The sequence below is a fragment of the Triticum urartu genome, chromosome 4A (assembly GCF_056163025.1).
Source record: "Triticum urartu cultivar PI428250 chromosome 4A, HENAU_Tu73, whole genome shotgun sequence".
NCBI classification, from domain to species: domain Eukaryota; kingdom Viridiplantae; phylum Streptophyta; class Magnoliopsida; order Poales; family Poaceae; genus Triticum; species Triticum urartu.
Genome location: NC_141876.1, coordinates 545,139,786 through 545,283,964, shown reverse-complemented (window position 1 = coordinate 545,283,964; position 144,179 = coordinate 545,139,786).

The following is a 144,179-nucleotide window of genomic DNA, read 5'->3' as shown; positions in this document are numbered from 1 at the left end:
ATCATACTTCTCTTGTTGAGGAACAAACTTTGTCTTGGGGTATTGATCTTCTTCCCACTCAACTCCATTGGCATTGAACTTTCATTCAAAACCATCACCTTGATTCTTCCGGTGCATTCCTTGCTTGCGCACAATTTCCTCGAATTGCTTACTCCCGGCAAGGCTTTTGTACACTCCTTTCTCTATAATTCCCTTCAATAAGCTATTTTCTTGCTCAAGTGTAACTTGGCTAAGAGAATCATTAGTGGAATCAAGAGAACTACTAGAAGCAACAATATTGGATTTAGCATGATCATTGTTACTGCTAGAGGAAGAATCTTTCTTGTTCTTGTTACTAGACTTGACTTGAGGCATGTAAGTGGATAAGAGTAAACGCTTGGCAATGTAAGAAGAACTTTTCTTGCGGAGATCATCATTGATTGCTTTTAAGAACTCATGCTCTTGCTCAAGATTGAGCTTTTCAAAGCGTAATTTCTCATGAGCTCTTAAAAGTTCTCGATGATCTTCGAAGATAGTTTCATGAGCTAACTTAAGAGTGTTTAGTTCTTTAGTTAGAGCCTCAATCTTCTCCTTATCATTGTCATTCGTTTTATCTTGATTAGCATGATTAATTGACGTTTCATCATAGTATTCATCACTAGAGTTGTCAACAAGCAAATCATCACCTAACAAGTCATCTTCATCACTATTGAAATCAACATACTCGGGGTGTGTTACCTTAGGACCTTTGGCCATGAAGCATCTTCCAATTCCTTCATTTGGTGAGTCAAATATGTCGTAGGAGTTGGTTGACACAAGTGCTAGACCGGCAACACCTTCATCTTGAGTATCTTCGGAGTCGGAGTGATAACTTCTCTTGGAGTGGCTGTCGGAGTCGGAGCCGGATACCCATTCACCAACATGAGCTTGATGTCTTTGTTTTGTGTAGCTCCTTGAAGATTTTTCCTTCCTTTCCGAATCCTTGCTTCTCCGTGAGTATCTTCGTTCATAATGATCATCTCTACTCCTTCTCTCTCTTGGTGGTGATTCTTTGCTTCTTCTTTTTGGAGCTATACACTCATTGGAATAGTGTCCGGGTCTTCCACAACTGTAGCAGTTTCGCTCTCGACTAGAAGATCTTTTGTCATTGTAGGACCTTGACTTGAAGCTTCTATCTTTGCTTCTACTCTTGTAGAACTTATTGAAGTTCTTCACCATTAAGCTCAATTCTTCATTGAAGTTTTGTTTCTCACTTGATGATGTAGGGGCTTCACATGAGGCTTTGTAGGCACCACTTGATTTGTTGTGAAGTTCCTCTTTATCCTTAAGTGACATCTCATGAGCAACAATTCTTCCAATCACCTCCGTTGGCTTGAGATCTTTGTAATTGGGCATCATTTGGATCAATGTGCACACGGTATCATATTTTCCATCCAAGGCTCTTAGAATCTTCTTGATGATGAATCTATCGGTCATCTCTTCACTTCCTAAGCCGGCAATCTCGTTTGTGATGAGAGCAAGCCTAGAGTACATTTCAGCGACACCTTCACCATCCTTCATCTTGAACTTGTCAAGTTGACTTTGAAGCACATCCAACTTGGATTCCTTGAAGGAGTCGGTACCTTCGTGAATATTAATCAAAGTGTCCCAAATTTCCTTTGCATTCTGAAGACGGCTGATTTTGTTGAATTCTTCGGGGCACAATCCGTTGAAGAGAATATCACAAGCTTGAGCATTGTATTGCAACATCTTCAACTCATCCGCGGTAGCTTCACGGTTTGGTTCTTTCCCATCAAAGAAGTCACCTTGCAAACCAACACACACAATAGCCCAAACGGCGGGGTTATGTCCAAGAATATGCATTTTCATTTTATGCTTCCAACTAGCAAAATTAGTACCATCAAATTAAGGACCTCTACGGTGATAAGTTCCCTCGCTAGACGCCATACTCTCCTAGGTTGTGAAACCAAGGCTATGACCACCAAAAGCTATGGAGATCAAAGCAAATGGAGACCAAAGCTCTGATACCACTTGTAGGATCGAAAGTATGTCTAGAGGGGGGTGATTAGACTACTTGACCAAATAAAAACTTAAACTTTTCCCAATTTTAGTTCTTGGCAGATTTTAGCTATTGTAGGACAAGTCAAGCAATCTTCACACAATTCAAGCAAGCATGCAAAGAGTATATTGGAAGCGGAAAGTAAAGCATGCAACTTGCAAGAATGTAAAGGGAAGTGTTTGAAGAAATCAAACGCAATTGGAGACACAGATGTTTTTCCCGTGGTTCGGATAGGTGGTGCTATCCTACATCCACGTTGATGGAGACTTCAACCCACAAAGGGTAACGGTTGCGCGAGTCCACGGAGGGCTCCACCCATAAAGGGTAACGGTTGCGCGAGTCCACGAAGGGCTCCACCCACGAGGGGTCCACGAAGAAGCAACCACCCACAAAGGGTCCACAAAGAAGCAACCTTGTCTATCCCACCATGGCCATCGCCCACGAAGGACATGCCTCACTAGCGGTAGATCTTCACAGAGTAGGCGATCTCCTTGCCCTTACAAACTCCTTGGTTCAACTCCACAATCTTATCGGAGGCTCCCAAGTGACACCTAGCCAATCTAGGAGACACCACTCTCCAAGAAGTAACAAATGGTGTGTAGGTAATGAACTCCTTGCTCTTGTGCTTCAAATGATAGTCTCCCCAACACTCAACTCTCTCTCAGAGGATTTTGATTTTGTGGAAAGAAGATTTGAGTGGAAAGCAACTTGGGGAAGGCTAGAGATCAAGATTCATATGGTAGGAATGGAATATCTTGGTCTCAACACATGAGTAGGTGGTTCTCTCTCAGAACATATGAGTTGGAATTGTGTATGTGTTCTGATGGCTCTCTCCACGAATGAAGAGGAGGTGGAGGGGTATATATAGCCTCCACACAAAATCCAACCGTTACACACAGTTTTCCAATCTTGGTGGGACCGAATCAACAAACTCGGTCGGACCGAAAAGGTAAACCTAGTGACTGTTAGAGATTTTTGGTGGGACTGACATGCAACTCGGTAGGACCGATATGGTTAGGGTTTGGGCATAACGTAATCTCGGTGAGACCGATTACACAAACTCGGTGAGACCGAATTTGGTAATTAGCTAACCAGAGAGTTGGTCAGGCAAACTCGGTGGGACCGATTTGCTCTTTCGGTTAGACCGAAAAGTTACAAAAAGGAAACACTGAATTTACATTGCAATCTCGGTGGGACCGATTCGCTCTTTCGGTGAGACCGAAAAGTTACGAAAGGGAAACAGAGAGTTTGCAATCCCATCTCGGTGAGACCGAGATCCCTATCGGTAGAACCGAATTGCTAGGGTTTGGCAGTGGCTTATGACAAGTGAAACTCGGTGGCGCCGGACAGAAAGAATCGGTAGGACCGAGTTTGGCTTAGGGTTTAGGTCATATGTGGATACGGGAAAGTAGTTGAGGGTTTTGGAGCATATCACTAAGCACATGAAGCAAGAGGCTCATTAAGCAACACCTCATCCCTCCTTGATAGTATTGGCTTTTCCTAAAGACTCAATGTGATCTTGGATCACTAAAATATAAAATGAAGAGTCTTGAGCTTTTGAGCTTGAGCCAATCCTTTGTCCTTAGCATTTTGAGGGTTCCACTTTCACATCCATGCCATGCCAATCATTGAGCTTTCCTGAAATAATCATCTTGGAATAGCATTAGCTCAATGAGCTATATGTTGTTATGAATTACCAAAACCACCTAGGGATAGTTGCACTTTCAAGACTGCTTTTGTCAGGATAGTTGATGCTTGTTGTCCCCCTTCAAATTAGCCCGCCATTGTTGGCTCCCTTCCCGCTCGATATTTGGGAAGAGGGCCAGAGCCTCTATAAATAGGACCAGCCACCCGCATGGAAAAGGGGGAGGTTCTTTTAGGTCGGGTTCAGCTCAGTTCGGTTCGGCGAGGTTCGTTCGAACGGTCGACAAGTGAAAGCAAACCAGAGAGAGTGAGAGAGAGAGAAGGGTGGCTGAACTCCTCCTAGCAGTTCATCACCCGGCCAAGAACAGACCCTCGTGAGGCTGTTCTTCCTTGTATTGTTCCTTATCATCAGCCCCAGGAGGCAATCCACCGACCACACACTGGAGTAGGGTATTACACCACATCGGTGGCCCAAACCAGTATAAATCTTGCGTCCCTTGTGCAGTTCTTTTAGTAGTTCAGATCTTTGCAAAACAGGGAGGTAGAAGGCGTAATCTCCACGTGCACCCCAGTGGTCGAACCTTAAGGGTCTGAAGGAACCCGAAATCCGACATTTGGCGCACCAGGTAGGGGTGCGCCGGAATTCGTCTTCCACCACTCCGCGCCCCGTCGCGTCGTCATCACCATGCCCGGCGACCAGGAGGGCAACCCCGACCCATGGGCTGCGTGGCCCGACCGCGTGGAACCGCTCGACTCGGGCGACCCCGTGCCCCAGGCAGCTCGCGGTCCGCAGGGCGCTGCATGCCGCGGGCGACGCGAACAGACTTCGGCAACTCTTACGCTGCGGCAGGCACGATCGGCAGCAAGGGCCTCCAATCACGCCGCGACCACGACGCCCTACACCCGCCAGGAGCAGGCGAACTCGAGGACCGCGCTCACGGTGGCCCGAGAGCTGCTGCGGTGCAGGCTGCTGGAGGGGGGCCACGACGTGCTGCTAGAGCGAGTGGCGGAGCTCCTGGGCTTCACCGCCTCGGGGGCTCACCCCTTCTCCACCCAGCTCCCATCTCAAGCCCAGGGCGACCCGCGCGGGGGCTCCGCACGCGCCCGCGGACTCCAAGGCTACTCCGACGCCAGCGAAGCTGTCAGCACCGGACCGGCGGCGGTGCTGCCCCCGCCCCCGGCCCGCGAAGAAGAAGGACTCAACGCGACCCGCGGCCCCGGTGGGCGGCCGCGTTGCCACCCCGCAGTAGGCATAACAGGTGGGACCGCATGGCATGCGGGGCATCACGGCGTGGCACTCGGGATGACGGCGACGGAGGAATACGTGCCCCTCATGATGGACCAAGGACACCCTCACGAGAACGGACAAGGCTCGCTCCTCGGCCCAAGATGGGGGGACGAGGCAATGGAAGCTGAGCCCTACCAGGAGCCCCGGGACGGACCCGCTGGCCACGCTGGAGGCAACGATTATCGGGCACCGCTAACTCTTCAGGAGCAGGTATACGCTTACCATGGATCGCAGGAGGTGCAGGTCGCCGCGGCAAGCAGCTGCCCCGCTCCCACAGTCCCCTACCCCTCGGGAGGAGGGCGCAGGGGGCTGCAGGAGAGGGGCCGAGATCCGACATCACCACCGCGGCGTTCGGAGCAAGGCATTCTCAGGAGGTAGGCCCTCTGCTGGGGAGGTGCCTCAGGGCCTGCCCCTGGCAGAGGACTCGTGGTCGTCGGGGGAACCGCTGGCGAGCGCTCTACCCCATCGGGCGGCGTCCTGGGTTCCGGTCGTTGCTGATGGCACTAGTGTGGCGCAAGGTGGGCCCCTCGTCTGGCGATATAAAGCAAGGCCAGTACCTGTGAAGAAGGCCCAGTGCCTGTGAAGCTCGCCGCCCCGTGACACTCTCACGTAATAATGAGTGGGGCCGTACACGCCCCGGAGTCTCAGGGGTGCCGGCCTCAGGCCCTAGGGCTCCCTCCCACGCCCAGTGGACAGCACTTAGCTCCGCGCTGGTGAGAAGACGTCCAAGACTAGATTAGGTGCCGGACGCGGCCTTTTGTCTGCTTTTCATTTGCCTTTCCCTTTGGTTGTAGCTTTTCCCCCGCTGGATTTAAGTTGGATTCGAATTTGAGATTTGCGTGTGTTCGGGGAAAGGGGTGCTTATTCTCGCTCGAGCCTTTTCTCGCGTTCTGGTTACCGCTTCGCCACAGCTGCCTCCCCTCGCGAGCCCCTCGCGAGTCCGGTCAGGCCTGGCTCGTGCGCGACCCAAATTGCTGTTGTTGCTCCCTCTCGGGAGGATCTTCGGGAGCCTGCGGAGGTTGCCCTGTTCGGAAAAGGCCCAGAGCCTATGAAGCAAGGCGAGTGCCTGTGAAGCTCTCGCGCTCAGGAAAAGGCCTAGATCCTGTGAAGCAAGGTGAGTGCCTCTGAAGCTCTCGCGCTCAGGAAAAGGCCCAGAGCCTGTGAAGCAAGGCGAGTGCCTGCGAAGCTCTCGTGCTGAGGAAAGGCCTAGAGCCTGTGAAGCAAGGTGAGTGCCTGTGAAGCTCTCGCGTTCAGGAAAAGGCCCAGAGCCTATGAAGAAGGCCAACGCTTGTGAAGCTCCCCGCCAGCGACACTCTCGTATCCAACAGATTCAACTAAAGAACACCGAGGGCGTCACGTCCTCCCACGGGCTGCTTCGGGGCTTGCGCAAAACAAAGGTAAACCTACCAACCGCCCGGCGCGGGCGCTCGTGCTATATGGCAACTACTGATACGATGAACACAGGTTCTACATGAGGGGCTTCCCCTCCCAAAATGCTCTCACAGCCATCAGGTCAAAAACCTGAGTTCTATTCATGCAGGGTAAAAAAAGACAGGAGCGATACACACTCAGTCGGACCAATCCCCCAATGCGTCCCCGGAAGCACCTCCCGAGCCTTCGCTGGGGTCGCCGAATTCGCCATCGTCGTCTGCGTCGCCGCCAGCAGCGTCAGGGCCGCTCGCCGCGCCGCCCTCGTCAGCACCCACGATCACGTCGTCCTCGTCCGAAGCGAAGGCCCTGACAAGGGCATCCACATTGTCTTCCACCCAGTGCGCCAGGTCACCTCGGATGGCCTAGGGAACTGGGGCGATGACAACGTCAAAATCGAAGCGGGAATCCATGTTCAGGAGATGGCTGAAGACGCGGGAGAAGGCGCGCCCGAGCAGCGCGCGGCTCCTCTCTTCCACCAACCTATCGGCCCTTGCCGAACGCGCCTCCAGCTGCGTCACCACGGCAGTGAAGAACTGAAGGTTGCCAGCATAGTTGGCTGTGTGCGGCTCGCCAACAGCCGCCTCACAGATGTTGCCCAAGGCCGCGCTAGCTCTCTCCCGGAGCATGGCGAGCATGGGACTGTGCACGTGCTCCAGGACCTGCCGCTGACATATCTCGTCCGTGTTCCGGCATGCGACGCCCTCAGCCTCTTCCACCCGCTGACGAAGACGGAGCATCTCGGCCTGGGAGGTGGCTAACTCCCCTTGCGCTACCTCAAGGGCGGCCCGGGAGGCATCGGCCAGCTGCGTCGCCTCCTCCCTCCTGACCCTCAAGGCTGCGGTCCTCCCTTCATCTTCGACCCGGATCAACTCCAGTCTCTTCTCGAACTCGCGCTCGAGGTCTTGGCGCGCCATCGCCACCCGACGACCGACCTCCTCTAGGACACAAGCCTCCCGTGCGGCGACATCGTCCTCCGCCTGCGTCACCAAGCGCTCCCTCGTCTCCAGCCGCTCGTACTCGCGAGTGCGTTCCGCGGCTTCCAGCGTCAACGCTTCTTCGCGCCTCTGGAGCTCGGCTGGGTCGCCGGAGGCCACCCGCATCGACGCAAGGGCCAGCTCGCGCAGCTCCACTTGCTCCTCCAGTGAGTGGCACCGGGCCAGGAGCTCGTGAGCCCGCTCCTCCGCCGCCTCTCGCCATCGGTCAGCTCTCCGGGCCTCCTCGGTGGCCTGGGACCGGGCCACTCGGGAGGCCTCCAGCGATGCCTTCGCCTCTTCATCGTCAAGATCACGCTGACGACGCGCGAGGGCGATGGCAGCCTCCAGCTCGCGCCTCCCTGCAGCCAGGCGCAGGCCCTCGGCCTCCAGGCGCACGTCTTCGTCAGCAAGCTCCTCCCCAAGCAAGTTCACCGCGTCGGTCGCTCTTCGAAGGAACCCTTGGCGGTGAGTGCGGCGCTCCCGGGTGCGCTCAAGCACGTCTTCCACACCATCATCCGCCCCAAGCAAGCACCGGGGGCCGCGAATCATCGTTCCTCCTCCGGGCAGGGGGCTGGGGGCTGGCGCCCTCGCGACGGCCGGGCGTGCCGCACCAGAAGCCTGGCCTAGGGCCAGCCCGTCTCCAGATGAAGGGCACAGGAGGCGCCTCAACCAGTCGCAGTCCCCGACTAGACGAGAAGCCCATGGCAGACTGGCTATTCCCCGAGAAGGCCCACGAAGGAAAATCGCGGGGAATGAAGGGCCGTGGTGCACCTCGGAATGGTCCACCCCTTCAGACGCCCTCACCACAAGGGTAGAGCTGCTCGGAGCATTTGAGGACGGTAGAGGGGGCGAAGCCAAAGGGGGCAGCACCTCTGCTACTTCCGCGAGCTCGGCCGGGAGGGGCCTACGGAGCAAGGATCAGTGAAAGCAACAAGAGGGTCAGGGACCAGAGAGGAAGAAGACTTACTCGTCAGTGGCGAAGTACTTCCTGCGCTTCAGCACGCGACAAGGGAAGTCGTCACCCAGGGCCTCCCTTTTCCTCCGGAGGGCCTCGAAGTCCACGCAGAAGCGGCCCAAGAGAAGGGCACAAGGATCAACCTGCGGCGAGGGCAGAGCATCAGAGCAATCCGCGTCAGGGACGCCTTCCTGGCGCGCGTCGTCCATCACCTCGCCAGAAGACGTGGCTAGGGCCTCCGCGGCCTCAGCCCTGGGTGCTGGGAGCGGCTGCTTGCCACCTTCAGCCGCAACGGCATGGGTCCCAGGAGTTGTCCCCTCGCGAGCATCACCCGGCACTGCCACCTCATCAGGAGCCCCCTCGGCCTCCGGCGCCACCAGCCTCCCTGCTCCGCCACTTGAGGAGGAGTCGCCTTGGCCGATTGTAAGGGCAGTCACCACCATTGGGTTCTCGCGAGGTCCCTGGAGGCCGGCAGGGCGCAGCCCCCACTCATCAAAGACGGGCATCTGCTTCACGAAGTCAGCCCTGCTCTGGCAGAGATACAGCAAGGCCCCTCCCTGCCAGACATTGCCGGGATTGGGGTCCCCGGCCAAGGTCAAGAGTGTCGACTTCAGCACCGTGGGAGCCAGGTCCTCTTCCTGGAGCCTCATGCTATCCTCGCGCCCATAGAAGGCCCACATCCGGCGAGAGTGGCGTTGAAGGGGAGCAACACGGCATAACAGAAACTCCTTCACCACCTTGGGCGTTGTCATGCCGAGCTTCCTCAGGAGCGCGAAGCGGCTCCAGACAAAGATGAGCCGGGGGCTCTTGAGCGTCTCCTGGCCCCAACCCGAATTGGGGACAACAGGCGAGGTCGGCTCCGACAGCAGGGGGCTGGGCACCCCTGCGTCCACGTACAACCACCGCTCGCAGAACCCAACCGCGGGCAGGGGGAGTTTGAAGTCAATCCCAGAGGCCTCGGTCTCAGGCTCGGCAGCAAAGCTCGCGCACGCCCAGCATTGGGAGGGGTCGACAAGGTGCAGCGAGAAGAAGTGGCGTAGCAAGGCAACCGAAGGAGGGATGCCCACCATGGCTTCGCAAACGAAGGCGAAGACCGAAAGGAGGGTGATGGACTCAGGACTTAGATGCATCATGTGGATCTGATAATGGGAGAGCACGGCATTGAAGAAATCAGAGAAGGGGGGAACCAGACCCGCCCACAAGGCGTCGGTAAAACATGGGACCTCGGTTGCTATCCTGTCGATGGAGAAGTGGGACGCGGGCCAGGCCGTCGTCCTCCCGCACTCATTGAAGACGGTGGCCAGAGCCAAGCTGTCCCTGCCCAGGCACTCTTGATTGAGTACGGTCGACTGGCCGACGGCGGGGGCCACCGATGGCGGCACACAAGATGGAGGCATGGGTTTCTTCCCTCTCTCCTTCCTCGTCGGAGTCATGGCGATGGGAAGGAGGGGGAAGATTCGAGATTGGATTGGAGGCGGGAGCAGGCGTTCGAAGGAAGGAAGAACAGGGGACGCTCGAGCAACAGGAAGGGGAGTGGCTGTGTGCAACTACAAGTCCGCCTAGCAGGGTGCAGAATAAGGGGGCGTGGGGGGAACAGTGCCGCCCACGTCCCATCAACCGCCACACGGCGCCCAAGGCCGCAGGCTGTTAGGGCCCGCGGCGCTTCGCCCTTGCCCTTTCGCCTCTCGGCACGGCCAAGTCCGGGCACGCCTTAGGCCCGGGGGCTACTGTCGGCATTCTGGGAACGGGGGTCCCCAGACTTGCCTGCCTACGGCCTGCGGCATGGCTCAAAGAAGGCCCAGCATGGCCCATCTTCATCAACGCAAGACTCAAGACCCTCGCGAGGGGCCAAGCCTCGCGAGGCGGACGACACGGAGCTTCCTCAAGCACGGCCTCGTTAGGCTGGCTCGCGAGGAGGCGGAGAGATCAAGGCGGGGTACCTCGCGAGGTGCCCGTGACGCAAGCCATGACGACTCAGGGCGCCAGGCGAGCGCCAACGCGCGCAGCGTCCTTCTTTCCTCTTTGGTGCAAAGGGGGCAAGCGCAGCCGCGGAGTACCGAGGCATCAGGCAAAGGTTGTCGTTTCGGTGCAACGAGACCAAGACCAGGAGGACTACGAGATAGAGGTCACCGTGGAGCCCAGGACGGCGTCATCACCAGAGCTTTGCGCAGGCGAAGACTGCTTTTGTCAGGATAGTTGATGCTTGCTGTCCCCCTTCAAATTAGCCCGCCATTGTTGGCTCCCTTCCCGCTCGATATTTGGGAAGAGGACCAGGGCCTCTATAAATAGGACCAGCCACCCGCATGGCAAAGGGGGAGGATTGGTTAGGTCGGGTTCAGCTCAGTTCGGTTCGGCGAGGTACGTTCGAACGGTCGACAAGTGAAAGCAAACCAGAGAGAGTGAGAGAGAGAAGGGTGGCTGAACTCCTCCTAGCAGTTCATCACCCGGCCAAGAACAGACCCTCGCGAGGATGTTCTTCCTTGTATTGTTCCTCATCATCAGCCCCAGGAGGCAATCCACCGACCACACACTGGAGTAGGGTATTACACCACATCGGTGGCCCGAACCAGTATAAATCTTGCGTCCCTTGTGCAGTTCTTTTAGTAGTTCAGATCTTTGTGAAACAGGGAAGTAGAAGGCGTAATCTCCGCGCGCACCCCAGTGTTCGAACCTTAAGGGTCTGCCGGAACCCGAAATCCGACAGCGAGGTACCTCGCGAGGTGCCCGTGACGCAAGCCGTGACGACTCGGGGCGCCAGGCGGGTGCCAGCGCGCGCAACGTCCTTCTTTCTTCTTTGGTGTAAAGGGGGAAAGCGCAGCCGCGGAGTACCGAGGCATCAGGCAAAGGTTGCCATTTCGGTGCAACGAGACCAAGACTAGGAGGACTACGAGACGGAGGTCACCGTGGAGCCCAAGACGGCGTCATCACCAGAGCTTTGCGCAGGCGAAGACTGCTTTTGTCAAGATAGTTGATACTTGCTGTCCCGCTCGATATTTGGGAAGAGGACCAGGGCCTCTATAAATAGGACCAGCCACCCGCATAGCAAGGGGACGGACGGTCGACAAGTGAGAGTAAGGCAGTGAGTGAGAGAGAGAGAAAAGGGTGACTAAACTCCTCCTAGCAGTTCATCGCCCCAGCCAAGAACAGACCCTCGCAAGGCTGTTCTTCCTTGTATTGTACATTATCATCAGCCCCAGGAGGCAATCCACCAACCACACACTGGAGTAGGGTATTACACCACAACGGTGGCCCGAACCAGTATAAATCTTGTGTCCCTTGTGCAGTTCTTTTAGTAGTTTAGATCTTTGCGAGGCGGGGAGGTAGAAGGCGTAATCTCCGTGCGCACCCCTGTGTTCCAACCTTAAGGGTCTGCCGGAACCCGAAATCTGACAGACGCGGAGGCAGGGAAGATCCGGCAGTGGATGCTCACACGGAGAGGAGTACGAGGGTTCACTGGTTCAGCTACCGTCGCCGCAGGGCCTGGCCATCGGTGGGAGTAGTAGGGGCGGTGAGGCCTCCGCCGCAGCACAGTCGGCCATAGGAGGCAGGAGTAGGCGGCACGACCAGCGCAGCTTTGGGCGGCTGGAGGAAGAAGGCCAGAGGTTGAAGAAGCACTAAGGCCGTTGGATGGACATCGTATGGTCATTGGAGCTAGAATCGTTCATATTGACTAAGTTGAAAAAGCCTTCCATCCCCGTCAACTTAGTAGGCCCACATGTCAGCCTCCCACTATGCTAGGTCCCAGCTAGCAGGGGGAGTGTTCATTTTTTGTGCGTAATAAGGAGGCACTTCCTTGCGTCCGAAGATATAGCTGGTGGGTCCGACCTGTCAGCGGGGGGTACATTTTTTCGCAAAATACGGAGGCCCTTCCGGTGGATCCCAGCTGTCAGGTGGAGTGATAATGCACAAGTATAGGGGATTGCAACAGTTTTCGAAGGTAGATTATTCATCCCAAATTTATTGATTCGACACAAGGGGAGCCAAAGAATATTATCAAGTATTAGCAGCTGAGTTGTCAATTCAACAATACCTGGATAAGTTAATATCTGTAGCAAAGTATTTAGTACCAAAGTAATATGATAGTAATGGTAACAGTGGTAAAAGTAACAGTAGTAGTTTTGTAGCAAGCGTAATAGAGGCAACGGAAAAGTAACCAAGCGAAGAACAATATGTGAAAAGCTCGTAAGCGTTGGATCGGTGATGGAGAATTATGTCGGATGCAATTCCTCATGTAAAAGTTATAACCAAGGGTGACACAGAACTAGCTCCAGTTCATCAATGTAATGTAGGCATGTATTCCGAATATAGTCATATGTGCTTATGGAAAAGAACTTGCATGACATCATTTGTCCTACCCTCCCGTGGCTGTGGGGTTCGATTGGAAACTAAGGGATATTAAGGCCTCCTTTTAATAGAGTACCGGAACAAAGCATTAGCACTTAGTGAATACATGAACTCCTCAAACTACGGTCATCACCGGTAAGTATCCCGATTATTGTCACTTCGGGGTTAACGGATCATAACACATAATAGGTGACTATAGACTAGCAAGATAGGATCAAGAACTCACATATATTCATGAAAACATAATAGGTTCAGATCTGAAATCATGGCACTCGGGCCCTAGTGATAACATTAAGCATAGCAAAGTCATAGCAACATCAATCTCAGAACATAATGGATACTAGGGATCAAACCCTAACAAAACTAACTTGATTACATGATAAATATCATCCAACCCATCACCGTCTAGCAAGCCTACGATGGAATTACTCACGCACGGCAGTGAGCATCATGAAATTAGTGATGGAGGAAGGTTGATGATGACGACGACAACGGATTCCCCTCTCCGGAGCCCCGAACGGACTCCAGATCAGCCCTCCCGAGAGAGTTTAGGGCTTGGCGGCGGCTCCGTATCATAAAACGCAATGAATCCTTCTCTCTGGTTGTTTTCTCCCCGAACACGAATATATGGAGTTAGAGCTGAGGTCGGTGGAGCACCAGGGGGCCCACGAGGCAGGGGCGCGCCCCCACCCTCGTGGACAGGGTGTGGGCCCCCTGGCTTTGATTCTTTCGCCAGTATTTTTTATTAATTCCAAAATTAATCTCTGTTGATTTTCAGGTCATTCCGAGAACTTTTATTTCTCCACAAAAATAATACCATGGCAATTCTGCTGAAAACAGCATCAGTCCGGGTTAGTTCCATTCAAATCATGCAAGTTAGAGTCCAAAACAAGGGCAAAAGTGTTTGGAAAAGTAGATACATCAGAGACGTATCTATTCCCCCAAGCTTAAACCTTTGCTTGTCCTCAAGCAATTCAGTTGACAAACTGGAAGTGATAAAGAAATATTTTTTACAAACTCTGTTTGCTCTTGTTGTTGTAAATATGTAAAGCCAACATTCAAATTTTCAGCAAAGATTATGAACTAACCATATTCACAATAACATTTAGGTCTCACTTTACTCATATCAATGGCATAATCAACTAGCGAGTAATAATAATAAATCTCGGATGACAACACTTTCTCAAAACAAGCATAATATGATAGAACAAGATGGTATCTCACTAGCCCTTTCTGAGACCGTAAAACATAAATGCAGAGCACCTCTGAAGATCAAGGACAGACTGGAGATTGTAATTCATGGTAAAAGAGATCCAGTCATAGTCATACTCAATATAAATTAATAGTAATGGATGCAAATGACAACGGTGCTCTCCAACTGGTGCTTTTTAATAAGAGGATGATGACTCAGCATAAAAGTAAATAGATAGGCCCTTCGCAGAGGGAAGTAATGATTTGTAGAGGTGCTAGAGCTCGATTTTGAAATAGAGATGAATAATATTTTGAGCAGTATACTTTCATTGTCAACATAACAGCCGAGAGATTTCGATATCTTCCATGCTACACATATTATAGGCGATTCCCAAGCAGAATGGTAAAGTTTATACTCCCCCACCACCAACAAGCATCAATCCTTGGCTTGCCTGAAACAACTGGTGCCTCCAACTAACAACAATCTTGGGGGAGTTTTGTTTGCAATTATTTTGATTTGATTTTCTTAGAGTGTGGGATTGGGCATCCCGGTGACCAGCCATTTTCTCGTGAGTGAGGAGCGGAGTCCACTCCTCTTGAGAATAACCCACCTAGCATGGGAGATACAGATAGTCCTAGTTGATACATGAGCTATTCGAGCATACAAAATAGAATTTCATTTGAAGGTTTAGAGGTTGGCACATACAGATTTACTTGGAACGGCAGGTAGATACCGTATATAGGTAGGTATGGTGGACTCATATGGAATAACTTTGGGGTTTATGGAAGTGGATGCACAAGAAGTATTCCCGCTTAGTACAAGTGAAGGCTAGAAAGAGACTAGAAAGCGACCAGCTAGAGAGTGACAACAGTCATGAACATGCATTAAAATTAATCAACATCGAGTGCAAGGATGAGTAGGATATAATTCACCATGAACATAAATATCATGGAGGCTATGTTGATTTTGTTTCAACTACATGCCTGAACATGTGCCAAGTCAAGCCACTTAAATCATTCAAAGGAGGATACCACCCTATCATACCACATCACAACCATTTTAATAGCATGTTGGCACGCAAGGTAAACCATTATAAACTCCTAGCTAATTAAGCATGGCATAAGGAACTATAATCTCTAATTGTCATTGCAAACATGTTTCATTCATAATAGGCTGAATCAGGAACGATGAACTAATCATATTTACAAAAACAAGAGAGGTCGAGTTCATACCAGCTTCTCTCATCTCAATCAGTCCATCGTATATCGTCATTATTACCTTTCACTTGCATGACCGAACTGTGTGGATAATAATAATAGTGCACGTGCATTGGACTAAGCTGGAATCTGCAAGCATTCAATACATGGGAGAAGACAAGGTAATATGGCTCTTGGTTAAATCAAAAATAACGCATATAAGAGCCATTTAACATTTTCATCATGGTCTTCTCTTCTCGACCCCCAAAGAACAAGAAAAGAAAAAAAAACTATTTACACAGGAAAGCTCCCAACAAGCAAAAGAAGAACGAGAAATATTTTTGGGTTTTCTTTTAATTAATACTACTACAGGCATGGAAAGTAAACTAGCTAAAAGCTACAACTAATATTTTTTCAGTTTTTCTTAAGGTTATCCAAACACACAAGAAGAAAGCGAGAAAAAGGTAAATAAACTAGCATGGATAATACAATGAAAAAGTATGAGTACCGACAACTAGAATGAGTGTGTGAACATGAATGTAATGTCGGCGAGGAATATGTACTCCCCCAAGCTTAGGCTTTTGGCCTAAGTTGGTCTATGCCCATGGATCAAAGCTACTCTCTCTGGTGTACTGAGGAGGATCCTCAGGGTGCCACTGGTTAGCGATCTCCTCCAGATCCCACTGATAAACAGACTGACGGTGAGGATCAAGTGGTGGTTCCGGCTCTAGAGCTGATGTCTGCCTCCGGGGCTTCGGTATGCATGGATGGCCTCCGGCAAAATGAGACACTTGCCTGAAAATATGTTAAACAAAGAGGGAGCATGCAAGGTAATAAATTCACAATAACTTTTATCAAATATCAACTTATACTAGCAGCCTATTCTTATCTTTACCCAAAAACTCATGTGCTAACATGCTCTTATAATTTAGAAAAATAGGGGGCAGCAACTTTTCCTCTTTCTCATAATGCCTAATAGGTATGTTAAAGTGTGCAGCAAGGCGCAAGGCGAAGATGCCTCCTAGGACAGGACCCTTTGTACGGTTCAGATTTAACCATTTAGCAACGATAGCACCTAAACTGAAAGTGGTATCACGAAACAAAGCATGCCGCAAAATAACAATATCAGGGGCACTAAGATTTTCACAATTCCCGTGACCAATTAAGCATCTACTAGCAAATATTGCGAAGTAGCGTAGAACAATAAAATGTATGCTAGTAATTCTTGCATCGGAAACCTTTCTCGTTTCCCCTACAACAATCATGTCGATAAATCCCTCCACAGCATTACGATGTGGTTCCTCTATGCTGCCCTCAAAGGGTATCATACAGACCCGGCAGAAAACAAAAGTGACATCTCCTTATGCTCATCATATAAATAAAATTCCACTGAAGGTGCTGATCTCCTAGCATGGAAATGAAAATTTTGCACAAAAATATTGGTGAGGAGAAGATACTTTTCGCGTTGGTCGCGGAGGAAGTCGAGTAGGCCTGCATTCTCAGCCAAATGATAAAAGTCTTCATAAATCCCGACTTCTCTTAAGAACTCATCACAAGGCCATTCACACGGCCGAACCTCCAGTACGAGGGAGATTATACTTGGGCTTCTTATTCTCTTCACTTTGCTTATCCTTCGAGCTTTGGCTCGAAGAGCAGCTCAATAATCTCTTCATCATTTTCTGAAATTTTCTGAATTTTTTAGTAACTTAAAATAAAAGTGAACCAAACTCAACAAGATTGATAGCAACTACTCCTACAAGTGTCTAGAGGCAATATCATGCATTAAAACTACTTTTGACCACATAAATTTGACATGCAAGCTCAAGAACAGGGTCACTTAAGCAGCAAAAATTTGCAATAAATAAAGCACTAGAACAAAAACTAATTGGACCATTGGAGCAGTCACATATCGAAGAACAATCCCCCAAAGCAGTTTCGCGAATGGAGCTTTGAGCAAGGAGATCGAAAATGGCAGCAAGATGAGCTAGAACTCGGGTTTGAGCTGGCTAGTGATTTTTTTCTGGAGGAAGGAGTGTGTGGGTGATGGAATAAGTGGAGGGGACCCATGTGGGGTCCACGAGGCAGGGGGCGCACCCAGGGGGTAGGCATGCCCTCCACCCTCGTGGGCACATGGTGAGTCCCTCTGGTGTGTTCTTAGTGCCAAATATTCTCAAATATTCTAGAAAGAATCATATTTCATTTACGGGGTATTTGGAGAACTTTTATTTTTGGGATATTTTTTATTGCATGGATAATTCAGAAAACAGACAGAAAATACTATTATTGCTTGATTTAATCAAAATAACAGAAAGTAAAAGGAGGGTATAGAGAGTTGTGTTTTCTAAATTCATCCATCTCATGCTCATCAAAAGGAATCCATTAACAAGGTTGATCAAGTCTTGTTAACAAACTCATTTCGAATTGCATGAAACTGGAGAAATTTTGAATTACACTATGTTACCTCAACGGGGATATGCATGTCCCCAACAATAAGAATATCACATTTCTTCTTGACAGTAGGAAGAGGAAATTCAAAACCTCCACTAGTAATTGTTGAAAAATTTCCAATAGAATTGATACTGTGAACTTGAGGTTGTTTCCTCGAAAAGTGTACCATATGCTCATTACCATTAACATGAAAAGTGACATTGACTTTGTTGCAATCAATAACAGCCCCTCCAGTATTCAAAAAGGGTCTTCCAAGAATAATAGACATACTATCGTCCTCGGGAATATCAAGAATAACAAGGTTCGTTAAAATAGTAACGTTTGCAACCACAATAGGCACATCCTCACAAATACCGACAGGTATAGCAGTCGATTTATCAGCCATTTGCAAAGATATTTCAGTAGGTGTCAACTTATTCAAGTCTACGATATAAAGAGAGAGGCATAACACTAACACCGGCTCCAAGATCACATAAAGCAGTTTTAACATAGTTTCTTTCAATGGAGCATGGAATAGTTGGTACTGTTGGATCTCCTAGTTTCTTAGCTATTCCACCTTTAAAAGTATAATTAGCAAGCCTGGTGGAAATTTCAGCTTCCGGTATCTTTCTCTTATTTGTAAAAATATCTTTCATGTACTTAGCATAAGGATTCATTTTAAGCATATCAGTCAAACGCATACGCAAAAAGATAGGTCTAATCATTTCAGCAAAGCGCTCAAAATCCTCATCATCCTTTTTCTTGGATGGTTTAGGAGGAAAGGGCATGGGTTTCTGAACCCATGGTTCTCTTTCTTTACCGTGCATCCTAGCAATGAAGTCTCTTTTATCATAATGTTGATTCTTTGATTGTGGGTTATCAAGATCAACATCAGGTTCAATTTCTACACCATTATTATTGCTAGGTTGAGCATTAACATGAACATCATCTTTAACATTATCACTAGGTTCATGTTCATTACCAGATTGTGTCTCAGCATCAAAAATAGAAATATCATTGGGATTCTCAAGTGTGTCAATAACAGGTTCACTAGAAGCATGCAAAGTCCTATCATTTCTCTTTTTCTTCATCTTAGAAGGACTAGGTGCATCTACATTAGTTCTTTGAGAATCTTGCTCAACTCTCTTAGGGTGACCCTCAGGATACAAAGGTTCCTGAGTCATTTTACCTCCTCTAGTCATAACTCTAACAGCATTATCATTCTTCTTATTGTTTAATTCATTGAGCAAATCATTCTGAGCTTTAAGCACTTGTTCTAGTTGAGTGGTAACCATAGAAGCATGTCTACTAATGAGTTTAAGTTCACCTTTAACTCTAGACATATAATCACTCGAGTGTTCAAGCATATCAGCATTGTGTTTCAATTGTCTACCAACATAAGCATTGAAGTTTTCTTGTTTTACAATAAAATTAGCAAACTCATCTAAGCACTGGCTAGCAGACTTATAACGAGGAATATCACCTTCATCAAATCTATAGAGAGAATTTACCTTTACTACCTGTGTCGGGTTATCAAGACCATGTATATCTTCAATAGGTGGTAAATTCTTAACATCTTCAGCTTTAATACCCTTTTTCTTTCATAGATTTCTTTGCCTCTTGCATATCTTCTGGACTGAGAAATAGATACCCCTTTTCTTCATAGTTGGCTTAGGAGTTGGTTCACGAGGTGTCAAATTATTTTCATTAGTCAACATAATACTCAATAGCAATTCAGCTTGATCAACTGTTCTTTCCCTGAAAACACAACCAACACAACTATCCTGGTGGTCTCTGGAAGCATCGGTTAGTCCATTATAAAAGATATCAAGTATTTCATTTTTCTTAAGAGGATGATCAGGCAAAGCATTAAGTAATTGGAGAAGACTTCCCCAAGATTATGGGAGACTCTCTTCTTCAATTTGCACAAAATTATATATTTCCCTCAGCGCGGCTTGTTTCTTATGAGCAGGGAAATATTTAGCAAAGAAGTAGTAAATCATATCCTGGGGACTACGCACACAACCATGATCAAGAGAATTAAACCATGTTTTAGCATCATCCTTTAATGAGAACGGAAATAACATAAGGATATAATAATAGCGACTCTTCTCATCATTAGTGAATAGGGTGGCTATATGATTTAATTTAGTAAGATGTGCCACAACAGTTTCAGATTCATAGCCATAAAAACGATCAGATTCAACCGAAGTAATTAACTTAGGATCAACAGAGAAATCATAATCCTTATCAGTAATAAAGATAGGTGAAGTAGAAAAAGCAGGGTCATATTTCATTCTAGCATTCAAAGATTTTTCTTTCAGCTTAGCTAATAATTTCTTAAGATCATATCTATCGTTGCAAGCAAGAAAGTCTCTAGCAGTTTCTTCATCCATAACATAACCCTCAGGCACAATAGGCAATTCATATCTAGGGGGAGAATCTTCATCATCACTTTCATCAATATTATCAGTTTCAATAATTTCATTCTCTCTATCCCTACCAAGTTGTTCATCCAGAAATTCACCTAGTGGCATAGTGGTATCAAGCACAGAAGTAGTTTCATCATAAATATCACACATAGCAGAAGTGGCATCATCAATAACATGCGACCTATCGGAATCAATAGAACCACTAGGTGTCGCAAGTTTACTCAAAACAGAAGGTGGATCAAGTGCAGAGCTAGATGGAAGTTCCTTACCTCCCCTCGTAGTTGAGGGAAAAATCTTGGTTCTTTGATCTTTCAAGTTCTTCATAGTGATCAGCAGATATAAATCCCAAGTGACTCAAATAATAGAGCTATGCTCCCCGCCAATGGCGCGAGAAAATATTCTTGATAACCCACAACTATAGGGGATCGCAACAGTTTTCGAGGGTAGAGTATTCAACCCAAATTTATTGATTCGACACAAGGGGAGCCAAAGAATATTCTCAAGTATTAGCAGCTGAGTTGTCAATTCAACCACACCTGGATAACTTAGTATCTATAGCAAAGTATTTAGTAGCAAAGTAATATGATAGTAATGGTAACAGTAGTAGTTTTGTAGCAAGCGTAACAGTGGCAACGTAAAAGTAACCAAGCGAAGAACAATATGTGAAAAGCTCGTAGGCATTGGATCGGTGATGGAGAATTATGTCGGATGCAATTCCTCATGTAAAAGTTATAACCTAGGGTGACACAGAACTAGCTCCAGTTCATCAATGTAATGTAGGCATGTATTCCGAATATAGTCATACGTGGTTATGGAAAAGAACTTGCATGCCATCTTTTGTCCTACCCTCCCGTGGCTGCGGGGTCCTATTGGAAACTAAGGGATATTAAGGCCTCCTTTGAATAGAGTACCGGAACAAAGCATTAGCACTTAGTGAATACATGAACTCCTCAGACTACGGTCATCATCGGTAAGTATCCCGGTTATTGTCACTTCGGGGTTAACGGATCATAACACATAATAGGTGACTATAGACTTGCAAGATAGGATCAAGAACTCACATATATTCATGAAAACATAATAGGTTCAGATCTGAAATCATGGCACTCGGGCCCTAGTGACAAGCATTAAGCATAGCAAAGCCATAGCAACATCAATCTAAGAACATAATGGATACTAGGGATCAAACCCTAACAAAACTAACTCGATTACATGATAAATATCATCCAACCCATCACCGTCTAACAAGCCTACGATGGAATTACTCACGCATGGCGGTGAGCATCATGAAATTGGTGATGGAGGAAGGTTGATGATGACAACGATGACGGATTCCCCTCTCCGGAGCCCCGAACGGACTCCAGATCAGCCCTCCCAAGAGAGTTTAGGGCTTGGCGGCGGCCCCATATCGTAAAACGTGATGAATTCTTCTCTATGGTTTTTTTCTCCCCGAACATGAATATATGGAGTTGGAGTTGAAGTCGGTGGAGCACCAGGGGGCCACGAGGCAGGGCGCGCGCCCAGGGGGGTAGGCGCGTCCCCACCCTCGTGGACAGGGTGTGGGCCCCCTGGCCTTGATTCTTTCGCCAGTATTTTTTATTAATTCCAAAAATAATCTCCATTGATTTTCAGGTCATTCCGAGAACTTTTATTTCTGCACAAAAATAACACCATGGCAGTTCTGCTGAAAATAGCGTCAGTCCGGGTTAGTTCCATTCAAATCATGCAACTTAGAGTCCAAAACAAGGGCAAAAGTGTTTGGAAAAGTAGATACGTTGGAGACGTATCATGGAGAAATCATTATTTTGCGTGTAATAAGGAGGCACTTCCTTGCGTGTGGGCATGGACCCAGCTGTCAGCCTCTCCACGTGCAGTCCACTCCCGATGGATGTCATTCGTTGACCATGTTGACCACTCCGCGCCGAGCGCATCCATGGTGTTGGACGACAGCGAGGCCCCGACAGCAACGAGCCAGAGATGGGAAGACGCGGGAGTGGAGACGCAGACGGAGATGTGTACGAGGGTTAACTGGTTCTAGTGCGGTGTGGTTCGGCAGTCGGTGGAGAAGAACAGGAGGTGTGGAGGGTCGGAGGGATGGCCTGGCTGGCGGTGGGGTAGCGCTTCACAATGAAGCGTGCTAAGGAGAGCTGCTAGCAGTAGGAGGCGGGAGCAGGTGGTCCCGGCGGCGCTAGAGGAAGAAGACGAGAGGTTGAAGATGCATGCCGGTCGTTGGATGTAAATCCAATGGCTAATGATGTCACAATCATTTGTTGACTAAGTTGACAATGACTTGCGTTGGCTTCGACCTATTGGCCCACATTTCAGCCTCCAAAAATGTGGCACATATTCAACCCATTTTTTCAGAATTTACAGTCAATTTGATCTCTTTTTTTAGAATTACAGTCCATTTGCTAGGCTGGGTGAACAAATAATGTAGCATCCATGCGGCCCATTTATTTTTTTCCAAAAAAATTACAGGCCATTTGCACATTCTCGAAACACACAATTTTGTTGGGCTGATTCTAATTATAATGTTGGGTTGGGCGCAGCAATGTTATCAAAAAATAAACAGCGGATGAGCATTTTGTTATAAATATATTTAAATAATAAGTGATTTATTATTACATCGGTCCTTAAATCTTACCAAGCTTTTGTACACAATCACCAGGATTTTCATTGCCAATAAAATCCAGGATTTTATTGTTAAGAAATTATTTTTATAACTTAATAAGATGTGGGATATTCTTTTCTTACATATGTAAGTATCTATTAAATATATGATGACAATAACAATAATATATAATAACATATAAAATAATTTAAATATATATAATATAGTTAGAAGGGAAAGATAAGTTGGACCAGACGTTCCTGTTCTTATATAGCAAAATAGAACAGACCTCTACGTTTTCTTCAAAAAATACATAAATTGGGCTGTCGATGTTTCAGGAAAAATAAAACCTCGGATGGGAGGTCCATAGGACGGTCGATACATGACGGCCCTCAAGAAAATACAAACCGGCATGTTGTGGGCTGTGCATGTTAAAAAAGAAAGCCTAGACGGGGCAGCCCACAACCCAGCTGATACTTGCTGCCCCAGTGATAATAGATGATACCTGCCAGCTCCCCGGCTTTGTTGTGAATTTATCTCTTTTAGTAACTATGTTGAAGCACCTAAAAAATGTAACTATGTTGACAAACCCATGGGCCCCAACGTCAATATAGCATTAGGAGGAAGTATCTTTTTTCAATGAGGCACTTGCTTGCGTACGACCATAGACCTGGTGGGTCCCGACTGTCCGCCTCTCCACATACAGTCCTCTCCAGATTCCTCTCATTTGTCCAGCATGTTCACAACGACAGAAAGCGGCGCTACGGCGAGCGCACAAAGGCAGAGGAGGAGATCGGACCACCTGAGGCAGTGCCTTATTTGTAACGAAAGTACTGAACTAGCCCAGTGGCCAAGTGACACTACCCGGCAGCTGTTCCACCCGGGTTTGATTCCACCTGATTCAGGGAAAATATCTCCAAATTTTTTGCCTCTGCCATTATTGACATGTAGGTCCCCATTTTCATCTACGCACACCGCGTCCAACACTTGCCAAAACTTCATCCCTCATTTTCTCTGTTTTTCGCACACTCGACATTGTGTGGGCATTTTGAAAATAGCATATATTTTTGACTGTGCATCATATGAAGATGCGCTATGCATGAATGTTGATCAGCATGATGTTAACTGGCTGGTAGTTCCATTTTCGACCATGAATAAAACTTCCAACATGATGTTATCCCTGTTTGAAAAGGTCGTGTTAATATAAATGCCCTGCCTCTGAAAGTTGCAGTTTCTTATCTGAAACTGAAACTTGCAGTTTCTGCTCTGAGAATCACATTGTTTGCACTTTTATACTCCTACGAAACTACATTTTTTAAGTGCTAAAAATAGATCTCTAGAATTCATAAAAATACTTCATATGCTCAATACTGCAAAGCTAAAATTCAAAAGACATTCATATCTGAAAGTACTCTCAAAATACACAACACAAAACACAATTCACAACCTGCAAATATTGACAACCCTAAGCTCCTTCTAACAATTCACAACTTGCCCGACTATTCGGCTGGGGGGGCAGTCCCCTCCTATTCCTCGGCGGCAGACAGCCGCCCCGTGAGACGATGTGAATGGCAAGGGAGAGGATGGCGGGGAAGCATCGTCGGGCCAACTGCTTTTCTCCTCTTGCAGTTGGGTTCGGTCGACGAAGACTCCACCGGCTCGCTCTGGCACGACACTCTCACAAACGGCACCCTATAGATGCTCGATCCTTCAATCTCTGGTGGGTGCTCCATCTGGGATCGATACTCCCACCACCGCTCTCTCACGATCGGATTTGGTGAATCTGTTTGCTCCATGGCCCAGAGGAGCAGCTCTATGTACTCCCGCGCGACTTCCTTCGGGAGTATCGCCACCTTTTCGCTCTATTGTAGATATCTGTCCATGGATGTCGCCGCTAGTTGGTCCTTGTTGTCAAACCAAGACAGTATCTCCAACATCCTAGCTAGCTTCACAGGGTCGCCGTCTGCGATCCTCACGTATCGGTTCTACTCCTCCATTGATCTACTTCTCCACAGCACCTTCACTCACCGGCGGTGGTTTTTGAATGGAAGAGGAGAGGAGCAGCGCTAGTTTTGGATTAGAACAGGTGAGGAGCGATGCTGGTTTTCGATTGGAACAGGGTAGGAGGGGCGGTGGTTTTGAAATGGAAGAGGAGAGGAGCGGTGTTGGATTTAGATTGGAACAAGAGAGGAGCGGCGGTGGAGAGGAGAGGAGCGGCGCTGGTCTTGGAAGTATTTTTTTTGTTTTGCGTATTTTTGGTCAAAGTTTGACCACATACTGTATTTGACAATCAAAACGTGAATGCATGTCACCAAAAATTGTATCGTTTGGTTCGTATATGAATGTACTTTCAAATTATATTATTTTTGCAACATATAACATATATTTTATTTGTGGAAATCATGGTCAATTATGACCCAGAATAAAAGGAAGACTAGTTAATGTAGGTTCGCTTTCTTAATTGAAGGGTAAATTGATGTTGATTTTGATCCAGTCATAGTGCGCCGGCCCTCTCGTCCAATCCTAAATCCCTGCCGCACGCTCCTCTCGCTCTTCTCCATTGCAAAACCACCTCCTCTCCCTTATTTCCATTCCAAAACCACCATCTCGCCTCTCCCTCTTCTCCATTGGAAAACCACCTCCTCTCCTCTCCATCATCTCCATTCCAAAACCGCCGTCTCGCCTCTCCCTCTTATCCATTGCAAAACCACCCCCTCTCATCTCCGTCATCTCCATTCCAAAACCACCATCTCCCTCTCCCTCTTCTCTATTGCAAGACCACCCTATCTCCTCCCATCTTCCAAAGATAGCACCGGACCACTCAGAAGGACATCTATGGAGAGGATGTAGCAGCGAATCAGGCAGATCGCCAGCGGCGACCAGGCAAAGTTAGCCAGGTTAAAGGAGATCATTACTTGGTTTGACAATGAGTGGGAGATTCTAACATCCCAAATTTTCAATTTGGAATGTTATACATTAGGTCATCATTGCATATCATATTTTATTGCATTTTGGCTTGATCCTCAAAATCCTAAGCAACTCAAGGACCCTCGGAGAGAGAGTTGGGGATTTCACTGTTTTCATATTTGGATTTTATCAAATATTGAAACGAGGATTTTTGGTTTTAATTATTTTTCTCTCCGAAAATATTTCATGTTAAAATATATGAGAGGAGATAATATGGCTTCTCCAAAATAAATGAAATATTGGGGGGAAAATATTAAAATCAAATATTTGATTTTATTCGGATTTTATTGCAGTTTTATTTGCATTAGAAAAATTGCAGGTTTTCAAAATTACATTTTAGGGCCAGGAAAATGTTCATCCTGTTCTAAATATTTTATTTAGCCGGTGAAAATTTGTTATTGCATTTTTAAATTTTTATTTATTTTTCTAAGATTTATTTTCGGTGGAATCTATTTAAAAAAGTTAGCGCCTGACCGGGCCGAAACCCAGCCCAGCCGGCCGGCCCAACCCTGCGCCGCCACCGACATCGCCGGGCGAGTCCGAGCCGGACAAGCCTCGCCGCCGCCGTGCCCCCTCGCCCAACCCGCCTCCGCCCCCCCTTATAAGCCGAGCTCGGGGCCCCTCGGGACCCCAAGTCGCCGCAGCCGCCGCCCTCCGCCGCCGCCTGCCGGAGCCCCGCCTCCCGCAAACCGCCGCAGTGCCTCGCCGCCTCGCCGTCGCCCCACCGCCGCCTCGCCGCCGCCCTAGAGCCCCGCCGACGCAGCCGAACCCCACCGGAGCCACCCCGCCTCACCGGAGCCTCGCCGGAGGTTTACGCCGCCGTCGTTGTCATTCGGTTTTTCAGAAAAACCCTAGGTTTCGTTTTTTTAGAATATATCGGTTTTAGTTTTTTTTTTGGTTTATTTGTTTAGCGGACGTTCGTCTGTATGTTCATTTTAACGAACGGTGTTCACTCGTTAGCGACAGACAGCGAACGTTCGTTCGTTAGCCTGTTCGTCCGTTTTTCTTTTTCTCGGATTTTTCGCGATTATTTTCGATCGTGATTTCTGATCCGATTTTCGTTTTAGTTTATATTTTCGCTCGTTTATCGGAATCAGGCGATTCAAGCGCCTAGATCTTCGTCTCGAAGCCTTCTTTCCATTTAACCAACTTGTTGGGGGATATTACTACCAGTATGACCCACCCTGGAGGGGCCGGGTCAGCCCAATGGCGGGTTACAGAAGAAGCCCGATAAACATTCAAGATGATAGTTTACTAAATGTATAGAAGGCCTAAAGGCCTGGGGCCGGCTTAAGGCCCGGTATTGTAAAGCACCGTATGTAAGGAAAGACTTGTAAAGAAAGGCATGTAAAGGGAGTCACCGAGCCGGACACGATTATGAGCCGACCGGGACTCTGTAGGCCACCAGGCGTCAACCCATGTAAATAAGGGGATGGCCCGGTGGCGGCTGAGGGCAAGAAACAATCAAGTCGATAACCAAGCCAGCGAGTTGAGCCTCTTGGAGATCGAAACCTCAGCAATACCAATCCCAACTAGACGTAGGCTTTTACCTTCATCATAAGGGGCTGAACTAGTATAAAAACTCTCTCGTGTCCTTTGTCCCGATTAACCCCTTTAAGCTTCCTAGTGTGATGGCCCTACGACTAAGTCCTTGCTCTAGGACATCTGCCGTGACAATTCCATGACAGTTGGCGCCCACCGTGGGGCCAGCGCAGGGTGGATTTGAGTTCTTGAAGGGCAACTTCGAAGGGCTCAAGGGATACGCTGTGGGCCGGATGACCAAGAGTTGTCGCGGCAAACTCTACATCAACGACGAAGGCTGGGGCCCCGAGGCCGGCTCGATCGAGTACGGGTACCGGGTCCCCTTCGGCGGAATTCACGTCTTCACCGGCCGGATCGGCGAGACAGGTCCTGAGTCGGACGTCCACACCAACCTCATCGAAACGGCTCACCGCGCCGGGTCCGCCCGTGTTCAATCTGTTGTGAAGCATGCTTTCGTAGGCTGCATCCATGGCGGTGAATACTCCAAAGGATCGATGAAAGATAGGGAGACGGCAATCTGGTCCGATACTGCATCATCAACAGGTGAGATAGACTCATTGTACCAACTGCAAGACGACATGCTCGGGGGCTGTTTCGATGGCAACAGTATTCCGGACCCCCTTGAGCCGCCGAATTTGGCCGGAGTCTTCATGGCAGGGACGCAGCCCGGGCAGAACTCCACCGCAGCGACAGCAGCAGCCACTGGGTCGGCAGCTGCCGGGTCAGGAGACCCCGCGCGCCCCCTGGCTCAGGTTCTAATGGACCTCATGGATAAACTGGCGGCTCTGTTAATCGTTGTGGTAGAACCGATGGATAAAGCCCAACATGATGCAGAAGTGGCACGCGTGTGGGAGGATATGGTGCAAGCAAAGGAAAATCTAGCCGCGGAGGAAACCCGAATGGCAGCAGAACGAGCAGCTCTGGATGCTCATGCCCAGCAGCTTCAAGTAGAAACTTTCCGTCTCTTGGTGGATCTTAATGCATCGAACGAGGTCATGAGGCGGAGGCATCAGAAAACTCAGTCGCGTCTGCCTCTAACGCTGGATCCAAGGAACCTGTTCCATACACCCGAAGCTGGGGGGAGCAACCCGCCGGAAGCAAACCGGGTCGCGACACCCGGTGCACCAGTTCAACCGCGGACCATGGAGCCGCCTCATATAAATACAGCTCCTCCTCGTTATGTAGCAACACCTCCGGGTCACTTCTCCAACCCCATGGAAAGCCTCATCGCAGTGTCGGCTTGTTTGGCAGCTCTCCCAATGGAAGGCAACTCGCCAGCAGCCATTGAATCCAGAGGGTAAGAGAACTACTTCAGACAGCTTTGGCCCAACAGGATGCATACTCCTACAGTCGAGATAGGATTCATTCAACTCCTCGCCCAAGTCGGAGCCTGAGTTACAGTAGGCACATGGAGTCCGCAGAGATGTCAAGTAATGCTCAACGCCACCACTGGCCATATCGGCATGAGCCGGTGCGGGCTAGAGCCCTTAACATGGCGGATCAGGAGAGGATTCGTCAAGAGGCAGAACAGGCGGCTCAGATAGCAGGAGAGCAGGCGGCTCACCAAACCTTTCCGGCTTATCCAACAACCTCAGTTGAGGCAGGAGTGTCCACAAGAACCGGGGGCGTGCCTTGCCTGGTCCCAGCCATACGCAATGAACGGTTGCCCAAGGATTTCAAGGGGGCTCGTAAAGTGCCTAACTACACGGCTGACCTACAGGGCTTGGATTGAGAGTTATGAGATGGCCATGGAGCTGTTGGAGGTTAGCGATGCTGCAATGGCCAAGTATTTTACCATGATATTGGATGGAATGGCTCGGACATGGTTGAAGGGATTGTCACCCAATTCTATCGGCTCATAGGCAGAGTTGAAAGCACGGTTCATCCAGAATTTTAAGGACACGTGTAAGCAGCCAATGTCGATTGTGGACCTGACCAATTGCAAGCAAGAGGATGGAGAATCTACAACCCATTGGGTGCGCCGGGTCAAGGAGATAATACATTCATCTGATAAGATGGATGCCGGCTCAGCAGTTTCTATGTTGGAGAAAAATTGCCGTTTTGAACCTCTGAAGCAGAAGTTGGGACGGCTTAAACGTGACTATAATGACATGGGGACGTTAATGGCAGCTCTTGTCAAGTATGCCGATTCTGATACCACCAAGGACCCGGTGTCTGATGAAGAAAAGGCAACAAAGGGAAAGAAGAACGGCAATGGCAAGAGTCACCAGCATAACCCGACGAATCAAGGAGGTAATAAACGTAAGGCTGATGAGTTTGTTGCTAATACTAATGCGCAGGGTGGTAATTAGCGGCGCAAGGGCAGGCAACCCCCTCGATCGGGCGGGCCAGGCCCCACCCTTGAGAAGTTGTAGAACGAACCTTGTCCAAAACACGGCAGCCGGGAGAAACCAGCCACCCACTTGTGGAAGGATTGCACGATCATGAAGGCATTTAAAAATTCAAATGCATTTGATGGGGGTCACGGACCAGGTGGCGGCTCAGGTGGAGGCGGCTTTCAGGGCCCGGGCGCCGGATCAAGCGGAGGAGGTTTTCACGGTCAGGGTTATCCTGGTCACCAAGGAAGGTATAACCAGCAACACGGCCAAGGGAATCAGCAGAACAGCAATCCGGCTATCAGAGCAACCCGAAGCAGTTGAGTAGCAGATAGTATCATGTCTTCACTACCAGTTTATGTAAAAGGGACCAGAAGCTCCACAAGAGGGCCGTCAATGCCCTTGAGCCGGCAATTCCACATTATTTACGTTGGTCGAAGCAGCCTATTGTATGGAGCAGAGAGGATCACCCACCCCGGGTTGATAATCCGGTTCACTTGGCTTTGGTAGTGGCACCTCAAGTTGGTGGGTACAAGTTTACTAAGGTACTCATGGATGGAGGCAGCAGCATCAACATCCTTTACTATGAGACGTTCCGCCGGATGGGATTGACGGATAAAAATCTTAAACAATCCAACATTGTTTTTCATGGTGTGGTACCTGGTAAGTCGGCGTACCCAGTTGGTAAGGTCGAACTGGAAGTAGCCTTTGGGGATGAGTATGACTCCAGAGCAGAAAAATTAACCTTTGAAGTGGTTAAAATCAAAAGCCCTTATCATGCTCTGTTTGGGCGGCCGGCTTATGCCAAGTTCATGGATCGGCCGTGTTATGTATATTTGCAGCTCAAGATGCCGGGTCACAAGGGCACCATTACAGTCCATGGGAGCCGGAAGATAGCCATGGAATGTGAAGAGGGGGATGCTGCCTATGCTGAATCTGTTTGTGCAACAGAGGAGTTGAAATTCTACAAGGATCATGTTGACCCGGCGGACATGATGTCATTAAAGAAACTGTTGGGTTTCGTAGTAATTTCAAAAAATTTCCTACGCACACGCAAGATCATGTGATGCATAGCAACGAGAGGGGAGAGTGTTGTCTACGTACCCAACGCAGACCGACTGCGGAAGCGCTGACACGACGTAGAGGAAGTAGTCGTACGTCTTCATGATCCAACTGATCAAGAACCGAAACTACGGAACCTCCGAGTTCGAGCACACGTTCAGCTCGATGACGATCCCCGGACTCCGATCCAGCAAAGTGTCGGGGAATAGTTCCATCAGCACGACGGCATGGTGACGATCTTGATGTATTACAGCAGCAGGGCTTCGCCTAAACTCCGCTACAGTATTATCGAGGACTATGGTGGCTGAGGGCGCCGCACACGGCTAAGGAATAGATCACGTGGATCAACTTGTGTGTTTCTGTGGTGCCTCTGCCTCAGTATATAAAGGAGCCAAGGGGGAAGGGGGGCGTCGGCCAGGAGGAGGGCGCAGGAGGAGTCCTACTCCTTCCGGGAGTAGGACTCCCCCCCAATCCTAGTTGGACTAGGATTCCCCGAGGGGGAAAGAGGGAGAGGGGGGCCGGCCACCTCTCCTAGTCCTAATAGGACTAGGGGAGGGGGGAGCCACGCATCCACCTTGAGCTGCCCCTTTCTCCTTTCCACTAAAGCCCATTAAGGCCCATATGGCTCCCGGGGGGTTCTGGTAACCTTCCCGGTATTGCGGTAAAATCCCGATTTCACCCGGAACACTTCTGATATCCAAACATAGGCTTCCAATATATCAATCTTTACGTCTCGGCCATTTCGAGACTCCTCGTCATGTCCGTGATCACATCCGAGACTCCGAACAACCTTCGGTACATCAAAATGCATAAACTCATAATATAACTGTCATCGTAACCTTAAGCGTGCGGACCCTACGGGTTCGAGAACAATGTAGACATGACCGAGACACGTCTCTGGTCAATAACCAATAGCGGGACCTGGATGCCCATATTGGCTCCTACATATTCTACGAAGATCTTTATCGGTCAGACCACACAACAACATACGTTGTTCCCTTTGTCATCGGTATGTTACTTGCCCGAGATTCGATCGTCGGTATCCAATACCTAGTTCAATCTCGTTACCGGCAAGTCTCTTTACTCGTTCCGTAATACATCATCTCACAACTAACATATTATTTGTAATGCTTGCAAGGCTTATGTGATGTGCATTACCGAGAGGGCCCAGAGATACCTCTCCGACAATTGGAGTGACAAATCCTAATCTCGAAATACGCCAACCCAACATGTACCTTTGGAGACACCTGTAATGCTCCTTTATAATCACCCAGTTACGTTGTGACGTTTGGTAGCACCCAAAGTGTTCCTCCGGCAAACGGGAGTTGCATAATCTCATAGTCATAGGAACATGTATAAGTGATGAAGAAAGCAATGGCAACATACTAAACGATCGGGTTCTAAGCTAATGGAATGGGTCATGTCAATCAGATCATTCAACTAATGATGTGATCCCGTTAATCAAATAACAACTCCTTTGTCTGTGGTTAGGAAACATAACCATCTTTGATTAACGAGCTAGTCAAGTAGAGGCATACTAGTGACACTCTGTTTGTCTATGTATTCACACATGTATTATGTTTCCGGTTAATACAATTCTAGCATGAATAATAAACATTTATCATGAAATAAGGAAATAAATAATAACTTTATTATTGCCTCTAGGGCATATTTCCTTCAGAAACTAACAACAGAGCATGAGCCGGAGTTAAAATTCAAATCAGCTGATGACACTAAGATGATTGTCTTTGTGCCCGGCGATTCATCCAAACAGTTCATCATTAGTGCAAACTTGGATCCGAAATAGGAAAGCGCACTCATCGAGTTCATCCGTGAGAACCGGGACATCTTCGCATGGAAACCTTCAGACATGCCTGGTGTCCCGAGAGAACTCTCTGAGCACACTCTTAATATCGATCCAAAGTTTAAACCCGTTAGACAGTTTCTCCGGCGGTTCAATGAAGAAAGGCGCAAGGCCATCGAAGAAGAGGTGGCCCAGCTCTTGGCAGCCGGATTCATCATGGAGGTCTTTCACCCAGAATGGTTAGCTAACCCGGTGCTTGTACTAAAAAATAATGGCACCTGGCGTATGTGTGTGGATTACACAGACTTGAACAAAGCTTGTCCGGCTGATCCTTTTGCTCTTCCCCGTATTGATCAGATCATTGATGCTACGGCGGGTTGCGCACGGTTGAGTTTCTTAGATGCTTACTCCGGTTATCATCAGATTAAGATGGTAGTCAAGGATCAAGAGAAGACAACATTCATAACCCCCTTTGGGGCTTTCTGCTATGTGTCTATGCCTTTTGGGCTTAAGAGTGCCCAGGCGACTTACCAGCGGTGTGTGCAGAATTGTCTTCACAATCAAATTGGGCGCAATGTTCATGCCTTTGTGGATGACATAGTGGTGAAATCCAGGGAAGAGGAAACCTTGGTTAAAGACCTGAAAGAGACTTTTGATAATCTTCGGGTTTACAAGATGATGCTTAACTCGGCCAAGTGTGTTTTTGGACTGCCAGCTGGCATGCTCTTAGGTTTTTTGGTGTCTAACCGAGGTATTGAAGCTAACCCAGAGAAAATCAAGGCAATTACATCTCTAGACAAACCAACCTGCGTCAATGATGTTCAACGACTGGCGGGTCGTGTGGCCGCTTTGAGCCGGTTCATAAGCCGGTTAGGGGAAAAGGCTATGCCTTTGTATCAGTTGATGAAGAAAACAGATGTTTTTGTTTGGAGTGATGCTGCGAACGCCGCTTTCGAGGATCTTAAGGCACAACTGGCTGAGCCGCTGGTCCTAGCTGCTCCAGTTGAGAAAGAGCCGCTATTGTTATACGTGGCTGCCAACTCATGGGATGTTTGTGTGGCTATGGTGGTAGAGCGCAAGGATCCTGGCAAAGAGCATCCGGTTCAGCGGCCGATTTATTATGTCAGTGAAGTGCTAATTGAATCTAAGCAACGATATCCACATTGGCAGAAGCTTGTTTATGGGGTGTTCATGGCAAGCCGGAAGCTTAAGCATTACTTTGAGGGACATCCAATCACTGTGGTTAGCTCTGCTCCTTTGGGGGACATTATTCAAAACAGAGAGGCCATGAGGCGAGTTGCCAAGTGGGCAATTGAGCTTGGGTCTCATGGGCTGAAGTATGTTCCACGTACTGCAATTAAGTCTCAAGCCTTGGTTGACTTCATCAATGACTGGACAGAGATGCAGATGCCAGAAGAGAAGCCGGATAACACATATTGGACTATTCATTTTGATGGATCTAGGCAATTGGAAGGCTCAAGGGCTGGAGTCGTATTAACTTCCCCACGAGGTGATAAATATTGTTATGTGTTACGGTTGATGTTTTCATGCACCAACAACGCAGCAGAATATGAATCATTGCTCCACGGTCTTCGAGTGGCAAAGGAGATGAGCTTGAGCCGGGTCGGATGTCTTGGTGACTCAGATCTAGTGGCTCAGCAAGTATCTAGCAAGTGGGATTCCAAAGACCCTCTCATGGCGGCTTATCGCTGAGAGGTTGATACCGTTGCAAGACATTTTAAAGGTTATCAGGTGGAACACATTGACCGTCGAAAGAACGAAGCAGCTGATGCTTTAAGCCGGCTGGGGTCTCAGCGTAAGCTGGTACCACCCAACACCTTTTTAGATGTTTTGCATAACCCCTCTGTCAAGTTGCTCACAGAAGAAGATTTAGCTTTTCCTGAGCCGGAGGCGCAGTTGGTGGCGGCTCTTCATGTCATCCAAGATTGGACAGTGCCATTCTTGGCTTACATGACCCGGGGAGAGTTGCCAGCGGATGAGACTCTAGCTCGGCAGATAACCCGGCAATCTAAGTCCATGACGATTTCGGATGGAGAGTTATTTCATCGCAGTGTTTCCGAAGCGTTTCAACTATGTGTTTCCCCTGAAGAAGGTCAAGAAATCCTTCATGAAATCCATGAAGGCGATTGTGGTCATCACGCCGGGTCAAAATCTTTAGTGTCCAAGGCGTTTCGTCATGGTTTTTACTGGTTGACGGCTCACGCTGATGCAGAAGATCTGGTCAGTAGATGTGACGGATGTCAAAAATTTGCACGACGAGCACATGTGCCGGCTCAAGAGCTCCGGATGATTCCAATCACTTGGCCATTTGCAGTCTATGGGCTTGACATGGTGGGACCTTTCAAAAGGTCTAAAGATAAAAAGACACATCTCTTGATGGCTGTTGATAAGTTCACCAAATGGGTTGAGGCGGAGCCGGTGAGTAAGTGTGATGCAGCCACGGCGGATCAATTCATGAAAAAAGTAATCTTCCGTTTTGGTTTTCCACACAGTATTATCACAGACAATGGCACTAATCTGTCCCAAGGGGCTATGGAAGAATTTTGTCAGCGAGAGCACATCTGGCTTGATGTTTCTTCTGTAGCTCATCCTCAATCCAATGGTCAAGCTAAGAGAGCCAATCAGGAAATTCTAAAAGGACTAAAGCCCCGGCTTATGGTTCCTTTACAGCGAACGCTGGGTTGTTGGGTAGAGGAGTTGCCTTCAGTGTTATGGAGCATCAATACTACACCCAACAGGTCTACGGGTTACACACCCTTCTTCATGGTTTATGGAGCAGAAGCAGTATTGCCAGTGACATCCGTCATGACTCGCCCCGTGTGGCGGCTTATGTTGAAGCTAACAATGAAAAAGCTAGACAGGATGCACTTGATTTATTAGACGAAGAAAGAGACCTAGCGGTGGCGCGGTCAGCAATTTATCAATAGGACCTGCATCGTTATCACAGCCACCGGGTTAAGTCCAGGACTTTTCAGGAAGGCGACTTAGTGCTCCGGTAAGAATCAGACGCGCACAAGCTATCCCCGCCTTGGTAAGGACCTTTTGTGGTCAGTAAGAATTTAAACAACGGGTCATATTACCTCATTGAAGTTCGAGAGCACAAAGACTCACGTAAGTCGGAGGAAGAGACCCGCCGGCCATAGAACATTGCTCAACTTCGGCCATATTACACCTAAGCCACCGGCTCTCAACATGTACATACATTCACATTGTATATATTATGATAAGCAATAAAGTAAGACCATCGGTCTCCTTTTCTTTTCACAGACTATACATCTTTATTATTTTTTACTTACAATGACTATTAAGGAGCTGATCATATTTGAATCAAGTTTAACCTTTTTTAGTCCGGCTTATGATCGTATCCGAATCTAGCTGCAAAACTCAAGATCACTTGGGGGCTTCCTGTTCAAACATAGGTCGTATTCGAACCAAAGAGAACATAGCTATCGTAACCCTCTTGATCGGCTAAAGGCCAAACCCACTTGGGGGCTTCTTAATCGTATCTGAATCATAGCTTAACCCCTTTTGAGTCTGACTTGGATCGTATTCGAATCAGGGTTGTTAAAAACCTCTCAAGGTCATTTGGGGGCTTCATGTTCAAACATAGGTCGTATTCGAACCAAAGAGAGCATAGCTGTCGGTACCCTCTTGATCGGCGCAACGCCAAAGCCACTGGGGGCTATATGGTCGTATTCGAACCTTAGCTTAACCCCTTTGGTCCGGTTTACTGATCGTATTCGAATCATAAACCCCCAACCTTTTGAATACAGAGTTAAAATTATGTTTGTTATCTGTTGTTTGCCTTTGAGTTTTGTTGTTTTCAATGTTACCAATAAGATAGCCTGGTTTTCTTCGCTGGCTCAACTATTGGACAACATAGCCGCCCAGACAATTCAAGCCGGTGGTTCAAGGATTCAAAGGTACGAGTTATTAAGATATGATGATCTTTGAGTATTCAAGGAGTATTAACTTTTCATACATATTGAATTATCAATTCATCACCCAGGTCATTTAAACCGGTGATCTAAGGATCAACAAGGATAAGGTATGGTTTTTACTTATACGCGCTTACCTGCTGCATTAACTCAAGAGTTAGTACTAAACCTTATCCTTTATTTACATTTGTCTTTGTTTTTCTTATTGAGGTAAATTTATGGGTTGTACATTATGTGTTTAAGCCTAGTTGGTTCTAAACCGCCTTGCTAGTCTTTTCCTTGTATTCACAGGGACAGAGTTCAGCCATTGCAGAGACAAACATTAAATAATGCATACATTAACATCTGGAAGCCGATTCACATAGAAGTATCTTATGCACGATGGCATAAGCAAACATGCGGTGTTTTAGCAACTAAAGTTATTACAAGGCTTTATAAGCCTGTGAAGATGATCACTGTCCCTCCCTTGCCGGTTCACCACCTTCTGTTTGCTGGAAGTTGGATTTTGACCAATCAAAGCCGTTCATGGTGACAAATTCGGCTTCGTCGTCAATCAGGCCGACCGGGTCAATCTCCGGAGCAAAGGTATCCTCTCTTACAGGTGGGATCAGATCTGCTACTTTATATGAAGGAGTGGCCATCTTCTTATTTTCACTATCAAAACCCGGCTGGTACTTGTCCACATTGGTGTCCTCTCCAAGACTAGTTGCTTGAGGCCGGACTTCGCGTACACATGCTATGAAACCATCCTGATCGAACCGAGACCTGTCCTCCTTCATAGTAGGGTAACATCTTGCCACGTCCGTCGGGTCTAGGTCTGGCACCCAAGCCTTGGAGCGTCTTAGGGCAGTCAAAGCTCCGGCTTGCGCGCAGGAGCATTTCACTTCTTGGAATCTCGCCGGAAGGATGGACAGCTTCTTCAGGACATCGCTCAGCCGGTTGGGTCCTTGATTTGCAGGAGAGATAGCGGCCAGAGCCCGCTGTGCACCAATGTATAATTGTTCAACCAAGGTGTATACGGCCTTCAGTTTAATCAACGGGTCTTGGCTTAGATTTTTTGCTTCGCGGACCTGTATATATTTAATAGTGTCAGTGGGCGGATTATACTCCGGTTTGGCATAAAATACATGAAAGGTCAAAACAAGGCAGCTTACCAAAGATAGCAGTGACCATCTGAGACACCCGGCCCTTTAAACCGTTCAGCTCGGTTGATATTTCTTTCAGAACTGTTTCGGCTGTCTCAGCTCGCCGGGTCAGAAGTGTTTTCTCATCTTCCCAAGTTTTCTCTTTGGCAGCAAAGCTGGTCTTCAAATTCTCCGTTTCAGAAAGGCTTATTTGCAGTTTGCAGGTGGAAGACTTGATTTATGATTCCTGTCTCGCTAGCCGGGTCTTTGCGTCATTCAGTTGAGAGTTTAGTTCACACAATGCATTCTATGAAACATTCAGATAAGTCAAGACTTGGTTTTAAATTCCAGCATCCAAATTCAAGATTCAAGTCCCAAGTACTTTATGGATAAACCACTTGGCACTTGGGGGCTAATGTATGCCAAATCAAATTTTTATGACTCTACTAGCATATTTGAAGTCCCAAGTCCTTTACAAAGTAATAGCACTTGGCACTTGGGGGCTAATGTACGCAGTTCAGCATGTTTATCAAGGATAAACTGGAATGTTAAGTACTTTACATATGGTTTTAAATTTTGAAGTACCGATTCATTAATGATCAAAATAAACCGGTCCTTGGGGACTATGGGTGAAGTCTTGTTCTATCAATATCAGGCAAAGATTCAGAGGTAAACATCTAGGCCTATATTTTAAGTCTACAGGTTATTCCGTTTCTCTCATAATCTACAGACTTGGGGGCTGAAGGAATATTGGTAAACCAGAAACAACGTACCTCATATTTCAACTAAAGCTGCTTGACCATCTCGATCTCAGACTCGCGACTGGAGTGTACATGACTGAGATAGTCGGATAAGATATCACTGGCATTAAGACGGTCGTAGTTGGCAACATCAAAGCGAACCTTCTACCTCTCTAATGCTTCTTGCTTAGCTGTGCACCGAGCCAACACTGTTGGGTTCCCCGGCTCAACAAAGCGGCTCCCAGTTATTTGAACATCTTGAACACCTAGAGACGGCGGGTCAGTTGAGCTTGACGGTCCAACTGTGGAAGGGTTCATAGTGGCCTTGTCAAGGGACGGCTCCGAAGGATTTGCTTCATTAACAATAGGCGGGTCTTCTGGGGCAATATGTTAATGGAGAAGGCGGCCTAGCCGGTTCAGATGCTAGTACTGGCGGGTCTTCTGCTAGTTTTGCTGCTTTTGCCTTCTTGGATTTAGCTTGACCGCTAAGGAAAAATATTGTAAGATAGTCAGCATCAAGATAACAATTGATCAAACCCGGAAAAAAAGAGGATTTCTGATTACCCAGGAGCAGTCTTGAAAGCCGGAAATTGTGTTTGTGATGAGTCGCCTGAAGAACAAGGCACCTCCTGAAAAGGTAAAAGAAAGGATTAAAAAGAAATGCAAGGAACAGAATTCATTAAAACAACTTAAGGACAGTAATAAGTAAACCTCGTTCGGGCGTTTTCGAGGGGTCTGTTGAAGGACGATAGCCGGCTCATCTTCAATCTCAACTTCACGGCGGCTTTCATGCTGCTGCTTTTTCAAATGAAAGTTGGGATCCAAGTGAGCTAAGGGGTTGGAAAACCTTACTTTACGGACCACTCGTCGAACTTTGTGTCTTGGTAAGGGCTCTAATTCGGAGGAAATGATAGTTACCTCTGCTTCCCCGGCTTGACTAGCCCAGTGTCATCCTGGTAAGGATCAGTGTCAATAAGATTGTTAAAAAGTTGGCCAAGGGAATCAAGGGCTACCTCCGAGTCAGACGAGTCATCAAGTTTCATCAAATCTTCAACGGTGGTTTTCTTTTTCTTCTTCGTTCTCCGGGTCGATTTCTTGGTGTTCATGGCGGCAAGTTTCGCCTTCTTGGCAGCTTCGCGATCGTATTTCACTTTCCAGAAGTCAGAGTTGGCCTACAAAAACAAGAGGAAGGATCAGTGATAAACAATACGGCTAGACAAAATACAAAGGAAAAAGATCAGAATGCCCTTACTTCTGGCACCGGGTTAAATTTACAGAAGGGATTTAACCCAACAACACTGCAATATTCGTACTTCGCATTGGAAGTACTCTCTAAATAGTTCCACAGTCGGCTCTTGCTGAAGATATACCTCACAGAGCACTTGGAAGTTACAAATATTGGATATGGAATTGGGCCCAATATCCTGAGGATGGAGTTTGAAAAAGTGAAGAACTTCTCTGAAGAATTTTGAGCCAGGCGGTGAGAAGCCCCGGTTCATGTGATCAGTAAAGACGATCACTTCACCGTCTTTTGGATTGGGTCGTTCTTCCTCCGGGTCAGGAGCACGATAAGACATGATGTTTCTTGAAGGCAGAAATCCAATGAGGAAGAACTCTTTCAGACGCTCCTCAGTTATGGTTCAGGGGACCCAATTGCAGATAGTGGGTGTCTTTGACGGCATGATGTACAAGGGACTGGAAAAGGAAAAATAAAATGCCGGTTCAATTAATAGTTAAAAGGTTGAAGTTGTAAAACAAGTACGGCGGCTTAACTAAGAACTAATTACATATAAGGAAAAGAAAGCCAGAGTGATAAGCCGCCATGACCACAGACTTTCTCAGAAAGAAGATCCTGCTAAGTGTTTGCATAAACAAGTTTCACTAAATGGTTATTATTATTTTGTATCGAATGGTTGTCCCAAAAAGAAAAATTCCGGACCTAGAAAAAAGTCCAATACACACAAGTTCGTCAGTTAACCAAGCATCTATACAGAAAAAGGGATCTACGGTTATCAAAAACGGATGCCACACAACTACCGCGCAAGTTATATTTCCTTTCTGGTTCCCTAGAAGCTGTGGAGGAAGAACTACCAGGACAGTTCATGAAGAACAATGAAGAACACCAACAAACTCATAAAGCCCTAATATAGATCTAAAAAGATTGAGAAGGCGAGACTTACGGGTACGAATTTGCTGCGAAGGTTTATCGGGTTTTTCTCTGGACAAGTCAGGTCGATGCAGCGGCCTGAGGTGGAGACGAGGAGATCTGCGGCGACGGCGGCAGAGGTCGGGCAGCAGCGAAGCAGTGAGAGGAAGAATATGACCGAAGGAGAAGAATGAAAAAAGACCTAAGTGATACCTATTTATAAGGGGGTGCGCGAACAGGCGGGCGCGAAAATCAAGGAGACCCCTCGATTCTCGAAAGGCATTAAAAAAATGAAAGATCCATTGGAATATGACGCCATGAAAGTTTTTTGTGTTTTCAGAAGATGACGTCACGGCGGGTTACAGAAGTTTTCAAACAGAGGATGGATTCCACCTAAGTATTGAAGATTGACAAAGAACAAAGTTCAAAGTCAACCTGGGGCCTAATGTTGGGGATATTACTACCAGTATGACCCGCCTAGGAGGGGCCGGTTCAGCCCAATGGCGGGTTACAGAAGAAGCCCGATAAACATTCAAGATGATAGTTTACTAAATGTATAGAAGGCCCAAAGGCCTGGGGCCGGCTTAAGGCCCAGTATTGTAAACCGCCGTATGTTAGGAAAGACTTGTAAAGAAAGGCATGTAAAGGGAGTCATCGAGCTGGACACGATTATGAGCCGGCCGGGACTCTGTAGGCCACCAGGCGTCAACCCATGTAAATAAGGGGACGGCCCGGTGGCGGCTGAGGGCAAGAAACAATCAAGTCTATAACCAAGCCGGCGAGTTGAGCCTCTTGGAGATCGAAACCTCAGCAATACCAATCCCAACTAGACGTAGGCTTTTACCTTCATCGTAAGGGGCCGAACTAGTATAAAAACTCTCTCGTGTCCTTTGTCCCGATTAACCCCTTTAAGCTTCCTAGTGCGATGGCCCTACGACTAAGTCCTTGATCTAGGACATCTGCCGTGAAAATTCCACGACACAACTTGAAAAAGATTTTGATACATTAAAATTTGACTTTAGTCCAGATTAATAATCAGATCTTGTTGCTTTCGCAGTTTGAGTTTCGTTGCTCCGTTCGATTTGATTCTTTTTGCAAACCGGAGTTCTTAAGTTGAACTTTCTAGTTAGATCTTTTTATTCATGTTTTACCCGTGCGTATTTGCTTGATTGCTTATGTATGCTATTGTTTGTTTGCGATAGAACACCCGGAGTGCGAAGCGTGCTACTACGAATCTCTAGGTTTTGCGGATCATCAGCAAGGCAAGTAACACTTTGATCATACCCCTTTATCACCCAGTTTTTACACATTAGTTTCAACCCTCAAACATTGCATGGTTAGGACTTAATAACATGTGGGACTGGGAAGTAGTTGATGAGGTAGAACCTATTGCCCTGTTATTATCAAACCCTTGGGAGTTACTTCTACGTTATGCTTATATTGCCATGCTATGCTCGTAGACGTGGTTTAGGTGAGTGAATCCATGATAGATGTGAGATTGATAATTAATGGTTGAACATAAGGTGGCAACTTTAATACACATCTGGGTGGATTGCTTGTCGGGCACCTGGAGAATCCAGTGTTGTCCTAGGATATCCTGGAGTACCCGTGTAATAAACCTAAGGTCAGCCACCCACACTCAAAGGGAACTGATATATTTCATGCTAGAAACTTCCGTGTGCAGCCACAAGCTATTATGGGCTCTAGCATAGTTGAGTAAGTTCCATGACCTCTTCCAGTGGTAGGCTAGCAGATGTAGAGGCATGTAGGTTGGTACTGTCTACCCGGGGTTAGAGCTAATGCTTGTGAAAGACTGTGTCTCGGTCATCCATTTCTCAAACACCATGTAGTGCGAGAAATCCAACGGAGGAGATCGAGTCTTGTGGGGAAAAGTGCGCAAACCTCTGCAGAGTGTATAAACTAATCATGGTTAGTCGTGTCCCCGGTTATGGACGTTTTGAGTATCTAGTACTTCGATTATCATATGTATCTTATCACTCTAAATTAATATTGTTGGGTTGATAATTACTTCTAATTGGGATTGAGTTGGAGGAACCTTCTCAATGATGTTTCAACTACCATGATAGTTAAATTAAAATTATTCCTTTGCCGTAGGGAAAAATTGGCTTTTCGCAAAACTTTAACCATAGAGCTTTCCACCAGCCAAATATGCATGTAGTGATAGCATTATTCAGTTCTTGCTCTACTGTGTTATATTGCCAGCATATTCAATGTGCTGGCCCGTTTCAGGCTGCAACATATTATGTTGCAGACTTTTCAGACGAGGAGTAAGGTTCATTAGGTCATTGCCGTGCAGCTCAGCTATGCCGTTGGAGTTGACGGACTCATTTTATCTTCCAAGCCTTTCCGCTGTTATCGTACTAGATGGCCTTAAGCCATATTTATTATAATAAGTTCTCTTTTGAGACATTCGATGTAATAAGTGTGTGATTGCTACTCTTTTATAAATCCTTCGAGTACTGTGTGTGTCAGCATTACCGATCTTGGGATGACACTAAAGCACAGAGACTTGACCGTTTGAGGTCGGGTCGCCACAAGATGGTATCAGAGCACACGCTGAGTGTAGGACACGACCACTAAGCTAAATCCCTATATCACTACACTCTTCCCATTTCTGACTCCTCTCCATTTTCTACTCTTTAGGATTGCAGACGCAAGGAACAAGTTTGCACAACCGGATGAAGAAGCACCTTTTGGACGACACTTGAAGGAAGTCACTAAGTACCTGAACATTGGAAGACCAAGCTTCACCGGGACTTACAACGCCACTTTACCAGAGGAGGAGTGATGGATGATTCAAGTTCAAGTTCCAGGAAGAACATTCGCGCCAGTCACTAAACCCATAGAGTTTTCCTTCGATGCACCAACCTGGAGTCTAGGAAAGAGTATGGCGGCTCACATCACCATGGGACGCATTGGAGAAGTTTACCATAAGGAGCTTAAGGATACGATCTACCAGATTTGTGGGCGCCGAGATGAGCAATGGGAGATGATCAGCACCAGGAAGGATAGATCAATCGCAGCTTTCATCCAGGAGTTAAACCAGCACATTCGTTGCCAGGAGAACCAGATGTGCGCAGGCTGAAGGAAATATGCCCTAGAGGCAATAATAAAGTTATTATTTATTTCCTTATATCATGATAAATATTTATTATTCATGCTAGAATTGTATTAACCGGAAACATAAAACATGTGTGAATACATAGACAAATAGAATGTCACTAGTATGCCTCTATTTGACTAGCTCATTGATCAAAGATGGTTATGTTTCCTAGCCATTGACATGGGTTGTCATTTGATTAACGGGATCACATCATTAGGAGAATGATGTGATTGACTTGACCCATTCTGTTAGCTTAGCACTCGATCGTTTAGTATGTTGCTGTTGCTTTCTTCATGACTTATACATGTTCCTATGACTATGAGATTATGCAACTACCGTTTACCGGAGGAACACTTTGTGTGCTACCAAACGTCACAACATAACTGGGTGATCATAAAGGTGCTCTACAGGTGTCTCCAAAGGTACTTCTTGGGTTGGCGTATTTCAAGATTAGGATTTGTCACTCCGACTATCGGAGAGGTATCTCTGGGCCCTCTCGGTAATGCACGTCACTTAAGCCTTGCAAGCATTGCAACTAATGAGTTAGTTACGGGATGATGTATTACGGAAACGAGTAAAGAGACTTGTCGGTAATGAGATTGAACTAGGTATTGAGATACTTGAAGGAAATATGCCCTAGAGGCAATAATAAAGTTATTATTTATTTCCTTATATCATGATAAATTTTTATTATTCATGCTAGAATTGTATTAACCGGAAACATGATACATGTGTGAATACATAGACAAACAGAGTGTCACTAGTATGCCTCTACTTGACTAGCTCGTTAATCAAAGATGGTTATGTTTGCTAACCATTGGCATGAGTTTTCATTTGATTAATGGGATCACATCATTAGAAGAATGATGTGATTGACTTGACCCATTCCGTTAGCTTAGCACTTGATCATTTAGTTTGTTGCTATTGTTTTCTTCATGACTTATACATGTTCCTATGACTATGAGATTATGCAACTCCCGTTTACAGGAGGAACACTTTGTGTGCCACCAAACGTCACAACGTAACTGGGTGATTGTAAAGGTGCTCTACAGGTGTCTCCGAAGGTACTTGTTGGGTTGGTGTATTTCGAGATTAGGATTTGTCACTCCGATTGTCGGAGAGGTATCTCTGGGCCCACTCGGTAATGCACATCACTATAAGCCTTGCAAGCATTGCAACTAATGAGTTAGTTGCGGGATGATGTGTTACGGAACGAGTAAAGAGACTTGCCGCTAACGAGATTTAACTAGGTACTGAGATACCGACGATCGAATCCCGGGCAAGTAACATATCGATGACAAAGGGAACAACGTATGTTGTTATGCGGTCTGACCAATAAAGATCTTTGTAGAATATGTAGGAGACAATATGAGCATCCAGGTTCCGCTATTGGTTATTGACCGGAGACGTGTCTCGCTCATGTCTACATAGTTCTCGAACCCGTAGGGTCCGCACGCTTAAAGTTTCGATGACAGTTATATTATGAGTTTATATGTTTTGATGTACTGAAGGTTGTTCCGAATCCCGGATGTGATCACAGACATGACGAGGAGTCTCGAAATGGTCGAGACATGAAGATTGATATATTGGAAGCCTATGTTTGGATATCGGAAGTGTTCCTGGTGAAATCGGGATTTTACCGGAGTACCGGGAGGTCCGGAACCCCCCGGGAACTTAATGGGCCTTAGTGGGCCTAGGTGAAAGAGAGGAGAGGCAGCTAGGGCAGGGCCGTGCGCCCCTCCCCCCCAGTCCGAATAGGACAAGGAGAGGGGGGGCGCCCCCCCCTCCTTCTTCTCCTCCACTCTTTCCCCCTCCCAAGTCCTAATCCAACTAGGAAAGGGGGGAGTCCTACTCCCGGTGGGAGTAGGACTCCTCCTGGCGCGCCTCCTCCCTGGCCGGCCGCACCCCCCTTGCTCCTTTATATATGGGGGCAGGGGGCACCCCAAACACAACAATTGATCTGTTTGATCTTTTAGCCGTGTGTGGTGCCCCCCTCCACCATAGTCCACCTCGATAATACTGTAGCGGTGCTTAGGTGAAGCCCTGCGTCGATAGAACATCAACATCGTCACCACACCGTCGTGCTGACGAAACTCTCCCTCAACACTCGGCTGGATCGGAGTTCGAGGGACGTCATCGGGCTGAACGTGTGCTGAACTCAGAGGTGCCGTACGTTCGGTACTTGATCGGTCGGATCGTGAAGACGCACGACTACATCAACCGCGTTGTGCTAACGTTTCCGCTTTCGGTCTACGAGGGTACGTGGATAATACTCTCCCCTCTCGTTGCTATGCATCACCATGATCTTGCGTGTACGTAGGAATTTTTTAAAATTACTACGTTACCCAACAGTGGCATTCGAGCCAGGTTTTATGCGTAGATGTTATATGCACGAGTAGAACACAAGTGAGTTGTGGGCGATACAAGTCATACTGCTTACCAGCATGTCATACCTTGGTTCGGCGGTATTGTTGGATGAAGCGGCCCGGACCAACATTACGCGTACGCTTACACGAGACTGGTTCTACCGACGTGCTTTGCACACAGGTGGCTGGCGGGTGTTAGTTTCTCCAACTTTAGTTGAACCGAGTGTGGCTACGCCCGGTCCTTGAGAAGGTTAAAACAACACTAACTTGACGAACTATCATTGTGGTTTTGATGCGTAGGTAAGAACTGTTCTTGCTCAGCCCGTAGCAGCCACGTAAAACTTGCAACAACAAAGTAGAGGACGTCTAACTTGTTTTTGCAGGGCATGTTGTGATGTGATATGGTCAAGACGTGATGAGATATAAGTTGTTGTATGAGATGATCATGTTTTGTTGAAGTTATCGGCAACTAGCAAAAGCCTTATGGTTGTCTCTCTATTGCATAAGATGCAAGCGCCAAATAATTGCTTTACTTTATCGCTATGTGATAGCAACAGTTGGCGCGACGACCATGTGACGACACATTGATATAGATCAAGATGATGGAGATCATGGTGTCATGCCGATGACGATGGAGATCATGAAGATGCTTTGGAGATCGAGATCAAAGGCACAAGATGATGATGGCCATATCATGTCACATATTATGATTGCATGTGATGTTTATCTTTTATACATCTTATTTTGCTTAGTTCGGCGGCAACTTTATAAGATGATCTCTCACTAAATTTCAAGATAAAAGTGGTCTCCCTGAGTATGCACCGTTGCCAACGTTCGTCGTGCCCAGACACCACGTGATGATCGGGTGTGATAAGCTCTACGTCCATCTACAATGGGTGCAAGCCATTTTTGCACACGCAGAATACTCAGGTTAAAGTTGACGAGCCTAGCATATGCAGATATGGCCTCAGAACACTGAGACCGAAAGGTCGAGCGTGAATCATATAGTAGATATGATCAACATAGTGATGTTCACCATTGAAAACTACTCCATTTCACGTGATGATCGGTTATGGTTTAGTTGATTTGGATCACGTGATCACTTAGATGACTAGAGGGATGTCTATCTAAGTGGGAGTTCTTAAGTAATATGATTAATTGAACTTTAATTTATCATGAACTTAGTCCTGGTAGTATTAGCATATCTATGTTGTAGATCAATTGCTCGGATTTAGCTCCCCTGTTTTATTTTTGATATGTTCCTAGAGAAAACTAAGTTGAAAGATGTTAGTAGCAATGATATGGATTGGATCCGTGATCTAAGGATTATCCTCATTGCTGCACAGAAGAATTATGTCCTTGATGCACCGCTAGGTGACAGACCTATTGTAGGAGCAGATGCAGACGTTATGAACGTTTGGCTAGCTCAATATGATGACTACTTGATAGTTTAGTGCACCATGCTTAACGGCTTAGAATCGGGGCTTCAAAGACGTTTTGAACATCATGGACCATATGAGATGTTCCAGGAGTTGAAGATAATATTTCAAGCAAATACCCGAGTTGAGAGATATGAAATCTCCAACAAGTTCTATAGCTAAAAGATGGAGGAGAATAGCTCAAGCAGTGAACATGTGCTCAGATTGTCTGGGAACTACAATCGCTTGAATCAAGTGGGAGTTAATCTTGCAGATAAAATAGTGATTGACAGAATTCTCTAGTCACCATCACCAAGTTAGTAGAACTTCATGATGAACTATAATATAAAAGGGATAACGGAAACGATTCCCAAGCTCTTCGTGACGCTGAAATCGACGGAGGTAGAAATCAAGAAAGACCATCAAGTGTTGATGGTTAACAAGATCACTAGTTTCAAGAAAAGGGCAAAGGGATAGAAGGGGAACTTCAAGAAGAACAGTAAGAAAGTTGCTGCTCAAGTGAAGAAGCCCAAGTTTGGACCTAAGCCTGAGACTAAGTGCTTCTACTGCAAAGGGACTGGTCACTAGAAGCGGAAACACCCCAAGTATTTGGCGGATAAGAAGGATGGCAAAGTGAACAAGCTATATTTGATATACATGTTATTGATGTTTACCTTACTAGTGTTTATAGTAGCCCCTAGGTATTTGATACTTGTTCGGTTGCTAAAAATTAGTAATTCGAAACAGGAGTTACAGAATGAACAGAGACTAGTTAAGGGTGAAGTGACGATGTGTGTTGGAATTGGTTCCAAGATTGATATGATCATCATCGCACACTCCCTATACTTTCGGGATTAGTGTTGAACCTAAATAAGTGTTATTTGGTGTTTGCGTTGAGCATAAATATGATTTGATCATGTTTATTGCAATATGGTTATTCATTTAAGTTAGAGAACAATTGTTGTTCTGTTTACATGAATAGAACCTTCTATGGTCATACACACCAACCAAAATGGTTTGTTGGATCTCGATCGTAGCGATACACATATTCATAATATTGAAGCCAAAAAGATGCAAAGTTAATAATGATAGTGCAACTTATTTGTGGCACTGCCGTTTAGGTCATATTGATGTAAAACGCATGAAGAAACTCCATGCTGATGGGCTTTTGGAATCACTTGATTATGAATCACTTGATGCTTGCGAACCATGCCTCTTGGGCAAGATGACTAAAAGGCCATTCTCCGGAAGAATGGAGCAAGCAACATATTTGTTGGAAATCATACATACTGATGTATGTGGTCCAATGAGTGTTCAGGCTCGCGGCGGGTATCGTTATTTTCTGAAATTCATAGATGATTTAAGAAGATATTGTCGGCGTTCTGGGAACGGGGGTCCCCAGACTTGCCTGCCTGCGGCCTACGGCGTGGCTCAAGTGGGGGCCCAGCACGACCCATCTTCATCAGCTCAAGCTCCAGACCCTCGCGAATGGCCAAGCCTCGCGAGGCGGACGACAGGAAGCTTCCTCAGAGGCAGCCTCATCAGTCAGGCTCGCGAGGAGGCGGAGAGATCAAGGCAGGGGTACCTCGCGAGGAACCCTTGACGCAAGCCATGACGATCGAGACCAGGCGGGCGCCGGCCTGCGCAGTGTCCTTGTTTCCCCTTTGGTGCAAAGGGGGCAAGCACAGGCCAAGGCATCAGGCAAAGGTTGCCATTCCGGTGCAACGAGACCAAGACCAGCAGAGCGGCAGGACGGAGGTCACCGTGGAGCCCAAGACGGCGTCATCACCAGTGCTTTTGGCAGCCGAAGACCACCTTTGGTCAGGATAACTTGTACGATATGTTCCCCTTCAAAATGGCCAATTGTTGGCGCCCTTCCCGCTCATTATTTGGTGAGAGGCCCAGGGCCTCTATAAATAGAGCTAGCCACCACAGAGTAGGGATGGATCGATCGAGAGGAGAGATCTGGTAGAACCCTAGCAGAGAGAGAGAGGCGACTGAACTCACCCTAGCAGTTCATCGCACCAGCTCAAGAACACCTCTCGCGAGGCTGTTCTTCCCTTGTACTATTCATCATCAGCCCCTGAGGCAATCCACCACACCACACACTGGAGTAGGGTATTACACCACAACGGTGGCCCGAACCAATATAAACCTTGTGTCCCTTGTGTTGTTCGTTGTTTCCAGCTTAGATCACGCGAGGAGATTGGACGGAGATCGGTAGGGGAGAGATCTCCGCGCGCACCTTAGTGTTCGAACCTCAAGGGTCTGCCGGAACCCGAAATCTGACATTTGGCGCGCCAGGTAGGAGTGCGCCGGAATCTTTCTCCCGCTGTTCGCGTGTGATATTCTGTCGTGTCCATGGCTAACGCTCATCGGGCTCGCGCTGAGCGCCGGGCTGCTCTCGCCACCCGCGTCGCCCAGATGGCGCCCGTCGGCGGACGCCCTCGTCGTTCCCCGTTGCCTGCCACCAATGTCGCCACCGGCCCGGCGGGGAATGAGCAGTTGGCCTCGTCCCAGCATCCTTCGGTACGGCGGGAATGCCGCACCGCCACACCGTCGCTGACTCCAGCCGCTTGGTCGTCCCACGCCCGTCGCGCCCCCACGGACGCGCACGCCGCACTCCTCCTGGCAAGAGAACTCTTGCACTAGCGCCCCGTCGACGACCTCTACAAAGACTGGCTCGCCCGCATCACTGAGCTCGTGAGCACCGCAGGGGGCTCCCCCTTGCCGTCCCTCTCGCTGCCTCGCCCTCCATTCCGCGCAGGAGGCGAGGATCAGGAGGTTCCTCCACCACCTCCTCCCCAAGGAGGCGCCCTGGCTCCAAGGCGCGCAGCCCCGGGGCGAGACCCTCCGCGTCTGGCGCCTGCGCAGCAAGAAAGGAGCTGCCAAGAGATTCCTCGTCCCCAAGAAGGTGCTCGCGCGCTCCCAGTGCCGGCGCGCCAAGATCGCGTCCCTGCACGTCCACGCCAAGACCCCGCGCGGCTCCAAGCGGCGGCGCGCGGTAATCCCCATGAGCAAGCCCAGTACCAGCAAAAGGCACCGGTGGCCATAGCAGGCTGCCGTGCTCTCACCCCCGAGCTACGCGGCGTCGCATGGCCAGGCAAGTTCAAGCCTGACCTGCCCCCTCGCTACGATGGCACGGCGGACCCTGCGGAGTTCCTGCAACTCTACGAGCTATGCATCGAAGCCGCCAACGGAGACGAAAGGGTCATGGCGAACTGGTTTCCCATGGCGCTCAAGGACGGGGCCCGCACCTGGCTCCTGAACCTGGCTCCTGGCACAATCTCCTCCTGGGACGAGATGCGCACTCGCTTCCTTGCCAACTTCCAGGGCACTCGCGACCGGCCCCCGGCCGTGAGCGATCTATGCCGCATCAAGCAGCAGCAAGGGGAAACCCTACAGAAATACATCCAGCGCTTCAACAACGCTCGCCTCAAGATCCCCAAGGTGACTGAAGAAGCCATCATCTCGGCCTTCTCCGATGGCGTACGCGACTCAAGACGAAAGAGGAGCTAGCAATCCATGAAGACCTGTGTACATCCCTGGAGCTATTCAACTTGGCGACCAAGTGCACCAGTGCTAAGGAAGGGCGCCTTTCACTCCTCGAACTCCCGGCTGCTGACCCAGAAGAGAAGAAGCCCAAGGCCAAGGACGTGAAGCGCAAGGGGGCTGCTGTGCTTGCAGCGGAGCCATACACCAAGCGAGGCAGGGATCAGCCCGAGTCATCCAAGGGCAGCCGATACTACGTGTACCACGACCTCCACACCCACAACACCAGTGAATGTCAAGACCTCAGGGCCGTGACAGATGGACGTGTCGGCTAACGCTCCGAGCGCAACGACAGGGGCTATGGTCGAGGAGGAGGAAGAGGTGGCCGACGATGGGAAGACCGTGGCCCTCGCCAAGGGTGGCATGACCGACCTCGCGAGGATCACTGGTAGGACCAGCCTCGTGAGGGAGGCTGGAGAGATCAACCTCGTGAGGATCGCCCGCGCGGCAACGCAGGCCTTCCTCCTCTGCCGCCACCACCAAGGAGGAACGAAGACCAACATCAGGACGAGGGGGCTGGGGGCTTCGAGGAGCCGCGTGCAATCGCTTGCATCTTGGGTGGCGCGCTGGCCCTAGCCTCACAGCGCATCTTCAAGCAGTTTGCTCGCGAGGTGAATGCAGTCCTCCCCAAGCTTGAGGCCACGCGCCCTCTCAGGTGGTCCGTGTGCGCTATCACGTTCAGCTCAACGGATCATCTCAAGTGCGTGGCAACGGCCGGAGTCCTCCTAATGCTTTGCTCCCCAGTCATCAGCAACATGCAGGTCACTAGGACCCTCATTGACGGTTGTCGGCGTTCTGGGAACGAGGGTCCCCAGACTTGCCTGCCTGCAGCCTGCGGCGTGGCTCAAAGGAGGCCCAGCACGGCCCATCTTCATCAACACAAGACTCAAGACCCTCGCGAGGGGCCAAGCCTCGCGAGGCGGACGACACGGAGCTTCCTCAGGCATGGCCTCGTCAGGCTGGCTTGCGAGGAGGCGGAGAGATCAAGGCGTGGTACCTCGCGAGGTGCCCATGACGCCAGCCATGACGACTCAGGGTGCCAGGCGGGTGCCAGCACGCGCAGCGTCCTTCTTTCTTCTTTGGTGCAAAGGGGGCAAGCGCAGCCGCGGAGTACCGAGGCATCAGGCAAAGGTTGCCATTTCAGTGCAACGAGACCAAGACCAGGAGGACTATGAGATGGAGGTCACCATGGAGCCCGGGACGGCGTCATCACCAGAGCTTTGCGCAGGCGAAGACTGCTTTTGTCAGGATAGTTGATACTTGCTGTCCCCCTTCAAATTAGCCCGCCATTGTTGGCTCCCTTCCCGCTCAATATTTGGGAAGAGGACCAGGGCCTCTATAAATAGGACCAGCCGCCCACATAGCAAGGGGTTCGGTTGGGGGTCGGTTCGTCCGGTCGGTGGGTTCATTCGGTTTGCATGCAGAGAGAGAGAGATAGAGAGAGAAGAGAGAAAGGTGGCTGAACTCCTCCTAGCAGTTCATCACCCAGCCAAGAACAGACCCTCGCGAGGTTGTTCTTCCTTGTATTGTTCATCATCATCAGCCCCAAGAGGCAATCCACCAACCACACACTGGAGTAGGGTATTACACCACAACGGTGGCCCGAACCAGTATACATCTTGTGTCCCTTGTGCAGTTCTTTTAGTAGTTTAGATCTTTGCGAGGCGGGGAGGTAGAAGGCGTAATCTCCACGTCCACCCCAGTGTTTGAACCTTAAGGGTCTGCCGGAACCCGAAATCCGACATTTGGGGCGCCAGGTAGGGGTGCGCTGGAATTCGTCGTCCACCGCCCCGTTCTCCTCCGACCGTCGCATCCATGTCCGACGCTCGTCGGGCCCGCGCCGAGCGCCGGGTCGCCTTTGCTTCCCGCGTCGCCCAGACGGCGCCCGTCGGCGGACGCCCTCGCCGTTCCCCGTCACCTGCCATCGACGCCGCCACCGGCCCGGCAGGGGGCGGGCCGCGAGCATCGTCTCAGCATCCACCCGTGCGGCAAGACGGCCGCACCGCTACTCCATCGCTCGCACCAGCTGGTTCTTCGTCCCGTGCACTCTGCACCCCCTTGGAGGCACGAGCTGTGCTCCTCGCGGCGAACGAGCTCCTGCGCTGCCGCCCCGCCGACGACGTCTACGGGGAATGGCTCGACCGCGTCGTCGAGCTCGTCCGCACTGCAGGGGGCTCTCCTGCGCTGTCCCATCGCGTTACACCGACACCCCCGCTCGTCGCGGCCCTCCTGGGTGGCCCGCAGGCGCCGCCCACAAGTCACCATGTCAAGCCGTTCATCCGCCGGGTCAGCGCCGCTTCCACTCGGCAGGGGGCTCCCCCGGATCGGACGGCGCCCGAGACCGGCCTGACCTTCAGTTCAGAGGACCACCCCTCCAACTCGGCCTGCTCGGGCGCGCTCCCCATGTTGGGCACCCCCACCATCTGCCAGGTGGCCGTCACCAAAACCCTCGTTGATGGCGGCGCGGGCCTCAGCATGCTCGCGGTCGAGGCCTTCAACCTCCTCCGCATACCCCTGGAACGGCTGCAACCCAGCCGGTCCTTCTCAGGCGTCGGGGGCAAGCCGTCCAGTCCCTTGGGGCAGATCCGGCTCCCAGTGACCTTCGGCACCTACGACAACTTTCGCACGGAGCTGGTCGACTTCGACATCGCCCCCATCGGCCTCCCCTACAACGCCATCCTCGGCTACCCAGCGCTGGCCCAATTTATGGCCGCGACGCACCCGGCGTACAACCTCATGAAGATGCCCGGGAGCAACGGTGTCCTCACTGTGCACGGGGACACCGGGGACGCGCTGCGGGCGCTCAAGCTTGCCTTCAAGACAGCGGCGTCGGCACAGCCCGCCGACTTGGAGCCCCCCGAGGCCAAGGGGGCTGCACCCGCCAAGAAGAAGCAGTTGTTCACCCAAGACAAGGCAGAAACCAAGCAGATACCCGTCGATGAGGACGGGTCCACCAACGCCACTTTCACCATAGGCGCCCACCTCAAACCCGAGCAGGAGGAGGCCCTGGTCAGGTTCCTGCGTGCGAACAAGAAGGTATTCGCTTGGGAGCTGAACCAGTTGGCAGGGATCCCCAGGAGTGTAATCAAGCATCACCTCAACATGTGCCCCAACGTGCGGCCTGTAAAGCAGAAGGCCAGGCGGCAGTCCATAGAGAAGCAGGCCTTCATCATCTAGGAGACCCGCAAATTAGAGGCCGCCGGGGTCATCCGCGAGGTCCGATACCCAGATTGGTTGGCCAACCCTGTCGTTGTGCCAAATAAGGGAGGGAAGGAGCGTATGTGTGTCGACTTCACCAACCTCAAAAAGCATGCCCGCAAGATCCGTTCCCGCTCCCCCGCATCGATCAGATCGTCAATTCCACTGCGGAATGCGACCTGTTATGCTTCCTGGATGCCTTCTCTGGGTATCACCAGATCAAGATGGCGGTAGAAGACGTCGAGAAGACAGCCTTCCTAACCCCGTGTGGGGTATACTGCTACAGTGCATGCCATTCGGGCTGCGTAACGCAGGAGCGACCTTTCAGCGGCTGATGCACATCACCTTGGGCCCGCAGCTCGGGAAGAATGTTGAAGCTTACGTCGATGACATTGTGGTAAAATCTCGGGAGGCCGGGACCTTGATACAGGATCTGGAGGAAACCTTCGCGAGCCTCAGCGCAGTGAACCTACGGCTCAACCCAGAGAAGTCTGTGTTCGGAGTCCCCTTGGGCAAGCTCTTGGGTTTCCTCGTGTCCCACCGGGGCATCGAGGCTAACCCAGAGAAGGTCAAGGCGGTGGAAGACATGAGCCCGCCAAAGACCCTCAGAGAAATGCAGAAGCTCACGGGGCGCGTGACCGCGCTAGGGCGCTTCATCTCCAAGTTAGGAGAACGAGCCCTGCCCTTCTTCCAGCTAATGAAGAAAAAGGGGCCCTTCGAGTGGACTGAAGAGGCCGACAAGGCGTTCCAGGATCTCAAGAGATACCTGACCAGCCCACCGGTCATGGTGGCACCGTGCCCTCAGGAGCCCCTGGTGCTTTACCTCGCCGCCACTCCTTACTCCGCCAGTGCAGCCTTGGTGGCAGTCAGAGAGGAGCGCCGAATCAAAACCACGGCAGCAGCTCGGGACAAGGCAGAACAGGGACAAGGAAGGCCTACAGAAACCGCCACTTCGGCTGAGGAGGATCAGCCGCCGCAGAGGGGTGCACCAGAGGCGGAAGAGGCCCCTCTTCCAGATGGCCAGTCTCTGGAGGCCTCATTGCCTCAAGAGGCGCCACAGTCTCCGGAAGGAGCCACCAGCACTGACGCACTCCGCCTCGTTGAGCACCCAGTGTACTTCTTCAGCACAGTGCTGCGGGATGCAAGAGCATGGTACCCCATGCCTCATAAACTCCTCCTCGCGCTACTGGTGGCCTCACGCAAGCTACGGCACTATTTTCAGGGTCACCCCATCAAGGTCGTCTCATCGTACCCCCTGGAGAGAGTGCTCGGGAGCCCTAATTCAGCTAGAAGGGTCGCTGAGTGGAACATAGAACTGCAAGCGTTTCAGCTCGAATTCAGCACGACCAGGGTCATCAAGGGAGCAGCGTTGGTAGATTTTGTGGCAGAGTGGATGGAGGCACCAGGACTCAAGGCCGATGAGGATCGGTCCCTATCCTCGGGGAGCGAGGCGCCAGAAGGCTGGGTCATGTACTTCGATGGGGCGTTCTCCAGGCATGGCGCTGGAGCTGGGGCGGTGCTTATATCGCCCACACAGGACAAGCTCTACTACGCCGTGCAACTCTGTTTCCAGCAAGGCGAAATGGTCTCCAACAACATAGCGGAGTATGAAGGTTTAATAGCAGGCTTGAAGGCCGCGGCCGCCCTGGGAGTGAAACGCCTCACCATCAAGGGCGATTCGCAGCTCCTTGTCAACTTCTCCAACAAGGTGTACGAGCCGAAGGATGAGCACATGGAAGCCCGCCCTGCGAAAGTCCGCAGGATGGAGAAGCAGTTCTGGGGGTTGGAGTTGCAGCATGTGCCCTGTGGCACCAATCAGGAGGCCGACGATATCGCCAAACGCGCGTCAGACGGCTACCCCAGGAGCCTGGCATTTTCGAGGGGCAGCTCTTCAAGCCCTCAGCTCTGCCGACATTGTCAAACACGGCTCAGCCCATGGAGGAGCCCCCCCAGCCACCTGCCTCAGGAGCTCCGACCTGTGGCCCGGCCTCAGGAGCGTGCCTGCTCCTGACGATGGAACCTCAGGAGGGATTTTGGATCACGGAGCTCCGGAGCTACTTGAAGCAAGGGACCTTGCCGGAGAAGGAGGAGGAGGCGGAGCGAGTGGCACGCCAGGCCACGGCATACTGCATCAGAGACGGAGAGCTCTACCGGAGGCGACCAAACGATGTATCCCTGCGCTGCATCTCCAGGGAGCAAGGGAAGGAGCTACTGGAAGATATACACGATGGAGACTGTGTACATCATTCGTCATCACGGACCCTCGTCGGCAAGGCATTCCGCAGTGGGTTTTATTGGCCCACCGCGCTCAATGACGCCGTGGAACTAGTGAAAGCTTGTGAAGCCTGCCAGTTCCACGCCAAGCAGATCCATCAGCCAGCAGGAGGCTTGCAGACTATTCCCCTTTCGTGGCCATTTGCAGTCTAGGGACTGGACATCTTGGGCCCGTTTCCTCGGGCGCCAGGGGGCTATCGCTACCTCTACGTTGCCGTGGACGAATTCACCAAGTGGGCTGAAGTAGAGGCTGTCCGCGCCATCCCTGCGGGCTCCGCGGTCAAGTTCATCAAGGGCATCGTAAGCCGGTTTGAGGTGCCGAATCGCATCAACACAGACAACGGTTCGCAGTTCACCAGTAACCTCTTCAAAACATACTGTGCTAACCTTGGAACGCAGATATGCTACGCCTCAGTGGCACACCCCCGAAGCAACGGCCAGGCCGAGCGAGCCAACGCGAAGGTCCTGAGGGGCCTCAAGACCAGGAAGTTCAAGAAGAAGCTAGAGGCCTGTGGCAGAGGTTGGTACGACGAGCTTCAGTCCGTGCTGTGGTCCATCCGCACCACCGCGAGCAAACCGACTGGAGAGACCCCATTCTTCCTGGTCTACGGAGCGGAAGCGGTCCTCCCTCACGAGGTCAGACGTCGCTCCGCGCGGGTCCTGGCGTTCGACGAGGCGCAGCAGGACGCCATGCGGGGGATGGACCTCATGTTGGGGGAGGAACGTCGCCGGGAAGCCGCGCTGCGAGCGGCGAGGTATCAGCAAGCACTGCGGCGATATCACTGCCGCAACATCCGCCCCCGGACTCTTGAGGTAGTAGACCTCGTTCTCAGGCGGGTCCTCTCCAGGGAGGGACCGCACAAGCTCTCTCCCATGTGGGAGGGCCCGTTCAAGGTTGTTCATGTTTCCAGGCCCGGCTCCGCGCGCTTGGAGACTCAGGAGGGAGTGCCGGTCCAGAATGCATGGAACATCCAGCACCTCCGAAGGTTCTACCCCTGAAAAGGCCCAGAGCCTGTGAAGCAAGGCGAGTGCCTGTGAAGCTATCGCGTTTTGGGAAAGGCCCAGAGCCTGTGAAGCAAGGCGAGTGCCTGTGAAGCTATCACGTTTTGGGAAAGGCCCAGAGCCTATGAAGCAAGGCGAGTGCCTGTGAAGCTATCGTGTTTTTGGAAAGGCCGAGAGCCTGTGAAGCAAGGCGAGTGCCTGTGAAGCTATCGCGTTTTGGGAAAGGCCCAGAGCCTGTGAAGCAAGGCGAGTGCCAGTGAAGCTATCGCGTTTTGGGAAAGGCCCAGATCCTGTGAAGCAAGGCAAGTGCTCGTGAAGCTATCGCGTTTTGGAAAAGGCCCGGAGCCTGTGAAGAAGGCCAATGCCTGTGAAGCTCGCCGCCCGTGACACTCTCACGTAATAATGAGTTGGGGCTGTACACGCCCCGGAGTCTCAGGAGCGCCAGCCTCAGGCCCTGGGGCTCCCTCCCACGCCCAGTGGCAGCACTTAGCTCCGCGCTGGTGAGAAGACGTCGAAGACTAGATTAGGTGCCGGATGCGGCTTTTCATTTGCTTTCCGTAGTTGGCTTGTTCCTTATCATTTGAAGTTTTATTGAAGTTGTTGCCGTCTTTGGCTTGCGGTTCTTCGGATTTTCGCTCTCCTGTCTCGTTTCCTCTTGCGCAAGGCCTCGCGAGGGGGCAGCTGAGCGCCCTCGCGAGCGTTCCTATCCTAGTCATTCACAGAGTTCGCGACCTGGGCCCCTTACAAGAGCACCCCTCAAGTCCGTGCCCCACGGGCATCGCGACACAAACAAAGGGCCTGGGTCGATCGCCCCCCCCCACGGCCGGGGTCGGGAACTATCCACGCTCGGGCACATAGCCGGAAGGAACGGTAACAAAAGCGAAACGATGATTAACAGCAATAACCCAAACACGCCCCCGCGGGGCTCCGCACTATTGTCTTTGTTGCGCAGGAAAAAGGGAAAAAGGAAGAACAAATCCGGCATGACTCGCCTCACACCGGCCCGCAGGGAAGGCCCGAGCTACCTCCGGAGCTCAGGCGGACTCCCTCTCGCGCCTCAACAGGGCGCGGCGGCGTGGAGGCTGATCGCGGCCGCCGCTGGAGGAGTTGCCGCCTGAAGAAGAACCAGAGAAGCTTGAGGAACTCCGGGCGCCGCCAGCCGCGCGAGCGCTGCTCCCGCCATCGTCACTGGAGCTGGGTTCCCAGCCGCGGTCGTCACCCTCGGGGCAGCACCCCGCGCGGCGACCATCTTCCTCAAACACCCTCACGTAGAGGGTGGCGTCGCCGTCGAACTTGAAGTGTAGGGTGCACTGGCGGCCCAGGCCATGCGCATGGGCAAACGTCTGCCAACCGCGGGCCAGGGACAGGCTCTCGGCCGCGGAGACCTCCAGGGAGACCCATGAGGCTCGGCTGCAACAGCCGTCGGCCTGGAGCCAGAGGCCGCCCGGGGCGCCGGCCGGGAGCTCGCCTAGGAGGAAGCGGGGAAGTGGGAGCCGGGTGCTAGCCGGCTCTGCCGACCACACGACGAACTCCTGCAGCACTTCAGCAGCACGAACGAGCGGCCTGGGGGACGCGCAGCCGGAGCGCGGCCCCCGGCTGCAGTAACCCGCCCGCCGCCGTGCTGAAGATCACCTCCATGGCCGCAGGGAGCCGCCGTGGTGGCCACAGGATGCTTGCGAGGGCGCCCTCTGCCGCCCTTGGGTGGGGGAGAGGCGGGCTCAACCCGGCAAGCCTTCCCCTTCTCGGTGGCTGAGAATCTCTTCGACGGGGCCATGAAGAAGAAGGAGAAGCAAGGAGGAATGGACTGGAAGGGCACGCGCAGCCCCGTACTTATAGCCGGCGAAGGCCAACCGCCGGCCACCACGATCACAGGTAATCATGACACGATCTGCATGCAGGGACTTTCCCAACTCGCGTGATCACCGAGGCATCGTGGGGAAGTGGAGACGCCCACGTCCCATCAACCGCCACGCGGCGCCCAAGGCCGCAGGCTGTTAGGGCCCGCAGCGCTTCGCCCTTGCCCTTTCTCCTCTCGGCACGGCCAAGTCCGGGCGCGCCTTGGGCCCGGGGGCTACTGTCAGTGTTCTGGGAACGGGGTTCCCCAGACTTGCCTGCCTGCGGCCTGCGGCGTGGCTCAAAGGAGGCCCAGCACGGCCCATCTTCATCAACACAAGACTCAAGACCCTCGCGAGGGGCCAAGCCTCGCGAGGCGGATGACACGGAGCTTCCTCAGGCACGGCCTCGTCAGGCTGGCTCGCGAGGAGGCGGAGAGGTCAAGGCGTGGTACCTCGCGAGGTGCCCGTGACGCCAGTCATGACGACTCAGGGCGCCAGGCGGGCGCCAGCGCGCGCAGCGTCCTTCTTTCCTCTTTGGTGCAAAGGGGGCAAGCGCAGCCGCGGAGTACCGAGGCATCAGGCAAAGGTTGCCATTTCGGTGAAACGAGAGCAAGACCAGGAGGACTACGAGACGGAGGTCACCGTGGAGCCCAGGACGGCGTCATCACCAGAGCTTTGCGCAGGCGAAGACTGCTTTTGTCAGGATAGTTGATACTTGCTGTCCCCCTTCAAATTAGCCCGGCTCCCTTCCCGCTCAATATTTGGGAAGAGGACCAGGGCCTCTATAAATAGGACCAGCCGCCCACATAGCAAGGGGTTTGGTTGGGGGTCGGTTCGTCCGGTCGGTGGGTTCATTCGGTTTCCAAGCAGAGAGAGAGAGAGAAGAGAGAAAGGTGGCTGAACTCCTCCTAGCAGTTCATCACCCCAGCCAAGAACAGACCCTCGCGAGGCTGTTCTTCCTTATATTGTTCATCATCATCAGCCCCAAGAGGCAATCCACCAACCACACACTGGAGTAGGGTATTACACCACAACGGTGGCCCGAACCAGTATAAATCTTGTGTCCCTTGTGCAGTTCTTTTAGTAGTTTAGATCTTTGCGAGGCGGGGAGGTAGAAGGCGTAATCTCTGCGTGCACCCCAGTGTTCGAACCTTAAGGGTCTACCGGAACCCGAAATCCGACAACGGTGGAGTAGGACTCAACGTCCTGTCCATCAAGACGTTCGACAATCTCCAAGTGTCGTACGATCAGCTTCAGCCAACCAAGCCCTTCTCAGGAGTCACTGATGGTTCCACTGTTCCGATAGGGTAGTATCGCCTTCCAGTCACCTTCGGGTAGCGCAACAACTACCGCACCGAGCTTATCAACTTCGACGTCGCCCACATCCGTCTGCCATACAATGCCATCCTCGGGTACCCAGCCCTGGCCAAGTTCATGGCAATGACTCACCATGGATACAATGTCCTCAAGATGCCAGGAAGCAGTGGAGTCATCACCGTACCCTATGAATAAAGGGACACAGTGTGTTCACTTGAGCGTGCGTTCCAAGCCGCAGCAATCGAAGACCCAGACCGCAGAAACGGAAGACTTCCCGAGGTGACCCCCAAGAAGAAGAAGGCTTCGCCTGGCCCAAGCCATCAGGAGGAAGGCGCCTCCGGAGGTGTTGGGTCAGGATCTGCGCCCAATCAGGGAGCGCCACCCTCTCTCGCATAGGAAGGCGCACCCGGCGCCCTCCTCAGGCAGGGCTCGGGGGCTCTTTCTTGGAGACCCACCGACTTTGCCAAGGTCGCGAGGGAGGCGCTCGGGCACCACTTGGAGGGGTGCTTTGTTGGGGAACGTAGTAATTTCAAAAAATTTCCTACGCACATGCAAGATCATGGTGATGCGTAGCAACGAGAGGGGAGAGTGTGATCTACGTACCTTTGTAGATCGACAACGGAAGCGTTTGGTTGATGTAGTCGTACGTCTCCACGGCCCGACCGATCAAGTACCGAAAATACAGCACCTCCGAGTTCTAGCACACGTTCAGCTCGATGACGATCCCCGGACTCCGATCCAGCAAAGTGTCGGGGAAGAGTTCTGTCAGCACGACGGCGTGGTGACGATCTTGATGTACTACTGTCGCAGGGCTTCGCCTAAGCACCGCTACAATATTATCGAGGACTATGGTGGCAGGGGGCGCCGCACACGGCTAAGAATATGATCACATGGATCAACTTGTGTTCCTCTGGGGTGCTCCTGCCTCCGTATATAAAGGCTCAAGGGGGGGGTGCGGCTGGCCTAGGAGAGGCGCGCCAGGAGGAGTCCTATTCCTTCCGGGAGTAGGACTCCCCCCCCCCAATCCTAGTTGGAATAGGATTCGCGAGGTGGAAAAGAGAGAGAGAGAAGGAGGGGGGCGCCGGCCCCCTCTCTCCTTGTCCTATTCGGACTAGGGGGGAGGGGCTCGCGGCCCAGCCCTGGCCGCCTCTCCTCTTCTTCCACTAAGGCCCACTAAGGCCCATATAGCTCCCGGGGGGTTCCGGTAACCTCCCGTTACTCCGGTAAAATCCCGATTTCACCCGGAACACTTCCGATATCCAAACATAGGCTTCCAATATATCAATCTTTATGTCTCGACCATTTCGAGACTCCTCGTCATGTCCGTGATCACATCTGGGATTCCGAACAACCTTCGGTACATCAAAACGTATAAACTCATAATATAACTATCATCGAAACCTTAAGCGTGCGGACCCTACGGGTTCGAGAACAATGTAGACATGACCGAGACATGTCTCTGGACAATAACCAATAGCGGGACCTGGATGCCCATATTGGCTCCTACATATTCTACGAAGATCTTTATCGGTCAGACCGCATAACAACATACGTTGTTCCCTTTGTCATCGGTATGTTACTTGCCCGAGATTCGATCGTCGGTATCCAATACCTAGTTCAATCTCGTTACCGGCAAGTCTCTTTACTCGTTCCGTAATACATCATCCCGCAATTAACTCATTAGTTGCAATGCTTGCAAGGCTTAAGTGATATGCATTACCGAGAGGGCCCAGAGATACCTCTCCGACATTCGGAGTGACAAATCCTAATCTCGAAATACGCCAACCCAACATGTACCTTTGGAGACACCTGTAGAGCTCCTTTATAATCACCCAGTTACGTTGTGACGTTTGGTAGCACACAAAGTGTTCCTCCGGCACACGGGAGTTACATAATCTCATAGTCATAGGAACATGTATAAGTCATGAAGAAAGCAATAGCAACATACTAAACGATCGGGTTCTAAGCTAATGGAATGGGTCATGTCAATCAGATCATTCAACCAATGATGTGATCCCGTTAATCAAATAACAACTCTTTGTCCATGGTTAGGAAACATAACCATCTTTGATTAACGGGCTAGTTAAGTAGAGGCATACTAGTGACACTTTGTTTGTCTATGTATTCACACATGTATTATGTTTCCGGTTAATACAATTCTAGCATGAATAATAAACTTTTATCATGATATAAGGAAATAAATAATAACTTTATTATTGCCTCTAGGGCATATTTCCTTCAGTCTCCCACTTGCACTAGAGTCAATAATCTAGATTACACAGTAATGATTCTAACACCCATGGAGCTTTGGTGCTGATCATGTTTTGCTCGTGGAAGAGGCTTAGTCAATGGTTCTGCTACATTCAGCTCCGTATGTATCTTGCAAATCTCTATGTCTCCCACCTGGACTAGATCCCGGATGGAATTGAAGCGTCTCGTGATGTGTTTGGTCCTCTTGTGAAATCTGGATTCCTTTGCCATGGCAATTGCACCAGTATTGTCACAAAAGATTTTCATTGGACCCGATGCACTAGGTATGACACCTAGATCGGATATGAACTCCTTCATCTAGACTCCTTCATTTGCTGCTTCCAAAGCAGCTATGTACTCCGCTTCACATGTAGATCCCGCCACGACGCTTTGTTTAGAACTGCTCCAATTGACAGCTCCACCGTTTAATGTAAACACATATCCGGTTTGCGATTTAGAATCGTCCAGATCAGTGTCAAAGCTTGCATCAACGTAACCGTTTACAATGAGCTCTTTGTCACCTCCATATACGAGAAACGTATCCTTAGTCCTTTTCCGGTATTTCAGGATGTTCTTGACCGCTGTCCAGTGATCCACTCCTGGATTACTTTGGTACCTCCCTGCTAGACTTATAGCAAGGCATACATCAGGTCTGGTACACAGCATTGCATACATGATAGAGCCTATGGCTGAAGCATAGGGAACATCTTTCATTTTCTCTCTATCTTCTGCAGTGGTCGGGCATTGAGTCTGACTCAACTTCACACCTTGCAACACAGGCAAGAACCCTTTCTTTGCTTGATCCATTTTGAACTTCTTCAAAATCTTGTCAAGGTATGTGCTTTGTGAAAGTCCAATTAAGCGTCTTGATCTATCTCTATAGATCTTTATGCCTAATATGTAAGCAGCTTAACCGAGGTCTTTCATTGAAAAACTCTTATTCAAGTATCCCTTTATGCCATCCACAAATTCTATATCATTTCCAATCAGTAATATGTCATCCACATATAATATCAGAAATGCTACAGAGCTCCCACTCACTTTCTTGTAAATACAGGCTTCTCCGAAAGTCTGTATAAAACCAAATGCTTTGATCACACTATCAAAGCGTTTATTCCAACTCCGAGAGGCTTGCACCAGTCCATAAATGGATCGCTGGAGCTTGCACACTTTGTTAGCTCCCTTTGGATCGACAAAACCTTCCGGTTGCATCATATACAACTCTTCTTCCAGAAATCCATTCAGGAATGCAGTTTTGACATCCATCTGCCAAATTTCATAATCATAAAATGCGGCAATTGCTAACATGATTCGGACAGACTTAAGCATCGCTACGGGTGAGAAGGTCTCATCGTAGTCAACCCCTTGAACTTGTCGAAAACCTTTTGCGACAAGTCGAGCTTTGTAGACAATAATATTACCGTCAGCGTCAGCCTTCTTCTTAAAGATCCATTTATTCTCAATTGCCTGCCGATCATCGGGCAAGTCAACCAAAATCCATACTTTGTTCTCATACATGGATCCCATCTCAGATTTCATGGCTTCAAGCCATTTTGCGGAATCTGGGCTCACCATCGCTTCTTCATAGTTCGTAGGTTCATCATGATCTAGCAGCATGATTTCCAGAACAGGATTACCATACCACTCTGGCGGATCTCACTCTGGTTGATCTACGAGGTTCAGTAGTATCTTGTCCTGAAGTTTCATGATCATTATCATTAGCTTCCTCACTAATTGGTGTAGGTGTCGCAGAAACAGTTTTCTGTGATGTACTACTTTCCAATAAGGGAGCAGGTATAGTTACCTCATCAAGTTCTACTTTCCTCCCACTCACATCTTTCGAGAGAAACTCCTTCTCCAGAAAGTTTCCGAATTTAGCAACAAAAGTCTTGCCTTCGGATCTGTGATAGAAGGTGTATCCAATAGTTTCCTTTGGATATCCCATGAAGACACATTTCTCCAATTTGGGTTCGAGCTTATCAGGTTGAAGCTTTTTCACATAAGCATCGCAGCCCCAAACTTTCAGAAACGACAACTTTGGTTTCTTGCCAAACCATAGTTCATAAGGCGTCGTCTCAACGGATTTTGATGGTGCCCTATTTAACCTGAATGCGGCCGTCTCTAAAGCATAACCCCAAAACGATAGCGGTAAATCAGTAAGAGACATCATAGATCGCACCATATCTAGTAAAGTACGATTACGACGTTCGGACACACCATTACGCTGTGGTGTTCCGGGTGGCATGAGTTGCGAAACTATTCCGCATTGTTTCAAATGTACACCAAACTCGTAACTCAAACATTCTCCTCCACGATTAGATCGTAGAAACTTTATTTTCTTGTTACAATGATTTTCAACTTCACTCTGAAATTCATTGAACTTTTCAAATGTTTCAGACTTATGTTTCATTAAGTAGATATACCCATATCTGCTTAAGTCATCTGTGAAGGTGAGAAAATAACGATATCCGCCACAAGCCTCAATATTCATCGGACCACATACATCTGTATGTATGATTTCCAACAAATCTGTTGCTCTCTCCATAGTACCGGAGAACGGTGTTTTAGTCATCTTGCCCATGAGGCACGGTTCGCAAGTACCAAGTGATTCATAATCAAGTGGTTCCAAAAGTCCATCAGTATGGAGTTTCTTCATGGGCTTTACACCGATATGACCTAAACGGCAGTGCCACAAATAAGTTGCACCATCATTATCAACTCTGCATCTTTTGGCTTCAACATTATGAATATGTGTGTTACTACTATCGAGATTCAATAAGAATAGACCACTCTTCAAGGGTGCATGACCATAAAAGATATTACTCATATAAATAGAACAACCATTATTCTCTGATTTAAATGAATAACCGTCTCGCATTAAACAAGATCCAGATATAATGTTCATGCTCAACGCTGGCACCAAATAACAATTATTTAGGTATAATACTAATCCCAAAGGTAGATGCAGAGGTAGCGTGCCGACCGCGATCACATCGACTTTGGAACCGTTTCCCACGCGCATCGTCACCTCGTCCTTAGCCAATCTTCGATTAATCCATAGTCCCTGTTTCCAGTTGCAAATATTAGCAACAGAACCAGTATCAAATACCGAGGTGCTACTGCGAGCATTAGTAAGGTACACGTCAATGACATGTATATCACATATACCTTTGTTCACCTTGCCATCCTTCTTATCCGCCAAATACTTGGGGCAGTTCCGCTTCCAGTGACCAGTCTGCTTGCAGTAGAAGCACTCAGTTTCAGGCTTAGGTCCAGATTTGGGTTTCTTCTCCTGAGCAGCAACTTGTTTGCTGTTCTTCTTGAAGTTCCCCTTTTTCTTCCCTTTGCCCTTTTTCTTGAAACTGGCGGTCTTATTGACCATCAACACTTGATGCTCCTTCTTGATTTCTACCTCCGTAGCCTTTAGCATTGCGAAGAGCTCGGAAATCGTCTTATCCATCCCTTGCATGTTATAGTTCATCACGAAGCTCTTGTAGCTTGGTGGCAGTGGTTGAAGAACTCTGTTAATGACACTATCAACAGGAAGATTAACTCCCATCTGAATCAAGTGATTATTATACCCAGACATTTTGAGTATATGCTCACTGATAGAACTGTTCTCCTCCATCTTGTAGCTATAGAACTTATTGGAGACTTCATATCTCTCAATCCGGGCATTTGCTTGAAATATTAACTTCAACTCCTGGAACATCTCATATGCTCCATGACGTTCAAAACGTCATTGAAGACCCAGTTCTAAGCCATAAAGCATGGCACATTGAACTATCGAGTAGTCATCAGCTTTGCTCTGCCAGACGTTCATAACATCTGGTGTTGCTCTAGCAGTAGGCCTGGCACCCAGCGGTGCTTCCAGGACGTAATTCTTCTGTGCAGCAATGAGGATAATCCTCAAGTTACGGACCCAGTCCGTGTAATTGCTACCATCATCTTTCAACTTTGCTTTCTCAAGGAACGCATTAAAATTCAATGGAACAACAGCACGGGCCATCTATCTACAATCAAACATACATAAGCAAGATACTATTAGTTACTAAGTTCATGATAAATTTAAGTTCAATTAATCAAATTACTTAAAGAACTCCCACTTAGATAGACATCCCTCTAATCCTCTAAGTGATCACGTGATCCAAATCAACTAAACCATGTCCGATCATCACGTGAGATGGAGTAGTTTCATTGGTGAACATCACTATGTTGATCATATCTACTATATGATTCACGCTCGACCTTTCGGTCTCCGTGTTCCGAGGCCATATCTGCATATGCTTGGCTCGTCAAGTATAACCTGAGTATTCCGCGTGTGCAACTGTTTTGCACCCGTTGTATTTGAACGTAGAGCCTATCACACCCGATCATCACGTGGTGTCTCAGCACGAAGAACTTTCGCAACGGTGCATACTCAGGGAGAACACTTCTTGATAATTTTAGTGAGAGATCATCTTATAATGCTACCGTCAATCAAAGCAAGATAAGATGCATAAAAGATAAACATCACATGCAATCAATATAAGTGATATGATATGGCCATCATCATCTTGTGCCTGTGATCTCCATCTCCAAAGCACCGTCATGATCACCATCGTCACCGGCGCGACACCTTGATCTCCATCGTAGCATCGTTGTCGTCTCGCCAATCTTATGCTTCCACGACTATCGCTACCGCTTAGTGATAAAGTAAAGCATTACAGCGCGATTGCATTGCATACAATAAAGCGACAACCATATGGCTCCTGCCAGTTGCCGATAACTTGGTTACAAAACATGATCATCTCATACAATAAAATTCAGCATCATGTCTTGACCATATCACATCACAACATGCCCTGCAAAAACAAGTTAGACGTCCTCTACTTTGTTGTTGCAAGTTTTACGTGGCTGCTACGGGCTTAAGCAAGAACCAATCTTATCTACGCATCAAAACCACAACGATAGTTTGTCAAATTGGTGATGTTTTAACCTTCACAAGGACCGGGCGTAGCCACACTTGGTTCAACTAAAGTTGGAGAAACTGTCACCCGCAAGCCACCTATGTGCAAAGCACGTCGGGAGAACCGGTCTCGCGTAAGCGTACGCGTAATGTCGGTCTGGGCCGCTTCGTCCAACAATACCGCCGAACCAAAGTATGACATGCTGGTAAGCAGTATGACTTATATCGCCCACAACTCACTTGTGTTCTACTCATGCATATAACATCAACACATAAAACCTAGGCTCGGATGCAACTGTTGGGGAACGTAGTAATTTCAAAAAAATTCCTACGCACATGCAAGATCATGGTGATGCATAGCAACGAGAGGGGAGAGTGTGATCTACGTACCTTTGTAGATCGACAACGGAAGCGTTTGGTTGATGTAGTCGTACGTCTCCACGGCCCGACCGATCAAGTACCGAAACTACGGCACCTCCGAGTTCTAGCACACGTTCAGCTCGATGACGATCCCCGGACTCCGATCCAGCAAAGTGTCGGGGAAGAGTTTCGTCAGCATGACGGCGTGGTGACGATCTTGATGTACTACTGTCGCAGGGCTTCGCCTAAGCACCACTACAATATTATCGAGGACTATGGTGGCAGGGGGCGCCGCACACGGCTAAGAATATCATGACGTGGATCAACTTGTGTTCCCCTGGGGTGCTCCTGCCTCCGTATATAAAGGCTCAGGGGGGGTGCGGCCGGCCTAGGAGAGGCGCGCCAGGAGGAGTCCAACTCCTTCCGGGAGTAGGACTTCCCCCCCAATCCTAGTTGGAATAGGATTCGCGAGGTGGAAAAGAGAGAGAGAGAAGGAGGGGGGCGCCGGCCCCCTCTCTCCTTGTCCTATTCGTACTAGGGGGGAGGGGCGCGCGGCCCAGCCCTGGCCGCCTCTCCTCTTCTTCCACTAAGGCCCACTAAGGCCCATATAGCTCCCGGGGGGTTCCGGTAACCTCCCGGTACTCCAGTAAAATCCCGATTTCACCCGGAACACTTCCGATATCCAAACATAGGCTTCCAATATATCAATCTTTATGTCTCGACCATTTCGAGACTCCTCTTCATGTCTGTGATCACATCCGGGAATCCGAACAACCTTCGGTACATCAAAACGTATAGACTCATAATATAACTATCATCGAAACCTTAAGCGTGCGGACCCTACGGGTTCGAGAACAATGTAGACATGACCGAGACATGTCTCTGGACAATAACCAATAGCGGGACCTGGATGCCCATATTGGCTCCTACATATTCTACGAAGATCTTTATCAGTCAGACCACATAACAACATACGTTGTTCCCTTTGTCATCGGTATGTTACTTTCCCGAGATTCGATCGTCGGTATCCAATACCTAGTTCAATCTCGTTACCGGCAAGTCTCTTTACTCGTTCCGTAAAACATCATCCCGCAATTAACTCATTAGTTGCAATGCTTGCAAGGCTTAAGTGATGTGCATTACCGAGAGGGCCCAGAGATACCTCTCCGACATTCGGAGTGACAAATCCTAATCTCGAAATACGCCAACCCAACATGTACCTTTGGAGACACCTGTAGAGCTCCTTTATAATCACCCAGTTACGTTGTGACGTTTGGAAGCACACAAAGTGTTCCTCCGGCACACGGGAGTTACATAATCTCATAGTCATAGGAACATGTATAAGTCATGAAGAAAGCAATAGCAACATACTAAACGATCGGGTTCTAAGCTAATGGAATGGGTCATGTCAATCAGATCATTCAACCAATGATGTGATCCCGTTAATCAAATAACAACTCTTTGTGCATGGTGAGGAAACATAACCATCTTTGATTAACGGGCTAGTTAACTAGAGGCGTACTAGTGACACTTTGTTTGTCTATGTATTCACACATGTATTATGTTTCCGGTTAATACAATTCTAGCATGAATAATAAACTTTTATCATGATATAAGGAAATAAATAATAACTTTATTATTGCCTCTAGGGCATATTTCCTTCATGCTTCCAGGCACGTTTCCCTCAGGAAGATACAAGGCAAGGAAGACCAAACCCTCAGGAGTGCATCGCAAGCAACACTCAAGAGCTACAGGAGTCGAGAGTCATGCGCGGCAGCCGCCGCTCGCCCGCCATGGCCCCACATCCAGGTGAGGATGGTGGGCTGCGTGTCTGCATCAATGTGCCAGGGCTCAACCAAGCCGCGTCTCAGGAGCGCCTCTGGCCGTCACGCGTGGGGCGCTGTGAGGGTTTACCTCACAGCTACGTTCGCATGCCTTTCGGCCTGCCGAACGCGGTCGCCGCTCATCGACGCCTGCTGAGGAGCATTCTAGAGGCTCAGGATGTGTAGGATCGAAAGTATGTCTAGAGGGGGGGTGATTAGACTACTTGACCAAATAAAAACTTAACCTTTTCCCAATTTTAGTTCTTGGCAGATTTTAGCTATTGTAGGACAAGTCAAGCAATCATCACACAATTCAAGCAAGCATGCAAAGAGTATATTGGCAGGGGAAAGTAAAGCATGCAACTTGCAAGAATGTAAAGGGAAGGTTTGGAGAATTCAAACGCAATTGGAGACACGGATGTTTTTCCCGTGGTTCGGATAGGTGGTGCTATCCTACATCCACGTTGATGGAGACTTCAACCCACGAAGGGTAACGGTTGCGCGAGTCCACGGAGGGCTCCACCCACGAAGGGTAATGGTTGCGCGAGTCCACGGAGGGCTCCACCCACGAAGGGTCCACGAAGAAGCAACCACCCACGAAGGGTCCACGAAGAAGCAACCTTGTCTATCCCACCATGGCCATCGCCCACGAAGGACTTGCCTCACTAGCGGTAGATCTTCACGAAGTAGGCGATCTCCTTGCCCTTAAAAACTCCTTCGTTCAACTCCACAATCTTGTCGGAGGCTCCCAAGTAACACCTAGCCAATCTAGGAGACACCACTCTCCAAGAAGTAACAAATGGTGTGTTGATGATGAACTCCTTGCTCTTGTGCTTCAAATGATAGTCTCCCCAACACTCAACTCTCTCTCATAGGATTTGGATTTTGTGGAAAGAAGATTTGAGTGGAAAGCAACTTGGGGAAGGCTAGAGATCAAGATTCATATGGTAGGAATGGAATATCTTGGTCTCAACACATGAGTAGGTGGTTCTCTCTCAGAACATATGAGTTGGAATTGTGTATGTGTTCTGATGGCTCTCTCCACGAATGAAGAGGAGGTGGAGGGGTATATATAGCCTCCACACAAAATCGAACCGTTACACACAGTTTTCCAATCTCGGTGGGACCGAATCAACAAACTCGGTCGGACCGAAAAGGTAAACCTAGTGACCGTTAGAGATTTTCGGTGGGACTGACATGCAACTCGGTAGGACCGATATGGTTAGGGTTTGGGCATAATGTAATCTCGGTGAGACCGATCACACAAACTTGGTGAGACCGAGTTTGGTAATAAGCTAACCAGAGAGTTGGTCAGGCAAACTCGGTGGGACTGATTTGCTCTTTCGGTGAGACCAAAAAGTTACAAAAGGGAAACACAGAGTTTACATTGCAATCTCGGTGGGACCGATTCGCTCTTTCGGTGAGACCGAAAAGTTACGAAAGGGAAACAGAGAGTTTGCAATCCCATCTCGGTGAGACTGAGATCCCTATTGGTAGAACCGAATTGCTAGGGTTTGGCAGTGGCTTATGACAAGTGAAACTCGGTGGCGCCGGATAGAAAGAATCGGTAGGACAGAGTTTGGCTTAGGGTTTAGGTCATATGTGGATATGGGAAAGTAGTTGAGGGTTTTGGAGCATATCACTAAGCACATGAAGCAAGAGGCTCATTAAGCAACACCTCATCCCTCCTTGATAGTATTAGCTTTTCCTATGGACTCAATGTGATCTTGGATCACTAAAATGTAAAATGAAGAGTCTTGAGCTTTTGAGCTTGAGCCAATCCTTTGTCCTTAGCATTTTTAGGGTTCCACTTTCACATCCATGCCATGCCAATCATTGAGCTTTCCTGAAATAGTCATCTTGGAATAGCATTAGCTCAATGAGCTATATGTTGTTATGAATTACCAAAACCACCTAGGGATAGTTGCACTTTCAATCTCCCCCTTTTTGGTAATTGATGACTACATATAGATCAAAGCTTCGACAAATGATAATAAGCATGAAATATATCGTCGTTTGAGAAGTATGTGACAAGTGAGAGCTCCCCCTAAATTTGTGCATATTTAAAATTTTCTTGGACTGCAAATGCACAAAGAGTTAGAGTCATGGGTTACTCTTCCATGTCACATACATCTTGGTGGAGCGCTTAAAATGATAAGAATGAAATACATGCACTCATCACCAAGAATAGTGAATGATCACATAAGATAGATAAGATGATAATATTAAGCAAACATTAAGTGTAGCTTATGATCAAACACATGATCATCAATGTCTCACGAGCAATGACATAGTATCTCACACAAAAGCAAACAAAGTTCGAAAAACCACCAAAAAAACAAGAGAGAATAAAAGCAACACTCTCTCTCGAAGCCTATGATCTATACATTTTCTCCCCCTTTGGCAACAAGTTACCAAAAAGTTCCTACAAAATGCATAGTGCTAAGTCGACACTCAGGCTTGATCTTCAGGTGGTGGTGGAGTCCGGAGCACTCCAAGGACGAAGCCTTCTATAGACGTGGTTGGAGTCGAGGCTGAAGTGGACGCTGGAGCTGGTGGAACTGAGGCTGTAGCTGGTGCAGACGTGGTGGCTCTGGGGTCAGCAACTGGCACTGCAGACGACCTCGGACCTCGTGGCACTCTGGCAAAGGCATCAGTTGTAGTATTGCCTCTCCTCTCCTGCATGTCATCCTGGAGCTGCTCCACTGCAGTCTGAATCTCTATCACTTTGACATCCAAGTCATAGAACTTTTGTTCCATGATCCTCTCTAAGCTTGCCTGGTTCTGAGTTAGGGTGGCTAGTCCTTGCTCAATCCGCAGGGTGGATGCAATCAAGTAACCAAGCTGCTCTTGTTTGGTTTTCAGGAAATATTCAGATGCCTCCTCTTGAGTAGGCATCTTGGCAGCTTTCTCCTTCCTCGCCTTCTCCTTCTTGGCTTGTGCTTGGGCAGATGATGGCTCATTCTCATTCATGACCACTTGATTATCTTCAAAGTCTGGACGGATGGGCAGGTGTTCCTTGTCCAATAAGTATATACCCGTGCCCATCTTAGAGTTGATGAGCTCCTGAATCTGTGGGGCATATCCACAGCTCCTCTTCTGGTCTGCTGCTGTCCTCTTGATTGTTTCAATCATAAGGCTCATGACCTTGAATTTCTGTGGCACATCAAAGATATGAAGCAAGTTGATTGCGTGGCCCCTGATCATCTTGTGATCTCCAGACTTGGGCAATAGGGTGTGCCTAAGAATCCAGTTGATGGTTGGCAGCCCTGACAGAAGATAGTGTACTGAGCCAAACTTGAACGTATCAAGTGCTTCATTTGGAATCTCCTTGTACATGTTTGACATTGAGTTGTGGTCCATCTTCTTCTTGGCATAAATGTCCAAGTCATCGTCATGATCTTCTGGGGCATTAATCAGCTGAGCCCATTCAGCAACTGTTGACTGGTACCTCGTACCCTCTGACATCCATACAATCCTGCCATCTGGATAGAAATGGGCTGTGGAGTAGAACTGCATGATGAGTTCCTCGTTCCACTTTGTGAGCTTCTGCCCAACAAAGTCCTCTACTCCACATGCCTTGAAGCTGTCCTGCACTCCAGGGTAGTACTCTTCGTTGTCCTTGATGTATTGCCAATCAACCCATCTCATATCACAGACAATTGGCTTCTTGTCTAGCAGCACTGTCTCATAAAAGTCTTGCTGCTCCTTGGTGTGAAACCTGTAGTCAACTGCAGTCCTTCTCCTTGAAGCATACGAGTCTGCTTCTCTCCACTTCCGAAGCCCTGAATCTCTCCTGAGTTTCATATCCTCAGCCACAGGATGAGCATCGTTGTGGTCTGGGATCTTGGGCTTGAGCTTTCTAAGAACATTCTCTTCTTCTTCTTCTGCAGCTTCAGGCACTGGGGCCCTTTTTCTTCTCAGTAGCTGGGATGCTTCTTGTGTTCCTCTTTGGCTTTGGCTTTGGAGCTGGCTTGGCCTTGGAAGCAGCTGCCCCTGTTCTTATGGCATCACCCATCAGCTTGGGTGCCTTAGGTGCTGGTGCAGCTACCTCTTCTTCTTCCTCCTCATCTTCCATGATGGAAGCTTGCCAAGCACTCTGGCTACAGTTTTCTTCACCCTTTCTTTCCTCTTCTTGCCTTCAGCAGCAACTGGCTCAGTGGGAGTGGGCTTCTCAGTTGAAGCTCTGGCCTTTGACATAGGCTGCCTGCCTGCTGGCCTTTTGATCTTCATCCCTGGTTTTATGCCCTGTGCTAGCTCAACTCTCTTGGAAGTTGCTTCCTCTTCTGCCACATAACCCTCATCTTCTGAGTCCGAGGTTCTTTTCTTTCTCTGTCTTGTGGCAGCTTTAGGCAGATTGCTAGGGGTGCTCCTGCTACCATCATCTGAGGAACTTGAGGGACTACTGCCCTCACTCATCTGCACTTGCTGCTCTGACAAGTTCTGGCTATCACTTTGGTCTGACATGATGCAAACTCTGACTGCTGACCCTGTGAATAGGTTATAGATGAGATAGAGTGGATAAGCATCACAAAATGCAGAGATTTTTGCAAAAGAATAATTCAAAAACTTAGTTTTAGTTTCCCACTGAAAGCATCTCGGATCTACCAATTTCTAAACTCGGTGATACCGAAGCAGTTTTGGCACCTAAACTAGTGAACTCAGTTAGACCGAGTCACAGTTCGGTGGCACCGAGACTGCTAGGGTTTCACAGAGTTCCAAAATCGGTCACACCGATAAGTAATTCTCGGTCAGACCGAGTCTCACTTGTGCAATGGCATAAGCCAAATCGGTGGGACCGAGTTTTTCAACTCGGTGGGTCCGAGATGGTTTCGGCGGAAACCTAACCCTAAAATTTTCGAATTAAACCTAATCTACGAGTTCATTGACTGGATAGAAGTTTAACAAACATGGCAAGAATCATGATGATCACAATGTGCTAAGAATCGGATTGGGGAATAGCACAAAGATCGAGTCCATACCCTAGTTCGGCGGAGACTCGCTACGGAGGCAACGGCGGGGTTGAATTTCTGTTGACGGCGACGGAGACCAGCGGCTGGCGGCGGCTGGCGGCAAGGAGACGATCCAGAGACCAAGTTGGCAGAGCAGGCTATCGCGCAGGCGAAGGGGTTCGAAGAAATTTCCAAATTTTTGCCCGTGACTATATATAGCCCGACCCTGTCGGTGTGACCGAGTGGAACAACTCGGTGGCATCGAGATGCAAAACTCTATACAGTTGTTGCAACTCGGTGTGACCAAATGGTTCAAATCAGTTGCACCGAGATCGAAAACCTAGATCAACTTAATGATCTCGGTAGGACCGAAAGTAGGGTATCGGTCAGACCGAGAATCATAAAGAGGTTTTGGAAGTTTAAGTCTATGACGAATCGGGGACTCCGAGCGCTCCTCACACAGAGTGGTTCGAATCTGACTTGATCAAATTTTGTGATGTAGCATGAATAGAGTTTGAGACGAGAAAAGCATAGATAGCTAGAGGACGTTCTTAGGCATTCTTGTCCATCCACTTGGCAAAAGGAAATAAAACCAAACAATCAAAACAACAAGTGGATGTCCTCGAATGAGTAAAATATGCAACCAGCATGCTCACACAATAAGATGGCAAAATGAAATATGTGACAAGGTATGCACAACCAATTCTAGCATCTATCAAGCAATTTGCGATGACAAGGTCATCTATATATGAGTATATTGACTTAGGAGTCAAGTGAGAACACTTGATCATAGGTCATACTCATCGTTTAAGCTCAAGTGGGGTTACCACTTTTACATAAAGCATTGTTGTGTTCACATCTTTAGAGTTGCTTTAGCTCAAGTCTTAGAGTAAAGCTCCCCCTAGATGTGATATCCCCCCTTAGAGGGATGAACTAACCTCGGGTTTTGTCGATGATGACTTCATGTAGATGTTGAAGATGTGGATGCTCAATGTTGATGTAGATCACTTGGAGCTATCCATTTGAGTGAATTGCACTTTCAATACCTACATGGGTTAGTCCCACAAGGAACAAACAAGGATATCCATAGACATAGAGTGATGCACACACAAGATGATGTCCATGAAAACTTTTAGGTTACCTTGTCCCTTGTCTTACCAACAAGAGGGTTTGTGACACCTTGAACTAGTGCAAGATGTGGAAGTTGATTGCACTTGTTCTTGCCAAAATGATAAGAGTGAAGTATGTTGGCAGAGTCACCCTCAAGAACTCTCTAGTTCTTCTTCTTTTGGATCCACGCCATCTTGATGGGAATCCTTGGAGTTGTAGTCGTACTTGATGAAGTGGAACTTGAAGTAGTCTTGGGAATCCACTTGACTAAGGTCTTAGGAGCTTCTTCAAATGCATCAATTTCCTCTTGAAGCTTGTCCTTGCCTTTTTGCTTGTAGTCTTGTGGTGGAAGATCATCTTGAGCTTGTGTCCCCTTGAAAGAAGTATCATACTTCTCTTGTTGAGGAACAAACTTTGTCTTGGGGTATTGATCTTCTTCCCACTCAACTCCATTGGCATTGAACTTTCATTCAAAACCAACACCTTGATTCTTCCGGTGCATTCCTTGCTTGCGCACAATTTCCTCGAATTGCTTACTCCCGGCAAGGCTTTTGTACACTCCTCTCTCTATAATTCCCTTCAATAAGCTATTTTCTTGCTCAAGTGTAACTTGGCTAAGAGAATCATTAGTGCAATCAAGAGAACTACTAGAAGCAACAATATTGGATTTAGCATGATCATTGTTACTGCTAGAGGAAGAATCTTTCTTGTTCTTGTTACTAGATTTGACTTGAGGCATGTAAGTGGATAAGAGTAAACGCTTGGCAATGTAAGAAGAACTTTTCTTGCGGAGATCATCATTGATTGCTTTTAAGAACTCATGCTCTTGCTCAAGATTGAGCTTTTCAAAGCGTAATTTCTCATGAGCTCTTAAAAGTTCTCGATGATCTTCGAAGATAGTTTCATGAGCTAACTTAAGAGTGTTTAGTTCTTTAGTTAGAGCCTCAATCTTCTCCTTATTATTGTCATTCGTTTTCTCTTGATTAGCATGATTAATTGACGTTTCATCATAGTATTCATCACTAGAGTTGTCAACAAGCAAATCATCACCTAACAAGTCATCTTCATCACTATTGAAATCAACATACTCGGGGTGTGTTACCTTAGGACCTTTGGCCATGAAGCATCTTCCAATTCCTTCATTTGGTGAGTCAAATATGTCGTAGGAGTTGGTTGACACAAGTGCTAGACCGGCAACACCTTCATCTTGAGTATCTTCGGAGTCGGAGTGATAACTTCTCTCGGAGTGGCTGTCGGAGTCGGAGCCGGATACCCATTCACCAACATGAGCTTGATGTCTTCGTTTTGTGTAGCTCCTTGATGATTTTTCCTTCCTTTCCGAATCCTTGCTTCTCCATGAGTATCTTCGTTCATAACGATCATCTCTACTCCTTCTCTCTCTTGGTGGTGATTCTTTGCTTCTTCTTTTTGGAGAATCTTCTCTTCTCTTGTAGGGAGCCGTACACTCATTGGAATAGTGTTCGGGTCTTCCACAACTGTAGCAGTTTCGCTCTCGACTAGAAGATCTTTTGTAATTGTAGGACCTTGACTTGAAGCTTCTATCTTTGCTTCTACTCTTGTAGAACATGTTGAAGTTCTTCACCATTAAGCTCAATTCTTCATTGAAGTTTTGTTTCTCACTTGATGATGTAGGGGCTTCACATGAGGCTTTGTAGGCACCACTTTATTTGTTGTGAAGTTCCTCTTTATCCTTAAGTGACATCTCATGAGCAACAATTCTTCCTATCACCTCCGTTGGCTTGAGATCTTTGTAATTGGGCATCATTTGGATCAATGTGCACACGGTATCATATTTTCCATCCAAGGCTCTAAGAATCTTCTTGATGATGAATCTGTCGGTCATCTCTTCACTTCCTAAGCCGGCAATCTCATTTGTGATGAGAGCAAGCCTAGAGTACATTTCAGCGACACCTTCACCATCCTTCATTTTGAACTTGTCAAGTTGACTTTGAAGCACATCCAACTTGGATTCCTTGACGGAGTCGGTACCTTCGTGCATATCAATCAAAGTGTCCCAAATTTCCTTTGCATTCTCAAGACGGCTGATTTTGTTGAATTCTTCGGGGCACAATCCGTTGAAGAGAATATCACAAGCTTGAGCATTGTATTGCAACATCTTCAACTCATCCGCGGTAGCTTCACGGTTTGGTTCTTTCCCATCAAAGAAGTCACCTTGCAAACCAACACACACAATAGCCCAAACGGCGGGGTTATGTCCAAGAATATGCATTTTCATTTTATGCTTCCAACTAGCAAAATTAGTACCATCAAAGTAAGGAACTCTACGGTGATAATTTCCCTCGCTAGACGCCATACTCTCCTAGGTTGTGAAACCAAGGCTATGACCACCAAAAGCTATGGAGATCAAAGCAAATGGAGACCAAAGCTCTGATACCACTTGAAGGATCGAAAGTATGTCTAGAGGGGGGGTGATTAGACTACTTGATCAAATAAAAACTTAACCTTTTCCCAATTTTAGTTCTTGGCAGATTTTAGCTATTGTAGAACAAGTCAAGCAATCATCACACAATTCAAGCAAGCATGCAAAGAGTATATTGGTAGCGGAAAGTAAAGCATGCAACTTGCAAGAATGTAAAAGGAAGGGTTTGGAGAATTGAAACGTAAGTGCAGACACGGATGTTTTTCCCGTGGTTCGGATAGGTGGTGCTATCCTACATCCACGTTGATGGAGACTTCAACCCACGAAAGGGTAACGGTTGCGCGAGTCCACGGAGGGCTCCACCCACGAAGGGTAATGGTTGCGCGAGTCCACGGAGGGCTCCACCCACGAAGGGTCCGCGAAGAAGCAACCACCCACGAAGGGTCCACGAAGAAGCAACCTTGTCTATCCCACCATGGCCATCGCCCACGAAAGACTTGCCTCACTAGTGGTAGATCTTCACGAAGTAGGCGATCTCCTTGCCCTTACAAACTCCTTGGTTCAACTCCACAATCTTGTCGGAGGCTCCCAAGTAACACCTAGCCAATCTAGGAGACACCACTCTCCAAGAAGTAACAAATGGTGTGTTGATGATGAACTCCTTGCTCTTGTGCTTCAAATGATAGTCTCCCCAACACTCAACTCTCTCTCATAGGATTTGGATTTTGTGGAAAGAATATTTGAGTGGAAAGCAACTTGGGGAAGGCTAGAGATCAAGATTCATATGGTAGGAATGGAATATCTTGGTCTCAAACACATGAGTAGGTGGTTCTCTCTCAGAACATATGAGTTGGAATTGTGTATGTGTTCTGATGGCTCTCTCCACGAATTAAGAGGAGGTGGAGGGGTATATATAGCCTCCACACAAAATCCAACCGTTACACACAGTTTTCCAATCTCGGTGGGACCGAATCAACAAACTCGGTCGGACCGAAAAGGTAAACCTAGTGACCGTTAGAGATTTTCGGTGGGACTGACATACAACTCGGTAGGACCGATATGGTTAGGGTTTGGGCATAACGTAATCTCGGTGAGACCGATTACACAAACTCGGTGAGACCGAGTTTGGTAATTAGCTAACCAGAGAGTTGGTCAGGCAAACTCGGTGGGACCGATTTGCTCTTTCGGTGAGACCGAAAAGTTACCAAAGGGAAACACAGAGTTTACATTGCAATCTCGGTGGGACCGATTCGCTCTTTTGGTGAGACCGAAAAGTTACGAAAGTGAAACAGAGAGTTTGCAATCCCATCTCGGTGAGACCGAGATCCCTATTGGTAGAACCGAATTGCTAGGGTTTGGCAGTGGCTTATGACAAGTGAAACTCGGTGGCGCCGGATAGAAAGAATCGGTAGGACCGAGTTTGGCTTAGGGTTTAGGTCATATGTGGATATGGGAAAGTAGTTGAGGGTTTTGGAGCATATCACTAAGAACATGAAGTAAGAGGCTCATTAAGCAACACCTCATCCCTCCTTGATAGTATTGGCTTTTCCTATGGACTCAATGTGATCTTGGATCACTAAAATGTAAAATGAAGAGTCTTGAGCTTTTGAGCTTGAGCCAATCCTTTGTCCTTAGCATTTTGAGGGTTCCACTTTCACATCCATGCCATGCCAATCATTGAGCTTTCTTGAAATAGTCATCTTGGAATAGCATTAGCTCAATGAGCTATATGTTGTTATGACTTACCAAAACCACCTAGGGATAGTTGCACTTTCAGGATGTCAGCCATGGTACGGTCATGGCGGAGATGGAGATGGCTCTCGGAGACCCACCTGTGCCCCTGAAGCCTCCCGAGGCTACTGGGCCTGGGGGCTCGTGAGGGTCGATGTCTTCATCGTGCATCGCCCGCTTCTTCAGCATCACTTCATCTTCAACGGCACCAGGTGACATCTTTCCAAGTTCTGTTTTTAGCTGGGAGCGCCCACAGGGCTGCATCATTCCTAGGCCGCGTGGGTCCGTCCCTGCGGCATGTATCCGTTTTGCTTATGCTCTTTACTTACCTTGTCGGGGGCGCCCCTCGGGCTGCATCATCCCCGAGCTGCTCGGGCCTGGCCCAGCAGTGTTTGCTTTTCCTACATCTACTTAAAATGAATTTGCTCTTTCGCGCTTAATTGTCACCTGCTGCTTATCGCGGACTTCTCCGCTTTCATGCAAAGCGCTTGCACGTTAAAAGGGGGTACCTGAGCATCGCGACTCATGGACTCCTACTGGCTCTCCAGCCCTCACCCCCTGGCCTTGACCCACGGCATCGTGACCTGTCATACCAGTGGCGGCTGAGATAGCTCGAGGGCCGGGACTGGAGGACGTAGAGCATTTGCATTCCAACCACCCTGCAGGAACACACCATTGATAAAGGCCCAGAGCCAGGTGGAACCCGCCTCGAGGTAGGGCCTCGTGAGTCCCGCGCTGGCTCACGACTGCCCAAATACACCTCTCCTAGCCCTACCGTGCCGGCCACGTGTCAGGGCGGGGCTGTACGCGCCCCGGGGGCTCCTCCCGGAGGGGAGCCCCCTCCCACGTACCAGTGGAAGGACCATGCTCCGCGCTGGCTGACGACACTGCCGTGGAGCGGCTATGCCCGTACACATACGGAAGCGCTATGCTCCGCCCTGGTGATAAACAACTGAGGGTGGTCTCCGGCCGTACCAACCTCAGGGAACCCAGAGCTCAGTGTCTGGCACCATCGCAACGCCTCCCCTCGGGAGCGCCGCGCGAGGGGGCTGGACACGGGGGCTACGCCCGGGCCTCGCCCGAGCACACGCCACCCAACCAGGTCCCCCGGACCTGGTCGTCACGCGCCCCTCCCCGAGCGGAGCCAAGGTATGGAAACCCGTTTGAACGTCAAGGGGACTCCTGAGCATTGCGACTTAGGAGCCTAACTTGCCCCGTAGCCCCTCACTCCTTAGTCCTGTCCTGGTTTCTGGTCGGGGCTAACGCTGGGTGAGGTACACGCGGGGCCGGGCCCTGCCGACGCAGAACGATCAATCCACTCCTCGTTCCCCCCCTTTTCCTACTTGTTGCTTGTGCGTCAAGGGGGACTCCTGAGCATCTTGACTCAGGAGCCTAACTTGCCACGTAGCCCCTCACTCCTTAGTCCCGTCCTGGTTTCCGGTCGAGGCTAACACTGGGTGAGGTATGCGCGGGGCCAGGCCCTGCCAACATAGAGCGCGAACAAGTAGGGGAGAAAAATGCAAATTCCAGGAAATTCAAAGCAAATATTACAAGCCATAGATTGTTTTACGACGCCAAACACAAGTCTAAACGCCTCCGCGAGGCATGGTGCATGTTGCAGGAATAAAAACAAGACAGAAGCCGCGAAGGGATCACTCTCCAGTGGCGTCACCTCCTAGGGCCGTGGAGCTGGCGGCACCGCGCCCGGGCAAGATGCTAAAGGCGCGGAACCTTCCCAGCAAAGCTTCAGCTCGGCCTTTCACGGCCTCAGCGGCAGCGGTGGCAAGGTCGCCGCTCACGGGCTCCAGCAGGCTGTCGAGGTCGACGTTGGGGTCGCGCAAGTAGACGTGGCTGAGGACACGCGTCAGCGCCGCCGAAGACAGGGCATGCGCCTCGCCTCGGCCGCGGGGCCAAGGCCGTCTACGACATCTTCAAGCGCACGGACCAGGAAGGGGAGCAGCTTGGCGGGGCCGTCCTTCGCGTCGGCCAGCGGCTCCTCCAAGCCGCTCTCGTAAAGCGTCTTGAGTGCGACACGAGCCCTCTTCTCCATCTTCGCGAAGGCCACCCGATCCTCCGCCAGGACCTTCGCCTTGGCGTCCAGCTTGACCCTCTCCGCCTGCAGTGACCGCTCCAGAGTCTCCAGTTCGCCGTGACGGTCATCGAGCTTGGTGTCCCAGTCCTTGACGGCAGCCTCCTGAGCCTTCATCTCCTTCTCTTTCTCCTAGTGGCCGTGGACCTCCTTGGCGAGCTCGTCGCGCAGGCCTTGCAGCTCGACCTACAGCTCCTTGCAGCGAGCCTTGGCAGCCGCAGCATCGCCCAGGGTAGTCTCGCGGGCGGCCTTGGCTTGGTTGGCGGCCAGCTTCTCCCCATCGGAGGTCGCCATGGCTTGGCTCAGTGCTGCTCGGACAGAGGCAGCAGAACGGGCCCAGCCAGAAGCTAGCTCCAGGCGCCCGGCCGCTAGGCGAGGGTCCGTGCTCAGAAGATCCTCCCGCAGCTGGCTCAGTTTGCTAGCAACCTAGTCCAGGACGGCGTCGGAGGAAACAGAAGAAGCGGGAACCGGCGGAGCAGGTGAAGAAGACGGCGGCGTGATCACGGCTTGGCAGGAAGGAACCCCCTGGGCCTTGGTCGCCCAGGCTGCAGCATCGAGCGCAGTCGACTCCAGGGTCAGTGGGGCCACAGGGGCTGACTCCGCGCCAGGGCATCCCAGACGGCCTCGCGAGGACGATCGGACCAGGGAGGCGCGAGCCGCGCCATCTTCCTCCCCAGCGGACGAAGGCACCACCCCGGCAGATGGACTCGCACCAAGCAGAGCCGCAGAAGCCCCTCTCAACCTCTTCGCCACAGGCGCCGGCCTGACAAGAGAATATGGACATCAAGCCTCGGCGGCAGAAACCAAGCAAAGCGGGAATCAAGAACGTACTGGTCGTCACTCGCGGACCCAAGCAACTTCCGGCCGAACTTGAAGCCCGAGAGCCTGCAGCTTGGGTCAGCCTCGGGAGGCCTGGAAGCAGAAGCCACGTCGGGAGGGCTGGGGCTGGCTTCAGACCGCCTAGGGATCGGAGCGGGCCCTGGGGGAACCAGCCCCGACCTGCCCTTCCTTGTGACCAAGGGAGAGTCCTCCCCTCCTCGCCCGGCGCCGGCATCATCGTCATCCGGCATGGAGCAGAGGGCCCGAGACCTGAGCCGAGGGAAGGACTCCCCGACTCCTCGCTAGTCGCCTCGAAGACGGACTCTTCCTCCTCCGCCTCTTCTTCCTCCTCACTCTCACTGGAGCTGCCGGAGGACACGTCCACCATTGCCAGCGCCGCAAGATCCTCGGGAGCTACAGCGGGTACCAACCCCTCACCGTTGAAGGTGGGTATGGCGTTCACCACCTGCTCCCAGTCATCGCAAAGGAACAGGGGGACGGGGGCGCCCACCGGCTTCGCCACGTCTCCCCCAACCAAGGAATGGAGGGCCGCGACCAGATTCTCGTCGGTCAGGGCCTCCGAGCTCAGGCGCAAGGCGGCGTCCGCTTCCCCAAGCCTCCACAACGGGAGCGAGTGCTCCAGGAGTGGAGCCACCCGGTGCTCCAAGAACTCCCTCAGGAGCGCGGCTCCAGTCAGCTTCGCCGCCCCCAAGTTGCTTGGCCTTAGGTCCGCGTCCATCCTCTTCAGCACCGCCCTTGCATGGGGGTCGACAAGCTCTGCGCGGGACCACTCGTCGACGGCCTTGGGCTACCCCGTAGGCAGCACCACACGGGGGTGGAGACGCCCGACATCCACCATGACCCACTTGCTCCGGAAGCCTTCGATCCTCTTCCCAGGCTTCGAGATGGCATTGGAATTGGAGTAAGCGATGAAGCTCGCACATGCGGAGACATGGATACCAGAAACCCGGAGGGAAAAGTAGTGGCGCAGGAAGGCCACCGAGGGCTTTACCCCGACATGAGCCTCACAGTAGTAGGCAAAGATCGCCAGGAGAAGAACAGAGTTGGGGTGGAGGTGCAGAGCCTGCAAGTTGTACTGGCGGAGAACAGCAAAGAAGAACTCAGAGAAAGGAGGCACCAGACCGGCGACAATGGCTCTCACAAAGAGCGGATAGAAGGTGCTCCCCTTGACTTCAGGCTGGTCGGAGCCGGCCTTGAGCACAGTCGCCCCCTTGCTACCCTGTGCCACTGTCATCAGGCGCGTAAGGGCGAGGTTCTTCTCCGACAGGTTTGGGGAATCTAGGGCCGGCGAGTACTAGGCCTCAGTCGAGGACTTGCGAGGCGCCATGGCGTGCCGGATGAGAAGGATTGAGACAGATCTGGAGGATTTCAGAAGGAAGAATGAGGAGAGCGAGAAAGGGGATCTGGAGCAAGGCGAAGGAGAACAAAGCAAGTAAGTCTGGCCTGGGCACCTCTTTTATCAGATGGACAGTTGCCAAGGCGTCGTGCGGAAGCGCAGACGCCCACGTCCAATCAATCGCCACGCGGTGCCCAAGGCCGCAGGCTGTTAGGGCCCATGGCGCTTCGCACATGCCCCTTCGCTTTCCTGCAAGGCCAACCCAGGCACGCGTTGGGCCCGAGGGCTACTGTCGGCATTCTAGGAACGGGGGTCCCCAGACTTGCCTGCGGTGTGGCTCAAGTGGGGGCCCAGCGCGGCCCATCTTCATCAGCTCAAGCTCAAGACCCTCGCGAGGGGCCAAGCCTCGCGGGGTGTGTCGGGGGTTAGGTGCGACATATGCCAAAGGATGGCTTATCATGGTGGGGGCGAGTAGAATGTCGCCGGTGCCTGGAAATGGGATGAGGCGAAGACATGAACACGGCGAATCTTACCCAGCTTCCGGGCTCTCCGGGGAGATAATACCCCTACTGCTGATCTGCGGGGTCTCCACATGATCACTATGACAAAGTGTTTACACGATTGCTCCTTGAGCTGTTTCCTGGAGGTAGGAGAGGGCAAGGGTAGCTCTCCCCTCCTATATGATCTGGTCTAGAGCTAATGGGTTCCAACCCTTTGCATGGGTGCCCTGGGGGGTTTATATAGGCCTACCCCCCAGGGGTACAATGGTAATCCGGCTGGACGCGGGCCCAGCCGTCAGCGCCTCTGGCCTCCATCTTCCCTGCTGACCGCTGGGGCCCGCCGACTGGTGGGCCCCGCCGACAGGCCTGGTATGGAGCTGATAGGCCGCGTCCGCCGCGGGCGGGCCTTGTCGGCTGCTGATTACTATAGCCGTGCTTCTGATGACGCGGGCTTGATCATGGGGTCGTGGCAACAGCCCCGCCGCCTGGCGGGCGATCACTATTGCCACTCTCCATCACATCTTGATTAATGGCGCGTGGGCCCCGAGGGAGGGCTCGGCCGACTCCCCGGGGCCGGCTCCCGACGGGTCCGACTGGTGGTCCTCTTGCCGTCCCCTGGGGTCTCACTGACTGGTGGGACCCGCTGCCTCTGGGCCGTACAGACAAGCCATCGTGGGTGCAGGATTCGGTCCTGCGGTGCTGATGTCAGGGCCGGCATGGCAACCGTGCCACGCCGAACGGAGATCTTCCGGGGTACGGCGTGCTGTGGCCATGCCTGCCCTTGGTAAGGGGCGGGAGTGGGCTTCATTGTATCCACTCCCCTGCCCCGTCTCACTTTATGAGGTCATGGGGTTTGTTGGAGTCGCAGGCCGACTCCCCAAAGCCGGCTTCTCTGGAAGTCGCCAGTCAGGAGTCGGCTTTTCCTGAAGTCGTCCCTGGGACTCGGCCGTGAGTGGTCAGTCGGCCATCTTGCCGTCGACTTCTCGAAGGCGGCTCTTTGTCCTGGGGTCTTGAGGGGCGCAGCCTGCCCCGATGTCTTGAAAGGTTCTCAGCCTCGGGTTGGCCTACCCGTGGCCCATTACTCCGACAGTAGTCCCCGAAGCTGGTGAGGCGCCGTGGACGATCGGCCGAGAAGCCTCAGCAGTTTCTCTCTCCGGGTGCTCAACACATGGATCTTGGTTGACTTCCGCTGGGCCGGCTAGAAGGAGTTGAACTCGCCCAGCTCTGACTCGCACAATATTTCGAACGTCGTGGCGGTATCCAAGTAGCGTGCTTGCTAAGCCTCCGTGCCGCCGCCCGTTCTAGGCCTGTCATGCGATGACACGTGGCTGGGCCATTCTGCCAGCCTATGCATGCGACGGGACAGGCCCATAGGCAGGGCCTGCCACTACCGCACCTCGGCGCCCGAGCGGATCCGCCGCGGCCCCGGCGGACGGTTGGGATTCACGTGGAGTTACTGCGCGCAGTAACTTTGTCGTGGAACGTGGGGGTCATGGGGCCGTGGGCGCAGTAAATCCCACGACTGCCCCCTCGGCTTTGCAGCCCACGAGGCTATAAGTAGGGAAAAGAGGGGGGCACGCGCGCTCCTCCTTTCCACCACTCCTCGCTCTCCTCCTTCTAACTACTCCTCACTCTCCTCCTCCTTCTTCTTCTTCTTCTTCTTCGCCCCACCGCGCGCCCAAGCTTCGGCGAACGCCGCGTGCCCAAGCTTCGGCGAACGCCGCGGCGATCAGCTCGCGATGAGCTCTTCCTCTGCCACTGCGCCTCCCCCGGTGCGCTCCGGCACCTGAGACGGCTCCGAAGTTCACGACGACCACATCGAGTTCCTCCGCCGGACTCGTCGGCTCCCCGGCGAGGATCACGTGCGGGTGCGTCTTGCACCAAAGGGGGAGATTTCCCCCGCGCCGCAGGTGGGCGAGCGGGTCATCTTCTGCTCGCACTGCTTGCGTGGGTTGGGGCTGCCGGCGAGCAGTTTCTTCCGATCCTTCCTAGAGTTCTACGGCCTCCAGCCGCACCACCTCACCCCCAACATGGTGGTGCTGCTGTCCGCCTTCGTGGCCTTGTGCGAAGGCTTCCTCGGAGTCCTCCCCACCCTCGAGCTCTAGGGGGAGTTCTTCTTCTCCAAGCTCGGCACCCAGGCTGCAGGCGTGCCGGCTCAATGCGGCGCTTTCATCGCCGTGCGAAGGTCGGGGGCCGACAACCCCTTCCCCTCCATCTCGCTGATAAAGTCGGTGAAGATGTGGCAGAGATCGTACTTCTACGTCAGGAGCGTCTCCACGAGGGGCGGCTGGGTCAACCTGTCGGCTTTCGAAGCCGGCCCCCCGGCTGGGAGACTGCCCAACTGGTCGTACCGGGCCAAGTCGCTGACGCCTGCGGGAGCCGGCGCCATCGCGCGACTCCGAGTGCTGACGCAGTCGGAGGGCTTGACTGGTCCAGACCTGCTGGCCGCCTTCGTGGCGCGCCGAGTTCTCCCGCTCCAAGGCCGCCCCATATGATATGCCAAATGAGCGGGCACCGCGACTCGAGTCGGATGTGCACCAAGGACATGCCTCATGAGGAGGTGGCCTTCATGGTGAACTACCTCTCGGATAGCAAGCTCCTGGAGGATTGGCGGTTCGGCAATGAGCCGTACTACCGCGTCACCCCCCCCCCCCCCCCGCACGTGGTGAGTTGCCTTTCCTTTCTTTCTTTGGATTGTCTTCTTTCTCGCCGAGTTTGTTTTGACCAGTCGGCTTTGGTCAGAATCCCCTCCTCCACCCGCCAGCCGGCACCTCGGGGCCGGCCGCGAGTTCCTCGCCGACCGGGCAGAGAGCGACGTCGATGACCCCGATCTGGGGGCGGCGCCTCTGGAGGACGACGCCGAGGGAGGGAGGAGCAGCAGGCGACTTCAGGCCTTCGGCCACTTTCGCCGACTGGCCTGACGACGACGCCGAGGGAGAAGTCGCCCCCCGCCATCGGCTAGGAATCAGCCAGCCTGGCGCGGGCTCTTCTGCCGCGCCGGGTGCTCCAGGCGGCGGGAAGAAGCGCAGGGCCATGCCGACCTTGTTCGGCAGTCGGCCGAAGAAACCCAAGGGTTCGGCTTCGTCGACCCGGCAGGACGAGGCGGCTGCGAAGGCCATCCGCTTCCGTAAGGAAGTGAAGAAGCCGCCATTGGTCTCCGCGTGAGTATTCTGTCTCAATGCTTTATTCTTTGTTTGTGGCTTTGCCTGAGTCTTTTGCTTGCTTCCCTTGCTTCAGGGCTCCCCTCACTCTTCAGAGGGTCACCGCCGCCTCCGTCATGGGGTCAGCGGAGACGTCCGCCACTACTCGGCGGATTGACCCTGCTGCTGACCTCCGGGAGGCGACAGAGCGGAATGCGCAGGAGAAGCGCAACGAAGAAGAGGCCGTTCGCCTGGAGAAGGCGGAGGCCGATAGGGCGGAGTCCTCCGCTAAGAAAAAACTGGCGGAGGCCGAAGCCGCCGCCGCGACGAAGCGGCAGGCTGAGGAGGCCGCATGCCGCCAAACGGCGGTGTTCATCACCCCGTTGAACACTGCGCCGCTGCCTTCGGAGTTCACGGGGCAGACTGGGGAAGCCGGCACGAGAACCCCGTCGTGGAGACGGAAGGCGGCGACCCCTCTACGCCGGACGTGATCGTTCCGCCGCCGCCTCCGCCGCTGTGTGAGAGTCGCAAGGCGAGTAGCCAGCGGACCCTCTGGTGCCGCCGACCGAAGACGAGGCCGTGGCGAGGTTACTCCTCCAAGTCGGCTCGCCAACGCGCCGCCGTCTGGAGAAGGCGGCTTCGGCACCCCGCCCCTGGAGGCCGGCACCGCCAGCTCGGCGGTCCCAGACACCGAAGCGACGAGCGCCGTGCTCATTGGGTGGGTGTGAGGAGGCGGCACAGGGCCGCTGAACCAAGCGCTTCTGGACGTCCAGGCGAAGCTTCGTGCTGAGGGCGACGCTCTCCAGAATTGCACCAAGGCGCACCTGGCGTCGCGGGCAGCCGTCCGGGTATGTTTTTTCCTTTGGTCCTTGTTTCCTTGTTCCTCTCTGTGGGGGCGCGCCAGCGCACCCACTGGGTGTAGTCCCCGAGTTTCGAGCTGGCTGCTGAGCAGGCGGCCCAGAACTCCAATTGATGAACTCTGGGTATTAACTTTTTGTCTGAAACGCTTGACGCAGGATTACCACAACCTCTGCGTCACTGCCTTCAACCGTAACGTTGAAGAGCTGGGCAATCGGACCACCGATTTGTCGAAGAGCCGGAGTAAGTCCTTTTTATTCTTTGCGGGGGCGCGCTGGCACACCCGCGGGCTGTAGTCCTCGAGATTCGGGCTGACTGCTGAGCAGTCGGGCCGGATCTCCCCGGCGATCTTCTTTATTGATGACTTAACGCCTTCTTTCTTCCTTCTTTTCAGGAGCCAACGCTGCTCTTCAACAGCAGCTGAGCGAAGCCAACTCCGCATTGCGCGCCAAAGGGGAGGAGTGCAGCAAGCTCGTCAAGGAGCGCGATCTGCTGGCCACTCAATTGGTGGAGCAGAGGGAGCTGCTTGCGAAGATGCAGAGGGAGGCGGATGTCGGCGTTCTGGGAACGGGGGTCCCCAGACTTGCCTGCCTGCGGCGTGGCTCAAAGGGGGGCCCAGCACGGCCCATCTTCACCAACACAAACCCAAGACCCTCGCGAGGGTCCAAGCCTCGCGGGGCGGACGACACGGAGCTTCCTCAGGCACGGCCTCATCAGGCTGGCTCATGAGGAGGCGGAGAGACCAAGGCGGGGCACCTGACGAGGTGCCCGTGACGCAAGCCATGATGACTCAGGGTGCCAGGCAGGTGCCAGCCCGCGCAGCGTCCTCCTTCCCTCTTTGGTACAAAGGGGGCAAGCGCAGCCGCGGAGTACCGAGGCATCAGGCAAAGGTTGCCATTTCGGTGCAACGAGACCAAGACCTGGAGGACTACGAGACGGAGGTCATTGTGGAGCCCAAGACGGCGTCATCACCAGAGCTTTGCACAGGTGAAGACTACTTTTGTCAGGATAGCTGATACTTGCTGTCCCCCTTCAAATTAGCCCGCCATTGTTGGCTCCCTTCCCGCTCAATATTTGGGGAGAGGACCAGGGCCTCTATAACTAGGACTAGCCACCCTCAAGGTAGGGAGGATCGAGAACCAGCCACCCACATAGCAAAGAGGTCGATTAGCCGAGGGCTGAGGGAGTTCGGTCGGTTGGTTAAGAGAGAGAGAGAGAGAAGAGAGAAAGGTGACTGAACTCCACCCAGCAGTTCATCGCCCCAGCCAAGAACAGGCCCTCGCGAGGCCTTTCTTCCTTGTATTGTTCGCCATCATCAGCCCAAGAGGCAATCCACACACCACACACTGGAGTAGGGTATTACACCACAACGGTGGCCTGAACCAGTATAAACCCTGTGTCTCTTGTGCTGTTCTTTTTGTAGTTTAGATCCTAACATGGCGGAGGGGTGCAGGTAGGTAGGAGGCGGAATCTCCGCGCACCCCAGTATTCGAACCTCAAGGGTCTGCCGGAACCCGAAATCCGACATTTGCCGCGCCAGGTAGGGGTGCGCCGGAATCCACCTTCTACCACCCCGTTCTCCTACGACCATCGCGCCCATGTCTGACGCTCGTCGGGCCCGCGCGGAGCGTAGGGCCGCCCTCGCTTCCCACGTCGCCCAGACGGCCCCTGTCGGCGGGCGTCCTCGCCGTTCCCCGTCACCTGCCGTCAACGCCGCCACCAGCCCGGCGGGGGACGAGCGGCAAGCATCGTCCCAGCATCCGTCCGTGCGGCAAGACGGCCGCACCGCAACTCCCTCGCTCGCCCTGGCTGGATCTTCGTCCCGCGCGCTCCGCGCGCCCATGGAGGCTCGAGCTGCGCTCATCGCGGCAAACGAGCTCCTGCGCTACCGTCCCGTCAACAATGTCTACGAAGAATAGCTCGACCGCGTCGCTGAGCTCGTCCGCGCCGCAGGGGGTTCTCCTGCGCCGTCCGTTCCACTGCACCGCACCCCGCCCCGCGCGGGCGACGAGGCTCCGGCGGCGCCTTGGCCGCCTACTCCTCAAGAAGACGCCATGGCCCCAAGCCGCGTGGCCCCTGGGCGGAACCCGCTCCGTCAGGCGCCAGCGCGGCGAGAGCAGAGCTGCCAGGAAGTCCCTCGCCCGCAAGAAGCTGCCCGGGCGCTCCCTGCTCCAGCACGTCGCGAACATGCTCCTGCTCCCGCGCGTCAAGACCCTGCGCTGCTCCCAGCTACAGCGCGTGGGGACATGAAAGACAAGGATCTCCGACACCCAGCTGCCGCGCCTTCACCATCGAACTACACAGCGTAGCATGGCCCGGCAAGTTCAAGCCAGACATGCCTCCTCGCTACGACGACACAGCTGACCCTGTAGAATTCCTCCAGCTCTACGAGCTAGGCATCGAAGCTGCCAACGGAGACGAGAAGGTCATGGCGAACTGGTTCCCCATGGCACTCAAGGACGGGGCCCGCACCTGGCTCCTGAACCTGGCTCCAGGCACAATCTCCTCCTGGGAGGAGATGCGCACCCGCTTCATCGCCAACTTCCAAGGCACTCGCGACCGGCCACCCGCCGTGAGCGACATGCGCCGCATCAAGCAACAGCCTGGGGAAACCCTGCAGAAGTACATCCAGCGCTTCAACAACACACGCCTCAAGATTCCCAAGGTGACTGAGGAGGCCATCGTCTCGGCCTTCTCCGACGGCGTGCGCGATGTCAAGATGAAGGAGGAGCTGGTGATGCATGAAGACTTGTGCACTTCCTTGGAGCTGTTCAACTTGGCAAACAAGTGCGCCAGGGCTGAGGAAGGGCGTCTCTCCCTCCTCGAGCTACCTACCACGGACCCAGAAGAGAAGAAGCCCAAGGCCAAGGACGTTAAGCGCAAGGGGGCTGCCGTGCTCGCGGCAGAACCAGACACCAAGCGGGGCAGAGATCAGCCTGAACCCTCCAAGGGCAGCCGGTACTGTGTGTACCACGACCTCCACGCCCACAACACCAACGAATCTCAAGAACTCCGAGCCGCGCGAGAAGGAAGGATCGGCCGTCGCCCCGACCGCGGTGACCGGGGCTACGGCCGAGGAGGAGGAAGAAACGCAGGACACTGGGAAGACCGTGGGCCGCGCCAAGGGTGGCGCGACCAACCTCGCGAGGATCGCTGGCAAGACTCGCCTCGCGAGAGAGGATGGAGGGATCAGCCTCACGAGGGAGACTGGAGGGATCAGCCTCGCGAGGATCGCCCGCAAGGCAACGCAGGCCTCCCACCGCTGCCGCCGCAGCCAAGGAGAAACGAGGACCGCCACTAGGACGAGGAGGCTGGGGGCTTCCAGGAGCCGCGCGCGATCACCTGCATCTTGGGCGGACACAAGCCCCAGCCTCTCAGCGCATCTTCAAGCAGTTCGCCCGCGAGGTGAATGCAGTCCTCCCCAGGCTCGAAGCCACGTGCCCCCTCAGGTGGTCGGCGTGCGCCATCATGTTCAGCTCAGCAGATCAGCTCAAGTGTGCGGCTACAGCCGGAGTCCTCCCGATGCTTTGTTCCCCAATCATCAGCAACGTGGTGGTCACCAAGACCCTCATCGATGGCGGGGCAGGGCTCAACGTGCTATCCGTGGAGATGTTCAACAACCTCCAAGTGCCCTACAGCCAGCTTCAGCCAACCAAGCCCTTCTCCGGTATCACCGACGGCTCCACGGTCCCGATCGGGCAGGTCCGCCTCCCTGTCACCTTCGGGGCACGCGACAACTACCGCACCGAGCTCATCGACTTCGACATCGCTCACATTCACCTGCCGTACAACGCCATCCTTGGGTACCCAGCGCTGGCCAAGTTCATGGCCATAACTCACCACGGCTACAACGTCCTCAAGATGCCAGGAAGCGGCATAGTCATCATGGTGCCCTGTGAAGAGAAGGATGTGGTGTGTTCCCTGGAACGAGCCTTTCAGGCTGCGTCACTGGAAGACCCTGACCGTGGAAGCAGGAGGCCTCCCGAGACCACCCCTAAGAAGAAGAAGACATCGTCCGGCCTGACCACTCAGGAGGCAGGCCCCTCTGGGCCCGCGCCTGCCCAGGGGGAGCCTCCCTCCATCGCATAGGAAAGCGCGCCCGGCGCCCTCCTCAGGCAGGGCTCGGGGGCTCTCCCCTGGAGGGCCACCGACCTGGCTAGGGTCACGAGGGAGGCGCTTGGGCACCACATGGAGGCGTGTTTTGAAGCATGTTTCCCTCGAGAAGGAGCAAGGCAAGGAGATCCAGATCCTCAGGAGTTCGTCAGCATGGCCATTCAGGAGCTACAGGAGTCAAGAGTCATGAAAGGCGGCCGCCGCTTGCCAGCAGTGGCCCCCCATCTAGGCAAGGATGGTGGGCTGCGCGTCTGCATTGACATACCAGGGCTCAACCGAGTCGCCTCCCTGGAGCGCCTCTGGCCCTCGCGAGTGGGGCGCTGCGGAGGTCCACCCCACAGCTACGTTCGCATGCCTTATGGCTTGCCGAACGCGGCTGACGCGTACCTGCGCCTCATGAGGGGCATCACGGAGGCACGAGAGGCCAAGCATTCCGCAGCCCTGGCAGAGATGGAGATGGCCCACGAGGAGCCGCCAGCGCCTCCGGAGCCTCCCGAGGCCCCTGGGCCTGGGGGCTCGTGAGGATCGGCTCCCGCAGCCCACCAAGCCTGCTACACCAACACCCCTTCATCCTCAACATCATCATGTGACATCTATCAAGTTTCACTTCCAGCTGGGAGCGCCCCCAGGGCTGCATTACTCCCAGGCCGCGTGGGTCCGTCCCTGCGGCGTGTATCCCTTTTTATTTCGCGTCGTTAGCTTACCTTGTTGGGGGCGCCCCCTCGGGCTGCATGACCCCCCAAGTCACTCGGGCCTGACCCAGTGATCTCCGCATTCCCAGCATCTATTTGAACGAATCCACTCCTTCGTGGCTAATGTGTTTTACCTAGTTGCCTGCTCAGCTGACGCCAACAAACGAGCTGCTCCCAAACGGCACGACGCTTGCGCATGGGTCCGTCCCTACAACGCCGACAAACCTGGATTGCTGAGCTCTGGCCGTGGCAGCCCCGCACAGCGTCACCTCGTCAAGCCTTTAGTGCCTCACTACCCCTCGGAAGCAACCAACGGCTGACTGTCAATTGTCATGGCAACCCTTTGCTTTTTCAATGATGGACCTGCAGGACCTTTCGAAGGAGCTGCGTCAGGCGAGGCCCTTGCAATGTCTCCTTCACTCTTGTCCGCGCGAACCGCTTGCACGTTAAAGGGGGGGTGCCTGAGCATCGCGACTCAGCGCTCCTACTGGCTCTCCAGCCCTCACCCTCTGGCCTTGACCACGGCATCGCGACCTGGCATACCAGCGACGGCTGAGACTCGCTCGAGGGCCGGGACCCGAGGACGTAGAGCATAAAGGGGAGCAAAAGCGAGAGGGGAGAGATACACGAGGACCTCGCCAAGCAACCTCGCGCCTGCCGATGCACGGACCCGGCGACACACCAGGGAGCGGCCCCTGATCCTCAAGATAAGTCATCGCCCGGAAGCGCCAGCTACCGTGGCACCATCCCCGCACCTAATGCTATCCCATGTTAGCGACGCCGCTCTCCTTTCTCACCGAACGACGGCTGCTTGGGCGCCAAAGGGGACCTCCTTAGCATCGTGACTCAGGGGCTCTTACCGGACTCCGGGTCGCTCACCTCCTGGCCTTGACCACGGCATTGCGACCTGGCATACCAGCGACGGCTGAAGCCGCCTTGGGACTGGGACCTGTCGGCGCAGAGCACCAAGCCCTCGTGAGGTTCCAAAGGGAGGACTGAGCTAAGGCGGGATGAGCAACTCGCGCAATTCTACGACAAGGGTTATATTAACAAAACAGGATCACATGCACCTTACAAGCCCCCACGGGGCGCGTTTTTGGTTCCTCGCAGGGAACAGATCCTAAAGGGACGCAAACTACGCGCATCCGTACAAAAGACGCCATCATCAACAGTGGGCCGTCAGGCATCGACGCCAACCCCATCTAGATCAGAGTCGGCGGCGGCCTGACGATCCCGCCCTGCTCCAGGAGCGGCGCCGGCTCGGGAGCTCGTAGCTATCGTCGCTCGTCTCCGGAGTCGCGAAGGGCTCGCCGGAGTCGCTGGAACCTCCGACATCTCCACCGCCTGAGGAGCCTCCAAGGGAGCGGGTTGCGTGCCCAGTCCTCGTCACAGCAGGGCCCTGGCCACCTTCCCGGGGGCAGCACTCCAGCCGGCGCCCGCTCGCATCGAAGACCTTGAAGAGCATCACCGAAGCACCGTCGTAGTACAAGTGAATCGCGAAGACGCCCCTTGTCCTGCAAACCCAGGCGATCTCTCTCCAGCCCCGAGTCATGTAGACCTCGCCCGGGGCGACGACCGCGACCTCTGCCTCAGTCGCGAGGGTGCTTCAACCGGCGTGCTGCAGCCAGAGCTCCAGGGGCTCCCCCTACGGGATGACGGAGGCGAAGAAGGGAGGAAGGCGGATCCAAGACTGAAGAGGGATGGCGACGTGGAGCACGAACTCTTGGGAGGAGCCCTCGGTGTGGACCCCAAGGGGGACGACCCACACCTTAGTGACCCGGCGGCGCCACCCATGGCAGTCAGCGTCAACTCCTTTGGGGCCCTCGACGTGGGCGTACAATGGAAGCGGGAACCCCGGCGGCGCCCGCTCGCCCCAAGGCCCCGGCACCACCTGAAGGGCCCCTTCGTCCGGGCCACGGGGGATGAGCCGTTTCTTCGGCGGGAGTGGGTCTGGTCCCTCTCGGGGGGCCTTTCCCTTCTCTGCCGTCGAGAACCGGCGGAGCGGAGCCATCGCGGCAAGACGGAGCAAGAATCGGGAAGAAGGAGGAGCAAGGAGGGATGGACTGGAAGGGCGCGCGCCGTCCCGTACTTACAGCCGGCGAAGGCCAACCGCCGACCTCCACGATCGCAGGTAATCATGACCCCTTTTGCATGCAGGGACTTGTCTAATCCGTGCAGTTGTCGAGGCGTCATGGGGAAGTGGAGGCGCCCACGTCCAGTCAACCGCCACGCGGAGCCCAAGGCAGCAGGCTGTTAGGGCCCGCGGCGCTTCGCTCTTGCCCTTCCGCCTCCCTGCACGGCCAAGTCCGGGCGCGCCTTGGGCCCGGGGGCTACTATCGGCGTTCTGGGAACGGGGGTCCCCAGACTTGCCTGCCTGCGGCCTGCAGCGTGGCTCAAAGGGGGGCCCAGCACGACCCATCTTCACCAACACAAACCCCAAGACCCTCGCGAGGGGCCAAGCCTCGCGGGGCGAACGACGCGGAGCTTCCTCAGGCACGGCCTCATCAGGATGGCTTACGAGGAGGCGGAGAGATCAAGGCGGGGTACCTCACGAGGTGCCCGTGACGCAAGCCATGACGACTCAGGGCGCCAGGCGGGTGCCAGCCCGCGCAGCGTCCTCCTTCCCTCTTTGGTGCAAAGGGGGCAAGCGCAGCCGCGGAGTACCGAGGCATCAGGCAAAGGTTGCCATTTCGGTGCAACGAGACCAAGACCAGGAGGACTACGAGACGGAGGTCACCGTGGAGCCCAAGACGGCGTCATCACCAGAGCTTTGCACAGGCGAAGACTACTTTTGTCAGGATAGCTGATACTTGCTGTCCCCCTTCAAATTAGCCCGCCATTGTTGGCTCCCTTCCCGCTCAATATTTGGGGAGAGGACCAGGGCCTCTATAAATAGGACTAGCCACCCTCAAGGTAGGGAGGATCGAGGACCAGCCACCCACATAGCAAAGAGGTCGATTAGCCAAGGGCTGAGGGAGTTCGGTCGGTTGGTTAAGAGAGAGAGAGAGAGAGAGAGAGAGAGAAGAGAAAGGTGACTGAACTCCACCCAGCAGTTCATCGCCCCAGCCAAGAACAGGCCCTCGCGAGGCCTTTCTTCCTTGTATTGTTCACCATCATCAGCCCAAGAGGCAATCCACACACCACACACTGGAGTAGGGTATTACACCACAACGGTGGCCCGAACCAGTATAAACCCTGTGTCTCTTGTGCTGTTCTTTCGGTAGTTTAGATCCTAACATGGCGGAGGGGTGCAGGTTGGTAGGAGGCGGAATCTCCGCGCGCACCCCAGTGTTCGAACCTCAAGGGTCTGCCGGAACCCGAAATCCGACAGCGGAAGAGACGGAAACCGCCCTCCTGGCCGAGTTCGCGAGCAAGCGCTCCTGCTGGTCTGACAAGGAGGCGATGCTGGCCTCCGGCTTCCATGATATTGAAGACATCGTTGATGTGAGTTTCTTTACATTCTTTCTTCGAGCTACCGATTATAAGTCATGCCGACTCCTTGTTTTTGACTTGCTTCTTCGTTTCTTCCGTCTTGGCGAACTTCTTTCCTGGGCACTCGCAGGCCGCCATCCAAGCCATCGAGGCTGACCGTGAAGGTCGGAGGGCGGATGGCGCAAAGATCGCCGCCGACGCCCCCCGAACCCTTGACGAGCACATCCTGAGCATCGAGGCTCGCCTTCGGCCAACTCACCGGATGCTGCGCCGGCTTCAGCATGTCGGTGCCCAGGCGATTGCCGCCATGTGGCCGGACATGCAGGCTCCGCACACCCCCAGCCCAACTGCCGACTGGCTAGAGGTCGCGGCTGGTCGTCTTGAGACCTGGAAGGGTTCTTCGGCCCGAGCTGGAGCACGCCGGGCCTTGGAGTTCATCAAGGCGTGGTATCCAAGGCTGGATCTAGACCGGCTGGCCACGCTTCGGTCAGAGGCCCAGCCGGAGCTGGCAGCTGCGGAAGACGCCCACGTCAAGCGTGCTGCGGCGATCGCCGAGTACACATACACCAGCATCTTCGTCCCTGAGCGGTCTGAAGACGGCGAGGAGGTACCGCCGGAGTGGTTTGGGATGAACCCAGACTATGGCGAGGACTCGGCGGAGGTGATTGGCTCCAGCGTCGAGGAGGAAGGTGAGGCAGAGGACAGACGCGAGATGGAGGCACTAGAAGACAGAGCGGACGGCCAGCCTTAGCTCGACCGCGCCTCCAGCAACGAGCCGCGTGCGACCGACCCGACTGCCGCCGGAGGCGATCAAGCCGAGACTACCCAGCCGGCCACCCCGACGCCTGACGTTGCCGCCTCCTCCGACCCTCCAAATCCGTCTGCTGCTTACTAAGCTGCCGCTTTACCTTTATTTTATCTGCGTCAGTAGTCTTTGAAGAACTTGTTAATTCGCACAATTCCACCCGCGGGGTGTATTTTGAACTTCTGCTCGAAGATTCGGCCAAGGGCCTACGTTATGTAAATATATTTATCCGAGTTCTATCTTTTCTTGCTCATTGCTCTTTTGGCTTTTTTCCTTTGCCGCTTTCTCTTAGTTGTCTGCCTTGCCAATCGGACAGCCGCTCTGCGGACTGCCGCTGGATCAAATGCTTGGCTACTTGGGAAGGCAAGTACTTAGCCATTTTTAAGAGTTTTTGAGCAAGTTGAATAGAAGGCGGCAATCTAACTATTCGAGAGTCGGTTTGCAAAAAGGCTGGAGGCCGTCTTGAACTATGCTTTATGCTTTGAGTCCTTAGCCATTTTTCATGCGAATGCCCATTCTACCTTACTTATGCCCATCGTATAGTCACTCTGCGAGCTGCGGCTTCTGACAGGAGACGGTTTAGGCGTTTACACACTACTTGTCCGACTGTAGGAAGCATTTCGTAGTGCAAGGCGGCAAGTCCCCGGGCCGACTTGTCGGGCCCGGTGCCAAACGGCATAACAAAGAGTAGCATACTTGTAGGCATAATTTTTATCATACAGACAAAAGAGGGCAGTCCCCGAGCTCGTCTCGGGGGGACCGAAGTCTTGGTAGTTTAATACAAAAGGCAGCGTGGTACATACTGCATTAACTGTAAAATCTTCGGAGGAGATTTGCATTCCATGGCCGCTCTGTCTCTTTGCCGGGGTCGTCCCTCTTGCGTGCTCGGGGCTTCTGAGCATCAATCAGGTAGTAGGAGTCGTTGCCCAGTACTTTGCTGATGATGAAAGGGCCTTCCCAAGGCGCCGACAGCTTGTGCTGGCCGGCTGTTCGCTGGATCAGCCGGAGCACAAGGTCGCCTTCTTGGAAAGATCTTGGCTTGACCTTCCTGTTGTGGTATCGGCGCAGGCTCTACTGGTAGATGCTGGACCGGCTGAGTGCCAACAGCCGGCCCTCTTCCAGCAGATCGACGCCGTCTTGTCGTGCTTATTCCGCTTCCTCCTCAGTGTACATGGTGACTCGTGGGGAGTCGAACTCTATGTCCATTGGGATGAAGGCTTCGGCACCGTAGATGAGGAAGAAAGGCGTGAAGCCGGTTGACTTGTTTGGAGTCGTGCGCAGACTCCAGAGGACGGCTGGTAGCTCGTCGAGCCAGTAACCAGCCGAGCGCTCCAGAGGCTCGATCAGCCGGGGTTTGATGCCGGACACGATGAGGCCGTTTGCTCGCTCTAACTGGCCGTTTGACTGTGGATGGGCGACGGATGCTAGGTCCAGTCGGATGCCCTGTGTTGCGCAAAAACGGGCCAAGGCGCCTTTGGCAAAATTTGTGCCGTTGTCAGTGATGATGCTGTGTGGTATGCCCTACCGAATTGTGTTATCGGTGATGAAAGTCACGGCAGTCGGACCATTCAGCTTCTTGATTGGCTTCGCTTCTATCCACTTGGTGAACTTGTCCACTGCGATGAGTAAGTGAGTTAAGCCACCTCGTGCTGTCTTGAATGGTCCCACCATGTCTAGACCCCAAACTGCAAAAGGCCAGGCAATGGGGATGGTCTTTAGTGTAGAAGCCGGCTGGTGCGGCTTGGAGCTGAACTTCTGGCACCCTTTGCATTTTTGGACCAACTCCTTGGCCTCTTCTAGGGCAGTCGGCCAGAAGAAACCGTGTCGAAAGGCTTTTGCGACAAGCGCTCTTGAAGCCGCATGGTGGCCGCACTCGCCTTGATGGATGTCTTTGAGAATTGCTTGGCCTTGCTCTGGCTCTACGCAGCGCTGGTAGACACCAGTGACGCTACGCCTGACCAGCTCTCTGTTGACTATGGTGTAGGCTGCCGCCCGGCGTTGTACTTGATGAGCCGAGGTCTCATCAGTCGGCAGCTCTTTGCTCACCAGGAATTTGAGGATGGGCTGGGCCCATGAGGGTGCTGCTATTTCTTCGACTGCCAGAACTGCGACTTGGACGAGGGCGGTTGGGTTGGGAGGCGGCGGGTTGGAGTCAACAACCGCTTGCTGGGCTGATGAAGTCCCCAGGCCGACTGGCGCGGCCCTTGGGTCGAGTTCTGGAGTCTTCGAGTCCGTCGCCGCAGTCCCCGGGCCGGGTTCGACTGTGGCGGCTTTGGAACCATCTGCCAAAATCCCCGTACCGACTGTCGGGGCTCTGGAGTCGGATCCGACGTCTTCGGGATGAGCCGGCACAAAAATGGATTCTGATTCTGGTGAAGGCTTGACAGACGGCTTGAGGAGGCGTTGAAGGGCGACGCCGGATGGTATTGCTTGGCAGGTAGAGCCGATTCGTGCCAAGGCGTCTGCTTGGTCGTTGTCATTTCTTGGCACATGGAGGAACTTGCACCCTTCGAAATACCCATTGAGTTGCTGCACGAGGAAACGGTAACTCGCCATGTTTGCATCTTTCGCGTCCCAGCCGCCAGATGACTGCTGGACCACTAAGTCCGAGTCGCCATAACGCAAGATCTGGCGGATGCCAAGTTCTTTGGCAAGCTGGTGCCCGTGAATGAGCGCCTCGTACTCGGCGACGTTTTTGGAGGCAGCAAAATGGATTTGTAGTGCGTATTTGAGCTTGTCGCCTTTAGGAGAGGTGAGGACGACGCCGGCTCCCAAGCCGGTGCACATCTTGGAGCCATCGAAATGCATCTGCCAATGGGTGGACTCAGGCGCTGGAGGTAGGTACTAGGTCTCGGCCCAGTCGACGAGGAAGTCGGCCAGTGCTTGTGACTTGATAGCGGTGCGAGGCTGGTAGTGGATGGTGTAGGGAGCCAGCTCTATGGCCCACTTGGCCACTCGTCCAGAAGCATCTCGGCTACCAATGATCTCGGCAACCGGGGCCGTGCAGACCACCGTGATTGGATGCTCTTGAAAGTAAGGCTTCAATTTCTTGGCAGTAAAGTGTACGCCATAGCACATCTTCTGGTAATGGGGGTAGTTCTGCTTGGAGGTCGACAGTACTTCACTCAGGTAATATACCGGTCTCTGGATAGGTAGTGCCTTGCCTTCCTCCTTGCGTTCCACTACAATGACCGTGCTGACTACCCGGCTGGTGGCGGCGATGTACAGGAGCATAGGTTCCTTGGGAGTTGGAGCCGCCAGGACGGGTGGAGTAGTCAGCATCTTCTTCAACTAGAGAAAAGTTTTGTCTGCCTTATGGTTCCACTCGAAAAAAGTGGTCTTCTTCATGAGTTGGTATAAGGGGAGAGCTTTCTCGCCCAGCCGACTGATGAATCGGCTGATGGACGCCAAGCAGCCGGTGAACTTTTGCACATCCAGCAGTCGGCTGGGTACCTCCATTCTCTCAATGGCCTTGATCTTTACAGGGTTGCATTCTATGCCGCGTTCAAAGACCAGGAAGCCAAGGAGCTGGCCGGCTGGTACTCCGAAGACACACTTCTCGGGGTTGAGCTTGATCTGGAATCGGCGCGGGTTCTCAAAGGTCTCCTTGAGGTCTTCCAGCAGTGTTCCACGCTTTTCCGTCTTCACCATCACGTCGTCCACGTAGACGTGGGCGTTCCTGCCGAGCTGCTTGAGGAGGCACTTCTGCATGCAACGCTGAAAGGTGGCGCCGGCATTCCTTAAGCCGAACGTCATGGTGAGGTAGCAGAAGGCTCCAAACGGCGTGATGAAGGGGGTCTTCAGTCTGTCAGCCGGGTTCAGCTTGATCTGGTGATATCCTGAGTATGCATCCAAAAAACTCAATAGCTCGCATCCGGCCGTGGAGTCTATCACCTTGTCGATTCTTGGTAGAGCAAATGGGTCCTTGGGGCAGGCCTTGTTGAGGCTCGTGTAGTCAATACACATTCGCCACTTCTTGTTCTTCTTCAGTACGAGGACCGGATTTGCTAGCCATTCTAGAAAGAACACTTCCATAATGAAGCCGGCTGCGAGGAGTCGGGCTATCTCTTCTCCGACAACTCTTCTCTTCTCTTCTGATAGGCGGCGCAGGGGCTGCCTGACCGGCTTTGCATCAGATCGGACATGTAACTTGTGCTCGGCGAATTCCGTCAGTACACCTGGCATGTCTTTGGGGGACCATGCGAAGATGTCCCGATTCTCACGAAGGAAATCGACGAACTCGCCTTCCTATTTGCTGTCGAGGTTTGCACCTACGACAGCGTACCTCTCTGGGTGCTCCGGATCCAAGGGTATCTTCTTTGTCTCTTTGGCCGGTTTGAACGAACCTTCAGCCTCCGACTCCTTCGGGTTGGGCAATACTTCTGGCTGCTTGCCGGCCATCGCCACAACTCGCTCAAGGAGTCGCTTCTCGTCCGCGATTGCCAGGAACTCGGCCAGCCGACTGCTCTCAGTCGCGCAGGTAGACGACTTCCGGTAGTCGCCGGCCAAAGTCAGAATTCCCCTGGAACTGGGCATCTTCATCTTGAGGGAGGCGTTGTGGGGGACCGCCATGAACTTGGCCAAGGCGGGTCGGCCGAGTAGCGCATGGTATGGGCTCTCGAGGTCCACCACCTCAAACCAAACAGACTCTCGGTGGAGGTGATCTTTGTCTCCGAAGAGGACGTCCATCAGGATCTTGCCGATTGGTGAGCAAGAAAGCCCAGGAACAATGTCATGGAACACAGTCCGGCTGTTCTGAAGCTGTCTTTGCTTGATTCCTAACTTCTCCATGGTGTCCTTGTACAGGATATTGATGCTGCTGCCTCAGTCTATCAGAATTCGCGAGAAACGCGTGGCTCGTCTATCCGTAGCAAAGGTGGCATCCAAGACCAAGGCATAGGAGCCCGGACTTGGCATCACCTCTGGGTGGTCAGCCCTGCTCCAGCTGATGGGCTTCTCGGACCAGTGCATGAACTCGGGCATCTCTGATGCTACCGCATTCACCTCTTGTCACTGCAGCCGCCTGCTGCGTCGATCATCAGCCATACTGGTAAACACCACGTAGGCTCCGTGTTCTTCAGGGTATTCGTCTTGTACTGCGCCGACTGGCCTGACAGCCGGCTGCTGGGGCGGAGGCGGAGGCAGCTGCCCTGCAGGAGGGGGTGGCAGGAGGCCATCTCCCTTGGCGATCTTGGTGAGCCAGTTGCACTTCCGGGTGGTGTGATTCGACGGCTTCGCGCCGTTATGGAACTTGCAAGGTCCATCCAGGGTCTGCTCGTAGGAGAAGGCCGGCAACCAGTTTGGCTTACCGCCTTTCTGTCGCTTGGGCGGAGGCTGCCCATCCGGCTGCTAGGCTTCAACGGTCGTGACCTACCGGCTGCTGGAAGCCGGCTGCTGGTCCTTGCACTTGTGGTCGCCCTGCTGTTGTCGCCGGTTGGCGTCTCCCGCCGGAGTTCTTGGAGCTTGAGGGGCCACTTTGCCAGTTGTGCTGATTTGAATCTCCGACTTCATGGAGGAGTCGGCCGTGGCGTACTTGTCCGCTATGATCAGCAGCTCATCGAGGGTTTCTGGCTCGTCGTAGAGGAGCTTGTGCTTGAGGAGGGTGCCTTCTCTACACCCGGCTGTGAAGTACTCGATGGCTTGCACCTCGTGCACGCCCTCGCAGGAGTTCTGAAGCTCGGCCCAACGCATGAGGTAATCACGAGTCGACTCGTCGGGGCCATGCACACACAAGGAGAGCTGACGAGGCTTGGGAGGACGCTTGTACGTGCTGGTGAAGTTGCGGACGAACGCTTCGGTGAAGTCGACCAAGCTGTTGATGCTGCGGGGCTTCAGGCTCTTCAGCCATGTCCGGGCCGTGCCCTGGAGCATGAGCGGAACGTACTTTACGGCAACATGCTTGTTGCCGTTTGCTATGCTGACAGCCGTGGAGTAGTCGACTAGCCAGTCTTCCGGCTTCACGAAGCCGGTATACTTGGGCGTGTCTCTTGGGAGCGTGAACCCTTTGGGAAAGGGCTCGTCTCGAATGCGGGGCCCGAAATAGGGCGGACCCAGCTCGTCTTCTTCTTCCAGCGCTAGGGATCGGTGAAGTCGGTCGATCCGGTGGCGGGCGTCATTCTCTCCAACTCCCTCTCGGCGGCCAAGGCGGTCACCGAGAGTCGGATGGTCAACATGCGGTGGGGAGACTCGCCTCTCCTTGCAAGGAGGGGGAGGCGGACAGTCGTCCCGTCGTTCCACTGCTCTCGGGCGGCCGTCTCGGTCGTGCTCTATGGTAATGTGAGTCCGACTGTGGCTGACAGCCAGATCCTTGTCTCTTCTTCCTTGGGCGCTGCCAGTCGGTGTCCGAGACGTCGCGCCTTGATCTCGGCGAAGGTCGTCGTTTTGCCGCTGCGACGCCTCCGTGCGGCAGCCGGCCTCGTTCTGCACGGCGGCCGCGTCGAGGAGCCGCTGGACTCGCTCCATCATGAGGCAGCGTTCTTCGCCCTCGAAATTGTCCAGCTCATCCGCCGCTGCCTGAGCGGCTCGGATGTTCTCCGCTGGTGTAGCGTACACAGGGCGGCTTGCCCCAAACAGGTTGGCGATGGCTACGCCGCGCTGCTGGACCACGCCAAGGTGGCTGGGCCCCGCCGGGGCCGGCGAGCCGCCGACGGCGCGATCCATCTCCCGCTGGTAGGCTTCTGACAAGCGCTCATGCTGGCCAGCTTCTTCGCGCCTTCAACGAGCTGAAGGCGGCGCGCCTCCAACGTCTCTGCGTCGGCATCTTCCGGAATGGGCGCAGTTAGGTCTTGTAGCACCGCGCCGAGTGAGTCGTGCGCTCCTCCGCCGGGGAGCTCGTCATGACTGATGACGAGTACCTCGGTGATGGTGCTTCTGTCGCTCTCCGTGTGAGGGAGAGGTTCGTTGTAGACCACCACACTAGTGGGAACGCGTTGAGCGACGCGGTGTCGGAGTCGACCAGCATCGGGTCGGTGGAGCCTACAGACTCCAAGTCTACGACAGGCTCGCCAGAAACATGGAGTTGATCGAGGAGGCCTGCGAGGAGGCTCTCAGAGCTGCCCGTGCCTGTGTTGGATGCAGGTTCGTCGGAGAGGCGAACCTCGCCGACAAGTTCGGCCAGGCAGCTGGCTGCGCAGGCGATCTCAACGCCGCGCAGCGTGTCGGTGCAAACTCCGTCTGGCATGCCTGGCTGGCTGCGCTCGCCAGGGAGGAAAAGGGTTCCCGTCCAGAATAGGTCTCCGGACGGCGGTGCACCATGCCCCACGGTGGGCGCCAAATGTTGGGGGTTAGGTGCGACATATGCAAAGGATGGCTTATCATGGTGGGGGCGAGTAGAACGTCGCCAGTGCCTGGAAACGGGATGAGGCGAAGACATGCACGCCGGCGAATCTTACCCAGCTTCAGGGCTCTCCGGGGAGATAATACCCCTACTGCTGCTCTGCGGGGTCTCCGCATGATCACTATGGCAAAGTGTTTACACGATTGCTCCTTGAGCTGTTTCCTGGAGGTAGGAGACGGCAAGGCTAGCTCTCCCCGTCCTATATGATCTGGTCTAGAGCTAATAGGTTCCAACCCTTTGCATGGGTGCCCTAGGGGTTTATATAGGCCTACCCACCAGGGGTACAATGGTAATCCGGCTGGACGCGGGCCCAGTCGTCAGCGCCTCTGGCCTCCGTCTTCCCTGCCGACTGGTGGGCCCCGCCGACTGGTGGGCCCCGCCGACAGGCCTTGTACGGAGCCGACAGGCCGCGTCTACCGCCGGCGGGCCTTGCCAGCTGCTGATTACTGTAGCCGTGCTTCTGATGACGCGGGCTTGATCATGGGGTCGTGCCAACAGCCCCTCCGCCTGGCGGGCGATCACTATTGCCACTCTCCATCACATCTTGATTAATGGCGCGTGGGCCCCGGGGGAGGGCTCGGCCGACTCCCCGGGGCCGACTCTCGATGGGTCCGACTGGTGGTCCTCTTGTCGTCCCCTGGTGTCTCACTGACTGGTGGGACCCGCTGCCTCTGGGCCGTACAGACAAGCCGTCGTGGGTGCAGGATTCGGTCCTACGATGTTGATGTCAGGGCCGGCATGGCAACTGTGCCACGCCGCATGGAGATCTTCCGGGGTACGGTGTGTAGCGGCCATACCTGCCCTTGGTAAGGGGCGGGAGTGGGCTTCATTGTAGCCACTCCCCTGCCCCGTCTCACTTGATGAGGTCATGGGGTTTGTTGGAGTCGCAGGCCGACTCCCCAAAGTCGGCTTCTCTGGAAGTCGCCAGTCGGGAGTCGGCTTTCCCTGAAGTCATCCCTGGGACTCGGCCGTGAGTGGTCAGTCGGCCATCTTGCTGTCGACTTCTCAAAGGCGGCTCTTTGTCCTGGGGTCTTGAGGGGCGCAGCCTACTCCGATGTCTTGAAAGGTTCTGGGCCTCGGGTCGGCCTACCCGTGGCCCATTACTCCGACAGGGCAGACGGCAGGAAGCTTCCTCAGAGGCTGGCTCGCGAGGAGGCGGAGAGATCAAGGCAGGGGTACCTCGCGAGGAAACCGTGACGCAAGCCATGACGATCGAGACCAGGCGGGCGCCGGCCTGCACAGTGTCCTTGTTTCCCCTTTGGTGCAAAGGGGGCAAGCACAGGCCAAGGCATCAGGCAAAGGTTGCCATTCCAGTGCAACGAGACCAAGACCAGCAGAACAGCAGGACGGAGGTCACCGTGGAGCCCAATACGGCGTCATCACCAGTGCTTTTGGCAGCCGAAGACCACCTTTGGTCAGGATAACTTGTACTATATGTTCCCCTTCAAATGGCCAATTTTTGGCGCCCTTCCCGCTCATTATTTGGGGAGAGGCCCAGGGCCTCTATAAATAGAGCTAGCCACCACAAAGTAGGGGTGGATCAATCGAGAGGAGAGATCTGGTAGAACCCTAGCAGAGAGAGAGAGGCGACTGAACTCACCCTAGCAGTTCATCGCACCAGCTCAAGAACACCTCTCGCGAGGCTGTTCTTCCCTTGTACTATTCATCATCAGCCCCTAAGGCAATCCACCACACCACACACTGGAGTAAGGTATTATACCACAACGGTGGCCCAAACTAGTATAAACCTTGTGTCCCTTGTGTTGTTCGATGTTTCCAGCTTAGATCACGCGAGGAGACTGGACGTAGATCAGTAGGGGAGAGATCTCCGCACGCACCCCAGTGTTCGAACCTCAAGGGTCTGCCGGAACCCGAAATCCGACAGATATGGGTATATCTACTTGATGAAACATAAAGTCTGAAATATTTGAAAAGTTCATATAATTTCAGAGTGAAGTGGAAAATCATCGTAACAAGAAAATAAATTTTCTACGATCTGATCGTGGAGGAGAATATTTGAGTTACGAGTCTGGTCTTCAATTAAAACAATGTGGAATAGTTTCACAAACTCATGCCACCTGGAACACCACAGTGTAATGGTTTGTCCGAACGTCATAACCGTACTTTATTGGATATAGTGCAATCTATGATGTCTCTTACCGATTTACCACTATCGTTTTGGGGTTATGCATTAGAGACAACTGCATTCACATTAAAAAGGGAACCATCTAAATCCGTTGAGACGACACTGTATGAACTGTGGTTTAACAAGAAACCTAAGCTGTCGTTTCTTAAATTTTGGAGTTGTGATGCTTATGTGAAAAAGTTTCATCTTGATAAGCTCAAACCCAAGTCGGAGAAGTGCGTCTTCATAGGATACCCAAAGGAGACAGTTGGGTACACCTTCTATCATAGATCCGAAGGCAAGATATTCGTTGCTAAGAATGGATCCTTTCTAGAGAAGGAGTTTCTCTCGAAAGAAGTGAGTGGGAGGAAAGTAGAACTTGATGAGGTAATTGTACCTGCTCCCTTATTGGAAAGTAGTTCATCACAGAAATCTGTTCCTGTGACTCCTACACCAATTAGTGAGGAAGCTAATGATGATGATCATGTAACTTCAGATCAAGTTACTACCGAACCGCGTAGGTAAACCAGAGTGAGATCCACACCAGAGTGGTACGGTAATCCTGTTCTGGAGGTCATGTTACTTGACCATGACGAACCTACGAACTATGAGGAAGCGATGATGAGCCCAGATTCCGCGAAATGGCTTGAGGCCATGAAATCTAAGATGGGATCCATGTATGAGAACAAAGTGTGGACTTTGATTGACTTGCCTGATGATTGGCAAGCCATAGAAAAATAAATGGATTTTCAAGAGGAAGATAAACGCTGATAGTAGTGTTACTATCTACAAAGCTAGACTTGTCGAAAAAGGTTTTGACTAAGTTCAAGGTGTTGACTATGATGAGATTTTCTCGCTCGTAACGATGCTTAAGTCTGTCCGAATCATGTTAGCAAATTGCCACATTTTATGAAATCTGGCAAATGGATGTCAAAACTACATTCCTTAATGGATTTCTTAAAGAAGAGCTGTATATGATGCAACCAGAAGGTTTTGTCGATCCTAAAGGTGCTAACAAAATGTGCAAGCTCCAGCGATCCATCTATGGACTGGTGCAAGCATCTCTGAGTTGGAATATACGCTTTGATGAGTTGATCAAAGCATATAGTTTTGTACAGACTTGCGGTGAAGCCTGTATTTACAAGAAAGTGAGTGGGAGCACTAAAACATTTCTGATAAGTATATGTGAATGACATATTGTTGATCGGAAATAATGTAGAATTATTTTGCAAAGCATAAAGGAGTGTTTGAAAGGAATTTTTCAAAGAAAGTCCTCGGTGAAGCTGCTTACATATTGAGCATCAGGATCTATAGAGATTGATCAAGATGCTTGATAAGTTTTTTCAATGAGTACATACCTTGACAAGATTTTGAAGTAGTTCAAAATGGAACAGTTAAAGAAAGAGTTCTTGCCTGTGTTACAACGTGTGAAATTGAGTAAGACTCAAAGCCCGACCACAACAGAAGATAGAAAGAGAATGAAAGTCATTCCCTATGCCTCAGCCATAGGTTCTATAAAGTATGCCATGCTGTGTACCAGATCTATTGTATACCCTACACTGTGTTAAGCAAGGGAGTACAATAGTGATCTAAGAGTAGATCACTAGACAGCGGTCAAAATTATCCTTAGTGGAATACGGATATGTTTCCCGATTATGGAGGTGACAAAAGGTTCATCGTAAAGGGTTACGTCGATGCAAGTTTTGACACTCATCCAGATGACTCTAAGTCTCGATCTAGATACATATTGAAAGTGGGAGCAATTAGCTAGAGTAGCTTCGTATAGAGCATTGTTGACATAGAAATTTGCAAAATACATACGGATCTGAATGTGACAGACCCGTTGACTAAACTTCTCTCACAAGCAAACATGATCACACCTTAGTACTCTTTGTGTGTTAATCACATAGCGATGTGAACTAGATTATTGACTCTAGTAAACCCTTTGGGTGTTAATGACATTGTGATGTGAACTATTGGTGTTAAATCACATGGTGATGTGAACTAGATTATTGACTCTAGTGCAAGTGGGAGACTAAAGGAAATATGCCCTAAAGGCAATAATAAAGTTATTATTTATTTTCTTATATCATGATAAATGTTTATTATTCATGCTAGAATTGTATTAACCGGAAACATGATACATGTGTGAATACATAGACAAACAGAATGTCACTAGTATGCCTCTACTTGACTAGCTCGTTAATCAAAGATGGTTATGTTTCCTAACCATTTACATGAGTTATCATTTGATTAATGAGATCACATCATGAGAAGAATGATGTGATTGACTTGACCCATTCCGTTAGCTTAGCACTTGATCGTTCAGTTTGTTGTTATTGCTTTCTTCATGACTTATACATGTTCCTATGACTATGAGATTATGCAACTCCCGTTTACCGGAGGAACACTTTGTGTGCCACCAAACGTCACAACGTAACTGGGTGATTATAAAGGTGCTCTACAGGTGTCTCCAAAGGTACTTGTTGGGTTGGCGTATTTCGAGATTAGGATTTGTCACTCCGATTGTCGGAGAGGTATCTCTGGGCCCACTCGGTAATGCATATCACTATAAGCCTTGCAAGCATTGCAACTAATGAGTTAGTTGCGGGATGATGTGTTATGGAACGAGTAAATAGACTTGCCGGTAATGAGATTGAACTAGGCATTGAGATACTGATGATCGAATCTCGGGCAAGTAACATACCGATGACAAAGGGAACAACGTATGTTGTTATGCAGTCTGACCGATAAAGATCTTCGTAGAATATGTAGGAGCCAATATGAGCATCCAGGTTCCGCTATTGGTTATTGACCGGAGACGTGTCTCGGTCATGTCTAAATAGTTCTCGAACTCGTAGGGTCCGCACCTTAAAGTTTCGATGACAGTTATATTATGAGTTTATATGTTTTGATGTACCGAAGGTTGTTCGGACTCCCAGATGTGATCACAGACATGATGAGGAGTCTCGAAATGGTTGAGACATGAAGATTGATATATTGGAAGCCTATGTTTGGATATCAGAAGTGTTCCGGGTGAAATTGGGATTTTAGCGGAGTACCGGGAGGTTACCGGAACCCCCCGGGAACTTAATGGGCCTTAGTGGGCCTAGGTGAAAGAGAGGAGAGGCGGCTAGGGTAGGGCCGCGTGCCCCTCCCCCCCTAGTCCGAATAGGACAATGAGAGGGGGGCAGCGCCCCCCCTTCCTTCTTCTCCTCCACTCTTTCCCCCTCCCAAGTCCTAATCCAACTAGGAAAGGGGTGAGTCCTACTCCCGGTGGGAGTAGGACTCCTCCTGGAGCGCCTCCTCCCTGGCCGGCTGCACCCCCCTTGCTCCTTTATATACGGGGGCAGGGGGCACCCCAAACACAACAATTGATCTGTTTGATCTTTTAGCCGTGTGCGGTGCCCCCCTCCACCATAGCCCACCTCGATAATACTGTAGCGGTGCTTAGGCGAAGCCCTGCGTCGGTAGAACATCAACATCATCACCACGCCGTTGTGGTGACGAAACTCTCCCTCAACACTCGACTGGATCGGAGTTCAAGGGACGTCATCGGGCTAAACGTGTGCTGAACTCGGAGGTGCCCTACGTTCGTACTTGATTGGACGGATCGTGAAGACGTACGACTACATCAATCGTGTTGTGCTAACGCTTCCGCTTTCGGTCTATGAGGGTACTTGGACAACACTCTCCCCTCTCGTTGCTATGCATCACCATGATCTTGTGTGTACGTAGGAAAAAAATTAAATTACTACGTTACACAACAATACCGACGATCGAATCCGGGGCAAGTAACATACCGATGACGAAGGGAACAACGTATGTTGTTATGCGGTCTGAACGATAAAGATCTTCGTAGAATATGTGGGATCCAATATGAGCATCCTGGTTCCGCTATTGGTTATTGACCGGAGACGTGTCTCGGTCATGTCTACATAGTTCTCGAACCCATAGGGTCCGCACGCTTAACGTTTCGATGACGGTTATATTATGAGTTTATGAGTTTTGATGTATCGAAGGTTGTTCGGAGTCCCGGATGTGATCACGGACATGACGAGGAGTCTCGAAATGGTCGAGACATAAAGATTGATATATTGGAAGCCTATATTTGGATATCGAAAGTGTTCCGGGTGAAATCGGGATTTTACCGGAGTACCGGGGGTTACCGGAACCTCCCGGGGGCTTAATGGGCCTACATGGGCCTTAGTGGAAATAGAGGGCAGCAAGGGGAGTGTGGGGCGCGCCCCCCCAAGGCCCAAACCAAATTGGTTTAGGGCAAGGGGGCGGCCCCCTCTTTCCTTCTCCTCCTCTCCCTTTCCTTCCCCCTCTCCTACTCCTACTAGGAATAGGAGGAGTCCTACTCCTAGTGGGAGTAGGACTTCCCCTTGGCATGCCTCTCCCTGGCCGACGCAGGGGGCACCCCATAGACACAACAATTGATCTCTTGATCTCTTAGCCGTGTGCGGTGCCTCCCTCCACCATAATCCACATTGATCATATCGTAGCGGTGCTTAGGCGAAGCCCTGCGTCGGTACAACATCATCATCGTCACCACGCCGTCGTGCTGACGAAACTCTCCCTCAACACTCGGCTGGATCGGAGTTCGAGGGACGTCATCGGGCTGAACGTGTGTTGAACTCGGAGGTGTCGTGCGTTCGGTACTTGATCGGTCGGATCGTGAAGACGTACGACTACATCAACCGCGTTGTGATAACGCTTCCGCTTTCGGTCTATGAGGGTACATAGACAACACTCTCCCCTCTCGTTTCTATGCATCACCATGATCTTGCCTGTGCGTAGGAAATTTTTTGAAATTACTACGTTCCCCAACAGTGGCATCCAAGCCAGGTTTTATGCGTTGATGTTATGTGCACGAGTAGAACACAAGTGAGTTGTGGGCGATACAAGTCATACTGCTTACAAGCATGTCATACTTTGGTTCGGCGGTATTGTTGGATGAAGCGGCCCGGACCGAATTACGCGTACGCTTATGCGAGACTGGATCTACCGACGTGCTTTGCACACAGGTGGCTGGCGGGTGTCAGTTTCTCCAACTTTAGTTGAACCGAGTGTGGCTACACCCGGTCCTTGCGAAGGTTAAAACAGCACCAACTTGACAAGCTATCGTTGTGGTTTTGATGCATAGGTAAGAATGGTTCTTGCTAAGCCCGTAGCAGCCACGTAAAATTTGCAACAACAAAGTAGAGGACGTATAACTTGTTTTTGCAGGGCATGTTGTGATGTGATATGGTCAAGACATGATGCTGAATTTTATTGTATGAGATGATCATGTTTTGTAACCGAGTTATCGGCAACTGGCAGGAGCCATATGGTTGTCGCTTTATTGTATGCAATGCAATCGTGCTGTAATGCTTTACTTTATATACATTGGAAATGAAATGATAGAGAGGACACTCGCTCTATTTTAACTATATTATTACTTCATTTTATTAGTGGCACTAGGGTCGAGCAGGTGGCAAACGAGGTGTACCGTGCGTCGCAAGGATGGAGGCCGGGGGTGCTTATACTAGGATGCTGAAGCTGACTCTTTCAGTCCCTATCTTCCCCCCTGATGTTTCTGTGGTAGCATTTGGGTTGTAATCCAAACTTGGTCGAGCTGGTGTTGCGTCCACCTACCTGCCTAGCTTATGTGGCGAACTTGTCTCCTGCTAGTACTCAGTCCGTTCTAATAGTAGTTGCATAACTGCCCATTTACACTGAGATGTTATCGGATAATGGTTCTCTATGGTTGGGTTTCTTTAATGAAATCGGAGGAAACCCCCTCTTTCGATATATAAAAAAACAGTGGCACTAGCGGTGCCAAAACATTGCCTCAAATTAATAGTGCCACTATATTAAGGTGCAAAATAATAACATTACTGCTTTATCATGGCAGTGCCAAAACAGTAGCACAAGAGCAGACTCAACATGCAGGATCTTTGGCAAACGGTCAGACCAAAAAGGAACATACCTCGTGATGGGAACCATATCTGCAGTCAATGCCATCGTAGAAGGGATGACACCAGTCACCAACATGGATGATTCAATTCATGGGACCTTTCGGTGCAGTTCACCTAAAATGAAGCAATGTCCCATGAGCTACCAGCTTCTTCATTTATTTTTTAAGAAAAGGGCTCCAGCCCTGGTTCCATTTCCATCATATAATGAAACCCACAGAGCTTCTTCATTAGTTGCAATAAAATTGAGCAACATCAAGGTTGGTTGTGAAGCTCCTGGAATGTTTAACTATAATTTGGATATCATTTGTGCAGTTCAACTAAGATCAAGCGTGAAATGTATACCTCTGTTTGCACAAAAAAGGTGGAAAGGAGGGTGACTAAGAAGTGATGAAACATAGTACATCAAATGAAAAGAAGCATGTTCCTTATCTGAATGGCAATCCTACAAGGACGGTAGAAATTTCTAAAGCAGCAGCATTGCTAGATATTAGTGTGGGCATTAGGATTAACTATGACAACTGTTAAATATGACATTACTTTGATGGTGCCATTGCTTCATTTTACCAACAACGTTACATTAATAGCTACTACAGAGTTGGTATTTGGGCATGGGAGAGTAGGCAGACCAGGACAGTTGCATTTCTAACAAAAAGAAGCAACTTATCTTAATGGGAAATTTAGCAGGACATGAAAAAAAGTGCCATTGATTCATATTACTAGAGGCATTACATTGAAAACAACATTGGTTTAACGTGTCCTTACTTTTAACAGTGTGAATGCTACATTTTACCAGTGGCATTACATAAGAGTGGCTCGGGGCAACAAACATCAGAACAGGATATCTGTGTTGGTCCCATTTTTGTTCGGTATAGCCACCTTATACTGTGTGAGAGTAGCAAATCTAGTGTTGAACTTACTCTGTTGACTTGTCCCCCAGTCCCCACTTTATTTCCTTTTTCAACCAATAGATCGGGTTTATATTGAGTTTGTACTGCATTTCCCTTTATTTCCCTATTAGACCAAGAGACCAGTTGGATAGCCAGTCTCTGCAACTTTTCACCCCCATTATTTCCTCTTTCGACCAAGTCCTAGATTCAGGTAACAAATCTTCCCCCACCCCACCCCCTTTCTTCCTTGTTTGAACCAAGTAGTACTAGATTCGAGTGCATGAACTAGTTTTACCTCTTAATAGTAAAAATTTAGGTGGATTTCGAACAGCCGATCGATCCTATCTACGAGGGGGCCTGAGCAATAGTAAAAGATAAAATGTAGCGACATCAGGAGCTCGGGAAGTAGAGCAAGGCTAGTTTCGAAGGAAATTATACCTGAGGGTCGCCGGGATGTCGCTAGGTGGGAGGCGGGTGGCTGGATCTGCCCACACTATGGCAGCAGGGAAAAAGGGGTCGGAGGCCCTCCCTAGCCAGCGGTGCTTGGGAGAGAATAGCAAGGCACACAGATCGGGACACGCCGGAAGTGGGTAAGAGCCATCACCGAGGACGACCGCGTGAAAGTTGCACCTTCTCACCTTCCCCGGCGGAGAGGATCCGGCTGGATCTGTGACCAGCGGTGAGCAGAGAGAGAGAGTGTGGCCACTGCTGTCGTGTTTAGATCTGGAGAGGACAAGACAGTGTGAAGAGAGCAACACTAGCAAGCAAGCGCGGAGGCTCCTGCCTATATAGTGGAGTACTAGTAGTTTTCTTTTGTCTACCGGAGCCGGCTTGACCTCGGCAATGACTGCCGAGAAGTCTTCATGCACGTGCCCTGGAGGCGCAATTGTCGTCATTTTGATCTGAAGCACTGGTTTATAACATATAACACGAAAAATGCCACATGACAAGAAACCATAACCTCACTGCCCAAAGCAGACAACAACATGAATCCCGACGGACAAACTAGACGAGGATCAAAGCTCAAATTAAAGATAAACTCGAAGAAAAGGGGTCCATCGATAGATGCCCTAATTAACATAGCTGGCTTGACCTAGATGGTAGCCGAGTAGTCTTCAGGCATGTGCCCCCAATGACCAGCGCCTTGGAGGAACTCAGTTGTCGCTGTTTAACCCTCACAGTGATCTGAAGCACATGGCACCTAATATTGCGAGATGACAAGAAACCTTTTTTAGATTTCTCATCAGAACTACAACCATGTACAACACAGCCTGCATAATATGTAGACGATAGCCAATCCAGGCGTCTCTACTGGAGTCTGGTCACATGCATGGACGAACTGATCTTCTGTGTCATGCAAGGATCGTCCAGGCACCAACTTCTGCACAACACTTATCTAGTACTATCGATCGTCTCTCTCTTCTATTAACTCACCCGACTTGTGGGGCCGGGGAGTGTGCCTATGGTTGATTCTCAATTACGGTCCCACATGTGTGTGCAAACGCAATATGACGCGCGTTCCATTCGAAGAGCGGCGTCCCAGAGTGACCGACCGTCTGGGTGTGACGCGAACGCAATGGGCGTGTTGTATACTCTGTACATGTGTACCACCGTTTTCTTGAGGCTTTGTTACTGTAGGATCGAAAGTATGTCTAGAGGGGGGGTGATTAGACTACTTTACCAAATAAAAACTTAACATTTTCCCAATTTTAGTTCTTGGCAGATTTTAGCTATTGTAGGACTAGTCAAGCAATCATCACACAATTCAAGCAAGCATGCAAAGAGTATACTCGTAGCGGAAAGTAAAGCATGCAACTTGCAAGAATGTAAAGGGAAGGGTTTGGAGAATTCAAACGCAATTGGAGACACGGATGTTTTTCCCGTGGTTCGGATAGGTGGTGCTATCCTACATCCACGTTGATGGAGACTTCAACCCATAAAGGGTAACGGTTGCGCGAGTCCATGGAGGGCTCCACCCACAAAGGGTAACGGTTGCGCGAGTCCACACAGGGCTCCACCCACGAAGGGTCCACGAAGAAGCAACCACCCACAAAGGGTCCACAAAGAAGCAACCTTGTCTATCCCACCATGGCCATCGCCCACACAGGACTTGCCTCACTAGCGGTAGATCTTCACGAAGTAGGCAATCTCCTTGCCCTTACAAACTCCTTGGTTCAACTCCACAATCTTTTCGGAGGCTCCCAAGTGACACCTAGCCAATCTAGGAGACACCACTCTCCAAGAAGTAACAAATGGTGTGTAGGTAATGAACTCCTTGCTCTTGTGCTTCAAATGATAGTCTCCCCAACACTCAACGCTCTCTCATAGGATTTGGATTTCGTGGAAAGAAGATTTGAGTGGAAAGCAACTTGGGAAGGCTAGAGATCAAGATTCATATGGTAGGAATGGAATATCTTGGTCTCAACACATGAGTAGGTGGTTCTCTCTCAGAACATATGAGTTGGAATTGTGTATGTGTTCTGATGGCTCTCTCCTCGAATGAAGAGGAGGTGGAGGGGTATATATAGCCTCCACACAAAATCCAACCGTTACACACAGTTTTCCAATCTTGGTGGGACCGAATCAACAAACTCGGTCGGACCGAAAATGCAAACCTAGTGACCGTTAGAGATTTTTGGTGGGACTGACATGCAACTCGGTAGGACCGATATGGTTAGGGTTTGGGCATAATGTAATCTCGGTGAGACTGATTAGACAAACTCGGTGAGACCGAATTTGGTAATTAGCTAACCAGAGAGTTGGTCAGGCAAACTCGGTGGGACCGATTTGCTCTTTCGGTGAGACCGAAAAGTTACAAAAAGGAAATACTGAATCTACATTGCAATCTCGGTGGGACCGATTCGCTCTTTCGGTGAGACCGAAAAGTTACGAAAGGGAAACAGAGAGTTTGCAATCCCATCTCGGTGAGACCGAGGTCCCTATCGGTAGAACCGAATTGCTAGGGTTTGGCAGTGGCTTATGACAAGTGAAACTCGGTGGCGCCGGATAGAAAGAATCGGTAGGACCGAGTTTGGCTTAGGGTTTAGGTCATATGTGGATATGGGAAAGTAGTTGAGGGTTTTGGAGCATATCACTAAGCACATGAAGCAAGAGGCTCATTAAGCAACACCTCATCCCTCCTTGATAGTATTGGCTTTTCCTAAAGACTCAATGTGATCTTGGATCACTAAAATATAAAATGAAGAGTCTTGAGCTTTTGAGCTTGAGCCAATCCTTTGTCCTTAGCATTTTGAGGGTTCCACTTTCACATCCATGCCATGCCAATCATTGAGCTTTCCTGAAATAATCATCTTGGAATAGCATTAGCTCAATGAGCTATATGTTGTTATGAATTACCAAAACCACCTAGGGATAGTTGCACTTTCAATCTCCACCTTTTTGGTAATTGATGACAACATATAGATCAAAGCTTCGACAAATGATAATAAGCATGAAATATATCGTCGCTTTGAGAAGTATGTGATAAGTAAGAGCTCCCCCTAAATTTGTGCATATTTAAAATTTGCTTTGGACTGCAAATGCACAAAGAGTTAGAGTCATGGGTTACTCTTCCATGTCACATACATCTTGGTGGAGCGCTTAAAATGATAAGAGTGAAATACATGCACTCATCACCAAGAATAGTGAATGATCACATAAGATAGATAAGATAATAGCATTAAGCAAGCATTAAGTGTAGCTTATGATCAAACACATGATCATCAATGTCTCATAGATAATGACGTAGTATCTCAAGCACTCAAAAGCAAACAAAGTTCGAAAAACCACCAAATAAAGCAAGAGAGAAAAAAAAGCAACACTCTCTCTCTCTCGAAGCCTATGATCTATACATTTTTATCCCCCTTTGGCAACAAGTTACCAAAAAGTTCCTAGAAAATGCATAGTGCTAAGTCGACGCTCAGGCTTGATCTTCTGGTGGTGGTGGAGTTCGGAGCACTCCAAGGACGAAGCCTTCTGTAGACGTGGTCGGAGTCGAGGCTGAAGTAGATGCTGGAGCTGGTTGGGCTGGTGCTACGGCTGGAGCTGAGGCAGTTGCTCTTGTGTCAGGAACTGGCACTGCAGACGACCTCGGACCTCGTGGCACTCTGGCAAAGGCATCAGTGGTTGTCCTGCCTCTCCTCTCCTGCATGTCATCCTGGAGCTGCTCCACTGCAGTCTGAATCTCTGTCACCTTGACATCCAAGTCATAGAACTTTTGTTCCATGATTCTCTCTAGGCTTGCCTGGTTTTGAGTTAGGGTGGCTAGTCCTTTCTCAATCCGCAGGGTGGATGCAATTAGGTAACCAAGCTGCTCTTATTTAGTTTTCAAGAAATACTTAGATGCCTCCTCTTGAGTTGGCATCTTGGCAGCTTTCTCCTTCCTTGCCTTCTCCTTCTTTGCTTGTGCTTGGGCAGACGATGGTTCATTTTCAGTCATCACAACTTGATTGTCCTCAAAATCTGGACGGATGGGCAGGTGTTCCTTGTCCAACAAGTATATGCCCGTGCCCATCTTGGAGTTAATGAGCTCCTGAATTTGTGGGGCATACCCACAGCTCCTCTTCTGGTCTTCTGCAGTCCTCTTGATAGTCTCTACTATGAGGCTCATGACTTTGAATTTCTGAGGTACATCAAATACATGAAGCAAATTGATTGCATGGCCTCTGATCATCTTGTGATCTCCAGACTTGGGCAAGAGAGTGTGCCTCAATATCCAATTGATTGTTGGCAGCCCTGACAGAAGATAATGCATGGACCCAAACTTGAAAGTATCAAGTGCCTCGTTTGGAATTTCCTTGTACATGTTGGACATAGAGTTGTGGTCCATCTTCTTCTCGGCATAAATGTCCAAGTCATCTGCTTGCTCCTCTGGGGCATTGATCAACTTTGCCCATTCCTCAACAGTTGATTGGTACCTCGTACCTTCAGACATCCATGTGATCCTTCCATCTGGGTAGAAGTGTGCTGTGGAGTAGAATTGCATGATTAGCTCCTCGTTCCACTTTATGAGCTTCTGCCCAACAAAGTCTGCAACTCCACATGCACTAAAGCTGTCATACACTCCAAGGTAGTGTTCCTCATTTTCCTTCATGTAGGTCCAGTCGACCCATCTCGTGTCACAAACAATGGGCTTCTTGTCAAGCAAAACTGTCTCATAGAAGTCCTGCTGTTCCTTGGTGTGAAATCTGTAATCCACAGCAGTCCTTCTCCTTGAAGCATACGGATCTGCTTCTCTCCATTTCCTCAGCCCTGAGTCTCTTCTGAGCTTCATATCCTCAGCCACAGGATGAGCATCGTTGTGGTCTGGGATCTTGGGCTTGAGTTTTCTTAGGACATTCTCTTCCTCTTCTTCTGCAGCTTCAGGCACTGGGGCCTTGTTCTTCTCAGCAGCTGGGATGCTCCTTGTATTTCTCTTTGGTGCTGTCTTGACCTTTGATGCAGCCTTGGGCTTAGATGCAGTAGCCCCTGATTTGATAGCATCACCCATTAGCTTGGGTGCCTTAGGTGCTGGTGCAGCAACCTCTTCTTCCTCTTCCTCTTCCATGATGGAAGCCTTTCCAAGCACTTTGGCTACGGTCTTCTTCACCCTTTCCTTTCTTTTCTTACCTTCAGCAGCAACTGGCTCTTTGGGTGTGGGCTTCTCAGTTGAAGTTCTGGCCTTTGACATAGGCTCCCTGCCTGCTGGCCTTTTGATCTTTAAGCCTGGCTTTGTGCCCTGTGCTGGCTCAACTCTCTTTGATGTGGCCTCTTCCTCTGCCACATAATCTTCATCTTCAGAGTCTGAAGTTCTCTTCTTCCTCTGTCTAGTGGCAGCTTTTGGCAGATTGCTTGGGGTACTTCTGCTGCCATCATCTGAAGAGCTGGAGGGACTAGTGCCCTCACTCATCCGCACTTGCTGCTCTGACAAGTTCTGGCTGTCACTCTGATCAGACATGTTGCAAACTCTGACTGCTGACCCTGTGAATAGTTTATAGATGAGGTAGAATAGATGAGCATCACAAAATGCAGAGATTTTTGCAAAAGAATGATCCAAAAACTTAGTTTTAGTTTCCCACTGAAATCATCTCGGATCTACCGATTTTTAAACTCGGTGATACCGAAGCAGTTTTGGCACCTAAACTAGTGAACTCAGTCAGACCGAGTCACAGTTCGGTGGCACCGAGACTGCTAGGGTTTCACAGAGTTCCAAAATCGGTCACACCGATAAGTAATTCTCGGTCAGACCGAGTCTCACTTGTGCAATGGCATAAGCCAAATCGGTGGGACCGAGTTTTTCAACTCGGTGGGTCCGAGATGGTTTCGGCGGAAACCTAACCCTAAAATTTTCGAATCAAACCTAATCTACGAACGCATTGACTGGATAGGAGTGTTTCAATCGTGGCAAGAATCATGATGATCACAATGTGCTAAGAATCAGATTGGAGAATAGCACAAAGATCGAGTCCATACCCTAGTTCGGCGGGGACTCGCTACGGCGGCAACGGCGGGGTAGAATTCCCGTTGACGGCGACGGAGACCAGCGACTGGAGGCGGCTGGCGGCGAGGAGACGATCCGGAGACCACGTTGGCAGAGCAGGCTATCGCGCGGGCGAAGGGGTTCGGAGAAATTTCCAAATTTTTGCCCGTGACTATATATAGCCCGACCCTGTCGGTGTGACCGAGTGGAACAACACGGTGTGACCGAAAGGTTCAAATCGGTTGCACCAAGATCAAAAACCTAGATCAACTTAATGATCTCGGTAGGACCGAAAGTGGGGTATCGGTCAGACCGAGAATCATAAAGAGGTTTTGGAAGTTTAAGTCTATGACGAATCGGGGACTCCGAGCGCTCCTCACATAGAGTGGTTCGAATCTGACTTGATCAAATTTTGTGATGTAGCATGAATAGAGTTTGAGACGAGAAAAGCATAGATAGCTAGAGGAGGTTCTTAGGCACTCTTGTCCATCCACTTGGCAAAAGGAAATAAAACCAAACAATCAAAGCAACAAGTGGATGTCCTTGAATGAGTAAAATATGCAACCAGCATGCTCACACAATAAGATGGCAAATGAAATATGTGACAAGGCATGCACAACCAATTCTAGCATCTATCAAGCAATTTGCGATGACAAGGTCATCTATATATGAGTATATTGACTTAGGAGTCAAGTGAGAACACTTGATCATAGGTCATACTCATCGTTTAAGCTCAAGTGGGGTTACCACTTTTACATAAAGCATTGTTGTGTTCACATCGTTAGAGTTGCTTTAGCTCAAGTCTTAGAGTAAAGCTCCCCCTAGATGTGATATCCCCCCTAAGAGGGATGAACTAACCTTGGGTTTTGTCGATGATGACTTCATGTAGATGTTGAAGATGTGGATGCTCAATGTTGATGTAGATCACTTGGAGCTATCCATTTGAGTGAATTGCACTTTCAATACCTACATGGGTTAGTCCCACAAGGAACAAACAAGGATATCCATACACATAGAGTGATGCACACACAAGATGATGTCCATGAAAGCTTTTAGGTTACCTTGTCCCTTGTCTTACCAACAAGAGGGTTTGTGACTCCTTGAACTATTGCAAGATGTGGAAGTTGATTGCACTTGTTCTTGCCAAAATGATAAGAGTGAAGTATGTTGGCGGAGTCACCCTCAAGAACTCTCTAGTTCTTCTTCTTTTGGATCCACACCATCTTGATGGGAATCCTTGGAGTTGTAGTCGTACTTGATGAAGTGGAACTTGAAGTAGTCTTGGGAATCCACTTGACTAAGGTCTTAGGAGCTTCTTCGAATGCATCAATTTCCTCTTGAAGCTTGTCCTTGCCTTTTTGCTTGTAGTCTTGTGGTGGAAGATCATCTTGAGCTTGTGTCCCCTTGAAGGAAGTATCATACTTCTCTTGTTGAGGAACAAACTTTGTCTTGGGGTATTGATCTTCTTCCCACTCAACTCCATTGGCATTGAACATTCGTTCAAAACCAACACCTTGATTCTTCCGGTGCATTCCTTGCTGGCGCACAATTTCCTTGAATTGCTTACTCCCGTCAAGGCTTTTGTACACTCCTTTCTCTATAATTCCCTTCAATAAGCTATTTTCTTGCTCAAGTGTAACTTGGCTAAGAGAATCATTAGTGGAATCAAGAGAACTACTAGAAGCAACAATATTGGATTTAGCATGATCATTGTTACTACTAGAGGAAGAATCTTTCTTGTTCTTGTTACTAGACTTGACTTGAGGCATGTAAGTGGATAAGAGTAAACGCTTGGCAATGTGAGAAGAACTTTTCTTGCGGAGATCATCATTGATTGCTTTTAAGAACTCATGCTCTTGCTCAAGATTGAGCTTTTCAAAGCGTAATTTCTCATGAGCTCTTAAAAGTTCTCGATGATCTTCGAAGATAGTTTCATGAGCTAACTTGAGAGTGTTTAGTTCTTTAGTTAGAGCCTCAATCTTCTCCTTATCACTGTCATTCGTTTTATCTTGATTAGCATGATTAATTGACGTTTCATCATAGTATTCATTACTAGAGCTGTCAACAAGAAAATCATCACCTAACAAGTCATCTTCATCACTATTGAAATCAACATACTCGGGGTGTGTTACCTTAGGACCTTTGGCCATGAAGCATCTTCCAATTCCTTCATTTGGTGAGTCAAATATGTCGTAGGAGTTGGTTGACACAAGTGCTAGACCGGCAACACCTTCATCTTGAGTATCTTCAGAGTCGGAGTGATAACTTCTCTCAGAGTGGCTGTCGGAGTCGGAGCCGGATACCCATTCACCAACATGAGCTTGATGTCTTGGTTTTGTGTAGCTCCTTGATGATTTTTCCTTCCTTTCCGAATCCTTGCTTCTCCGTGAGTATCTTCGTTCATAACGATCATCTCTACTCCTTCTCTCTCTTGGTGGTGATTCTTTGCTTCTTCTTTTTGGAGAATCTTCTCTTCTCTTGTAGGGAGCCGTACACTCATTGGAATAGTGTCCGGGTCTTCCACAACTGTAGCAGTTTCGCTCTCGACTAGAAGATCTTTTGTCATTGTAGGACCTTGACTTGAAGCTTCTATCTTTGCTTCTACTCTTGTAGAACTTGTTGAAGTTCTTCACCATTAAGCTCAATTCTTCATTGAAGTTTTGTTTCTCACTTGATGATGTAGGGGCTTCACATGAGGCTTTATAGGCACCACTTGATTTGTTGTGAAGTTCCTCTTTATCCTTAAGTGACATCTCGTGAGCAACAATTCTTCCAATCACCTCCGTTGGCTTGAGATCTTTGTAATTGGGCATCATTTGGATCAATGTGCACACGGTATCATATTTTCCATCCAAGGCTCTTAGAATCTTCTTGATGATGAATCTATCGGTCATCTCTTCACTTCCTAAGCCGGCAATCTCGTTTGTGATGAGAGCAAGCCTAGAGTACATTTCAGCGACACCTTCACCATCCTTCATCTTGAACTTGTCAAGTTGACTTTGAAGCACATCCAACTTGGATTCCTTGACAGAGTCGGTACCTTCGTGCATATCAATCAAAGTGTCCCAAATTTCCTTTGCATTCTCAAGACGGCTGATTTTGTTGAATTCTTCGGGGCATAATCCGTTGAAGAGAATATCACAAGCTTGAGCATTGTATTGCAACATCTTCAACTCATCCGCGGTAGCTTCACGGTTTGGTTCTTTCCCATCAAAGAAGTCACCTTGCAAACCAACACACACAATAGCCCAAACGGCAGGGTTATGTCCAAGAATATGCATTTTCATTTTATGCTTCCAACTAGCAAAATTAGTACCATCAAAGTAAGGACCTCTACGGTGATAATTTCCCTCGCTAGACGCCATACTCTCCTAGATTGTGAAACCAAGGCTATGACCACCAAAAGCTATGGGGATCAAAGAAAATGGAGACCAAGGCTCTGATACCACTTGTAGGATCGAAAGTATGTCTAGAGGGGGGTGATTAGACTACTTAACCAAATACAAACTTAACCTTTTCCCAATTTTAGTTCTTGGCAGATTTTAGCTATTGTAGGACTAGTCAAGCAATCATCACACAATTCAAGCAAGCATGCAAAGAGTATATTGGCAGCGGAAAGTAAAGCATGCAACTTGCAAGAATGTAAAGGGAAGGGTTTGGAGAATTCAAACGCAATTGGAGACACGGATGTTTTTTCCCGTGGTTCGGATAGGTGGTGCTATCCTACATCCACGTTGATGGAGACTTCAACCCACAAAGGGTAACGGTTGCGCGAGTCCACGGAGGGCTCCACCCACAAAGGGTAACGGTTGCACGAGTCCACACAGGGCTCCACCCACGAAGGGTCCACGAAGAAGCAACCACCCACAAAGGGTCCACAAAGAAGCAACCTTGTCTATCCCACCATGGCCATCGCCCACACAGGACTTGCCTCACTAGCGGTAGATCTTCACGAAGTAGGCGATCTCCTTGCCCTTACAAACTCCTTGGTTCAACTCCACAATCTTGTCGGAGGCTCCCAAGTGACACCTAGCCAATCTAGGAGACACCACTCTCCAAGAAGTAACAAATGGTGTGTAGGTAATGAACTCCTTGCTCTTGTGCTTCAAATGATAGTCTCCCCAACACTCAACTCTCTCTCATAGGATTTGGATTTCGTGGAAAGAAGATTTGAGTGGAAAGCAACTTGGGAAGGCTAGAGATCAAGATTCATATGGTAGGAATGGAATATCTTGGTCTCAACACATGAGTAGGTGGTTCTCTCTTAGAACATATGAGTTGGAATTGTGTATGTGTTCTGATGGCTCTCTCCTCGAATGAAGAGGAGGTGGAGGGGTATATATAGCCTCCACACAAAATCCAACCGTTACACACAGTTTTCCAATCTCGGTGGGACCGAATCAACAAACTCGGTCGGACCGAAAATGTAAACCTAGTGACCATTAGATCTTTTCGGTGGGACTGACATGCAACTCGGTAGGACCGATATGGTTAGGGTTTGGGCATAACGTAATCTCGGTGAGACCGATTACACAAACTCGGTGAGACCAAATTTGGTAATTAGCTAACAAGAGAGTTGTTCAGGCAAACTCGGTGGGACCGATTTGCTCTTTCGGTGAGACCGAAAAGTTACAAAAAGGAAACACTGAATCTACATTGCAATCTCGGTGGGACCGATTCGCTCTTTCGGTGAGACCGAAAAGTTACAAAAGGGAAACAGAGAGTTTGCAATCCCATCTCGGTGAGACCGAGATCCCTATTGGTAGAACCAAATTGCTAGGGTTTGGCAGTGGCTTATGACAAGTGAAACTCGGTGGCACCGGATAGAAAGAATCGGTATGACCGAGTTTGGCTTAGTGTTTAGGTCATATGTGGATATGGGAAAGTAGTTGAGGGTTTTGGAGCATATCACTAAGCACATGAAGCAAGAGGCTCATTAAGCAACACCTAATCCCTCCTTGATAGTATTGGCTTTTCCTAAAGACTCAATGTGATCTTGGATCACTAAAATATAAAATGAAGAGTCTTGAGCTTTCGAGCTTGAGCCAATCCTTTGTCCTTAGCATTTTGAGGGTTCCACTTTCACATCCATGCCATGCCAATCATTGAGCTTTCCTGAAATAATCATCTTGGAATACCATTAGCTCAATGAGCTATATGTTGTTATGAATTACCAAAACCACCTAGGGATAGTTGCACTTTCAGCTCCATGGCGCAATCCATGGATACAAAATTAGTATACTGTACTATTTAAAAGTCGAGGGCGGGGCTTTTCCCGCATGGTAGGCGGGGTAATTTCGTCTAGTCGGTTCGACAAAGACGCGAGAAGATGAGGGAGTAGGCTGCTGGAAATGTAGGGCTGTGTGATTTGATAGTGAGTTACTGCCGGATAGGTGGGGCCCCGTGCTTTGACTTGCCATTATCATTTTAACTGCGGCGCAACGACCGGCGTGAGTCTCCCAATTCCTGACCACCTCCATGGTATACATGTGCCTCTCCCAATGCTCCACCATGTGGAGGCTGGCTCTTGCATGAGAGGCCACTCCTCCACTTTTTCCTTACCTATTTCCTCCACATATGCAAAAATGCCATGTAAGCGGGCTTATAGCCCACTATTGTACTTGCTTGTACAGGTGCTAAGCCTGCCACATAGGCATAAAGTCTGATGTGGTAAGTAAATTAAGAAGAGAGAGACTAGTTTGGTGACCTCAGGAAGAAACGGTGCTAAGCGCGTGTACCTAGGTGAAAAGACAATTTTGAGTCTATAGCTAATTAAATGAAGCAAACTTAGTAACAAAAAACTAAGCACCTATGCATTGGGGAAAGCACCATTTCATTGGAAGAGGTCACTCCTTGGAAAATCCAATAAATACTACGAAGAAAGAGATAGAGAGAAGTAAAAAAATACTCTTATAGCTAACCTTGTTGTATGAGTGACTAAGTGATGACTATGTATGACATGCCAACATCAGATAGCCTAACGCACCATGTTAAATCTCCAAGGGCGCGACCGCGCGAGTGAGGCGACGGTCGTGGTAGGCGCCACCATGATATGGGCTGCCGGCAGCCCTTGGATCTGAGATCAAATGGTCGCATGCTAAGTTGCTGAAAATTTGTAGAATAACCCTCCAGGATAGGATATTCACCCATAGGTCTAGAATCACGCCATGTAACCGTTCGATCTCAGATGCAAGGGCTCTCGGAAGCCCGTATGATGGGAGAATGGAAAGCTTCGTATCACCTGTAATTTTCCCGACGCTTGACATGACATCGAAAGCCATTTAATTGGGCGTCGAGTAGACATGACATCTAATTGGGCCCACATAGTACTGTGCATGAATCCATTTATCCACCAGGCAAGCCACTGACCTGTCGTTCGCACGTCCCACTCAGCATTTTTACAATCGAAAAACCACTAGCAGTTCGCTCCTACTCGTCCAACGTCCTTTAACATTACGGCAGTTCACTCCTAGTCGTCTCGTCCTTTCACATTACGGCAGTTCCACTAATCCTAACTGAGGGAGTCCTGGATTAGGGGGTGTTCGGGTAGCCGGACTATACCTTCAGCCGAACTCCAGGACTATGAAGATACAAGATTGAAGACTTCGTCCCGTGTCCGGATGGGACTTTCCTTGGCGTGGAAGGCAAGCTTGGCGATGCGGATATTCAAGATCTCCTACCATTGTAACCGACTTTTTGTAACCCTAACCCTATCCGGTGTCTATATAAACCGGAGGGCTGTAGTCCGTAGAGGATCAACTCCATACACAACAATCATACCATAGGCTAGCTTCTAGGGTTTAGCCTCCTTGATCTCGTGGTAGATCTACTCTTGTACTACCCATATCATCAATATTAATTAAGCAGGAGTAGGGTTTTACTTCCATCGAGAGGGCCCGAACCTGGGTAAGACAAAGTGTCCCCTGTCTCCTGTTACCATCCGGCTTAGACGCACAGTTCGGGACCCCCTACCCGAGATCCGCTGGTTTTGACACCGACATTGGTGCTTTCATTGAGAGTTCCTCTGTGTCGTCACAATCAGGAAGGATGCCTTCTCTCGTCTTTAAAGACGACGTCGTTGCTAAGGGAGCCTTGGCTGTCGGCCAAACCCTCCGGCTAGGTGGTTTCCTCATGACTACCTGTTCGGCTGTTGCGCCGACGGTGACCTCTCGGGTCATCAAAAGCAACCTACACGTCAGCTCGGAGCGTGTCGAGCAGTTAGATCCAATGGATCTCTCTTCCATAAACGAGCTCTTGGATCCCATCGCTGCCCTGGGGATCGCTACGGATTACGACCAGGTTGGGCTTAAATCCGATCTAAGAGAAATTAACTCTCCCCAAGTCACCCACCACGTTGCCGTGGTAGAGGCGCAGTGTGGCGACCCTTCATCTATTTTAAGGACTAGTTACGTCCGAATCCCCGATCCCTCCAAGCCGGATACCCGCGGAGGGGAGGATGTAACTCAAGACCTGAGCTTAGGATCAGGCAACGGGCCGGATTCGTTGGATAACATCCAGGAATCCGAACTTTAGAGTTCGGAAGCTCTTCGGCCTCTGAATCTTGGATTGGGTGAGGTTTCAGATTCAACGACCCCTGAGGCCCGACAAAACATAAGCGATCTCTCCCAAGTCAGGAGAGGCCCGACAAAACAGTACACCATTACTGGGCCAGATTCCTCCTGGTTATGAATAGGATAAAGGATTACCGCGAGGGAGACGCAATATCACTCTTCTGCAGTAATTGCACGGACGAGGGAATCCTTAATGCCATAAGTCGTCGTGATATTACATGCTTCGCTGACTTGGCGTCCATAGTACAAAAGTACTGTGCGATGGAAAGTGCCTGGAAAACCGAAACAAAATTTTGGGATAATCCGGCCTTGAATAATAATCCCGTCCGAACTAAGATGGTGCATCATCATAAGACACCCGGGATAAATAGCAAAAAGCCAAAACCCTTTACAGGGCATGGAACCATACTAGAAAGGTGGCTTGATGGACCCTATAGAATTCACAGTACAGAGGACACCACACCAACTCACAGCCTTAGAGCATGTTGGATACTCCGGCAGGTAGCCAAAATTGGCAAGGACCTCTTAAATCGGGAGGCCGCAGAAAGCCAGCCCGAGGACACCAGTACCGTTCTCACAGTCTTCGAGACTTTCGCATCAAACAATATGCGAAAAAGAACAGTCTGCAACCTCGCCGAAGTCTATCAAGTTGGAACAATAAATCCATGGAGCGACACTGCCATTACTTTCAACGCAAGTGATGAACCTAGATTCCGAACAGCCCGAGCACCAGCCACATTGGTCCTCAGTCCCATAGTGGACGGCTTTCGCCTCACCAAGGTGCTCATGGATAGAGGCAGCGGACTGAACCTCATTTATGAGGAGACCCTTCAAAAATGGAAATAGACTGGAACCGCGTCGAGGGAAGCAGCACAACCTTTAGAGGAATAATCCCCAGTTGGGAAGCGTGCTGCACAGGAAAAATCACACTAGATGTGGTGTTCGGCACGCCGGATAATTACAGGTCCGAAGAAGTCACGTTTCAGGTGGCCCCGTTTAAAAGCGTACATCACGCCTTGCTAGGGCGGGAAGCATTCACAATCTTCCAAGCAATACCCCATTACGGGTACATGAAGCTCAAGATGCCCGGGCCGAATAGAATTATCACTCTAGCTAGTGATCCGGACATAGCACTCCGCGCCGAAAATAAGACGGCCGCATTAGCCCTTGAGGCACTATCCGAAGCCTTAGCGGCCGAGGAACTGACTGCGCTGCGCTCCACGGTTAACAGGGATGATGTGATACTCGAAAAAGATCCAAATCCACATCCTTCAAACCAGCTGACGAAATAGTCAAATTCCAGGTCCATCCAACGGACCCCAATAAAACAGCTTCCATCGGGGCACGATTGAACCCCGATGTAGACGCCGCACTGCGCGAGTTCCTACAAGAGAATTGGGACATTTTCGCCTTGCACCCTTCAGACATGCCAGGGATCCCACGCAGGCTGGCCGAACACAGCCTAAATATCCTAAAAGGATTCAAACTTGTCAAACAAGCCCTTCAGCGTTTTTCCGAACCCAAGAGACAGGCTATGGGAGAAGAGCTAGCCAAGCTATTGGAGGCCGGATTCATTAGAGACATAAAACATCCGGATTGGCTAGCAAACCTGGTGATGGTACCAAAGAAGGACAAATCCTGGCGCCTATGTCTCGACTTTAAAGACCTTAACAAGGCTTGCCCGAAGGATCCCTTCCCCCTCCCCCGTATCAATCAAATTATCGATGCCACCGCAGGACACGACTCGTTGTGTTTCCTCGACGCATACTCCGCTTACCATCAAATCAAGATGGCAGAATCAGACCAAGCTGCAACAGCATTCATCACACCATACAGCCCATTCTGCTTTAACACAATGCCCTTCGGGCTAAAAAATACCGGCGCAACATATCAGCGCATGATCCAGACATGTCTGGCAAATCAGATCGGCAAAATAGTGGAGGCATACGTGGATGATGTGGTCATCAAATCAAGACATGTCGAATCTCTAGTAGACGACTTGAGGCTCACATTCGATAACCTCCGAAAATACGACATCAAGCTCAACCCAGAAAAATGCGTCTTCGGCGTTCTAGCCGGAAAGCTCTTGGGCTTCATTGTATCCGGTAGAGGAATTGAAGCAAATCTAGCCAAGATCCGAGCTTTGTCACAATTGGATATCCCAAAGGACCTCAAACAAATACAAAAATTAACCGGATGCGTGGCGGCTCTAAGCCGTTTCATCTCCCGCTTGGGGGAAAAGGCACTGCCCCTTTATCGCCTACTCCGGCGCACCGAACACTTCGAGTGGACAGATGCCGCCACGGCCGGACTCGATGAAATAAAAGCCATATTGGCAACAAACCCAGTCTTGGCCGCGCCTAACACCGGCGAACCAATGCTATTGTACATTGCAGCAACACATCAAGTTGTCAGCGCAGTGCTCGTTGTCGAGCGGGAAACGGACGGACACAAATTCCCCCTTCAAAGGCCGGTCTACTATGTGTCCACTGTCCTCACTCCATGCAAATCACGGTACCCGCATTATCAAAAAATTGCATACGCGGTATTCATGGCATCCCGAAAGCTATGACACTACTTTCAAGAGTGTTCCATAACAGTAGCCTCGGAAGTACCACTTAATGATATTATCAACAACCGCGATGCAACGGGCCGGATCGCAAAATGGGCCATCGAGCTCCTCCCGTTCGATATAACCTATAAGCCACGGTGAGCTATCAAATCGCAAGTTTTGGCCGACTTCGTCGCAGAATGGACGGAGGCCGAACTCCCTAAAGAGTACGGCACATACTCAAACTGGATCATGCATTTCGACGACTCCAAAATGTTGGCCGGACTTGGGGCTGGCGTCGTTTTGACGTCCCCAACAGGAGACACAGTCCAGTATGTACTCCAAATTATGTACACGGACTCCAACAACGCAGCCGAATACGAGGCCCTTCTACATGGCCTCCGGATGGCAGTATCCATGGGCATTCAACGCCTAGAGGTACGCGGGGATTCGAACCTCGCGATATCCCAAATAAATGGTGACTTCGACGCCAAGGACCCAAAAATGGCAGCTTACTGCAACGCCGTCCTAAAAATGTCAGCTCGGTTCGAAGGGCTGGAGTTTCACCATATAGCCCGAGAAAACAATCAAGCAGCGGACGTCCTGGCACGCATCGGAGCAAAACGCGATGCAGTCCCCCCCAACATCTTTTTAGAAAGATTGTTCAAGCCATCTGTAGCATGGGAGGGGGAACCTGCAAATAACAGCCCGGACCCAGCCGCACCACTTAACGCCGAACAATCTGACACAATTGGAGGCTCTACCAATGAAATTACACCTTCAGCCCACGTAATAATGGCGATCATCGCCTCGTGGACAGAACCATTCCTAGCCTACCTTACTAGGCAGGAACTCCCGGAGGATCAAAACGAGGCCCGCTGCATCGTGCGGCGATCTAAAGCCTACAGAGTCCATGAGGGAGAGCTTTATAAGAAAAGAACTACCGGAGTCCTTCAAAGGTGCATCTCCGAAGAGGAAGGGCGGAACCTTCTGGCTGAAATTCACGCCAGACTCGGTGGTCACCATGCCGCTGCTCGGTCCCTTGTTAGCAAGGCTTTCCGTACATGCTTTTATTGGCCGACGGCCCAGGCAGACGCTCAGGACTTAGTCCAACGATGCGCTGGTTGCCAACTTTTTGCCAACCAAAGCCATATGCCACCCACCGCACTCCAAACTATACCAATCACCTGGCCTTTTGCGGTCTGGGGGCTTGACATGGTCGGACCCCTTAAAGGCGGGACCGATAGAAAGAAATACTTACTAGTCATGGTGGATAAATTCACCAAATGGATAGAAGCCAAGCCTGTTAAAACGGCCAAATCCGGACCTGTGATAGACTTCATATCCGGGGTTGTACACCGTTATCGTGTCCCCCATAGCATCATAACTGATAACGGCACAAACTTTACCGCAGACGAGGTAAAACTCTGGTGCAAAAACATGGGCATCAAGCTCAATTATGCTTCCGTCTATCACCCACAAACCAACGGCCAGGTCGAACGTGCAAACGGTCTTATTATGAGCGGCATCAAACCCAGATTAGTGCGGTCCCTTAAGGAATCTAATACGCACTGGGTAGAGGAGCTCGACTCCGTACTCTGGGGACTGCGGACCACGCCAAATCGCACCACCGGATACACACCATTTTTTATGGAGTACGGCGCAGAGGCAGTTCTGCCCTGCGATATAATTCATGACTCACCTAGAGTGCGCATGTATGAAGAAAGAGAGGCCGAGCTCGATCGGCAGGACAACTTGGACGCCTTGGAGGAGGAGCGTGACGTGGCAAAAGCCCGTTTCGCATTTTATCAACAGCAGGCCCGCAGATATCAAAGCAGAGAAGTACGGGCCAAAAACTACAATGTTGGCGAACTCGTTCTACGCCTGCCGGATAAGAAAAAGGACAAACTCAAGCCCAAGTGGGAAGGTCCATTTATAATCGACCAAGTCCTAATTGGCGGGGCGTACCACCTGCGAGATGCGTCGGATAACCGACTCGAGCCGAACCCGTGGAACGCCACCCGTCTCCGAAGATTCTATTCCTAGCGCCGGACTCTGTATTCGTCTCCTTCCTCTGTCCATTTTTTGTATTTTTCTGTCTTACATTTCTCTCCTTCCCCTATTTTCTTTTACAGCCCTTAAAGGCTTATCTAGTGCCGCGCCACTCGCGCTCATTAAACCTGGGGGCTTCTTTAACAGAAGCTTATTTATACGGGCTTCATGCCCAACACATGCGTCAAACTTCCGCATGTACCTTTTTCTTCCCCATTATATGCATCGATATGACTTAAGTTTTGGCCAAGCTGGGTTGCCTGGCTCCTGTGCTAACCCCTACGTTCCCGATTGTTTGGCTAGGGAGCACCTCTATGATTGCTACTGCCGGGTCAGCCGGATGTGTACCTCAGACTGGGTGAAGCCGAAAGCTAGCGTTCTTAAGGGAATATTCGGTCGGTGAGACAAAAGATGATCTTTTTACCCATTTTATGAGCCCCAGATGCCTTTTTCTGCGTCTTTTTACGCAGTCCGGACATGCACTTTAGGGCATGCCTCCCAGCGAAAGGAGCCCCTAACGAAACTATTCTCTCTGGAAGATGTTTCTTACTAACCATGTAATATAACATAACTAGTTGCGCACTTGTCTGATAAAGCACTAATGACCCCTACGCCTGGTCTCCATGCATACCACGGTTCTTATATAACCGCTATGGTATTCGGACACACTCCGGACCGTCAGGTCCCGAGGTTGAAGCGGAAAGGTCGGCAACGACAAACGATCTACAATCCGGCTAGAAGGCATTACATATGTCAATTCAAAATTACATAGTCATTCTGACTGATTGTATTCCTCTTCTATACCATCTAACAGGCTGTCTAATTTACAGTCCTGCTGGGAATACTTTGCGGCCAACTCTACTTGGCCGTATACTAAGCTCACAGGGATCTCCTTCCCGTCAGGCCCCACTGGTCCGACCTCAGCCATGTGGTTTGGGTCAGACTTCGTAAAATGGGTCTTCACCATGGCCCAGGCTTCCTGAGCGCCTTGTCGGCAGGCCGATATCTTCCACAAACGGAAGCGCCGCCGAGCTCCCTTCAACTTCTCCGCAAGCTCTCCAAGGCCCTCGGGCACGGAGTGGGCAGGCCATAAGGCTCAGGAAACGCCTCGCATCGCCTGCCGAACTCGATCGTGCAGTTGCATGAGTTCGGGAAGAAGGTCACCCGTAGAACCGGGCATCTCCTCTGCAGGACGACATGTGAGCATACCTACAGACATTACTCTGTTAGTCGACTTCCTCGCCGAACTTTTTTCAAAGTTCGTTCAAGCACTTACTAAAAATGTTGCGTCGAAGCCGCTGATTCTCCTTCGTGGAGTCCAAAAGCTGGCCATGAACATCTTTAAGTTCGACGTCCAGCTTGGTGTTGGCATCCTGAAGATCATTCCTCTCTCGCCTCACCCTCGTCAACATACTCTCACCGGCCTTTAGCTGGCGTAAGAGTTGTTGCTTGTCCGGATTGAGTCCGGCGCCATCTGCAATTTGATTTGTCAGATTTACACCCACACCGCACAATACTAATCTTTCAACGTGTATTCTACCTAAGGGGGTCCCTTTGGGCTCCCCTGTTGCGGCTAGTGCGGCCTCTAGTTGGGCCTTGCACTTTTCCAGCTCCTGGGACAGTACAGTATTCTTCTCTGTAAGAACCTGCATATTAAATGATCCTTAAATCAGTTGCTCTAACTGTTTCAAGTCTCGGGGCTACTAGCATATATATATATATATATATATATATATATATATAATTAACCAAAATTTTCTTACCCGTATGTCTTTCACATACTACTCCGTGGCTCTGGCTAAACCATTTTGAGCGGCACGGAGGTACGCATCTCCCGAATTAAAGGCATCTAAAGCCTCTCGGGAGAAACAAGTGTCGCGTAGAATTGTCCGGCGACGCCTGTGGTTCATGGCACTCTCCACTTCTGAATTTGTGGCGGACAGCCTGTCCGCATCCTCTGTCGGAGGAACGTCCGGTGCGCGCCTTGTACTCGCCTCTGCTTCCTGGCCGGACATTGGAGCCTGGCTGGTGGAGGCGCGATTGGCAACCTCTCCGGATGTAGTCCGACGAGGTCTCTTCGTCCTGAAGATAGCATGAGCATTAATATGCCTTGATAGAATAACTCCAGGGAAACAGAGGGTGCATTATACCTTTGCGCCGGCATTTCAGTCCGGACTTCATTCCTTTTTACCCTACGGGGCTCTGCGGCCCCTCGTTGGCTGGTCGCCGTAGGTTCGGCTTCCTGCCTCGGAAATCTCCCCTGCAAAACACGGTTGACGTCAGAAACACAAAAACACGCGAGAGTGGAATCCCTATCAAGGGAATGAGACTCCAGTTTCCGTCACCTGGGAGGCCGGGATTAACCCTGGGTAAGCAGCCGTGATGACTACCAAGGTATTGTCCTTGCTTAGCTGATAAAACACCCCGTCGATAAGCTCCACCGATATGTCTGGATCCTCTTCGAAGTCCGGATTGAGGGACCGTTCTGGGTCCCCGGGCTGTGGAGGGCGGCTGCTTATATTCTTTACCTCCTGTCGCAATTCCTGCAGTGAAGTCGTTAGACTACCTATCTAACCACGGGAGTATCAAACAAACGGGCAAGCGCAATTGTTCACTTACCCAACTCGTAGGATCGTACATACTAAATCTGGCCTGCGGGTTGACGCGGAGGAATTCCTCCTTTTCGCCCTTGTACAGAGAGGATAAGATCTTTTCGAGAGCAGCGGCTGAGTCCGGCCCTTTACGACCGTAACGGGTGGCGTCATCCTCCCCGTTGAATTCCCACATTGGGTGGCCTCTATATTGAAGCGGCTGCACCCCCCGCATAATGCATGCGGCCATGACTCCAATCATGGTTTGTCCGGAATGAGCCAACAATCTTATTCGGCCCATCAGGTAAAGGACATCTCTGTCGCTTTCTCTCTGAGAGCTCCGCGCACGCTAGCTCAAGCGCTTCTTCAATGGAGCACTGTTGAACTCAGGGAGACCGACCCGGATAGGGTCCGGTAGCGGGACGTCATCTATATAAAACCATTTCGAAGTCCAGTCCTTGGATGCTTCCTTTGGGGTTCCGGATAGGTATCCGGTCCCGGCGATGCGCCATCCTTCGGCTCCGCCCACTTGGTATATGGACCCCTTTTGAGAACGGGGCACTAGGCAGAATAACCTCTTCCACAGCGCGAAATGAGCCTCAATGCCAAAAAATAGCTCGCAAAGGGCGACGAAACCCGCAATATGCAATACGGAGGCGGGCGTGAAACTGTGCAGCTGGAGGCCGTAGAACTCCAGAAGCCCGCAGAGAAATGGATGAATTGGGAATCCTAGTCCCCTTATTAGATAGGGGACGAGGCACACCCGCTCTCCTTTAGAAGGATTGGGGGTGCTCTCTGCTTGCTCTCCACCGTTATAGGTGGCGAGTCCGGCTCGGACCGGGACCATATAGGCCTGAGGGAGAAATCCCTTGGCCTGAAGCGACACTAGCTCGCTGTGCGGGATGGACCACCTCTCCCAGTCTCTAGGTTTAGGGCTGGAAGGGCGAGAGGAGGAGCTGGGACGGCTAGCCATGTTGGAATGGACCTTTGCTGGAAGCGCTCTGATGATAACTCGCGGAAAGGAAGAGATGTGGTTTGGACCTAAATCCCCATCCCATTAAATTGGCGGCTCGTTTGTATGGCCAGGGGTGTAGGTGTAAAAAACGCCCTGGCTTTTCGCATTCGTTTAACACGTGGAAGACGGCCATTATTGGACGTGGAAGCCGAGGAGCGCTACATTACAAAAATCGGACATTATTCCTACAGGTACACAAGATTTGGAGAAGAACCCGCCTTGCAATGCCGAACAATCTGCGCGCCGGACTCGTCGTCATTGAAGCCTGGTTCGGGGGCTACTGAGGGAGTCCCGGATTAGGGGGTGTTCGGGTAGCCGGACTATACCTTTAGCCGAACTCTAGGACTATGAAGATACAAGATTGAAGACTTCGTCCCATGTCCGGATGGGACTTTCCTTGGCATGGAAGGCAAGCTTGGCGATGCGGATATTCAAGATCTCCTACCATTGTAACCGACTTTATGTAACCCTAACCCTATCCGGTGTCTATATAAACCGGAGGGCTGTAGTCCGTAGAGGATCAACTCCATACACAACAATCATACCATAGGCTAGCTTCTAGGGTTTAGCCTCCCTGATCTCGTGGTAGATCTACTCTTGTACTACCCATATCATCAATATTAATCAAGCAGGAGTAGGGTTTTACCTCCATTGAGAGGGCCCGAACCTGGGTAAAACAAAGTGTCCCCTGTCTCCTGTTACCATCCGTCCTAGACGCACAGTTCGGGACCCCCTACCCGAGATCCGCCGGTTTTGACACCAACACTAACCCTCCTCCCAAATCCATGGCGTCCCAAATCTCCATGATCGGCAGTGAGTACAAGGTTAGAACCATCACCGGCGATGAGTTCGACGTCATCTACATCTGTTCTTCCACGACGGTGAAAGGATGCCTTGTTCGCTTCAGACGCATGCATCTTCGAAAACTCAAATGATGACTGGGTCGCTGGGCTAGATGTTGAGTACACCACAACCCTAGACAAAGAGAAGAATCTAAAGGAGGAAGAGAAGATGAAGCATCCCATGATCCAGGTTTGTGTGCATGACTTATGCTTGGTCTACCACATATGTCTTGCCGACATTGAGTGCGAGGAATTTAAGAACTTCCTCAAGGGCGGCCGAGTCAAATTCGTTACTGTAGACTTTACGAACGACACAAGAGTCCTGGGTCAGATAGGCCTCATTGTAGGCAACCCCTTCGACCTGCAGAAGAATGGGCTGGTGCCCTCCCCTGATCAGCCTTCAATGCTGACCCTAGTAGGAGCCATGGTATATCCTTTGTATGGTAAACTGAAGAAACCTCCGCACACGTTTCATCGTGCATGGCAGTGGAATGTACTAGATATAGACCACATCCACTACACTGCAATGGATGGCTACCTTTCTTTCAATATCTACAAGGGTTGGATGAAGAGCAGGAGCCAAGTGTGCGGTTCAAGCAAAGAAGTATCAGCCAAGAGGAAGAGGGACAAGGACGAAGTCGAGGACGTGGACGAGGACTCCGAGTAAGGTGGCAGTGTCGTTGCTCATGGTGGTTCTAATGCAGTGTCTACCGGATTAGTTGCTTCATTTAATTTCAGGTGTGCTTAGTTTTATTTGAGGGGTGTGTTGTGTTGAGCCCCTAGCAGAACTATGGTATGTTTCTTCTTGTTACTTTAACTCTTCAGTACGTACATACTAGTATCTCTTACAGTTCATCTTTTAGTTGGTATAGTACTACCACTCGTTTCTTCACATTATATGCGTATAATATATATGGCCAACATCATATTGCCAGCAGTTTAGTTGTCAAAGAATTTCAGGGTGCTTAGTTTTGTCAAAAAAATCAGGGTGCTTAGTTTTATTTGAGGGGTGTGTTGTGCTGGACACCATTATTGTGACTCAAATCTCTTTTTCCATGTTATAATGACATAAAGTGTGGGGCCTACTTGATCCCAACAGCGTTTTTATTTTCCTGTAAAATTATTCGCTTGGTTACTCCTGACAAGCGGGGCCACACTTATCATTGTGAGAATCGCCTTATTTTTGTCAGAGAACATGGTCAACCGGTTTGACGTGAAAATAACAATGTCTAATGGCATTTTTGGGCAAACATATAACTTAATGATGGCATTTTTGAGATATCTAATTGCATTTTTGAGCGGCCATCCGACCGATTGATGGTATTTTTGAGTAGTTGTAACTTCTAATGGCAAAATTGAGTAGTGATACGTAACTACTGGCATAAATGATAAGAACCCAAGAATTAAATAGGTATGCTAATGTTTTTCATAGAATTTAGCACCCCATTTAAGCACGTACTAGCTTTTTTAATAGTACTATGTGCATAATTTGCCGATGAGCGCTCTTTGTATGTACCACTTTTTTTCTTTAATTTCATCTTGTTAGTTTTGCTCCATGGTGCAATCCATCGATACTACGACTATACAAAATTATACTTTTTTAAAAGGCTAGAGGGCGGGGCAGTCTAGCTTGGTCGGTTTCAAGAGAGGCGAGGGCCTTTGTGATTTGACGGCTCATTACTGCTAGAAGGCGGGGCCTTGTGATTTGACTGCTCGTATAAATGTGCCGACGACCTAAGGAGGAGCAAAGAACCGTGCGATATACTCAAGTTTTCCACTGGAGTACAACGAAGGAGCACGAAACACGGCAGCACAGTGCCATATGGCGATAAAAATGATCTAATTTGCTAGTCATCTCATTGTTAGCATTGTTCTATTCATGCCTCGCAGGGAATGTGACACGTGCGGAGAAACACCTAAAGCAAAAGAAGAAACACATGAGCAAAAGAAGAAGGAAGATTATCACACCAAAAAAAGAAGGAAGACGCACACACAAGTCTGGGGCGCTGCTCTCTACTACATGAAGGGTTGCTGGCCCCGGAGTCGTAACTGCTTCTTCATCGCCTCCATGACCTCCATCTCCTTGCGCATCTCCTCCACCATATTCTTCATTCTGTCCATGACGCGGGATTTCTTGACGCGAGCCTTCGTCATCTGTTCGACGGCCGCATTACGTACCTTGACAACAGCCGGGTGCTCGATGCGGAGCTTCACCAACTCCTCCTTCTGTTCCATGACGAGGGCCTGCAACATCTTCATCAAGGAACTACTATTCTCATGCAGCTTATTCCAGTCGGCGTTCTCTTCCTTCAGCAGTTCGAGCTCGTGGCAGAGCTTCACCTTGTCCTCCTAAAGTTGCAGGATTTCACCGGTCGCCTTCTTCTCTGAGGCAATGCTCTTCTTCAGCAGCATCACCAAGCCGGCGGTCAACTCCCCCTACTCATTGAGCTCAGCGGGCATGTCGTCGAGGCTCTCCTTCAATAGCTCCACCAAGTCGTGGATGAACTCCTTCTGCTTATTGAGGTGCTTATTGAGCTGATCGGGCATGCCAGCATGTTCGCCTCCATGGCTAGGGCACTCCTGGGAGCCATCGCCTGCCCGTGAGAGATCTTTCGAGATCTCTGCGAGACGGCGAGCCCTCTCTTTTTTTCCGCAGCCTTGATTGCCACTCCCTTGTTACGAGTAGTTCTCAACTTAGAGCTCTGCACACCGGCAATGGAAAGGACGGACGTAGAAGAAGGACTTATGAGGAGGAAGGTAGAGTAATTTTCGGTTAGGTAGTTCCCATTTTTATAACCTAAGTATTAGCACTAGTACTAAAACCTGCATAGTGGGAACACGTTCAGGTTTGGTACGTACTAGTAGGTGTGAGCAGGCTTGCACTTAATTGTAGCACTAGTACTTTGGAATGTGATGGGAATAGGGTAAAGATTAATTGATGGTTTTGGTTTCGAGGCCCGAAACGGCTCCCGGTGAGTTTAGTGGAACATAAATTTCAAGTACTCCCTCCATCTCAGTTTAAGGCTTGTACGTGTATCTAGGTCGTCAATGTAACTTATATAAAATAAATTGTTCAACATAAAAAATATATCATAAAAAATAAAATATTTTAAGTTCAAATGCAGTCGCACAAGTCAGTAATGTAACTGGTCATACATGTCAGACCAAGCCGATGCGTGTCCCTTCGGTGAGACGCGGGTCCGACCGACCGTCTATTGGTGCGACCGACCGTAAAGTATTATGCGATGGAGGCTTCGGTTGATTGTCACGACCAAGCATTCTAAAACTAGTGATAAATCAATTACCATCTTTTTCCAAACGACCAAATATTTTCACAAGAATACTATACATATAGATGGAGTGATTGACAAGGTTCCAAACTGACATGGCGTTGCAAGTTCACTGCAGCAGCAACCGACTACTAGGTCACTGCATCGCTAGCGGGGAAGGAGGGCAGCTCACCTCGCCTACGATGCATGCCCAGTGATACGTCTCCAACGTATCTATAATTTTTTATTGCGCCACGCTATATTATCTACTGTTTTGGACATTATTGGGCTTTATTATCCACTTTTATATTATTTTTGGGACTAACCTATTAACCGAAGGCCCAACCCAGAATTGTTATTTTTTGCCTGTTTTAGGGTTTCGAAGAAAAGGAATATCAAACGGAGTCCAAATGGAATGAAACCTTCAGGAACGTGATTTTCTCAACAAACAAGACACGGGAGACTTGGACCCTACGTTAAGAAAGAAAAGAGGAGGCCACGAGGTAGGGGCGCGCCTGCCTACCCTAGGCGCGCCCTCCACCCTCGTGGGCCCCCTGTTGCTCCGCCGACGTACTCCTTCCTCCTATATATACCTACGTCCCCCCAAACGATCAGATACGGAGCCAAAAACCTAATTCCACCGCCGCAACTTTCTGTATCCACGAGATCCCATCTTGGGGCCTGTTCTGGAGCTCCGCCGGAGGGGGCATCGATCACGGAGGGCTTCTACATCAACACCATAGCCCCTCCGATGAAGTGTGAGTAGTTTACTTCAGACCTACGGGTCCATAGCTAGTAGCTTGATGGCTTCTTCTCTCTTTTTGGATCTCAATACAATGTTCTCCCCCTCTCTTGTGGAGAACCATTCAATGTAATCTTATTTTTGCGGTGTGTTTGTTGATTCCGATGAATTGTGGGTTTATGATCAAGTCTATCTATGAACAACATTTGAATCTTCTCTGAATACTTTTATGTATGATTGGTTATCTTTGCAAGTCTCTTCGAATTATCAGTTTGGTTTGGCCTACTAGATTGGTCTTTCTTGCAATGGGAGAAGTGCTTAGCTTTGGGTTCAATCTTGCGGTGTCCTTTCCCGGTGACAGTAAGGGCAGCAAGGCACGTATTGTATTGTTGCCATCGAGGATAACAAGATGGGGTTTTCTTCATATTGCATGAGTCCATCCCTCTACATCATGTCATCTTGCTTAAGGCGTTACTCTGTTTTTAACTTAATACTCTAAATGCATGTGATAACCCACAAGTATAGGGGATCGCAACAGCTATCGAGGGTAGAGTATTCAGGCCAAATTTATTGATTCGCCACAAGGGGAGCCAAAGAATATTCTCAAGTATTAGCAGCTGAGTTGTCAATTCAACCACACCTGGAAACTTAGTATCTGCAGCAAAGTGTTTAGTAGCAAAGTAATATGATAGTGGTGGTAACGGTAACAAAAGAGTAACGAAAGCAAAGTAATGTTTTTGGTATTTTGTAGTGATTGTAACAGTAGCAACGGGAAAGTAAATAAGCATAAACCAGTATATGGAAAGCTCGTAGGCATCGGATCAATGATGGATAATTATGCGGGATGCGGTTCATCATGTAACAGTTATAACATAGGGTGACACAGAACTAGCTCCAATTCAACAATGTAATGTAGGCATGTATTCCAAATATAGTCATACGTGCTTATGGAAAAGAACTTGCATGACATCTTTTGTCCTACCCTCCCATGGCAGCGGGGTCCTAATGGAAACTAAGGGATATTAAGGCCTCCTTTTAATAGAGAACCAGAACAAAGCATTAGCACATAGTGAATACATGAACTCCTCAAACTACGGTCATCACCGGTAAGTATCCCGATTATTGTCACTTCGGGGTTACACTACAAAAAAAGACACTTCCGTGATGATACGTGTTTGTCACAGTAGGTCACTTTTTTTGTGATGCATGTACATCCATGACAAATTTATGACAGAATCAAGATAGTCATACCTGTGATGTCGCAGAAGTGTTCCATGACATTACCAAAATTATCATCACAGAAGTGTCCACTTCCATGACGATAAATCGCGCGTCACAGAAGTGCTTTCGTCAAGGGTGACCGACATGTGGCATCCACCGTAACGGAACGCCGTTAAGCTATCGAGTCGGGTTTTGGATCCGATAACCCGTTAACAGCCCCGACCAATGGGGATTTTCCACATGTAAAATCATCATTGGCTGGAGGAAACATGTGTCGGCTCATCGTTGGGACAGATGTCAACCACTCATTGGACGGAAGGCGCCTATGATACTTCGACACGTGGCACGGCCCAACACAGGCCCATTCCTGTGAAAAGGCCGGCCCGTTTGACTTGGTCAAAAGCTGGCACGCCGGCCCATGGAAAGCCTGTTAATGGCATGTTCGAATATAGCCCATTTACAGCCCGCTAACCCAAGGCCCGTTACGCCCTATCCGAATTAGGCCCAGTAGCATCATCTGGGCCATCCAATATGATTCCAGCCCGTTTTCACTTCTGGCCCATGTATGGCCCATGACGTCTTTCGGCCCATATGAGGCCCTATGTAACTCTTGGCCTACTAACGGCCCGTGGTGAAACTGGCCCGTAATGAACAGTGTATCACTTTACACCCATTAACGGCCCGTGGTGAAACTGGCCCGTAATGAACAGTGTATCACTTTATACCCATTAACGGCCCGTTATTCCGTTGGGCCGTTTCCAGCTCATGTTATCATTCGGCCTTCTCAGAGCCCATTTATTCTTGGGCTCATTTCCAGCATTCGTTTACTTACGGCCCGTTACTGTCATTTTCTGCTTGTGGGCCAAATTCAGCCCGTGGTTACAGTCGGCCCGTTTGTGGTCCATTAATATGTTGGGCCGTTTTCATAGCATCATCAAATACGGCCTATTAACGATGGCCCGTTATGGTCGGCCCATGAACGGACGGTTCCAACTCTAGCCCGTTTACGGCCATAATGCGGCCTGTTATTGGCCCATGTTTGTCCATCGATCATACTGCCCGTATAAGGCCCATTGATGATACGGCCCGTAGAAGGCCCATTATTTCTACGGCCCGTAGAAGGCCCACTGTTTCTACGGTCTGTAGAAGGCCCACTGTTTCTACGGCCCGTAGGAGGCCCAGTGTCACTACAGTAAATATTAGCCCATGGTTATTGTGTCCTAGTTTTAAAAAATAGGTTATTGTAGCCACTAGCAAACCACGGAAAAAGAACTGAAATGACTAGAAGCAAACAAATAAACAAGACAACAAGGAAATAAATAAGCAAGCAACTTACGCTAGGCTATCACGGCTATCACACATATTACATCCACTGGGCATCAAAGTTCGCCACCAGTGCAAATAAACGCGCCGACAAAAGAATATACAAAAATGAGAGCACTTCAGAAGGCACTAGGCCTGGCCAGGTCGGCACCCCCCCCCCAAACAGCTGAAGAAGCTGAGTAGACCTCAGTTGTGTCAACGATAGATGCATCAACACTAGATTTAAGGCATGATGGTGCGCACGGTAGTCCTCTGACATCTTCATTGCATCTTTGACTTCAAGTCGGAGCTGAGCTGAAGCAAGCCTTTCCGCTTTAAGTCGAGACTGAAGAAGTCAAACTGATTGAGGCAGCGACTGCATAGAGGTTGTCTCACACCTGCTGGTGAGTAGCTTCAACTCACTGTCTTCATCAAGACAGGACCTTGGGGTCATCTCGCTTTCCTCAAGATGGTTTGGCTCATTATCTTCCCTAAAGTTCTGCCCGGCGTAAGAGATACGAGTCTGAAAGAGAAACAAGGAGACACGTAACAGGTTTCACAATTATATAAGCAAATA